Source organism: Pholcus phalangioides, unplaced genomic scaffold, assembly GCF_987345545.1.
Source record: "Pholcus phalangioides strain wild (caught in Gottingen) unplaced genomic scaffold, Ppha-v1.0 ptg000014l_1, whole genome shotgun sequence".
Classification (NCBI taxonomy): domain Eukaryota; kingdom Metazoa; phylum Arthropoda; class Arachnida; order Araneae; family Pholcidae; genus Pholcus; species Pholcus phalangioides.
The window spans coordinates 22,839,767-22,965,432 of NW_028301607.1; the positions used below are offsets into that span (position 1 = coordinate 22,839,767).

Sequence of the window (125,666 nt, forward strand, 5' to 3'; positions counted from 1 at the left end):
ATATACATGCCGCCCATAAAAATAATGGTAGTCTCATCTAAGTGTGGATAGTTTCTCAATGTGTCCCAATATGTTTATCGTACTTCTTTTTGAACCTGAAAATCGTGTTGTAATTGACTAATCCCGGAAGCGAACTACATTTTTTAACAACCCTGTTAGAGGAAAACTCCCTGTGACACACCACAACTGGGAATTTTCCCTTACTAAAAGATACCGTTGTGTGTTCCTCCCCCCCCCCCCCTTTGTCGAAGCAGTTTAAAGACGATGCATGGTCCATTTTATCTAGGGTGACCATACGTTCCGTATTTCCCGGGACAGTCCCGATATTTTTTGTTTTTCTGACCGTCCCGACTTTTTGGCAAAAGTGACCCCCGTTTTTCCCGTTTTTTACACGAAGCTTACTTGAATTTTTATTCTTTATTGAAGTCAAAGACAAATTATTTTTCATCTCATAAATTATAGTATGATAATTACAACTATAAATAAGAATATTAATCTCCCACATTTGTCTTGGTGAACGCTTTTTTCGTGGAATTCATTTTAATCCACTGTAATTGGCAGTAATGCTTCATCTCCCGCCATTGTGATTTTTCCGTAATTTCACCAATATTTGGAAATTTGGAAACTTTGTTTAGTTTTGGCGATAATTCACGATGTCCCGTATTTTTCCGTATTTGGAATCCCAATTTCCCGTATTTCTCTCGAGGAAATATGGTCAGCCTAATTTCATCCATCGCGTTGAAAATTTTCAAAAAATGAAGCCTCTCTTCATAACTTAAGCCCCGTGTGTCTTCAAGAGCAGCACGCGTGGCTCTTCTCTGCACCCCCTCGACCAAGTCGATTTTCCTTTTGTACATATGGTCTCCAAAACCTAACGGTATACTCCAGTGCAGGACGAACTAAGCCCCGGAAAAGTGGATTGATCACTTTGGAAGAACGGGGCTAATCTGATTCATACAGATATGCACTGGTGTCTGCGGTCAGTCACTTTTAAAAATCCGACATTACCACTTCGGGTTTGAGAACCAGCCCGCGTGTACTGTATCATGACGAACATCTCAAAAGTACACAGTACTGAAGACGATAGATACGGAAAGATGTGGTTTCGACAAATCAAACGATAATATATTCCGAATACTTCTCCGGGTCTGATGCTAAGTGGACTGTACCACATAAAACCGCTTTTCACTATATTACAGGCATGACACCCACAAAGGTGAGAGTTGGCAGGGCTTTTGGCCCGGGTCGATTCTTGTCAATTTTTGTTTTTTCACGCTATAAATTCATTAATGGGGGGATCTTGCTTGGAGGCCCGCCGAATATCCCAGCGTAGGGGCCTCTGCTGCAGGATGTGGGGGCAATGATCACAAAAGATAGTGCATATTGTATGAAGATATGTCCGATTCAGAAAAATCCAGAGTGTTCACACACTGGTGTGAATACATCTTCAGGGTTAGATACTGAACCGGCTGTACTGTACCGTAACGGAAACATGCTATATCTCAGGCACACAGTCGAGATAGGAGCCAGTAATATCCACGGGCAGATCTCGATCAGAAAAATCCAGTATCCCCATTCATTTGAATAAGCCATCGGGTCCAATCACCAGACAAAACATGCCCTATTGCATAGTAATGGGATGCAAGAAGCGTATTCAGGTTCAAACTCGCATCTGTTTAGATGAGTCGCAATCCGTGACCCCTTTTCCCCCCCCCCCTCATTTTATTGGAAATCCTCTTCTTGTCCATCTTCCTCTGAGTAGAGAGATTCCAGTCAATTTCTTTGAAGAATTTTGTCATTTTGAAATTTCTCCAATACTTGTCAAAAGTGACCTAAAATCTTTCGGAAACCGGAACCAGGTTATCGAATCACGAGAACTAGTAAGCTGACCAGCCAGTGTCGGTTTTATTTCGTTTAGTTGAGTTCCAAGCGAGAGTTAATACCCATCCTTACACTTCAAACTATTCAGAGGATTGTAATAGTCATCCATTCCCTGCCGTGGCAAAGAGCCCATTGCGTAGTTTCCGCGTCTCCACACGGAAGAACAAAAGAAAATGGGGTACGTAAGTAGGTAGGTTAGAGAGAGATGGTGTATATCTGGCTTTGCCATCTCTGTATGATGATTCGGAGAAGGTCTCTCCTCCTGTTTTATTGGAAGGCCCAGGATCTCACGTGATACTATCGCTAACAACCCTCTCTTTTTCTCTCTCACACAAGAAAGCAGTCTCGGTAGCGTTTCTGCTGTCCTTGCCATTCTCCTACTGGCAGCAGCAACTGTAACATCTGTCTCACTGTGGGAATCCGAATAAGGTTTCGCACGATACAAGAGGACTGTCGACATGTCGGTGAGTATTCAGCTATTCCAATTATATCCTTGTCGAATAACAGGGAATTATCTTCAATTATTTCTATGAACTGCATTCAGTCAAATTAGAGCTCCTTCCATTTTAATCTTGATTAACAATAGTTTTTCATTTGTTCTTGGAAATTAAAGATTTGATTCAAAAACGCGAGAAATTTGAAGAAATTTCATAGAGAATGCGATACCTTAATTTTGTTGTGATTTAGATTCAGCAATTTTTGTTAATTATATTATACAGATACGGCTAAGCAATGGACTATAGCCTCACATCCTGTAATAGAGCACTAGGCTGAGATCTTTGGTAGGCTGCTTGATCAGGATTTTTCATGAGGCCCTTCTGTAGCAAATTCATACTTTGAAAAAAATGAAAATGGTAAGAATTGTCCCGGGTCATCGCGTTCGGGAACTATCAGCCCCACCCTTGGGGGGGGGGGGGTTATTAGTTTAGTGACTAGTGAGCACCATATTTTGGCCTAAAAGGCTGCTTAGAAAATAGGCTTTCGGGTATTTCTCATGACTAGGTCAAATATGTTTGAATGTTAGCGAAAGTATGGGGGTCTGGACAAGTTGCCCCCTCCTTACTCATGCAATAATCAGGCCCTGTCGACTGGCCTGTTGTGACTGCACTGAGTCTAAATTCATTTTTATTCCAACTTTACGATTGGTTTGATCAAAAGAAAAATACTTTTCCCCGATAACGCTGAAAGATATGTTGGTTTGTGCTCTGATTCTCTAAAGAAAAATCGTCTAAGAGAAGGAGGAGGAGGAGGATGAAGAATATTTTAAGAGTTTTTTTGACGGAGCGGGAAGATGAATTTCGTCTACATCCCCAAGCAACACACAGAAACGGAATTAGAAAGTAAGAAAGATAAAGATAAAAAAACAAGGAGGCCCGTCTCTTCACAACTTCCTTAAAATATCTTTTCATTCGAATTCAGAAATACAAGCCGACCTTGCACCACGTGACGTTTAGACTCAATCCAAAACAGGCCGTCCGTTAAAAAAATGAGGGAAACCGGCATTTTTCTAGCCGTCCCGAAATCCCTTGCATTCGGAAGATCGCTGTTCAGGTGAACATCTCCTGAAAGAGTTTCGTAGAATCCGTGAAATTCTCTACGAACACTCGAGCACTCTTTTTCGGGTCTTTCCGGCCACCTTCGATACCTGGAAATATTGCAACATGGTGAGCAATATGAAAAAATGTGAATTTCTTTCTCTCTTCTATATTCTGCTATTACAAAACTATTTTACCAAATTTTCATGGTAGAGACGGTTATTAATGGCATTAATGCATGCTGAAGAATAGATACATTTTATTTTATAAACAAAACATGTGATCACAAAAATGCCGATTTGATGAACGAATGCATCTGCTTAAATGATTGTTTTGATGAACTCGTAGCTTCATCGTTTTAAGAAATAATTAGGTTGGTTTGAAAAACCATCTTTTTCTACATAGTTTGGTACAGTGCCTTCCCTGAGCTTTCACATCCTTCTCTGAGCTTTCACAGCTTTCTTGGAGCTTTCACAGCTTTCTTGGAGCTTTCACAGCTTTCTTGGAGCTTTCACAGCTTTCTTGGAGCTTTCACAGCTTTCTTGGAGCTTTCACAATCTTTTTTTAGCTTTCACAATCTTCTCTGAGCGTTCACTCAGGCCCCGTATATATTGCTTGCATAATAAACAGTTACATCGTGCTTTGAAAAATTCTGAAGCTCTTGTGTCCCTATTATAGAGTGTTTGATTCATAAATTTATGTTATATAGATTTTAAAATTTTCTGATTATTCGAATCTTCGCTGCAGTTCCCCCCCCCCCCCAAAAAAAAATACGTCATATCTACCAAAGTAGAGCTTGAGAAAAACAGTTATTAAGCGGTTTTAAGAAATTTTAGAGTCCTGCGCACCACAGTTTGGCAGTAAGGGTGTATGTGGTACCAAAAACAATAAATGTTTTCATATGCATTGGAATGAACAGAACAGGAAAATATTTATAAGTGTTTGGGTTCCTTGGAACAGTCTCATGTCTGGTAACCATCAAGGATTCTACAGGAAATGAACGAAAGAAACATCTACCATAAAATTACACACATATCTGTCCACACTCCTATACTAAAAATCGTCGTGCCCACCTGTTAGTACTTTCTTTCTTTCAAACCGAGCACAACTCCGGTCTATCGCTATAGGCAATTTACTACCGATTGAGTTGTGCCGTAAGTATGCGAAAGCGATACCTGTTAGTATTGTGATTAATTTCCACGCGGCTGTGATTCAAATTCCATCGTGGGGTATGGTATCCTTTCCGACGTCCAAATAAGCTACAAACCATGGCTTTCATTTTAATTAGCCTATAGAATTGCATAAATCGAATCGATGAGAATTCACACACCTGAAATGCACTTTTAAGTGACTACTAACAGTAATAGTAAGTCTTCAAGGGTACTGGTCACACAATGGAGGCAATAAAAAATCGTACACTCCCTACTTTAAATATAGATGTGTTTGTGTTTCTTGGAAACTTTGGACATGCACCAAAAATATATTTAGCTAGCAATGCTTGCTGTCTAGTGTGTATGTGTATTTATTTGCTGACACAGAGCTGTTTCAAAAAAAAAAAAACATTTCTGTTTTCGAATTAATATTTCTTCTGATTAGGATGCGAAATTCCACCGAATTCTTTTCTTTAATCAGAAATCAGTACAATTCATTACATTACTCCGTCTATTCTGACCGCGGAATAAAATAAAACGAATTATAGCTATGATATGTCGTTAGTCCAAACTCGTGCAATTTGGTGGATTTACCGAAGAAAAGAAGTGAAAAGATTGATGAAAATTTATAAAGAAAAGCTTTAGTAATTTAATAACAATTGTATTTCATGATATATATATATACACACGATATTTTATGATTAATAACAATTGGCATTAATCGAGTGTTTAATGCCAATTTTTTTTTTTTTTTGAACGATATTTAATTTTTTTCTGTTTTTGATTATTTTCCATGCAGGTTGAGGAATTGAGCAAAGAACAGGTTGACAGTAAGTGTGTTTCTTATATATATTTCTTCCATAAATATATTATACTTTGAATAACGACTTCGGTTATCGCCTAGTAAATAACGTCAATAAGTGATCGTAACGATTTCCTTCAAGAATCATGTTAATTACCTCGCTTTCAAAGTCAAAAGTATGCAGTGACTTCGGATATAGCGACATATTTTTTTCCACTTTTTTCTCAAACATATCTTTAGCACCAGAGCACTTCATATTGATAGAATACCTATGTGCCTTATTTTTTTTAAATAATACAATCTTCACGCATTCCCAAGGGATCAGCATGACCCGTCCAGGAAATTTGTTAGTGTTAGTAAACATCCATGCCCGAACCGGGATTCGAACCCAGACCTGCACAGTGATAAGCTAGTTTCCTAACCACTCGACTGCCAGGCGGCAAGCCGTTCAAGCATTCTCTTACTTATAATTATGAAAATTTATACAAGATTAGATGCGTAGGATTTTCTCTGCCTATGTTTAGTTTCATCCATTGTAAGTAGGAACATTAACCAGAAGCCTTGAATCCCTATGGGTTTTCTCCCCCTTTTTTTGGCGAACTACAAGTATCGCTCCAGGGATCGGGATCTTTAACTCAGTTCGATCCATGTATTTCCTCAATCTTTGCCTTTTATTTGAAGGGAATTTTGTATTTCCCTTCAGTTGTTACCCGTGTCTTTTATGGTTGCAATCTTTGTTTAATTTTGCATTATTTTACCTATTATGATGTAGCCTAATCACTAAGGCTTGACAAATGTCAGGTGCCAAATCGCCATAACGACTAAAACAAATTTGTATTGGTGTCTATAATTTTCAATGGGTGATTACTAAATAGGAGTCCGAGAAGAACCCAAAAGTTTGGGAATTTGTCTACCGACGAATGTGTCTACCAACATGAAAAGGGAGTCACCAAGTCCCGGATAGCTCGAAAAAAAATTATTTTGGAGAGTTTTCTCTTGATAATAAATATGACTAGTTCTCAATAAATATGGCTGGTGCCTTTTTTGATTTCTCAAGCCTTGACAATTGCTACTTTCGATTATGTAAATATTTCACATTAACATCTTAAAAACACTAACCACGGTTTTAACGACTCATTATCGTGGTCTCCTAAACAACATTATTGCCGCTTTCGGCTGTACAGTGTATCCGATTCCTCTTCGAATGAGCATTTTTGCAACCAACGTGTATGCTGGTACTTTTAGCTCGATTGTAAATTGACCAAGAATTTTGGAGCGTAAAACTGTATGAACACTTTAGTAGATTAATTTTAATGGGATTTTTTCCCTAAACAGAGAAACACCGAACAATATTTTGATGTTGACTTTTGAATAACTAAGAGACACACATGATGTCAAATTTTTGGTCCCTTGAGTAAAAGTGTCTGGTATTTGGAGGCTCTAAAAATATGTGCCTTACAAAGCTAAGCAGAATTTCTTTGTATAATAAGAGGAAAAAGAATTTTATGGAACTCAAATATATAGGGTTATTCAATATCAAAATGATATATTTTTTTGTAAACTACCGACAAAAAATTAAATAAGTTCCCTTTTAATAGAGGAAAAATCTCCAAGTTTTATTACAAATGTCCAATATGACTTCTATTAGTCACACGTACAATATGAAGGGGATACGCACAAGTCCTTTCAGAACACGGTCTAATGGAAGTCCGATTCACAAGTTGATCACCGACTGACGTCATGCAAACCAAAAGAAAACAGAAAGCTTTCTGTTAATTAGATGCCATTTTACTTCTTCCCCAAAAGAACTTCATAAACGACACGCCATCGTCATCAAATTTTCTTGGTCTGAAACTTGGATATTTTCCCCTTTTTATGCCTGTATTAGTTATCATTCTCTGTCGATAATATTTTAAGATAAACGATTTTGAAATTTGATAATTATTTCTGAATCACACTGTATAATTAAGTATGTACTAACTATACAGAAATTTATAAAAAAAAGAATCCTTTATTTCCAAAGCTTCAGCAATATTAGATGAAATAGTAATAAATAAATAAAAATTAAGCTAAGAAAGCCTCCATCCTTTCAAAAATGTAATTTAATCATTGAAAAAAAATGCGCCAATATTATTAGCTTTTGAAGCAAAATCTCTAAATTTTCTGTCCCTTTAACGGAAGAAAATTCTTTGAAAAGAATATTGAAAATATACATTAATAATATAAATTAATATAAATTGATAAACTTTAAATTTATATAAATTAATAATATGAAAATTAAAGCGTCATTGATTGTTCCTAAAATGAAGTATCCACTATTCAGGGCTGAATTGTAATGATCAATACTCGGAAAGACTGGGACGGGGACATTTTTCATATAAATAGAAATGCTTCCATGAGACATATTGTCTTACTACGCACAGAAAAATCACGTCTGCGCACGAAAAATAAAAATCAGAGAGAACGTTGCATGCGGCTAACATTCCATTTCTTTCAATCATCATAATTTATTTTTTCCTATTAGTGTGATGCGATTGAATAATTTTTGACGGTTTTTCCCCGCGTCTTCCACGGGTTCACTGCCCAAATGCCTCTCTCTTTTACATGTATGAATTGTTTTTTTAATATTTGAGGTATTCAGTTCCAAAGAGATTAATTATTTCACACATTGACTCATAACAAATATCCATGTAAGTTGTTACTATCATACACAGACACGAAATTCATAACAGATTCCATGGAGAGTCTGAGATACGCGATATCGTTTTTGATAATCATTTCAGTTTAGCTAAGCATTCATTCGGCTAATTAACAATTATTATTACAATGCACCCATTTGTTACACGGCCTGATGAGATGGTAGCTTTGCAAATTCATAGCTTATCACTTGATATGATAGCTAGACAAGTGGTGGTCGCAATTTCAGTTTTCATAGTCCACTCGAATGCGGCGTTCAGATGTCCGTGGAAGATTATTACTGAAAAGAAATCAACTTTTGCTCTACCATTTTACAGAAAGTGATTCAAAACCACATCCTCTATCTATTTTGGAACTCCATTACTCACCACAAGTGCTCTCAGGTTTATATTATCCCTTGAAGTTGGTCACTTGTGAGCTAAAATCCTCTGATGACCTTGAAACACTTCTACGAATCATTGGGGCGTGATAAAAATATTCTTTATGCAGACTTTCATGAATGATTTGTTTTTAATTATATAACGCAGCTTTTACACAAGTCTGTAGAGGGAGACTGGGAGATTTTAGCTGCCCCCACAGTGATGAATTTTCTTCCTTGTAATCTTCATCTCTACGAATAACCAGTCTTCCAATGAATCTTGTATTAACAAGTGGAGAGGGCATTTCTATATTTAGCTGTAATGTCAAATTTTCCAACTGTAGAAAGATTCAAATTTCCATTAACAAAATTTGAGTTTTACATTGGAAACATTTTTTTCTCGAAGGATGATCTCAACATTTTAATCGTAGAGTATTTGTTACATAGAGGTTTGTAACAAACAAGTCTACCCACTCTATGATATTCGGTTAATGTGTGTGAAATCGAACTCTCCTCCATTCCATGCCAAAAAAGTATTTAATCAAATTTGTCACAAGACACATGCTATGGCAGTATTTTCAAACTTCTTGTGTAGCCGCTACTTAGAGCTTTCAAAATCTTCACACATCTTCAACATGTTTGCTTCTAAAATGTCTGTAGTCAACACTCAGTACTAATAGCACACACGCGCGCGCGAGCATCTCGTAAAGTATATTTTATAATAAGTTTTGGGGAAAGTAAATTATATATGTATCTGTTTGAAAGTATGTGTAGCCATGAATCAAGGTCATAGCCAGAAGGGGGGGGGGGAGAACCTGATGTTTCCAAACTCTTCCTCCCCCCCCCCCAGAAGTATTAGAAAGTAAATGATACACGTAGTACATAGTTTCCCAAACTTTTTGTTCCATCGCCCCCTTCTTCAGAGAAATTTTTCTCTCATCGCCCCCCAACTCAAGCGAACCCATAGGATCCTATGTTATACCCGTGGCTTCTATCGCCCCCTTGGACCTTTCCACCGCCCACCAGGGGGCGATATTGCCCACTTTGGGAAACACTGACGTAGTATATAGAGTCACGTAATCAAATCTATTACTCTAAAAGTCTGCTACCTCCTCCCCTGAAATATTAGTTATCTCACCTTCGAAAAAAAAATTCTGGCTATGGCCGAATTAGTCCGAGGGCATTCAATTTAATTATTATTACTTTTTTTAAAACACGATATGAATTATTAATATATATGGCTATATTAATATGTTTAATTTTTTCAACGTCCAATTTTCAAGTACGTAAGAAGACGTTTGTGAATCTTAATCAATGTTTTAAGAAATATAAAAAAGTTGATCGAGTTACCGTTAATTAAAAATTACCTACAGTCGATGCCCGTTTTCGTGAACTCGAAAAGACTTGGCATATTGGTTTTGACAATTCACAGCAATTGTGGCTGCGTTGTGAATGAATCTGTGGTGCTCTCTGCTCGCGACGCTAAGCAAAGATCTATCTGTCCGTGACAATCTCTCATCGGACGAGATTTTCACGTCTGTTTGGTAATGAATGCTTTCATCTTTACCACTAATTTACGTGCTTTACAGTGCTGTATGACTCACCAACAAATATTTTTTTAACAACGACCAAAAGCAATCACTCTTATCTTGCAAGTCACTTCCATCAGTGAGTCTCAATTTTTTGAATGCACGACATCTCATTGCACAGCAGCCCTGGTTCAATCGACTGAAATTGGCATTCTATGCTTCTCCAACTTCAAGGTGCTAATTACAAATTTCTCTGCTCAATCAGGTGTGAGGAGAAAAAATATTCATGGAACGTAAAACCTCGGGAAACGAAATAACGAATTCCACATCAATTTTTCGTGGCCTGATATCAGGACCCAGTTACCGGGCCGTCCGTGACCCAGCAGTTGAGGAACACTGACTTGCTTATATTTGCGAAATTCCACCCCTTCCCCCCCCCCCTCCATGCAAGTGCAACTGGCACACTCTAGCATGAACATCTCTCTCTTTGAAAAAGGAAACTCTTGTATCACCAAGTACCTCAAGACACAACAAGTCAGCCTTCATCAATTGATTTGCATATGGACCACTGCACGTGTTACAGAGAGGTTGCAATTTTTTTTTTTTTTTTTTTTTTTGCCTGGAGGAGTGTATTTTTGGCAGTTAGCGTGAGAGTGAGAAAAGTATTTCAAAATTTAATATCGAGTTTTATTTTTCGTTTCATTGAATGATGCTTTCCATTTTTGCTCTTTGGTGAAGAATGCGTGGGATACGAGAAGAAGAAGAAAATGTTTGTACCAGGAATAGAAACGGAACAAGTGTTTGCAACGGGGAGAGAGAGAGATCCATCTCCTTCTCTCGCGAGAGACGTTCTTCACCCTCCTCGTCGTCTTTGCAAACAAGTCACTCGGTACCTGTGCCCTGTTTGCAATGGTGGCTTTCGACGTTCTTCTTACTTCGAATGCTTAAAGTTGGAATCGGACCGGAATAGATCCGCACAGATTCTCTCTCTCTCTCGTTCTTTCCCCTCGTCCTCCTTCCCACGATCTGCCACCAAATTAGGATCGAGAATGAAGGACTGCACCGTGTACTTCTCCAACAAAGGCTCCAGTTACTACTCTTTTTCTGAATGTGGGTTATCAAGACCGCGGCTGCGCTACAACACACGTGCATATATACACACACACAAACAAAAGAAGAAAAGAAAAATTAGTTTCTTTTCATGTGTGCAATTGTTTTTATTTTCTTTCTTTCTTTCCCCCCCCCCCCGCTCTTTTTTAAATTCTTCTATAAACAAAAAAAAAGTTTGGCGGAGATGCAAGAATCAAAAATATTTGGTTTTGGGGCCGTAAATGCGATTGCTTACACCTTTGACACTTCAAGAAATTCCCTGTTATTGCCGTTTTATCTGACGCGAATTTCCGAGTATCGATGCCATTACCTGCCAGGGTTGGACAAATCTACAAAAATTTACGGGACCAGTCGGGCATGTAACTTAAAATAATAGATGCCCGAATCAATATCTTACATGTCCGAAAAATAATATCACTGGATTTACTCGAAAATGCATCTTTCATATTAGCATATTGCTCTTATATATACGAGAAAACACTTTAAGCTAGGACCTTTGCTGTCACCTATTGAATAGAAACGAAACTATTTGTAATAATTCTAAAAATAAAATGGTTTTGGGTTTTAAACAGAAATGCAAAACAAAAGTGAGCAACATAGGTTATATAACCATATTTTTTTATGCTGCATATCGGTGCAAATTTTATCCATTAAAATACCAATTATTGTACTGTGGGGGTTTTTTTTTGGAGGGGGGGGGGTTTACAAAATACTAATTTAACGCTTAACATAAAAACATATTAGTAGTCTTGGCAGCGCTTTACAGCGATTTACGCCATTTTCCGCCGCTAGATGGCGCCACCGGAAATATTCCCGATTTTTCGCGCGTTTTTGACCGACTTCCTTTTTTAGCCGAATTTATAGCACCAGATTACCTGTCCGATATATTTTGAACCGGACTACCTGTCGACCGTGTTTATTTTCAAAATGGCGGTATTTTTTTATGTCACTGTCGAGACGTTATCTTGACCATGGGATGTTGTCTGTGGTTATCAACTAATTTCCGATAATTACTATACGCTCTTTGGAGTTCAAATCCGAAGTAAAACTAAAAGGGGGCATGGGGTCATAGCGTTATCTTGACCATGGGATGTTGTCTGTGGTTATCAACTAATTTCCGATAATTACTATACGCTCATTGGAGTTCAAATCCAAAGTAAAACTAAAAGGGGGCATGGGGTCATAGCGTTATCTTGACCATGGGATGTTGTCTGTGGTTATCAACTAATTCCCGATAATTACTATACGCTCTTTGGAGTTCAAATCCAAAGTGAAACTAAAAGAGGTATTGGGTCATAGCGTTATCTTGACCATGGGATGTTGTCTGTGGTTATCAACTAATTTCCGATAATTACTATACGCTCTTTGGAGTTCAAATCCAAAGTAAAACTGAAAGGGGCGGGGTCTTACTCGTCCAACTGCGAGGGTTCCTTGATTTAAAAAACGTCGCTCCTAATTTTGATGTGCCTATGATCGACGATCGTCCACGGAGTTATTGGTGAAAAGGGCGCATATTGTGAACCATATCTACTGTTTTTCAATTATTTTCCACGAACCATTTTTTTAAATAAATTTTTAAAAATTTTCTCAAGATGGTCGATCACGTGACCCACGTTGATGACGATACTAGATGGCAGCACTACCGATATTTAACTTCCGTGAAAATTATTCACTATGTCGTTATATAAAAAAATTTATGAAATGTCGTCCCGATTTTCTCTTTGGACATGAAGCTGTATTAGAAATGAATTTAAAAGAGAAAAAATTACGTCGCCAAATTACGGCGAAAATGTCAATTTTGGCACCAAACTAACCAAGATTTTTCTCTAGCTGTTTTCAAATCTCAAGTTTGAAAAGATATAGTTCGTTTGTGGTTGATGATGATGCTAATTAACCACTAGTGTTCAAATTATGCTGCTTCGAGAAGACCCTTTTTATAAAAAAAATATCCAAGTTAATCAAACATGATCCAAAAAAAACGCTCACTTTCCAAGCGTTATTATTTTTACCCATCGTCTTTGGATCTTTAAGAGATTAGATACCAAAAATATGCACAAAAAAAAAAACCACACACAAGTTTTCATTGTCAACATTTCTATATTTCCTTCCATAACGAAACGAGATTTGTAACTACACCCTTAAAAAGCTTATTCTTTAGACATCACTTCTTATACCACATAAATAAGAAAGATATTGTGTCTTCCCGCACTTTATTATTTTATTTCTATTTTAGTTTTTCATTATGTCACTTTATTCATGGCTTTTATTTTATTCACTTCAAACACTTAAAAATTTATTTATTTCACTTTATCCAACTTATTCTATATTTAATTATTCAAACTTTTATTCAAAAATTTTTAATATTTTCTTTATTTCATTATCTTTTTCATTTCGTTTATTTTTAATCATTCAAAATTTTATTTTTTAATGTTTCATCGTTATTATATTATCTATTTGATTTTATTATCTTTGTGTGAACATTTTATTTTCATTGATATTATTTTTTAAATTTAAACCTACTTTTAGTTTTTCATTATGTCACTTTATTCATGGCTTTTATTTTATTTTTTATTCACTTCAAACACTTAAAAATTTATTTATTTCACTTTATCCAATTATTCTCTATTTAATTATTCAAACTTATATTCGAAAATTTAATTTTTTCTTTATTTTATCTATTTGATTTTGTTATCTTAGTGTCATAATTTTATTTTCAGTGTTAGCTTATTTTTTCATTTTTATTTTATTTTTTATTCACTTCAAACACTTAAAAATTATTTATTTCACTTGTTTTAGTTCACTTTATTTCCATTGATATATATTTTTTTAATTCAAGCCTTTCCAACTTATTCTATATTTAATTATTCAAACTTTTATTCAAAAATTTTAATTTTTATTTATTTTATCTATTTGATTTTTATTATCTTAGTGTCATCATATTATTTTCATTTCGTTTATTTTTCAATCATTCAAAATTTCATTCTTTAATGTTTCATCGTTTATCTATTTGATTTTTATTATCTTTGTGTCAACATTTTATTTTCTTTATGTTTTTATCGTTACTATTCATCTATATATCGTTTTTTCATTATTTTTGTTATTTTATTTTTATTTACTTAAAATTGTTTATTTTGTCGTTTGAAGATTTTACATTTCTTAAATAATATATTTTTAAATTAAAATGTCATGTGAATAAATTTCACGCGTAGTTCAAAAAATGAGACAGACTACAAGTTTATACAGTTCAAATATTTATTCATATCAAGATATCGATAGCATGCTCGATAAGTTTATACATTTGTCTGGAATTTAAATTAATTCCTTTTATCGTCGGTGTGTTATTGACAAAAACACGAATGTCATAAATTGTATTACATTTCGTGAAAAAAACACCATCACCAAGAGGTTGGGAACGAGAACAGTTTCCTCTAAATTTGAAGCTGGGGTCGTCGTACACATTCAATGCAAGGCTAGATAACGTGATAATCACGGACACAACGATGATCCCGATCAAGGCTTTCCTGGTCTCTTCACGGCTAAAAAATTTTCTCTGGGCCGTCACAGCGCTATCCTTTGATACGTCTTGCATAACTCTGTACTTATCACGATCTCCACTGGAAATGACAAATGCTAGCGGGATTTCAGCAATTAATATGCTTCATTATGAAAAATCGACGTGGTCTTTCTAGTGTTAAACTGTATTTACGTTGAATTGGGTATGAAAACCGTGTCTCTGACATGTCTCAATGAATAAAATTTTCATAACTTAAGAAAATATTCATTTCCCGGCGTTTTATGAAATATGAATGTTTCTTACATTTCTGCTGAAAAGATTTCTAATGTTTATCAATCCGGGAAGTTACTCCGGCTTACGTACTATAAAATATTATATCTGTATGTTTATTAGAGTTTTTTTTTTCATGAATTTTACGTTCCTTAGCAGACATTGTTATAACGAGAGGCATGTTTTTTCGAATAGTGATGAGAATAACAAAAGGCTAAAAATAAACTACTGAATCCGATATGACTGGTGTCAACTAAAGAGTGGACATGACATTTTAACTTTTATTCTTTCTCGCACCAATTTTCTCAGAAGCATGTGTGTATTAAATAAAATAATAATACTTTTATAAAAAAAGGGATAAATAACATGAAAAAATGATAAAAATGTTAAAACTCATAAAAATGATAAAAATAACCCACTAGGAATTTTTAGCCAGCAAGACTTCAAAATGAAAGTCCTTTTTTTACTGTTTCTAAATCGCATGTTATATCGTGACTTAGAACGTGATCTACGTGAGTGGCACTTATTACTTTCAAAGGTCACGCTTAGAATGACCAACTGAACACATTATTCCGCCCTAACTATTCAGTGTGAATCCATTGTTTCTTTCATAAAAGTTCTCACAGTGAATGCTTTCCAAAATCAGTTTTTGGTTTCCAATCTTTAATTCCGACATATTCAATTTCTCGAGATGGACGAATTCTCAGCTGTTTTCTCTCATTCAATTTACTATCTTTTTACTAATTTTAACATATTCTATTTCAAATGAAATTAAATTTATTATTTCTATACATACAGAAAAAAAATTGAATTATGGGAAACATATATACCATCTAGAGAAAAATGCCTGTACCGACGATTAAAAAAATTACATTGTTATTAAGGGATAAATAAAATATTTATAAAATTAACAAAAAAATATAAAAAAACACAAGACAAAATTACTGATGTCAAATAAAAAATAAGCACAGAAAAAACACAATATATAAGGGAAAATTCTTAATTTATGATGAAAAATGCAAGAGAAACAAGACACTTTTACGTTCACATAAAATTCCAAGATTTAACGAAATGAAATGATTTTTTCAGCTGTTGTCGTAAAGTACTCCGGATATCACACTATAAAACGAAATGAGTTTTTATATATATAAGTTATTCTTCTTAGATTATTTTCACAAATTCAACAAAATGGGATACATGTCGTTCTTTTAGTTTTTCTTAGATTTCCACAGTGGTTTCAAAGGATTCAACCTAAACTTTGCGCTAGTCAACTAGTTGATTTGTTCTCCCACCCCCCAAACAAGAGCGACAATAGAGAAGGTAGTATGGATACAGATGATTGCAATATCAAAGATGGATAGACGAAACAAATACAGAGATGTTTGGTTTATGGTGTATGGATGAGATGAATAATGGTTTCTCAAAACTGAATTGTTCAAATGGATAAAGTATTCACGTAATTTTCGAATGATGTTCAATATGATGAGACTTAACAAACCTCTTTTATTATTTCAATGCATTAATTCCTTTTGACATATTTTCTTTGATTTCGTGATTTTTCCCCTTTTCAAATTACCGATTTTTGATTAAAAAAAAAAGACACAGTTGTATCATTTTCATCAACTTTTTTAACAGAAAATACTTTAACTACCGTGAGCTAATAAAATATGAATTCGATTATTTTACTCTTCGTATGCTCATTCAAACTTTTCCTTGGACTCATCATTCGCGACGTTTCAAAGAATTATTTTCCGATAAAACTTGCATTTTCGATGAAAAGATTTTTCGTCGAGGTTTCTTCCCGCTATCTTTCTATTGTTTATTAACCTATTGCCGCGAAGATACTTCAGCTTTAATGTTATAAAATATTATCTCTGTACATTTCTTCGTGTTTTTTCATGAATTTTACGAGTCTCAGCAAAATTACATCGGTACTTGATAACTCTCATATCGAATTGTTGAACATCAACGAGGTCACGAAACCCCCCATACCACATTAAATACTCAATATTTCTCACCCATATGAGCGTTAATGCTGAGAGTAATACTTTGATTTAGACAAAATTTATCACTTTAAATTCACTTTGAACGTATACGCCTGATAAAAAAAATTTATTACCCATACCAGACTATTGAAAAAGACGATTAGGTCAACAAAATTTGGGCGTTCACTCTTAACTTCGAGAACTTTGATGTCCTATATTACGACACAATCTTGATCAATCGATGGGTTTGTAATCCAAGAATGTCGTTCAGAACGGGTACAAATTTAGGTGAAAAGACGGCATATATCATCAATATAGTGGAAGAGAAATTACATCAAGCACAAATATTATAGAAAGGCGTTTATTCAGTAAAATAATTATACTTTAAAATAAAAGAGGTCGATAAAAATGATTTAAAAAAACATTGAAAATGGTAATAAAGAAAAAATGGTAGAAAAAAATATTACAAATTTTAAAGAGGATGAATTTGAACAAAAAGTGTGTGGGAGACTGCCATGTGTCTTATTTTTTATACTTTTTTTATACTTATTTATTATACTTTATATCTTAAGTCTATGGCCTTATCCTTGCAAAGGACTATCAACAAAGATGGATGCCCAGAGAATGGAAGAAGGGGGTCATCGGTTGCTACAAGATCTGAGTACTATTGCTGAGTACTATCAGTACTTACTGTCATAATTTCATTTTTAGTTTAACACTGAAAATAAAATTATGACAGTAAGTACTGATAGTACTCAGCAATAGTACTCAGATCTTGTAGCAACCGATGACCCCCTTCTTCCATTCTCTGGGCATCCATCTTTGTTGATAGTCCTTTGCAAGGATAAGGCCATAGACTTAAGATATAAAGTATAATAAATAAGTATAAAAAAAGTATAAAAAATAAGACACATGGCAGTCTCCCACACACTTTTTGTTCAAATTCATCCTCTTTAAAATTTGTAATATTTTTTTCTACCATTTTTTCTTTATTACCATTTTCAATGTTTTTTTAAATCATTTTTATCGACCTCTTTTATTTTAAAGTATAATTATTTTACTGAATAAACGCCTTTCTATAATATTTGTGCTTGATGTAATTTCTCTTCCACTATATTGATGATATATGCCGTCTTTTCACCTAAATTTGTACCCGTTCTGAACGACATTCTTGGATTACAAACCCATCGATTGATCAAGATTGTGTCGTAATATAGGACATCAAAGTTCTCGAAGTTAAGAGTGAACGCCCAAATTTTGTTGACCTAATCGTCTTTTTCAATAGTCTGGTATGGGTAATAAATTTTTTTTATCAGGCGTATACGTTCAAAGTGAATTTAAAGTGATAAATTTTGTCTAAATCAAAGTATTACTCTCAGCATTAACGCTCATATGGGTGAGAAATATTGAGTATTTAATGTGGTATGGGGGGTTTCGTGACCTCGTTGATGTTCAACAATTCGATATGAGAGTTATCAAGTACCGATGTAATTTTGCTGAGACTCGTAAAATTCATGAAAAAACACGAAGAAATGTACAGAGATAATATTTTATAACATTAAAGCTGAAGTATCTTCGCGGCAATAGGTTAATAAACAATAGAAAGATAGCGGGAAGAAACCTCGACGAAAAATCTTTTCATCGAAAATGCAAGTTTTATCGGAAAATAATTCTTTGAAACGTCGCGAATGATGAGTCCAAGGAAAAGTTTGAATGAGCATACGAAGAGTAAAATAATCGAATTCATATTTTATTAGCTCACGGTAGTTAAAGTATTTTCTGTTAAAAAAGTTGATGAAAATGATACAACTGTGTCTTTTTTTTTTAATCAAAAATCGGTAATTTGAAAAGGGGAAAAATCACGAAATCAAAGAAAATATGTCAAAAGGAATTAATGCATTGAAATAATAAAAGAGGTTTGTTAAGTCTCATCATATTGAACATCATTCGAAAATTACGTGAATACTTTATCCATTTGAACAATTCAGTTTTGAGAAACCATTATTCATCTCATCCATACACCATAAACCAAACATCTCTGTATTTGTTTCGTCTATCCATCTTTGATATTGCAATCATCTGTATCCATACTACCTTCTCTATTGTCGCTCTTGTTTGGGGGGTGGGAGAACAAATCAACTAGTTGACTAGCGCAAAGTTTAGGTTGAATCCTTTGAAACCACTGTGGAAATCTAAGAAAAACTAAAAGAACGACATGTATCCCATTTTGTTGAATTTGTGAAAATAATCTAAGAAGAATAACTTATATATATAAAAACTCATTTCGTTTTATAGTGTGATATCCGGAGTACTTTACGACAACAGCTGAAAAAATCATTTCATTTCGTTAAATCTTGGAATTTTATGTGAACGTAAAAGTGTCTTGTTTCTCTTGCATTTTTCATCATAAATTAAGAATTTTCCCTTATATATTGTGTTTTTTCTGTGCTTATTTTTTATTTGACATCAGTAATTTTGTCTTGTGTTTTTTTATATTTTTTTGTTAATTTTATAAATATTTTATTTATCCCTTAATAACAATGTAATTTTTTTAATCGTCGGTACAGGCATTTTTCTCTAGATGGTATATATGTTTCCCATAATTCAATTTTTTTTCTGTATGTATAGAAATAATAAATTTAATTTCATTTGAAATAGAATATGTTAAAATTAGTAAAAAGATAGTAAATTGAATGAGAGAAAACAGCTGAGAATTCGTCCATCTCGAGAAATTGAATATGTCGGAATTAAAGATTGGAAACCAAAAACTGATTTTGGAAAGCATTCACTGTGAGAACTTTTATGAAAGAAACAATGGATTCACACTGAATAGTTAGGGCGGAATAATGTGTTCAGTTGGTCATTCTAAGCGTGACCTTTGAAAGTAATAAGTGCCACTCACGTAGATCACGTTCTAAGTCACGATATAACATGCGATTTAGAAACAGTAAAAAAAGGACTTTCATTTTGAAGTCTTGCTGGCTAAAAATTCCTAGTGGGTTATTTTTATCATTTTTATGAGTTTTAACATTTTTATCATTTTTTCATGTTATTTATCCCTTTTTTTATAAAAGTATTATTATTTTATTTAATACACACATGCTTCTGAGAAAATTGGTGCGAGAAAGAATAAAAGTTAAAATGTCATGTCCACTCTTTAGTTGACACCAGTCATATCGGATTCAGTAGTTTATTTTTAGCCTTTTGTTATTCTCATCACTATTCGAAAAAACATGCCTCTCGTTATAACAATGTCTGCTAAGGAACGTAAAATTCATGAAAAAAAAAACTCTAATAAACATACAGATATAATATTTTATAGTACGTAAGCCGGAGTAACTTCCCGGATTGATAAACATTAGAAATCTTTTCAGCAGAAATGTAAGAAACATTCATATTTCATAAAACGCCGGGAAATGAATATTTTCTTAAGTTATGAAAATTTTATTCATTGAGACATGTCAGAGACACGGTTTTCATACCCAATTCAACGTAAATACAGTTTAACACTAGAAAGACCACGTCGATTTTTCATAATGAAGCATATTAATTGCTGAAATCCCGCTAGCATTTGTCATTTCCAGTGGAGATCGTGATAAGTACAGAGTTATGCAAGACGTATCAAAGGATAGCGCTGTGACGGCCCAGAGAAAATTTTTTAGCCGTGAAGAGACCAGGAAAGCCTTGATCGGGATCATCGTTGTGTCCGTGATTATCACGTTATCTAGCCTTGCATTGAATGTGTACGACGACCCCAGCTTCAAATTTAGAGGAAACTGTTCTCGTTCCCAACCTCTTGGTGATGGTGTTTTTTTCACGAAATGTAATACAATTTATGACATTCGTGTTTTTGTCAATAACACACCGACGATAAAAGGAATTAATTTAAATTCCAGACAAATGTATAAACTTATCGAGCATGCTATCGATATCTTGATATGAATAAATATTTGAACTGTATAAACTTGTAGTCTGTCTCATTTTTTGAACTACGCGTGAAATTTATTCACATGACATTTTAATTTAAAAATATATTATTTAAGAAATGTAAAATCTTCAAACGACAAAATAAACAATTTTAAGTAAATAAAAATAAAATAACAAAAATAATGAAAAAACGATATATAGATGAATAGTAACGATAAAAACATAAAGAAAATAAAATGTTGACACAAAGATAATAAAAATCAAATAGATAAACGATGAAACATTAAAGAATGAAATTTTGAATGATTGAAAAATAAACGAAATGAAAATAATATGATGACACTAAGATAATAAAAATCAAATAGATAAAATAAATAAAAATTAAAATTTTTGAATAAAAGTTTGAATAATTAAATATAGAATAAGTTGGAAAGGCTTGAATTAAAAAAATATATATCAATGGAAATAAAGTGAACTAAAACAAGTGAAATAAATAATTTTTAAGTGTTTGAAGTGAATAAAAAATAAAATAAAAATGAAAAAATAAGCTAACACTGAAAATAAAATTATGACACTAAGATAACAAAATCAAATAGATAAAATAAAGAAAAAATTAAATTTTCGAATATAAGTTTGAATAATTAAATAGAGAATAATTGGATAAAGTGAAATAAATAAATTTTTAAGTGTTTGAAGTGAATAAAAAATAAAATAAAAGCCATGAATAAAGTGACATAATGAAAAACTAAAAGTAGGTTTAAATTTAAAAAATAATATCAATGAAAATAAAATGTTCACACAAAGATAATAAAATCAAATAGATAATATAATAACGATGAAACATTAAAAAATAAAATTTTGAATGATTAAAAATAAACGAAATGAAAAAGATAATGAAATAAAGAAAATATTAAAAATTTTTGAATAAAAGTTTGAATAATTAAATATAGAATAAGTTGGATAAAGTGAAATAAATAAATTTTTAAGTGTTTGAAGTGAATAAAATAAAAGCCATGAATAAAGTGACATAATGAAAAACTAAAATAGAAATAAAATAATAAAGTGCGGGAAGACACAATATCTTTCTTATTTATGTGGTATAAGAAGTGATGTCTAAAGAATAAGCTTTTTAAGGGTGTAGTTACAAATCTCGTTTCGTTATGGAAGGAAATATAGAAATGTTGACAATGAAAACTTGTGTGTGGTTTTTTTTTTTGTGCATATTTTTGGTATCTAATCTCTTAAAGATCCAAAGACGATGGGTAAAAATAATAACGCTTGGAAAGTGAGCGTTTTTTTTGGATCATGTTTGATTAACTTGGATATTTTTTTTATAAAAAGGGTCTTCTCGAAGCAGCATAATTTGAACACTAGTGGTTAATTAGCATCATCATCAACCACAAACGAACTATATCTTTTCAAACTTGAGATTTGAAAACAGCTAGAGAAAAATCTTGGTTAGTTTGGTGCCAAAATTGACATTTTCGCCGTAATTTGGCGACGTAATTTTTTCTCTTTTAAATTCATTTCTAATACAGCTTCATGTCCAAAGAGAAAATCGGGACGACATTTCATAAATTTTTTTATATAACGACATAGTGAATAATTTTCACGGAAGTTAAATATCGGTAGTGCTGCCATCTAGTATCGTCATCAACGTGGGTCACGTGATCGACCATCTTGAGAAAATTTTTAAAAATTTATTTAAAAAAATGGTTCGTGGAAAATAATTGAAAAACAGTAGATATGGTTCACAATATGCGCCCTTTTCACCAATAACTCCGTGGACGATCGTCGATCATAGGCACATCAAAATTAGGAGCGACGTTTTTTAAATCAAGGAACCCTCGCAGTTGGACGAGTAAGACCCCGCCCCTTTCAGTTTTACTTTGGATTTGAACTCCAAAGAGCGTATAGTAATTATCGGAAATTAGTTGATAACCACAGACAACATCCCATGGTCAAGATAACGCTATGACCCAATACCTCTTTTAGTTTCACTTTGGATTTGAACTCCAAAGAGCGTATAGTAATTATCGGGAATTAGTTGATAACCACAGACAACATCCCATGGTCAAGATAACGCTATGACCCCATGCCCCCTTTTAGTTTTACTTTGGATTTGAACTCCAATGAGCGTATAGTAATTATCGGAAATTAGTTGATAACCACAGACAACATCCCATGGTCAAGATAACGCTATGACCCCATGCCCCCTTTTAGTTTTACTTCGGATTTGAACTCCAAAGAGCGTATAGTAATTATCGGAAATTAGTTGATAACCACAGACAACATCCCATGGTCAAGATAACGTCTCGACAGTGACATAAAAAAATACCGCCATTTTGAAAATAAACACGGTCGACAGGTAGTCCGGTTCAAAATATATCGGACAGGTAATCTGGTGCTATAAATTCGGCTAAAAAAGGAAGTCGGTCAAAAACGCGCGAAAAATCGGGAATATTTCCGGTGGCGCCATCTAGCGGCGGAAAATGGCGTAAATCGCTGTAAAGCGCTGCCAAGACTACTCATATTAATCGATATTTCGGCGCATAAAATTTGCACTGGTATGCAGCACAGAAAGAAATAATAATATCACTGGATTTACTCTATCGTTATGTATCATAACGTATGTTTTGTTCGTTTTCATGCTCCATATAATTTGAAACCAACTAACTTTGCTTAAAAAATTATATTAAATGTGGTTTACTTTCTATTTGCTAAGTAGCAGCAGCCTTCATATACTTTTGTGTTTGATACCTCCTTTGACATTTTTATGTAGAGGATAAATGCGCATAAATATTTTCTACAACTTTAGAATCAATCGCAGAACTTTTATCCTTTTCGGACACTTTATATACTCAAAAAAGGGCCACATAATGTATAATTTTTCGGAAAAAAAAATTTATGCATACACAAACCAGAAAGTGTTTTCTCTTCTTCCGTGAATACCATCAGGATTGCTAGAAGTGAGGTTATCCGTTTTCCAGAAAAGTTGTAGTATCTGAAGGCTAGTATCTTCGGGCCACGAACTTAGGACAGTGAAAACATATGAAAATGCAATGTGATAACAAATGTATCGTTGACGATACGAGCGTTGAAAAGATAGCATCTTTGGAGAATTTCATGAATGTGTGTAGGATATTGCATTATTTGCGTCATCGTCGATGGAAAATTTGAAAAAATTAAAGTGTTTAAATTTTTTATATTTTCATATGCCTGCCCGCGACGGGCATGTAGTCGGAAAAAAGTGCATGAATGGTCAAAATTTTTACGTGCCCCGGGCATGTCGTGGAATAGATTTGTCCAGTCCTGTTACCCGCTCTTTTTTCTAAATATTGTCGAGCTCGCTTATAACGACATTCGAGAGAATGTGGAATTTTTTTCTGTTGTAATCGTGTTGAGTTTTTTAAGATATGGGTTTGAAATAGAAATTTTAAAATGCATATGAATAAAAATGTAATGTGTGTAAATCAGATATGAAATTTTTTCTCGATTCTCTCCGACAGTGTTGAAGAAAGCCTTCGACATGTTCGACAAGGATAAGAAAGGTTCTATCAACACTTCCATGGTATCCACCATCCTCAGGACTCTCGGCCAAACCTTTGTGGAAAGCGAGCTAAAAGAACTAATAACGGAGATAGATGTTGACGGTAAGAAATGTATAGTTCGAGAAAAGTAGAGTAATTCCAAAATTCAAATTAGGATTTATCCACTGAATATGTTACCGCTAGCACATACTAAATACCAAGTTGCGTTCCCATTGCTGGACCATTGCTTAATAGTCAAGAGAAGTCTTCGAAATAGTAAATACTCGACAATATTATTACTCTAGTAATAAACGTTTAGATATGTCATTAAATCATTGAGATTTTCTATTGATGCCTCCACCAGGGGTCTTCAACACATGGTATGCGAGCGACTTGTGGCCCTCAAAACTTTTTGTCGAATCCTACCGATCATTTTCAGAAATGGCTAAATATTGGAAGAAAATTAAATTTAAAAAAATGACTCGATTGAGCCAGCTGGTCACTGAAAATTATACCGGGATATATAGAATCGTGAGCTGCTTTCCAGGTTCACCAGTAACGCTGTGCATTTGACACATTCTTAGTGCGGTCTTGACACGTTGGGGGACCCCGAGGCCCTAACAATTTTTGAGGCCCTTGATTTCATACATTTTATGGAGGAAAAGTCATTATATAACATAATAGGCATGTACAATTGCAGAATTTACAAAAATGCTGATACTATACACTTTAATGGAAAAAAAATCTGAATTTATGAAAAAATAATAATTTAGGAAAAGAAAAATTATTAGAATTATTAAAGACAATATCATTTAAATTACTTCGTAACTGATAAAAATTTCTAATTAGTGAAAGAACGATGCCGGAATTACAAAAGAAAATAATCTCAAAATTTTTGAAACAAATAATTTCAGAATTAATTAAAGAAATAATTTGAGATAATCGATGAATTAAATAACGTAATTAGTGATAGAAATTATTTCAAAATTAGTAAACAAAATTAATTTCAGAATTATTGAAAGAAATAATTTCAAGATTTTTTTAATAGAAGTGATATGTGTTGAAGGGAATAATTTCGGAGTCATCTAAGATAATTTATAAAGTAATCAAATTTTATAATTTATAAAGTAATCAAATTTTATAATTTATAAAGTAATCAAATTTTATAATTTATAAAGTAATCAAATTTTATAATTTATAAAGTAATCAAATTTTATAATTTATAAAGTAATCAAATTTTATAATTTATAAAGTAATCAAATTTTATAATTTATAAAGTAATCAAATTTTATAATTTACAAAAGAAATAATATCAGAATTCTTTAATTATTTCGGGCCCCGTTTTAACTCGGGCCACGATAGTTCTTCTTGTAGATCTGAATTCCCTTTTATAAGTAAATTCCCTTTTAACCCTATATCAACTCTCATCGACCTCAGCGTGAGTTGGTGATCAGTGGGTTTCATGGGAAGTTCCAATTCGGCCAAACGAAACATATGGTTCTGGTTCATACATCGGACCTCGACTCGCCATTTCAGAGGATTATTCTATTAGCCATAAAGCCATTGGGGTGAAATTTTTGCGGATTGTGTCTTTTTGACGATATAGTATCAAATATATTTTATAACAAAAAAATTATATGCAATTATTTAATTCCGCAGGCAGCGGTGAACTGGAATTCGACGAGTTCTTGACTCTGACCGCAAGGTTCTTGGTGGAAGAGGATTCCGAAGCGATGCAAGAGGAGTTGCGTGAGGCGTTCCGTATGTACGACAAAGAAGGCAACGGTTACATCAACGTCCGGGACCTGAGGGAAATCCTTCGGGCACTCGATGATCAACTCACCGAGGATGAGCTGGACGAGATGATAGCCGAAATCGATACCGACGGCAGCGGAACCGTGGACTTCGACGGTAAGATTCAACCGATTCTCGTTGTGCAGAAATTACAGGGTCTTCCATAAATCAGTAAACAGTTTAAAAAATCATAAGAATTGAAGGAATGGGTGTATTAGTATATTTGAATGTGGTTTGCGAAAAGCTATTATCACGAGGGGGCATTTTTTCTTTATGCACAGGGAAAAAAATTACTTCAAAATTTCATCGATAGAGGGTGTTGTACGGAAGAAAATCCATGGAAATATGCAAATCAGGGTTTTATAAAATGCAGGGTGTATGAATAACAGCTCATATCTAAATTTTAACGTTACTTACATAAGTGTTTCATTGTGATGTAAACATTGGTGGGTAAAACACTATTGTTGGAGTTGCTTTACCTCAGCTACGCCAGCTGATGCTTTACGAACATTTCGGACACAGAGGATAGTGAAGAAGTAGTTTTCCATAGAATTCTGTGATTTAGTTACGTGCAGCAACGTCCATCAATAAAATTTTTAACTAAATTTTTCCGTACCAAAAAAAAATTGTCCGTGAGAATAAGTTTTTCGCAAACCGCATCCAAATATACCAATTCTTTCAATTTTTATGAATTTTTAAACTAGATATTTACGAATTTATGGGACCCCATGTATATGGAAAAATAACACAAATCTGCACGGAAGGTTTTCCCAACATGGGAAAAATGTTGTTCTAAATTATTTTTTGATTAATTCCAGATCAATTTTTTTTTTGGCTATTTCATATATAACGATGTATGTATATTATAAAATAACTACCGTTTTCTAAATACGGGGTGATTATAAAAAAACTATCCCGTCATATGGGCCCCTAACTATCATACCATTCACAGAAACTGAATGAAATTTTAGCATAAGGTATTTTGAGGTATGCGCTCAAGAATGATATGGAAAACAACAGTGTCACTCTAACAGTTACGGTTACAGTGAGAAAATTTCGAAAATATCAAATGGCAACACCATGTTTTTTGTATTGGAATGCGATCTCCATACTGAAAAACACTAAATAGCGTTGGAATGGCACCTGTAGCACGAAAATCCCCGGAGCTAGGCAAGGAAAAAGGACTTTGCCGTGCACCAGAGCATTAATGTTCGTTTCATTCGAACACCGTTTCTTCGGCTGAGATCCCAGCCTGATTAGTCCTCCACAAGGTCATGTGAAAAACACAATAAAATGCTTTATTTTATGCTGCTTCTCTGTCCTTATTGGTTGTCCTCACTTTTAGCCTATCTACCGCCGGTGATTTTCATGCTACAGTTGCCGTTCGAACGCTATTTAGGGTTTTTCACAATGGAGATCACATTCCAATACAAAAAACTTGGTGTTGCCATTTGATATTTTCGAAATTTTCTCACTGTAACCGTAACTGTTAGAGTGACACTGTTGTTTTCCATATCATTCTTCAGCGCATACATCAAAATACCTTATGCCAAAATTTCATTCAGTTTCTGTGAATGGTATGATAGTTACGGGCCCATATGTCGGGATAGTTTTTTTATAATCACCCTGTATATTATAAATAGTTATTAAGAATATGTCAATTATCCCCCTTTTTAGAATGCGTAAGTTTTCCCATAGTGTAGTATTTCAAAAAATGACCATCATGCATTTACACAAAAACTGTATGATGGAGTTTTTTTTACATTTTTTTTCCTTATTTGAATTCAGCACCCCCAAAAATTAGTCTGGAAAAACGTATTTCACTTACGTTACAAAAAAATAAAATAAAAAATTGTTGATCAGTGTAATTTATCACAATAATATAATATTCAATTTTACTTTTTTCTGATCATCTTTATACAGAGTTCATGGAGATGATGGCTGGTGAATGAAGTCATTTAGTCCGATTCAAGTCAAATTGGAGAGGGAATAGCAGACACAAATATGGATACCTATATACACAAAAGAAACACTAAAGATATTGATCTCAAAGAAATAACAAAAGTCTACGGATTCTTTCCCTTTCTAAAACAAAAGCTGCTGCTGCTGCTGCTGCTGCTGTTATTCTATTGTTCACTTCACAGAAATTATGTTACTCTTCTTATTTTCCAGTTTTGTTTTCTGAATCCAGACTTATCTTTGGCTAGCCACTGTCTTAAAAGAAACTCTCTTACACACTCTTTATTTCAATCATTCACGCGTATTCATGTATAATGAATGTTTGTTTAATTTATTGAAGGTGGGAAGAACATCAACATTGTCGATGGTATATGGAAAAGGGGAATAAATTTATGAAATTGTTTTCGTTATAGTGGACTCACTCTCTTGACACACTCTCTTTCTGAAAACAAACCTTAAGTTATCGTTGATTTGTTGCAGATGCTAATTATTCTGAGGCTGACCATATTTCTCTGAAAAAATACGAGAAATCGGGATCCAAATGCGGAAAAAAAGGGATATCGCCGATTCTTTCCATATTCTGAACATGTGTGTGTGTGTGTGTGTGTGTGTGTGTGTTCAGCTGTCTTCAACGCATGGCCCTCTGAGTGTTTTGTCGTGGTCCACTTCATAATTTTTGATGGAAATTATTTCACAATCAATAAAAGAATAATTGCAAGACCGTTCTAATTTCCCATTTGAGGCCAACAAAAAAATCCATGTTTCTAATTTCTAAGTGCAACATTCACTGAGGTATTTGAATTCAAAAACGGAGGAAAAATTGAAAAAGAACAGCATGAATGGGGGAACAGGCATTTTCCGTTAGGTTTATGCTGTTCTTTCCCAACTTTTCTCCGATTTTTTAATTGAAATATCTTGAATATTATTGCACTTGGAAAAACATGGAATTTTTTGTTGTTGTTGGCCTCAAGAGAGGCAAGGCAACAACTTTCTAATTAGAAGTTATAGGACAAGGGACCGTATAAAAATTTTTATTTTTTTTATTTTGTGGCACACTGCATTTTTACTTTAAAAACTGGTACAGAGTGGTTCTTGAACACATTTTGAGCATTTTTAAAATTATAACTATACCTCTACGACTAACAGTTGATGAGATAGAGGCCGAGTTAGGACTTGCAGGACACCCTGTATATTTCTGTATACATAATAATAGTAGTAGTAGTGGTAGTAGTAGTAGGTAAATCGGTGACTATTTATAATCACCCTAGTCGTCTCGATAAATTTGAAACATTTTCTTATATTTATCACTTTTACCCGTGATTATGCATAATTACCGAATGAAGTTTATAAGAATGATAAATATGGAAGAAATCATGTGGAAATCTCACTTGAATTCAACCACATATCAGTTTTTCCCGTACATGATGGGTGCACTAAACATATATTTGCCATAAAAATTGATTGAAAATAAATGTTATAAGGATAAAAACGCGTATGCTTTATTATCCACCATCGCACACCACCCATCGAATCTGTCAATCCTAGACTAAAGTTTGAGCAAAATGTCCGGTAAATTCAAGTAATTCATTGACGATTCATCATATTTACCAATACGAGATGGGGAGAAAATTTGTAAAATCCACTAAACTTACCAAAATGGTTGGTAATTGTGCATTTATAATCACTTGATTTATCACATTTACTGTAACATATACATATAAATAATATAATTTAGCCCCGGGTAAACAATATTTTGTGAATATACCCGCAGCATTGATAATTACTTCGGGATTATCAATATGTCTCATTTTCACGTTATTGAAATCTGGTCACCCAATACTCAATGTTCAAAGTGTAGAAATTTATGAAATTTATTATAGGATAGCCCCCTTAAAAAGCACTCTTTTAGCATTCTCCACATTAATTTAAAATTTATGCAATAATCCTTTCAGACCCTGGTGCCACAAATGTGTGAGGGTGGATTGTTTTTTCTCACCTACAATTTTTTATTTTGATCTCAGAGAGTTAAGCTCTTACTCAAAAGATAGCGTAAGTTTTGAGTTACAGATATGATGAATATGAACTTCGGGCTCGGGCGCTTTCATCAGAGGGCAGCACTTGAAGTTTTCAAAGAGTTTTTGAGATAGCTTCCAGCAGAAAGTGCTTTCGAGAAAAGGGGGCTTTATTGCATAAAATTCTGGGAAAAATGTACGTGAGGATAAGTATACAAAGGTTTTTTAACAGCTTGCTGATGCTGAGATATATTTTGGAAAGAGAGAAAATTCAACTGCCCCTGCGAATAGTCGAACCCACGTCCTTTCACTTTCAGTGTGAATGCCCTAGACTACAGAGGGCACGAACATCTCAATCTTTCCTTGGAGCTCGTGTGCACTGAACGGGACCGTACATGGAGACGGTCGGACCTAACTCAGGCCAAAGAGAGGCCTCTCTCTTTCCAAAATATATCTCCGCATCAGCCAGGTGTTAAAAACCTTTGTATGGATAAGCAGAGAGTGACATCGTTCTCGGATAAGATCAGTATACCCTACATCATCTCGGCTGAAAAAATTTGAATGAAGTGCATTACTAGCTTCTTTACAAAAAAAAATTTAATTTGAAAAGAATATATAAAGATTTGCTGATATTTACAAATATCAGCAGTTTTCAATGCATTTTTTGAGTGTCGAAAATGCAAAAATATATTTGAAAATTCCAAAAAATGAATGCTCTGGTCTGAAAGGGATAAAAGTCAAAAGAAAGGCATGGTTAAAAAAAATTAAAAACACATAAAAAAATTCGAGAAAAATATTTTTAGTGATTGAAACGAACGGGTTGGTACAGTTTTTTCTCCTCACGTGGCAAGAGATTACGAGCTGGAATTAGAAAAATTGGCGATCGATCCCTATTCAATGAGCGCTTGATGGTCTTTTCGACGATGTCGTTTCCTTGAACCCTCTTCTCATCCTAGGTGCCAGTTTCGAACGCAATATCGAATAGATCGTCCGATAGAGTAAGTCGTCTTTATTCTGAGCGCTCTTCAAGTTCGCATTAGGCTCCTTGTTCCGGACGAATATTCGGGATTTTCCGGAGGTCCTGGAAAAAAATTATATGACATATTTTAGTTCTGGTAGTCAGTTGTACTTTTATGCTTTTTTTTTAATTCTATGCACCAAAAATCACGTCTCGACCCGGTAAAAGTGATCCAAAACAACTGAAGACGTACGATTTCTGATTAGTTTTCACCTGGATGATGCTAATGTCATTTGCACTTTATGCATCACTGTCAAAAAGTATGACCCCCCCCCCCCCCCAGACGTAAGGAAAATTGTAATATCGCCTTTAAGGATTAAAATATTCAAAGCGATTGTGGTTACATACCTGTCTGTTTCCAGCTCCGAAGAACCCAGATTCGATGTGAGATCCGGTCCAGTAGTATTCAATGCATTCTTCGAGAATTCCGGCAACCTCTTCTGTTTCATCGTATTCTCAAGAACGTTCTTGATTGCGTCCTCCATCTGCTTTTCATCTTTCGTGCCAGATTTTCCTTTGTAATACATATCCAACTCTTCGACAACTTCCTCGTTCTTCGGTACTGAAGTTGCTGAGATGGGCAAATCACTATTGCATTCACGATATATGGTATCCACATCGGAGTGGCTGCAGAATCGAAACGTACTGTGATATCAGTTTAGCTTGATAATATTATGAAAATCAAGATATGCACTAAGGCATTTTACACAAAAAACATCCGTAACAAAAATTAATAACAAATAACCCAATCGACATAAAAAGGTGTGGTTTGCGCTAAAATACTTATTGTGGCCTAGGATTCCTTTTTTTTCAAAAATTAAAAAACATTCAAATTTCACTCACAGGTTACTGTCGCTCTAACTTGGGTCCTGATGTAAATAAACCACTGTACCAATTTTTGATATCACTCCGCATCCTTTATCTCTATTGGTTGTAATTTTACCCGCCCCTTCATGACGTGTTCCGAACACGTGCGTTTTTTCCTAAAACGTGAGATTGTAAATTCGTTATGGAGAATTTTCCTGGAAACATTTTCTCACTGTTCTCCAGATTTTGTTGAAATAAAAACTGTTGATAACACTAATTAGAATAGAGAGGTATATATATCTCCCAAAAAACAAAATCGATAAGGTATTCTGTCGTTATCATGGCACACTCCCCAAGAGTTGGGATGACAGGGGTCCAGCCCGGACATTGCCTGCAACAATTCTTGTCCTTTTTTTATTTTTTTACGCTAAAAGTTTACTATATAGAGGGGCTGTTGAAAGGTTGGTCTGAAGGCCCGCCAAAGATCACATCCTGGGGGGGGGGGGGGTCTTGCGGCAGGATGTGGGGCCATGGTCGTTACAAAAGTTTGTGCGAGTTTATTATTTTACGGCAGATAGTGAGAAAAAAAAAATTCCTCATTTCTTCTTATTACTTTTTTTTCTTCAGAATTTTACAATTTTATTTCTGAGCTAATTTACGCCGTATGATTTTCCTGGGCCAGATATGCTACCAATTATAACGTGAAACAAATTATGAACAACTTACCGTTGCGTTGCCGCTTTTTATTTTTCTTGCGGGTCTGTATAATTAAATATTTCATAATAATCCACGGGCTGTAGAAGTTCCAATTTGATGACAGAGTCATCCACATTTACTTCAACCTGTTGTTGATATCCTGTTTTTTGTCAAGACAATTTCGGTTTTTTATCCGTGCGTAGGTTGCGAGCCATGACCCCATCATCCAGCAGCAGGAGCCCCTGGACCGAGATCTTTAATGGGCCACCAGGCTAGGCTTTCTCACCGGATCTATAGTGTCTGTCATAATGAGGCTAACTGAATCAAAAATGAGCATTACTCTTTCAAACCCGAGTTTCAAAACGTTACCTTCACGTCTACGTGATAATCCTCAGACTTCTTCGGCTCGTCGCCTTCGACGAAACCAATATTACTTCCTCCCAACAAGCTGCTCAAACAGAAGTGCAAATTTTTTTGAAATGCGTATATTCACCCCGCCCGTGTATCCAGTGTACGTCAAAGCGTGTGGGTGAAAAAAAAATCTTGTTGACAGCAACTTTGTTTATAGGAGTCCAGAGCAGCTGCAAAGAAATGAATTTTCAAATGACTCTGCCAAACAAGATAGACACGCATGTTTTATTTGTGCCATCAAACGGTAAAGAAGAAAGCTCTTTTTCTTGCAATACCTCTTGAAGAAGCGTAATACAGGTTTATATCAAATCTGTTTGCGAATAGGAATAATAATAATAAAATGAAACTTCCGTTTAAAAAGGGGGACGGTAATGTTTTAGTGAGAAAGGCGTATCCTGTCATTACCAACCCTGAAGACATAGCAGCAAAAAGGCTTTGTGTGTGTGTGACTGATCTTTAAAAAATACTTTTCCCCGTCTTCCAGATAACTTTGAAATAATATGAAATATAAATACTTGAAAAAAAATAAAAATTATGAGGTATTTTATGGTATGAGGAGCAAACGACAAAGGACTATATTTTTGGCGGTGTTGCACAGTAAAGAAAGGTGAAATGTTCTTCAACCAATCATTTTGGGCATCGCACACGTGCTTTTATTTACATCAGGACCCAAGTTAGAACGAACAGAGTATAGGAGAGTGTTAAATGTGATAGTTTCATGTAACCCAATTGCTGTAAACATTAATCATGCATAGTTTGTGTTGCGTTTTATTGTTGTTTCGAGTGTCAAACTGCGAGGCCCTTAAGTCGAGTTTTTCGTTTTACAGTGACATGTGTCCAGGACTTTTCGTCCATCCTATATATTTAGTTTTGTACAGGATTTTTTTCCACTCTTATCTCTATTCAATTACTGTATATATATTTCCTGAACCATTACCCTATTTAGTCAAAAATAATTGATTCACTGACATGTTATGTAAAATAATTCCATTTTTTACGGCCATAACTGATCAAGTTATGAAACATTACATTTTATGTTTCTTAGGTATTTCACTCATCTGAAAACGCATCACTCCAGCCAAGCTTTGAGGGGCCGTATAAATGTGTACCCCTAACAGCCAGTATAAATTCCTTCATTTTTCAACATTACTGCTATTAAACGACATGCACCTCGTAAACATTACCCTGGGAAATTTCGAACAAATCGGTGCTTGTCGAAACGTATGTTCTTAGTGTATGTGTAGTACAGTTTGCCTTGTCAGAGTTATAAATGTTTCGTGTTCCAGTGGTGCTGCCACATCTACCTCTCGAATTTTGAAGTGAAAATGGCAGGTGGTCGTGATTGAATTCCACTAATACAACTACTACTACACTGGTGAAATAAATTAAGAGAATTTGCATATTTTATCGAATTTCATGAAAAGAACTGAACTGAATGTAAAACCACTGCTTCTAGACAAAAATGCAAATCTTATACGTCAAATACGTAAGCGTACACGTGTGTGTAGGCGGAGCCAGTAGAGAACCAGGCTTTATAAGCGTGCGTAAGTTAAGACGCATTTCGTTCGCTAGCACACCTCGGCGAATTTCTTGGTGTTATTTTGCAGCAATCGGTTAATTTCAAATTGTAACAGTAAAAATGAATAACCACCAACGTTTAGATGATGGAATGAGGTGGCGAATTGTGGGGAGGCTAGAAGCAGGGCAATCTCAAGTCAAGATTTGTAGAGAATTCAATTTAACGCCCAGGGTCGTGTGTAACTTATGGAAACAGTTTTAGAATCCGGATCCATCGAGAGAAAGCCTGGGCAGGGTCGTCCAAGAGCCACGACGGCCAGAGAAGATCGCCACTTGTTGATTATAGCGAGGCGTAACAGGAGTGCTACAGCTTCTCAGCTCTCTTGTGACGTGTATACAGCCACAGAAATCCGTGTATCAAGGGTGACTGTTTCCAAAAGACTTCATGAGAGAGGGTTGTTTGCAAGAAGACCTGCTGTTTGCATCCCGCTCACTTCTACGGACAGGAAAATCCGTTTATCATGGTGCAGAGAGCATAGAGATTGGAGTATGAATCAATGGGCGACCGTTAACTTCACTGATGAGTTCAGCCTAAGCACCGATTCTCGCCGTACGTTCATATGGAGAGAACCAGGGACCCGCTACCTACCCTCCAATGTCCGCGAAATCGACCATTATGGCGGAGGAGGTTTAATGGTCTGGGTAGGCATCATGTTGGATGGCCGCACACCTCTCCATATCTTTGAAAGAGGCACTGTGACTGGTGTGAGGTATAGGGATGAGGTCTTGGAACCCTATGTTCGCCTTTTCAGGGGTGCAGTTGGCCCTGAGTTCATTCTAATGGACGATAACATGAGGCCACATAGAGCTCTTCTGCTCGACGATTTTCTAGAGAGTGAGGATATTCGCCGGATGGATTGGCCAGCCAGATCTCTAGACCTTAACCCTATAGAGCCTGTCTGGGACGCTATGGGGAGGGCAATTGCAACTCGCAACATTCCTCCGGGAACCATCCAGGGAATGAAAACAGCGTTGCTGAACGAGTGGGGTCAATTGCCACAGGAAATGATAAACTGCCATATTTCAAGTATGAAATCACGCTGCGAGACCTGTATATCTGTAAGAGGGGACCATACCCCCCTATTAACCCATTTTTTTTGTTTATTCTGCAACCGCTGTTTCATACCTTCCGACTGCAGCGAGTGTTACGCACGATCATGCGCGTGTATTACAACTATTGAATGGTTATTTGTTTTGTATTGTATCAATGTATGTACATGTCAAATTTCATTAAAATCGGTACAGTAGTTCTAGAGATAATCGACCAAGTCTGCAAATTCTCTTAATTTCTTACGCCAGTGTACATAACCGTACATGCACCTCGTAAATATTTCTCAAAGGCAGTGCTCTTCAATTTTTTGCACCTGCGGACCATTAGAAAAAATGTATGAACACATTTTTTTTTTAATCGTAAGTACTTTCTAAAAGCATTTGTTTAAGAATTATCTGTTTCCGAACGATAAGAGAGGCAATCTTTACGGTGATGCCTCGCAATTGTACACTATTCAGACACGGAACTAATATCGAGTTACGGGACAACTCTGTATCTATGTAACGCATGCGGCAGGCGTAGTCCGAAGAATTCGAGTGTCAAACTGCGAGGTATCACTGCATGTCATTATTATTCGTATGAATAATCTAACCTGTCGTGGAGGGTTCCCATCTTCTGCATAACGCAATCGATGATTTTTTCAACTTTCAGCTGTACCGGTGATCGAGATTTAGCAATGATCTTAGATTGTCTGGCCGCAACAGGAATCGTATCGATGCTGTTTGGGACAAAAGTTCATATAATGAAATCACATATTGATTAAATCATCGGATATTTCAGAATCCTGCGAAGCTGTTTCAACAGCTTCCGTAGATTAGGTTAACAAACCAAAGGAAAAAAAACCATGAGACGAATATCTCAGAGATAAAGAAATACATTCTTCACGAAACAGTAGAATAAGTCAAATGGTAATGATTACAGGCAGTATTTCGATGAATTATGCCAATGGACGAGGGATTTCTCATCGTAACTCTGTTTGAGTAGTTGCTTTCTCTGCCTAAACGATATTAGTGCAAGGAAGTCATTGTTCATTAACGCAGGCCGAAAGTTATGAAAAATTGTGATGAATCTACTACATTTCCTGATGTTCGATGAACTTCTTCCTTTAAACCATATATGCTTAACCCATGGCCCACGGGCCAAATGTTGTCCTTGGAGTCATCTGATTTGGCCCGCGACCTCAGACATAATTTTGTAAAAATGAACTAATCGGCACATTTTTTCAGATCACTGAGGTGTCCCGCTGTACATTCTTACATTACTTAGGTGAACAGCGGCATATCAACAGATCACTTTAGTAAAATGCGGCGCTGTGGCAGATCACTTAATTAAGCGGTGAAATCGATGAAGGGACTCGCACTTTCGTAAAGGTCCTTGCCTTAATCTCCGATTAACTAGAAAAGGTTTTCTAAACTATTCACCCTAAGATTCAGAAAATTTCATTGTGTTTATTCTTCATTATCTATAGCTAATGAATAATTGTAACACAGCTATATTGAATAGTGCATTATTCAGAATCACTTATACTACTTGTATGTAACTATAAATAATGAACAAAATTAAATATGATCAAAATATAAAACAATTTCGATCTAAAAATCGCTAATTAAAAATAAAATCTGAGGTAATGAAACATTGGAAGAAAATACATTTTTTTAGAGTTCTTTTGAATACAGTATAAGAAACCCTGGAGGAAATCTAGAAAAAAAACCTTCTACCTTCCAGAAAACTCTTCTATCGCAGGTTCGTGCTTTTCTACCACCTACTTTACTCATAATTTTTTCTCTCTGCGCCTCCTTCAAGCAAACCCATAGGATCCCTTTTAATACCTATAGCTTCTACTATAGCCTCTAGAAATCCTTATCAAGTCGCCTTAGCTTCTACTGTATTCCCTCCCCCCCCCCCCCGTCAGTTCCAGCCACCCACATCTATGGTCGATATCGTCACTTTGGGAAACAATAACCTTGTTTTTTGTTTTTTGAATCGGTAGCTCATGGTGTAAAATATATGTTTCTGAAAGGTTTTTCTTTTCTTTGAACATTTAATCCTTTAAGCGGTTTTTAAAATTTCACTGAACCGCATCATAACTGCCACAGTAGAAATCACTAAACTCTCTGCAAAATGCCACCTTTTATCAAGAAGAAGGATTCTCAATTTTATTTGCATTTTCTGATAATGTGCCCCTAACTCCGAGAAATACAAGAAAAAGAAACCAAGGAAGACGAAACACTCCACTTTTTTCTACTATTTATACTGAATACGTATCCCTGTGCTATCCCAAAGGAAAAGAAAAAACACCGTCTCTCTACGTTTGTTATCAAACTTTGAATAAAAGGTGACTCCCCCATTGGCAGTTGATCTGAGAGGTTGGGAGGGTGGAAAACGTGTTTCGACTGTAAAAAACCACGACGCAGTATCTGCGTCCGTCATTGCCGAAATAAAAGTGTTTTAAAGAGGCGAGATGTCTCGGAATTTCCGGTATAAGGGTAAAATCCTGTATAAATTTTACGTATGTGATATACACATCGTTAGCACTCATGTTAGTGATGATACGATCGATTAAGAAAGAAATGAAAAGCGCTGAAATTCCTCACTAACCTGTTTTGTCCATTCACAGACCCACCCTGACCAAAGAACCTCGCAGTAGCGTTTTTCAAGAACTCCACGAACAATCTGGTCATCACCCTGTGCATCATTTCCCGCAATTCTTTCTCGGATGCAAGCGTTGGTGAAGAAAAGTTGTTGCGCGATGGCCTAATGGTGGGGTTCTCGAAAGTTTCTCTGGCCGGAACGACGGCGATGACAGTTGCGGCTTTCACGGGTTGGTTGAAAGAGGACGGTACTTCTTCAACCTTGAACTTTTGTCCGCGTGTCATGTCATCATTTGATTCAGGAACCGAGTTCATTTCCAATGGAGGTACATCAGAACTATTGGGTTGTGGTTTTAAGCTTTCGATGTTTGAATGAATCTTCGATGTTTCGTCTTCAACAGAAGCGTCTGTTTCGGGTTTCATGTTTTGCAAAATCATTTTCAAAATCTGCCTAAGCACCAAGCCGGGGTTACGGATCACGGAGTTTTCGCTGGCGGGGTAATGGACGCCTTCTTTCTGGTTGATCATTCCATTGGTTTGGAGAGGAATGGCTTTTGTTTGATCCGCAACCATTTCTTTACCGTAGAGTTGACCGGCCATTTCGTTAACTTGAACAGGAGGGATACCTTTTGCCTGATCAACCGTTTCTTCAACAGGGGGATGAACACAATCTTTTTGACCGATCATCATATTATTTTGAAGAGGAATGCCCTTTCCCTGTTCAACCACTTGTTTACCGAAGGCCTGAACGCCTACTTTCTGATCAGACGCCTCACTGAGAAGATATTTACCAATATTCTGAGCATTATTCGCTGCGGAATTAATGAAAGCAGCCGGAGTATCTGTTGCTTTATCAACCGCTTCTTGAATCAAAGGTTGGAGGTTTTTCACTACGGCATCGGTGTTCGAAGTTTCTTTCGCCTCAGCTGTTGCAACTTCCACAGGAGAAACTATGGCTTGAGGTGAATCAGTTCCTCCGAGTTTCAAATTTTCGACCATAATCTCTTCTCTCAACGTTTTCTTCGGGACATTTTTGACGAAAAATTGTGCGCTCCGTTCGGCAGCTTTCTGTAACGGTAAGCTCGGATGTTTATTGGAGGGATCAGGCACTTCCCTTCTGATGAACTCGATCCCTTCGCGATTCATCTGTGTTGGGGATGGCGGTTGCAAGAGCAATTTATCCATTTGCTGTTCTGTTATAATGCCTTGGTTATAACTTCTCGAAGTGTCTTTGGAAGTTATTGATCTCTCGTGTGATGGGTGTAACACAGGAAGTCTATCGACAGAATATTCGACGATGGATGCAGATACCGGATTTTCGTCGCTAACAGCTTGCGTCGGTATCGTGATCCCGTTCAGAAGCGGTTCCTTTCTACGGATTCTGGCAACGTTACGAGTATTGCTGTCACGAAATTTTTCGGCCAATCTTCCGCCGATTAACCTACGCATTCGAGCCACGGAGCGAGGATTTGGAAGATGGAGTAGGGAAACTGATTGTCCTTGGTGAGGATCTGATGATATTTCTGCGCTGCTTCTTCTATTGATGGTTGCCTTCTCTTCCGTGCTCGGATCCCGCGAATATTCGAAGCTGTACCAGGATGGTAAACGTCCCCTCCACTTCTCAGATGCTGCATCCGTTATGCACAGAACTGTGGCGACAGAGAACCAAAAGATATCTGGAACCATAACACACGTAGTCACCTGCAGAAAACAAAAATAATCTCAAATATTCAAATACACCACCTGACACAGAAAATGCAGAGCTATAGAGAAACGCATTCAGTACTATTAAATTTCAAACACAGATAGAAAAATGTTTTGAGATTGTGATCTTTATTTTTAAATCTTACACGCATAGAGTGGACAGATATACAGGACGACATAATGTGCAGTGGATTCAGTTACCCTGCGTTACATTCATTCGTTGAATCTACTATTCATTCGTTGAATCTACTATTCATTCGTTGAATCTACTATTCATTCGTTGAATCTACTATTCATTCGTTGAATCTACTATTCATTCGTTGAATCTACTATTCATTCGTTGAATCTACTATTCATGCTTATGGCAATACTTATCACACTGCCACGTTGACGAACTGTATCCCATTCAACAATAGCGAATAGGTGATCATAATCTCAATCGACAATTGTCAAATTAACGCGGAATTTGACATCATTTAACACACTAGGAAGCTCAGGCAATCTTTCTCGTTGACGAAGTAATCGAGCTGGTCCTGTCGCACTGTTGAACGTTGTACATTCTTCAACGTGGCAGTATAATTTTAATTGCAATTATCAGAAAAATCGAATTCCTTCCATCATCACACGACATGAAGTTATTTGCGTATCCTTACAACACAACGCAACAACGAAACAGCATTTTTCTGCCTTGAGACAGGACATGTTATGAGAAATTCATACTGGTTGGCCACTTTAAAAAAAAAGTAATTCAAAGAGCAACTATTATACTTTACCACACGCCAACTCTAGTCATATCGCAATATACTGTACATTGAAGGACCAGACACACCCCGCTTTCCATCTCAGAGAGATATTGAAGCGTTACCGGATGATGGGTGTATCCGGAAATTGATTAATTTATGTGAAAAAATAGCAAACATAAATATTTCATATATACATATATACAATAAGGAATCTAGAATAAAAATTGTGATCGTAACATGGTCCACAGTTAATCAGTCCGTAATCGTGCCATCATATCACAACACAGAAATTTATGGGTCAAAAAGCTGCTGACCCTGAGGTACGAATTCTCAAATTTTTCAAGTTCATGGCACCCTTAGAAGATTTTAATTATCCCTCGGCATCCACTTTCTGATACCGAGATACATGTGTGCCATGTGTCTCGGTAATCCATGGCATTCCTAAAGTGCCATGACAGAGTTTTCATGAATCACAGCCTCATTACTACTTTCAAACAAAACCATAAATTTAAAAATTAACAAAACCATAAATTTGGCATTTCATTTATTTTGTGATAAGTTAAATTAACTGTTTCGCTTTCCACAAAACTAATAGCCTTTTTCACAAAGATAAAGAAAAGTTTCACATAAAAAAGGACTCCACAAAAAATGTGTTGGCAGACCCCTGGTTGTACACCGTTTGGGATTCCCTGCTCTAGGTATAGTAATTTTTATTTAGCGCTCATCAAAGAACCCCTTAGTCATGCACCAACGGTGCCATGGACCGTCGTAACCCCCCCCCCTCCCGTTCCGTGCTATAATCACTTGAAATATATTACATTCTGATTCGTGCTTTATTATGAAACACATCTTTAACATTCTCTTTAGGGATTGGTCCTCTAGATTGAACCTCTATAGATATGGTCTCTCTAGATACCATATCTGGAGAGCGATCTTTCAGCAGTTTTAGACTATCCTTAGATTAAGAGCCCATGTTTGTCTCAGGGAGATGAATTGTGGATGAAGTGATTTCTCAATAACCTGTGAAATTTTACGGAAGTCACAGATAAAAGATCATCGCCTCCCCACAAAGGGGGGGGGGACTGACAGGCCCTGGGGCCGGGGACAGTTCTCATCATTTTTTGCTTTTTCACGCTATAAATTAACTACAGAAGGAGGCCCGTGAAAAGTCTAACCGGGGGGCCCGCAAAACATCCTAGCCTAGGGGCCCCGCTCCAGGATGTGGGGGCCGTGTAAAAGATCATACCCCACCATTGACAATTTTTGCTCTTTACTTAATGAAGATCTGGTGGGCATTTTGGCCCTCCAGTTAGCGTGTTAAAAAAAGGCTTGCCTTGAGAGATGAACAAAATGTAATTATAAAATACATGTGAGAGTTATCCCGCGATATTTTCTTACGTCTATATTATCGTAATGTGATTGCATCTATTTGAAACCATACTGATTTTCCGAAAAATGAAAATAAACCGCCTGACAGTCCAGTGGTTAGGGAGCTAGCTTCTCACTGTGCAGATCTGGGTTCGGGCATGGATGTCTACTAACAAATTCCCTGGACGTATCTCTTGGGAATACGTGAGGATTACGTTATTATTATTATCACACACCCGTAGAAAAAATTAATTGCATTGTCTTACTTTATCTTACGACTTGAGTCTCAGATGTCACTGATGATCATTCATAACGCCTCTGTCGCTATAATTAGGACTGATACCGTTTTGAAGATAATATCTATTTTTTTTTTTAAAGAACTTCGAAATAAAACTGATTATGTCGATGACCTCAATGATAGCGATAGTAGGCGGCCGAAGCATTTCTTCATTGTCCCGCGTTTCTGTGCGAAAAAGTCTACTAGCATCATTGTATTTATTCTTGAGTCTCTAGAGGAAGTGAGTAGCTGTTCTAAAGGCTCTATGAATAATTTATATAGGGTTTTTTCGTAGCTACCAGCACGCACCGCAGTTTCTTGGTGAACCGTTGATCCTAGAGGCATACTTCTACTCAGAAAAAAGTATCCAAATAATGCGTAGAATTCATATACGTCATACATGTTGCGAAGGGTTGTATATATATATATAGTTACTAGAATGAAAAAATTAAATTTTCATTTGGTCACCTTGTACTAAAAACCCAATTATATATAGGAAGTCCTTGCCCTGCCTATTTTGCACCGAACAAAAAAGTTCCATGTTTATAAGTGTAATATTTATTTGTTGAGATACTTGAATTCAAAATCACTGAAAATGATGGAGAGAACTGCACAAACTAGCAGAAAAGCTCATTCTCCGCTCCATATGCTGATCTTTCCCTCATTTTCAGCATTTCGGGTTATATAGTTATCAAAATAAAAATAAAAGTTCACTTTCTCAGCATGTCTTCAAAAACCCACTTAGAAAGGTGTTGTCCTGTCTCTTATAAGGTCAACAAAAAATTTCTCACTTTTCTAAGTACAATATTCGCTGCGATATTTTTTTAATTCAAAAAACGGAAAAGGGTTTGGGAAAGAACAACATCAACGAGGGAAAAAACCGTTGCCCATTAGTTTTTGCTGTTCTTCCCCAAACTTTCCCGAATTTCGAACTCAAATGTCTCAGCGAATATTGCTGTTAGAACCGTGGATTTTTTTTCCTTGGCCTCAGGAGAGACAGGGCAGCAAATTTTTAATTGAAGACAGGGTGGCCAAATAAAATAGTTTTTATTCTAATAACTATACAACCCCTTGCAACATGAATGACGTATTTGGATACTTTTTCTAATTAGGAGTAGTACGCCTCTAGGATCAACGGTTCGCCAGTAAAACGCGGTTCTTTCTGGTAGCTATGCACACGGCCGTAACTAGGATTTCTGCCGCCCGAGACAAACATGATTCAGCCACCCGGGGCAAACATTATTTTGCCGCCCCCACAACTTTGGAATTCGATAATTTAATAACGGTTTTCTTTGTTCCCACCTAAAATTGCCACCAGGGGCAGTTGCCCCCCTTCCCTTCCGGCTCTAGTTCCGGCCCTGGCTATGCACCCAATAAAATGCATGTTATGATCGACATGCTATTATCAATTCGTATTAGAAAACGCTCGTCAATTCATCTGTGATTGGGGACCGTGAAAACCCGACAAGATACTTAATGAGGTTATTTAATCAAAGTTAATTAAACCAATGATGTTACAGGATGTTGAAATACATTTAAATTAAAGAGAAAATTGTGTCCCAAAATGTTTGATCATATGACCGAATTCTTCTTTAAAGAAAAACATTTGAGCTTTTACACACAGGGTTATTAAAATTATCTTCCACTATACAATTGTGAAGGGTTCAAATCACGACAAATTTTACAACAGGCACTTCATACCAATACGCATCTAGATGCGAGATTGAGTCAGAATGATTCACGCATCAAAATTGTACTCCTTCAAATTTTAATTAGTAGTGAAAATACCATACATCCCTCTTCTTACAAAAAATACCCCCCCCCCTTTAAATTTTGGATTATTATAAAATGAAACATTATCCAAAGTCCTGATTATTATAAATAAACTTTTTCCTTGTTATGCTATTGGTTCGGTCCGTTCTGTACGAAGGTGATAACAACACCCGAATGATAACATTATCTGTGATTATAATAAGCGGCGTCGACTGTATTAAAGGAAAATAAAAATAGAGGCAAAAAATGGTTTTTGAATAGACACAGTAGAATAGTTATTTATAATGTGATGAAGAAAGTTACTAAACCAGACATGCATCTCGTCCACATCCCTCTGCGGAACTTCTAACGAATTGGTACATGTTTGAATGCGTGTGTACGTATAATGAACCTTCCGTGAAGTTTGTTTCTGTGTAATGCTTGTTATGTGTAGTGCTGCCATCTGCAATCAATTTCTTTAAACTATGAGTTTTTTCTCAACTCACAGTGAGTGAAGTGTAATGAATGAATAATTGTAACCTGTTGGCGAGACTTTTTAACGGGGTGATGAAGAAAGCTACTACTACTAAACCAGACATGCACCTCGTCCATATTCCTCTGCGCATGGAGAAAGCTGAGACACGGGGGAGAGCAGTGGCTTAAGCTATTATAAAATGCTCTCTGCCCTATGATTAACTGGTATCTACTATTTATCGACGAAAAAAAATTTCTTTTTAATTAAAATTTCGGAAGAAAATACATTTATATGTTATTATAATCGATTTCTGTTAATTTGTATGCTATTTGAAGGGTAGGAACTCAAAAATTTCTTTTTAAAAAATTCATTGCGACCCACCCTTTAAGCCATATATGGTAAACCCTTGACCCGCGGATCAAATGTGGCCCTGAAGGTTGTCTGATGTGGCTTGCCTCCTCAAATCCAATTTTGTAAAAATGAACTGAGCGGCACATTTACAAATCGCTTAAATGACCTGCGGCACAGAGCATTTAAGTGGCCCGTGGCACATTTTCAGATCACTGAGGTAGGCCTCAAAGATCACTTTCACATAAAAAGATCACCTAAGTAATCCGCGACACAGTTACAGAACAATTAAACGATCCGTGGCATTTAGAGATTTCTTGACTGACATGTGGCACAGTTTTAGAGCACTCAAGCAGCTCCCGGAATATTCCCAGATTACCTAAATGATCCGTGGCATAATTACGTATTACTTGAGTGCTGCGTAGCGCAGTTCCACAGCACTTAAGCATCCCGGACACATTTCCTGAGCACATGAAGGATCCGTGAAACATTTAGAGACCGCTGAAGTGGCTCCGTAAGGGATTTATCATTAGGGAAAATGTTAGTTCAGGTGCCCACAAAGTAGCCAAAGATTTTTCTCGCTTTTGGCCTACCGAATAAGATGCCATTAAGAATATTTCATACTTTCACAAAGGGTGGTTGATGACGTAAGCATCATCCAAACCCTCCCCCTTATCATCAAATGTCAGCAAATCAGAAACCCCCTTTCCCCCCTCCCCCATCGATTTTAGCGTAATACTTGAATGACCCCTAAAGCCGGGTTTTTCTAGGAGCAGGTTTCTACAGTACGCGCAGCGTAAAAACGCTGATTGGTCAAAAAAACTTGAATTTCAGGTGTTAAACCAATCAGCATTTTCACGCTGCACACGACGCAGAAATTCTACTCCTAGGAAAAACCAAAGCGCTTGAAGCTCTCTGCAAGCGCTTTGGGAAAAACCGTCTTAACCCTCGTGTTATAGGATTGAACTTGGTCAGCACATATGGTCAAGGTAGTCTTATCTCAAAATTGACTGCAAATAAAGTTTCAGTCGTCTGATATTGCGAGCAAAACACAGTTCGGTCAAGGTCGGTCGTAACTTCTTGTTTTTGTTGTTGTTACTTCCTGAAAAGTCTTCTGGTCTGTGGAACCGATCGCGAATTTTTCATTACATCCAGTAACAAAACAGTGTTTAAAATAAGCTAGAATAGTATTTGAATTTTCCATTACGAATACAAAAGGTGGTATTTTTAATTCTTTTTATTTGTAAAAAACATTATTTAGTTCTCCATCACTTCCCTCTGTGTTATTCACAGGCAGTGCCGTCTTAACGCATGGGCCCACCCGGGGGGGGGGGGGCCTCAAATAAAGAGATGTAGTTGAAATTTTTGAGGAGTATGCATGCTAGAGCCTCAGAAAAATCACCTGGCCCTGGGACCCCTTAGGACGGCCCTGTTTATTACAGGGCCATGGACAAAGTGGGCCCCATGCTGAGTTTCCGTAAGCGGTGTTGCGCCAAATTTGGTTATTACTTTTTGTTGCCAACTGATTTTCTTAGTGTTTTGGCTCTTTGAAAATTTTTCATTGGCGACAATAACGTTTTTCAAACTAATGTGCCATGAAGGTTTCAATAGCTGCCTGATGCGAAGGAAAATTCAACTACCCTCAAAAGGGAATCAAACCCATGTCCTCTCAATTCGTCAGGCAAATGCTCTACACCACCGGACTACAAAAACGACAAATCCTGTTTCGTTACAGCTTGCGTGCGCTGAACACTCATACATGGGCAGCCATATCCAACTCGTCCCAAAGCTCACATTGCTGGCACATGCTAATGTGAGAACAACTGTAGTATAATCCCTTTTGGGGATGTGTGGTGCTAATTTTTTTCTTTGGTACAAAAAACACCCAAATGAAAAGTCGCCAAGAGTGAAACGGAGTCATTCTTTCAGATGTCTTTCTCGTCAAAAAGCTATAATACTGTGGCTGTTAAAAAATGAACTCTGAAAATGTATGTTTGCATGTGCTAACGGACTGTATAAATTCAAATGCTGCAGTAAAGCCTTTTTTATTACTAGTGAACTTCTGAAGGTTATTTTACTTTCAGACAATAGCCAGTAACAAAAAGGTAATAGCAACCCAGGAACCAAGGAAACAATAAGCGCTGGCAGAAGAAAATGGCTGATTAGGATGAAAAGCACATGCTAGAAAGGAAATTTCCAAAAAAGACGTGCCAGGGACATATGGGTGCCAGGGACTATAGCTGTTCCCTAACATATACTATATCTATTGTAGTGCCTTTTTCATTTCTTGTCACCAGCGCCATTGTTATCGCCAGCATCCTAGATTGTGTTAACATGTTCACTGTCATTGAAATTTATTGAGCAATATAGGCTGAAACCCTGTTCGCCATCATGTATTCTTCGCTTGGGGAATTTTTTCAATCTTCTTATGGATGAGCATCCTTCAGTCAGATGAAAAAGCACTTCATTTTTTGGCAGAATTTAGCAAGATACCTGCAAAAGAAAGTATAGTTCTCTGCCCAAAATATGTCGCTAACATGGTTGGCATTGGGTTTGCCAGAATACAAACTCCAAGCCCAAATGTGATAGGTCTGTGAATCCCATGACGTATACGGTCTTCATTGGTTCCAGAATTCCTGCTCAAAAAAAAAATAGTATGAGAAACCAGCTCTATATAGTTATTCATGTCTTCAATGTTCAAGCAGTGGCTTCTTAATAGCGGGCCCTCAAAGCATTGAGTTGAACAGCACCCCCACCCCCCCCCCCAAGCAAAGCCTTCAGAAACTGTTGTGGTTCATATTACTTTAAATATTTCATCTTATTTCACTGCAGAAACTTAATCCTTTCACTTTCACCATTACAATTTTCCTGGTGAGAATGACAACAATTGCCCCATACAGGCTTGGCTAGCTGGGGGAGGGGGAAGCAGGCAAGTCTGATGATGATGATGCAGTCTTTGATGCCTGGGGGGGGGGGTATTTCAAACTTTAACTTTAATTTCTCCTTTAACATTATAAGGGGTTGCCAAAATGTGTGCTCACCCCGGGCTGACCAAACATCTAGCTACAGCCCTGCATACAGGTTCTAAAATTGGTAGTTAAAAGTTAAAAAAGCCCCCCCCCCCCCAGAAATATTTTGATTTCTTATTCCCCCAAATTCATTGAAACAGGTCATTCATGAAACATTTTCTTCTCCTGGAAACTTCATTTCGTTTTTATTAAACAAAAAAATGTAAGTCCTTACAAGACTATTCCATTCAAAATCCCACAAAATAGTGGTTGGGCCTGTTCCTCATAAGTTTGGAACTCTGGACAAATGTGCCTTTTTGGGACTTTTTATATACCACATACTTTGAAGCAGAGGCATATGCATGGGTGGAGGGGGTATGGATGCCATGAGGGTATGGTACCATGATGCCTTCCCCCATTCTAAGACCAAAAATTTAAAATATTTGTTAATATTCTTTTTAAAAAATGAAAATGTTGAAAGAAGATGCCAATTTTGACATCCGAATGGCAGAAAACTTATGGGCCTTGGGTATGTGTCCTATTTGCCCATGAATAGTGAGTGGTAGTACAGTAGAGTCTAAATAATTTGAGGTTCTAGATAATCTAAGGTGCTGAAATTTTTCAAAGTTTCTTTTCAAAATATCAGTTTTTTTTGCCAAGCATGAATTTAGCCCCATTTTTGTTATGCATGCAAGTTATTTCAGTTCAAATTGTTGATCGCTAGACTGGAATCTCCAGCAGATCCCCAGGCTCCTCTATAATAAATTCACAGTGCAAAAAAGGAATTAATATCGGGTCACCTGGAGCCTCTGTCAACCTCCCTTAACCAGAGTTTAGTTGTCAGTCTCCCTTAACCAGAGTTTAGTTGTCAGTTTTGGGTCTTGGCAGTTATGCAATGCTGGAGAATGGTCGTTGAATTAAGGGGAAAAAAATTGTAGAAGTATGGACTCCACACACACACTCACTTGGAAAACAGTTTTCTATTACTTTTTGAATGATCCAAGTTTTCTGTAATCCGATGTGGTTCTGGTCCCATTCATCTTGAATTATCAAGACTTCACTGTATTCATTCCAATCATTTGTGGGGAATCTGTCAAAGCCGTCCAAGTAGAGAAGGTCATCAAGGATACATAGTTGATTTTGAAACGCTCTGAAGAATGACCACGCTTATTGTTGAGAGAGGAAAGTTTTTTATATTTATTTACTATGTAGTCCTGCCGTATACATTTTAAATAAAAGGTATTTTTATAAAAGGTGTCATCGCTCTTTCTGCTATTCACCACCTATACATTCTTGCCAATGAACTAACTGCTGTGATTTCGCTAAAATATTTGCATTAGGTTGTGTTCCATAGTTGTACCTCTAGTCATTTTCACATGCTCTTTCAATGAATTTATTGTGTTAAACGTTACTTGAGTATAAAAAGCTTTCTGTAAGCTTCCTCCCATAAAGGGGCCAGCTACCAGCAGCCCTCATTACTTTGTGCCTTGTTATAGTTTGCTTTAAATATTTTGGTCCATACAATGACATCCATGTTCGGCAAATCGTAAAATAATCTAAGAGCCAGAAAAAATTTTCACAAGCCAAACTTTTTCCCTTGAGAAAAACAAGCTCAGAAATAATGTTTCTTTCAATTTTTCCAGGACAACAACCCCATTCATTGTTTAAGGTAGGCTATGCTGATACGATTTAAAAAAAAAAAATTGTTGCCCTCAGACTCAAATTAAGTAACCACATTTTCAAAATTTTAAAAATACTAATATTTTAGTCACCATGGGTCCTACCGTCTAGGATTTGTCAAGCAGCAGATATTTGATGATATTAAGTAGGAATGTGAACCAATATGCTTTATTGTCAAAAACTGAGCATCATATTTCATAGTATATTTTATTGTGTTTACTTCTGAGTAAAATATAAATTCTTAAAGGCTAAATTCTAAATTTTAGAGTTCTGCATTGCCAGTGCACAGTAGTGGGTAACATAAATTTGTATATTGCTTAATCACAGCTGATCAACTGAATAAACTCAATTTTTTTATAGGATTGAAATCCATAACTTTATGATGTTATTATAATGTGTATATGGCAATCTCTTTAACTACATATTAATTTCTATAGAATGCCTGACAATGAGAAGCAAGAAAATGGTAATGAAAATTCTCTTCCTCCATCAAATGGACCAATTCGAGATCATATGGTATATAGAGGATTTTAATTTTTCATTTCACCATGTGTGTGTATCTCGGTGCAAAGCTTCTTTATGCTTGGCATTGTTTCATGAACAGTCTGTTTAAATAGTTCTGCTATATAAAAAATTCACTTTTGCATGCATATGACAATTTTTAATATTTTGTAAACTTATTCACCACAAATCTTTTGCCATTCCTTTCTTAATCACTTTTGTCCATTACCAATAAGCTGAAAAAATAAAATTTTATATCACAAGGACCATCACTGAACTTAAGCTCCTGGTGCCACCTATCAAATAAAAAACACAACTGTTATAATTCTTGGATTAAAATTGGTGACTGGTTTTTTATTAAGGTATTGCATATAAAAAAACAATGTAGTATATTGTGATACACATGATTGATAATATTAAATTTTTGAGTTTTCCTTGGAATTTCAATAGTTGTTTGCAGGGTTGTTTGGTTTATATAAACCAAGTGGTTATTTCTTTCTCCAGTTTTGTTTTTTTTTTTCAAAAAATAAAAGTGGTCTAAATATAATTTTTTTTTCCTTAAAAAATATCACACTGTTCATTATAGATTTTTTTTTTTCCGTATAAAGTATCTTAGTTATTTAAAGTTATAAACAGAAGTCAAAATTTCTCAGTCTTACCACATTTTCTAACCTTTAGCTACATTCTGATGCTCTATTTTCAGCAAATTCATGAATAAGGATTGTATTACACATCTAAATGTAGTGGTAGATCTCACGGGTTTTTTTTCCCTTCACAAAGAAGCTGCAGCGGCAGTGATTCCATTATGCTAGGGGCAGGTAGTCTTATAATCCTAGTAAAGGGACATCAGCTGCCCCTAAAGGACAAAGCTAGTAGTTACATTTACCTCACAGACATTTTCTTTCCCATAAGAAGTAGCACATCGACTGTATATCACCCAGTCTTAATATTCAATAGTTTGTTTTTTTTACCTTCACTATTAAGCCCAGTTAATCATGGTTCTACTGTGTAGTAGTAAAAGATTTATGAATAATAATCAGCTATATACTTGGTGATTAGAAGTAAAGTTTTGATTCCAAAACTAAACAATAAGAACTACTGGTCAAAATGACTTGAAAGTTTGCATGGATACTCCTTAAGCAATGGAAATTTCTTTCGCAAAAGAAAGGAAAAGTGCAAGTAGTGCAAAATTTGCAAGTAGATGATGCTGTACTTGACCAGCAATATAATCTATTTTGTGCAATCTCATTATTTTGGCACTTAAACAGCATCAGTGTGTGGATAGCACAACTTCTATCAAGATGTGCATTGTAATATTTCTGGTTCTTCAGCGGCTGCTGAAGAACCATTTTGACAATAACAGGATGATGACACATGGCCGGCCACCAGTTCACCTGACACCATGCAATTTCTTGCTGGGGGGGGGGTACCACAATATGTTATAAACAGTAGTCGGATTGCAAGCACATCCACATGATGACCATGGCATACTCGGATCTGTTGTTGAACAAGCATTTTTGTGCTTTCACCTCATACACAGTGTGTGGACAACATATTTAACATTTCTTAAGTAAGTTGTTATTTGTTCAATTACTTCATTTTTGTGGTTTCCTAGAATTATGAAATCATGCAATGCTAATTAAGTTAGCTAATTAGTTTTATTATTTTGCCCTGACTGGCTATCGTTTTCATTCTGGGAATGAATTTCCCATGTGTTGGAACAACTACAGTGTCGTTAATTTTACATTTTTAAGTATTTTTCCCCCTTTGCCATATAAAATTCAATTGCTTCAGGAATATTCGTGTAAATTTTCAAGTCATTCTAACAATGGTTCTTTTTTTACAGTGTTTTGAATTTTGAAATCACAACTTTAGTTGTATATAATCACCCTGTATATCGTAAATCATTGCTAATTAATCTGCATTATTTATGCTTCTTTAAATACATTATATTCACTTAATTTTTATCACATTTTTTACAAAACAGCTTCATGATTAAACATACTAAAAGTAAATGGAGAAAGCATCTTTATATTATATGGTTAATAACAGGGTTGGCAGGTTTTTGACGCATGGCTGTTTTTGATGGTTTATATAAACCATAGTTTCTCAACTTTTTCTGTCCCATCGCTCCCCTTCTTCAGAAATTTTTCTCCCATTGCCTCCCAACGCAATCTAATCCATAGGATCCTATGTTACACCCGTAGTTTCTACCGCCCCCCTGAAATTTCCCATTCCCCCCCCCCCAAGGGGGCATTAACGCCCACCGTTGAGAATCACTGATTTAAACTGTCGCAACAAAAACCTCAAACATTGTTTTTCAATATAAAAATTCCTATTGAAAAACTACACGCATTAATTGCATGTAATGTTTAAAGTGACTATGTTATACAAAGAATAAATACTTAATATGATTATAAAATAGTTTTCTACTCTCTACAGAATTATTTTGAACAATATATTTTTTTTCTTTGTATACAATTTGAATAGAGCATAAAGTAAAAACTAAACGAGAAACTATGGAACTATTTGGTATTATTCATTCGAAATGATTCTTGACCTTCCAAAATTTCTCCCACTGCTTATATAGGTGTATTGATATAAACCATATGCTGTACTCTTTTCATAACAGATAGGTGTTTAAAAAGTTATTTTACGCCATGTATGTAATGTTGATTTCTGTTGTTATTAAATTATCTAGATAATCACAGAGAGAAACTTAAATTAAAAAAACAATACCCTTATTGCATATATAGCATTAGAATATATCTTGCAATATCAAAATACATACTGAATTGTAGGACTAAAATGTTTTTTAATTTGGCAGTGCTGGCTTGCATATGATGCTTAAGAAACACCTATAACTTATTCATAGTACAAAAATGAGAAGGACTAAGTTTGACTATGTTATAGTATATCATAGCTGCCAAGTCTCCCGATTTTTTCAGGAATCTCCCGAATTTTAGCTTCATCGCTCGACATCCCGAAAAGTTCTTAAATCTCCCGAATTTTTACGAAAATCACAAAAATCCCTAGTTGTCCCTTAAAATTCCCTACTTCATTAAAAAAAATCCCCACTTATGAAAACAATCCCTAAGGAATTTCTTGTGGGGCATCTTTTTTTTCCCTTTCGAAATGACGTCACACGTCGTAAATGGGGAAATTCCCTTTTTAAGGAGGTTTTACAAACCCTCTGATGGTAACAAGAAAGTTGTTTGTCTTATCGTGCAGGGAAATGGCTTAGCAGCCAATAGTCCTGGATAATAATTGAAGATTATAGTCACGCGCATGTGGTCAAAATTTCTTTTGTTATAACGTGCGATATAACAAAACACGAATACTGATAAGCAAAAACATATTTAATCAATTTTAAAGATACTTATTCCGATGAATTTCCTTTCATCAAACGTTCCGGAAAAAGACCCGACTTTTTCTTTTTGTACAAGTTGTGTTACGGACATAAACATCGGTCATGGAAAGACTGCCATCATCACTCGTGAAATGAAAAAAAAAAAAACATCAAGCAAGTGTCACAAAAAGTCAGTGCTCTTCAAAAATTGACAGTGTTTTCCTTCATCTTCCGATCATTTTGGGGTCATTCGCGCAGAATGTTTGTTCACAGCGTTTCTGATTGAACACAATATTTATTTTTACATCATTGAAGTTTTGACCTCCAATTCCACTTGTTTTTTGCGTAGGAATTTTATTCCCAAGGGTTTAACTTCCATGTGTGTAAAATCCCTATTTTAATTTGACTTCAGTTTTTGAGTAGGTATTTTATTCCCTACGCTCTAACTTTTATATTTGGAAAATCCCTATTTTATTTGGAAAAATCCCTATTGTATTTATTAGGGAGTGGTTTTAGCATAAAATACGGGTTTGCGCGAAAATCTCCCGAATTTTCATTTTCAAAAGTTGGCAGCTATGGTATATTTACTGGCATTTATAATACAATGGTTTCCCAGTTGCAGTTGAAACTGTATTTTAAATGTGCAAAACAATGCTTTAATGTATCAAGTCCTGCCAGCTCTTCATTGATTTAAAATACTCTTTAAAAGTCAGATTTTATACAACCTAAACTAAGAACTTTTTAGTGAGAATAAATGACTTAAATTTGTTTGTTGACAGATGTTGTGTGAGAATTTTTACTATGGAATAAAGTTTTGGGCAGATAGAAAATTTGAAATATCAAAATAGGTATTCTAAACTCAGTAATTATAATTCAAAATATAAAGCATTTTAAGCTACATAAAAATAAGTTTTTTATTCAAGATATACGGAAGACTGGATGTTGTGAAGATATTTATTATTTGAGATGTTAATTTTTTTTTTTTTTTTTTTTTTCAAATAATAAATATCTTCACAACATCCAGTCTTCCGTATATCTTGTATTAACAAGTGGAGAGCGACATTCATGTCATAAGTTTTTTATTATTTAACATATCTATCACGTTAAAAAAAACTATTTGACAACATCGACAATAAGTTTTTGACTGTTTTAATGCTGAGTTAGCTTCTGAGGTAAAAAAATCCAACCCTTATCTACTATCACGCTCATTTTGAATAAACAACTCTTTCACTTGAACACAGGTAATCAGTAGTTTAGATAAAATGGACCAAAAAATTATAAATAATCTGTTGTGGATTCTTTGCGTTATATGTCAAAAAATTCAAAACTGCAAAAAAAATTATTTTGTTGCAATTAATAATAATAATAATTTTGTTGCATAAATTAGTGTTTAAAAATAGAACATTGTAATATGCAAAAAAAAGTAATTTTCTCATCATGTTATATACCTATTGTGTAAAAACATTATTCAAAAGCATTCATTTAGGTTTTTGACCAGCTTTTGATTCTTGTCATGTCAAAAACCCAACTCTGGTTAATAATAACATTAACAAATTATTCAAAAACAAAGTAATTCATTGAGTTGAACAAAAAATAATTAAATTGTAAAATTTGGTTTTTGTTAAAATGTAAGAAATATTTATTGATTAATTGATATGGGAATAGCGTTAATTATGCATAAACATTTCATTTTAATTATAAGAATTTTGAATGGTTTTTCAAAAATTTTATTGTTTTTAATGTTAATGCTATTTATACCAAAAAAATCCAGTTTTTTGCTTTTTTTGAAAAAAACTGGTTTCTTTGCCAAACCCATGCTCTAGTGGATTTAGATGTCAGAAATTATCATGTTGGCTGTTACTTGATAGTATGCCATTTCCAAGTCAAAAATAGCAACATGATCAAAGATAAACAAGCTAGTGAATTGTCATGTAGTGAAAATTGAATTCTGCTTGATATAGATGTGGCTTTGCACTGTGCATTCATTGTGAAAGGTGTTTACAACTTTCGGGGGTGGAATAAACATTCCCCCTATACGCTCAATTCCTCTGGCATTAATCTATTGGTTAATTGATCACATAGACTCGTTTGTTATATGTTTGCATTATTTTTGCTTGTGCATAGGCACCCTCTTTTGGATCGCCTTCCAGAGACTCACTCCCTTCTTGAACTTTATCAGGCTAAAACTTTGGCTCAAGCCAAATCATATGCTATTTTCATCATTTTCTATGTTTCAGTGCCATTTTTCTTCAATTTTTTAAATTGAATGTTTTTGCAGCTCTTTATTCCATTGTCCAAACTGTAATTATATGATAGTGAATATGGCAATCTCTCTCACCTTTTCAAATACACTGAATATGAGTAATTAGCTCTTCATTTAAAAAGAATCTTTTTTTTAATTATTGCTTTGCACGAGAAATTCTTGAACAGACTGTATATATACAGGGTGGTAATAAAATAACTTTGTCAATATGCGAATTCCTGGCAGCTGCAAAGTTTAACTAATGGTATGAAATTCTATATATATATATATATATAGGTGTTTCAGAGTATGTGCTCAAGAATGAGATGAGAAACAACAACCTATCTCTTGTGATTACGGTTGTATTTGGCGTATGTAAAGAAAGATTGGGGTTCTCAACCCCCCATTCAGAAGGAAAAAAATTAGAGACCCCCCACCCCAAGAAAGTCCTGCATACACTTTCCTATGGTTGCAACAACAGAATTTGAAAAAATTCAAATAGCAGCATTCACTTTTGCAAAATGATTGGCGCTGTAAAAAAACTTTAAAGCAGTTTCTGTAGCAGCATATGCAGACAAAGAATGAAGATCTTACCAGGCGTTTGGTGCACTAATAGCTCAGTTGAGCATCTCAATCAGATCTACAGGAAGTTTCCAACCAAGTGGTTAGCCTACCAAACCTTTGGTGAGATCTTTCTTTTGTCTAAATTTAATTGCTGTAACTGTAACTGCGAGAGCTAGGTTTTTGTTTCCCATTCTTGAGTTGTACTCCAATACACCGATATCTTGAATTTCATTAGCATTAGCTGAATTTCATGGCCATTAGGGACTCGTACATTATTTTGGCAAAGTTATTTTGTGACCACATCATATATGAGCCTGCATACATAATTATTTGAAGGTCATGTTTTTTGTATTGTTTCTTCTGGATGAATCACTCTGTCACTTTTTTGCAGGTTAGCACAGCAGTGAACTTCCTGCAGAATCCTAAAGTGGTGAATAGCCCTCTTTCTCATAAACGAGCATTTCTGTTAAAGAAAGGTATGTCATGTACTTCTTACAGTATTGTTCAATTTAGTAATGGATATGTAGTCACCCCCTTCACACTTTGAGAACCCATGGCAGTGGTTCTCAAAGTGTGTGCTTTCAAGGGCACCATGCTGATTTAAGGATATTAATGTGTGATCATTCGATGGTCAGAATTACCCCCGATTTATGTAGTAAAATTTCAAATTAACCCATTAACGATGACTTTGATTTTTTTAAAACAAAAAATAATGAGTAGAACCACTCCCACCATTTGTTGGCAAAGAAAAACTTAAAATTTAGAATGGCAAATTTTCTTACCAACCAGTGTTAGGTGTTAATGGGTTAAAAGAGTGACAGTCATGTAAAAATTACAAACTACTGCCCTATGAGAGAGTCTACACACCAATACATATAATAATCTTAGACTATTATGTCTTTGCTCTGAGACCTATTTTGTTATGTTCATATGACCAAGAATATTTAAAAAAATTTATCCCTTATTCTGCTTTGTTTGTAATTTCAACTTCCCGTCTACCCATTATAAGTTTACAAAACTTTCAAGGAAACATATTTTCCAGATATTATGCTGAGGTGAACTCAGAAAGAAAAGTTGTCTGGCCTCTGCCAGGACTTAAACCCAAGCCGCTCCCAATGACATGATATCCAGAAAATATGTGTTTCCTTGATAGTTTGGGTTGAGAAAAACCTTCTCTTTCTCTGTACAAGCCTGTGTTTGAAAGGACTTTTCAAGTATTTTGAAATGGTTATTTTAATTCATATAAAATATATTTTCAGGGTTGACCGAAAGAGAAATCGATGTGGCATTTCAATCAGCAGGAAATGCAATCAGTAATTTAGTACCCTATAACCAGCCATCTCTTGTACCGATGAATTATGGTATGTTGCTGTTATATTTCTAAAGAAACTGAAACATCATCATACATCATTACACTTAAATTCAGTGTTTCTTCAACCTTTTTGCCCTTATGGAATCCTTGAAGTAATACCCATATTCTAGAGAGCCACTGTGTCATTGTCCCTTTCAAAGAGAATGTCATCTTTAGCTCTGTTCATCCCATTAGTGATACAACACTTTTTAAGCAATGTACCCACACTAGCAGGGCCTGTTTCTTGCATGTGCAAACAAGGCACATGCACCATGGCCTGCAAATTGTTATAGGCCCCAAAATTGGCTCCCTTATTAACTTATGCATGGCTCACATTCCCCCCCCCCCCTGCATATGCCTCTGGCTCAAAGAACACTGCATAAGGGATTCCAAAAATTCATATTTATCCTGAGCCTATAAACTATCAGGACCAGGCCCTTTCCCATGTCCATAGTGTGCCTTCTCGGGACCCCAGGGCAAACATTTTCCTTGGAGAGCCCTCTTGAAAGGGTTATTGTTATGCAAAACAAGTGTAAAGTTTTCTGGGCCCCCTATTCAGCTCAGGGCCTAGGGGCAGTTCCTCGGTTGCCCCAGTCTAGTTACGGCCCTGCCCAGTTCCTTTAAAGTGGAGCTTTATCTTGAGTATACATCCATTCAGTCCACAAATTTCTTTAATAATCTTTCAAAGATGTTGGTTTTCACATGTAATGATTGTAATATAGATGTTTCCCTGTTGTCAAAGCCAAGTGTATTTTAAATTTTATTGCTTTAATTTTAATGTCCTGGGTGCTATTGGCGGGAGATCATAGATCTTTGAGTCAGCTTAGTGGAAATCTTGTAGGTAGAATTGATAAAACATACGTTGAACTTTACTCAAAACGATCTGTAAGCCACCCCCGCCCCCTCCAATATAGGAACAAAATCAAAATTAGTCTGCTTTTACAAGTACATTGTACACTAAAAACAATACATTTAAAAACTAGGAAACTGAATTGTTTCTCTAGATAGTTTTGAAGTGTTTACTTTACTTGTAATACTTTGAAGCTAATTGTGCTGACTTATGGAAATTTGACTTTTTCTATGGTTTTTTAAGAAATGAAGGAGTTGCATAAGCCCTCTATCTGGGCTATGGTGCATGCATATGGTTCAACTGTGATAATTGTTGGTGTTGCACTCTATGGACTCCATCAGTTTTATAAGGTGACCCTATTTTCATCATGCTATTTTTTTCCTCTTTTTGAAATTTCTTCTTACATAAGTATTTATTAATTATTATTACTACACTGAAGAGCCAAAAAAACTTGTTCACCTGCCTAATATCGTGTAGGGACCCCGCAGAAGTGCCGCAACACGACGTGGCATGGACTCGACTAATGTCTGAAGTAGTGCTGGAGGTAATTAACACCATGAATCCTGCAGGGCTGTCCATAAATCCGTAGGAGTAAGAGTGGATGGAGATCTCTTCTGAACAGCACGTTGCAAGGCATCCCAGATATGTTCAATAATGTTCATGTCTGGGGATTTAGGTGGCCAGCGGAAGTGTCTAAAGTCAGAAGAGTGTTCCTGGAGCCACTTTGTAGCAATTCTGGACGTGTGGGGTGTCGCATTGTCAATAATGTTCAATAATGTTCATGTCTGGGGATTTAGGTGGCCAGCGGAAGTGTCTAAAGTCAGAAGAGTGTTCCTGGAGCCACTTTGTAGCAATTCTGGACGTGTGGGGTGTCGCATTGTCCTGCTGAAATTGTCCAAGTCCGTCGGAATGCACAATGGACATGAATGGGTGCAGGTGATCAGACAGGATGCTTACATACCTGTCACCTGTCAGAGTCGTATCTAGATGTATCACGGGTCCCATATCACGCCAACTGCACATGCCCCATACCATCACAGAGCCTCCACCAGCTTGAACAGTCCCCTGTTGACATGTAGGGTCCATAGATTCATGAGGTTGTCTCCATACCCGTACACATCCATCAGCTCGAAGCAATTGGAACCAAGACTGGTCAGACCAGGCAACATGTTTCCAGTCCTCAACAGTCCAATGTTGGTGTTGTCAGGCCCAGGCGAGGCGTAAAGCTTTGTGTCGTGCAGTCATCAAGGGTACACACAAGTGGGCCTTCGGCTCCAAAAGCCCATATTGATTATGTTTCGTTGAATGGTTCGCACGCTGACACTTGTTGATGGCCCAGCATTGAAATCTGCAGCAATTTGCGGAAGGGTTGCACGTCTGTCACGTTTAATGATTCTCGTCAGTCATCCCGTTCTTGCATGATCTTTTTCCGGCCGCAGCGATGTCGTAGATTTAATTTTTTACCGGATTCCCGATATTCACGGTACATTCGTGAAAATCCAAATTTCATCGCTACCTCGGAGATGCTATGTCCCAGCTCTCGTGGGCCGACTATAACACCACGTTCAAACTCACTTAAATCTCGATAACCTGCCATTGTAGCAGCAGTAACCGATCTAACAACTATGCCAGACACTTGTTGTGTTATATAGGCGTTGCCGACCGCAGCGCCATACTCTGATTGGTTCCATATCTCTTTATTTGCATACGCATGCCTGTACCAGTTTTTTTGGCTCTTCAGTTTAGATCACATGCGCTTCATAAAATAATATCTATCTTATTGCTGCATGTGTTTATGTATTCAAAATGCTTCAAAACTTTTGAAATATTTGGATAAAATGCCAGTTTGAAGAAGGTATCGTTCCTATGGGTTATTTTTAAATTAGATTTTGTACAAGGAAAAAATTATGCCTACAGTTTGCCACATTTATAGGAAAAACATCCCATTTTTAGTTGCGAGTAGGGGAGCTACACTATATTTCTTGGCCTATCTTTCATGGCGGTTATATTTTTCAAAATATAATTTTGGTAGAAGTGGATTTCACATTGATTCAGTGTGTATGTTAAATTTTATTTTGAAAAAAATAACCTTCAAAAACTTGACTGCAAAATTTATACTAGGCTATGGCATTAAAATATCAGCTAATTAAATAACATTTTAACTCTTCACAACTGGTTCTACTTATGAATATTTGTTTGTTATGAGAAACCAGTGAGATTACATGAAAATAAAAAAAATTTTCGGGAAATGTAAAGTAGATACACAGATGCTGTGTGTGTTAAATAATAATAAATAATATAATAAATAAAATAAATAAATAAATAAATAAAATAAATAAATAAATAAATAAAATAAATAAATAAATAAATAAAATAATTTTTTCTCCCCGTATGCTTATAAGTACAGTAAGCAATATACTCATCAGGTTAAATTAGTTTTTATCAGATGGTTTTGTTCTTTTCTAGTGATTCAATTTGTGTAACATTGATATTACATTATTGTAAATTTTTTCAATAAAAGTGATAATTTTGTTCTTGTTGACAGTATTATATAGAGCCTTGGTTATTTGGTGAAAAAAAGAAAGAAGATCGTATGATTCAATTTGAAAAACAGTTATTAGAGTTAAACCGTTCTTTGTCTCAGTTGAAGCGCTCCGTAGCATCTATTGAGGAAGCACTCAATGTCCAGAAGGAACAATTATATAAAACGATCTCAGAGGTAAAGTAACTTTTTAATGAAGGTGTATGGGCGAAATAATTTTGGACCAAAAAAATGTGGCCTTATTCAGTGGTGGCCTTCTCCTGAGGTTTCACTGTATATATAAGTAGTTTAACCCAGTTACTGCCAATCTCATCCAAACCAGAAGTATGAACTCAACAAATGAATATTCTAATTTTCTATTATGGGTATGGTAGTGGAAACATTAAATTTGTTTTTAACTTCCTTTCTAGAAAAACAGGGAAATGCATGAATCTATTAGCCCATCCTTCTTCATTGATTTGAGAGCTGATGTAGCAACTGTCAAGTCTCTCTTGTTGAGCAGGTATTTGATAAGTATCATTGATACTTATAATAAATTAATATAATTCTTAAAAATGTAATATAAGAATTAAGTCACTTTATTGTTAGCACACCAATGCTTTGTGCCAGTCTGAGTCGATTTCTTAGCTAGCACACGATTTTTCTTGTCTGAATAACCTATCATAAAATATCCATGTTAATTATATACATATTCTATTTTTATCATAAAAAAAAATTATTTTTCAACATTGCCATTTTTTGCATTTAGGCATCAATTTCCAGATGTGCCGAAGATAAGCCCTACAATACCTGAGTGGCAACTAGTTGGCAGCTCTTCTGAGAAATTAACTAAGATTGATGTAGCCACGAATAGCGAGCATGACAAGAGCGATCAAAGTGAAGTGGCAGGTAGCAATGAACAGAAGAATGATGAAACTAATAGTCTCAAATCTGATGATGAAGTGACTGAAAATAATCAGGCAAATATTGCTTTATAGAACGTTTATGCACCTTGTTTTGTATTAAAAAAAATCATTAAAATGATTGACATTTAATATATGCTTATTAACGATACAAATTAATGTGGTTGATTTTTGATGGTATTAGAGCATAAAGGAGCATTGTGACAATTTTGTTTGATTTCATCTGCCCACCCCACTTTCTTTTTCTGTGCATAAATTTCACAAATTTTTTTATTGCCCTTACTAGCTAACAATCTCACATATTTTATAAGTAAATTCGCACAATTCTGATTCCCCCCTCCCCCCCCCCAAATATGAAAATCTCTTTTTTTTTTTTTTTTGAGTTTTCGTATTGAAGATGTTTACTGATTCTGATTAAATTTTGCACAGTTCTTATTGGCATAAAAGATCACTTCACTTGCATTATTAGAGTGTGGTCTTTGCAATTTCGGTTTTTTTTTTTTTTTCAACCCACCCTGGTCTCTCTTAAGGAAAACTCTGACTGAACAGGATACATCATCTCACATGGGTTAAGGTCAAAGAGAGAAGCAATTGAAACATTCCAACCAAAAAGAGGAATAGTTCTTGTCTGTATCTGTTTATTTACCACTATTCACTGAAGAATACTGTGGCAGCTGGCAGAAAAATGTCTGTTCTTCTGAAATTCAGAAAAATGTTTTCTTCTGAATTCTGGACCTCGGCTCAGTAACCCAAAAGAATTAGTTATCGCAATAGCTCCAACTGTGAAAGTTCAGAAGTGATGTTAATTTTTTGGATATTTTGCAGCAATTGTCAAGGAATTCAATTGAAGTGGTTGAAGGACAAGAAGAGCAAGTCTCCTTATCTGCATCATCAGACTCTTTTGAAAACGTTCCTGCTGTTCCATAACCCGGTTGAAAGTGAAAATTTTTGTGGCCATTTATACATAAATTTTACAGAAGATTGTGAAAAATACTCATGTATTTTAATTATTAAATTATCAATGGTTTTTGAATACTGTATCAAGTACTAAGCGATTTATTATGAACAAAGAGGAACAATTGATGTTTTCGCACAGGTATTTTTTTGAGCAGAGGATAATTGTGACATCGGGCATCTCACTGTTGTTGAAAAGCCTCGAATAATTTTGATTTCAGTTCTTTTAAAAGTCATATGTATTATTATTTCCATTTTTATTATAATTTCATATAAGAATGGGCTATCTTAACTGTGTATAATACTGTATTTAATTGTCTCTAATAGCAATGAATATTTTCAATTAAATTTTCTAGTTTCTCAAATGAATTATTATTAAATAACTATCTATAAAGTTATTATAATGATCAGAAACCTGGCTTTTTTTATCTACTTAGTACAGTTGAAACTTGTTATATTAACCAACCGTTATAGCAACCTTTCCGTTATAATGGCTGGTACAACGGGTCCCAAATATTTTTTTATTAATCGCAGTATTACTTTTCTATATCTTCATATCTCAACTTCAAAGTTTTGGCATGAGTTGACAAGATGTTTTTTTTGTTGAAAGCTAAATCATTGAATATACTTCAAAGAGTACACTATAAAATTAAAAACTGATTCAATTATGTAAGCAGAGTACTTGGGGTTCCCTTCTTCAATCACAGGGAGGGAAATTCCAGCAGTTGGAAAAAAAGCATTGCATGAATGGTTAAAACTAATGCAATCTAAAAACATTCCCATCAATAGAAACATGCTAAAAACAAAAATCTGAAGTTTTGTGAAATTATAAACTGTGTGTGAGATGAAACAACGTTCAAATCACTGATCGAATGGTTACAAAAATTCAAAGTCAGACAGACCTTCTGTCCAGACCCTTTGCTGTGAAAGTGAAGCTGCGAATCAAAAAACAGTTAATGCCTGATGAAAGGAAAAATTTAAAAACATAATTGCGAATGACTTTACAAACATACTTTCAATTAAAAAAAGTTTTCAAATGACACACATTTACTTAAAATCTGGAAATTTATTTTAGGAGCCATACACATACGAAAATAACGAAATTAACTTTTTATACAGTTCCCTGTGTGCTGAAAAATCCAGTCAGAGTTCTTGCCCTATCTCTAATGATGCAAACGAAAAAAAATTCTATGTTTCTAAGTGCAATATTCATGGAGATATTCAAATCTGAAAAACAGAGGAAAGTTGAGAAAATAAGTGTCTTAATTTTGTGGGTGAAACAGTTTTTTTTAAATTTAGAGCTGTTTTTCCCAACTTTCCTCCATTTTTTGAATTTGAATACCTCTGTGAATATTGTACTTGGAAACGTGCCTTGTGTCTCCTGTTGGCATCAGGGGAGACAGGGCAACAACTTTCTAATTTGATTTTTGAGCCCACTGAGACTGTATAGAAAGTTAATTACTTCATTTTTTTCATATGTACAATCCCTAGAATAAATTTCCATATTTTAAGTAACTGCACATCATTTGAAAACTTTTTGTAATTGAAAGTATGTTTGTAAATTCAACGGTTACAAAGATATCAGCTGCACAAACAATTTGGGACAGCCTGTATAATGGCTGTTTCCCATGAAATGAAAAAGATCAATATGACGAATATCGACTGTATTTTCAAATACAGTGTGTTTATAATTTAAGCTGTCTGTAGCCTTCCCTACCTATCACAAAATTATTGAACTTTTGAAATGCCTTAACATCCTCACTCCCCGTGTCACCTTTGAGAAACACTAAAGAGAAATTTAAAAAAAAATTAACCTAACTAAATTAAATGCTTATGAAGACAAAATCAGTACTAGATGTAAACATTTGATAGTAACTTATTCATACTCATCTATGAGTGGGTACTAATTTTAGGCAGTTTCACAGTTAAAAATAAATGTAAAATTCAAGCTGTCTTTGAAGACTGGGACGTTTAATAAAGGAATGAAGAGAATTTCTAAAGCCTCTTTAAAAGATCAAATATCCCATCACAGTTTTAGGTGAGGAATCACTGTGTTCGTAAAAGAGTTTCACCAGCAAAGCATGTTCTTGTAATTTCAATGTGAGAAATGATTCAATACCCTGCTATGAAGCTTAAGCAGCTTGATCACTTGTACATCACTTGTGCACCACAATTCGCATGTTAAACACTCTCTAGTGGTTTCAAAAATTTTTTTGTCCAAATTTTTTTCCTATCCCTTCATTAAGACATTCCTGAAGTTTCATTTATATAGCGTTATGGGTAGATAAAACTGTTCTTGTAGCTCAGAACATGCCATATTTGATTATAGTTACCCTGTATGTATATTAAGATTTTTATCATTCTTTTATTAATAAACAATTTAAATCATTTATCTGAAAGCCAATGTTTTCAGCATGGTTATGGTTTTTTGCAGTTTTAGATACCAAAACTATAAAAGTGCAAAGTGTGTATATTGATACTAAGTGCAGTTGTAAATGATCTTTGTAAAAAGTGTTGCTTTGCCAGTAATGTTTGTAAAAGGATCTAATGTTCAATAAAGAAAAATATTTGTGCATTGTTAAATTTTGTTGTCTTTATGTTCTAGAGGCACCCTCTCCATGATATTTAGGTATCTCTGTGACAAGTAAAACTGAATGTGTCTGGTCCTTCAATATCTTCTATGTTCTGGAGTAAATTTATTTCCTATGACAAGCCTGGAATTACAGCGAAAAAGACCACAAATCAAAACTCATATTTAGTTGAAATAAGTAATGGAATAAATAATGGATGTTTTATAAACGAAGAAAACTAAATTAAAAAAGGAGTAGATGTGTTTTTACTGAATATATATAGTCACTGTCTCTTGGGCAAAATGACTTGGTTATAAATAATTATTTCTTTCTCTTTTTTTGTAAAATGTCTCGGAGAAGAAAATGAAAAATAGGAAGAAGCAATGTGTGTTGTTAGTAACTGATTTTTCGAGACAGTACGTAAATATGCTTCAAAGAAAGGTTTTTTTTTTTTTCGTAAAATATATTTTGGCAGCTGCACTTCTGCAATCTGACCATAACATTTTAAAACGATTTCGTTTGCCTTACCTTACAGACATGAATAAGTACGAGTGAAACGAAGAGAAGACAAGCCGTTTTTCTTTTATTCGGGTACTTTTAAATATTGTATTTAAAACTAATAATTTTAGATAAGAATAACAGAAGTTTCGGTTATCGAAGTTACTTTTCATAAATTCATTTTAAAAATTAGGTGCAGTAAAAGAAATGAGTCGAATGCCTTACTATTAAACACGAATTTCATTACGATGTTCGAACTAGACCAGGCACCTTTAACCCGTTACTCGTGAGCACCACGGTGCTCCCTGAAGTACCGTGAGTGCTCGATGCTTGTGTCCAATTTCTTTCTCGCGAGCACTTGATCCACGTTCCATTTAAAATGCCGTGTAAAAATTGCATTCAAGGATTGAAATCATTCTCTGATTTCATGCATTCGTATGTTCAACTTGCCGTAAGGGTGCTCTTCTTTCGATGACGGGTACAGGCAGTGCTCACGACTGAAAAAAGATGAAGACCTCTGAATTAGAGAAACGTGTCGTCAAAAATCTGTTGCTCGCGAAAACCGTGATGGCTCCCTGAAGCATTCAAAAAAACTCGGTGACTGAAGGCATTGGAAAGTCAATTTTTCAAAGTATTGTATATGTGAAGTAATCTTTGAAATATTGTGAACTGTACTCCATGTAACTTCTTTTCTATATTCGTTTGATTTTTTTTTCATTGCAATACACAGTGATCGAAAACTTATTCTGTGTGAACGTAATATCCATCATTTATAGCTATATTTGTTTCATTTATTCTCAAAATTTCGATAGGTCTGGTTGTCTGAAATTCGTTGTCCTGCGGCTGTATTTGAAAAGAAAAAAATTAAAAGTTATTAGTGTGGGGTCATAATTCGAACGAAAACGAGCTCCCAAATCGAGACAATCAGCTAGCTGCTCTATTAACAGACCAAAAAGGCTGGATTTTATCATTTTCTCACTTTGGCGGCGCATTCGTCTTTTTCATCCGCACGTGATTACAGATTACAAAGGTCATCGAAGGGGGAGCATTACGTCATCTACTGTTGTGTACACATACCACACGCAAACAAGCTCAAAAGCTTTACAGAGCCGTATTGAAGCAGCTACTCTTTTTTCCGCTCTTTCGACGTCTAATGGAAGTCGTTTTGAATGAAATGAAATACTCCTAGACAAGGAGTACTTTCAGTATTTTAATGCTCTAATATTTGAGAATATTATTATAGTGAAATTTCATCAATTTTTTTTTTGGTTCGGAACGACTTAAGGTAAGCAATTTCTTACTCATGATTTTTTTTTTTAATTTCAATTTCTAAAACATATAAGCAACAATAGTACTGGATATTGCCGTAATACTTAACCTATCTGCAATGGGAAAGAAACATAATAGGTAAATTCTGTGGTCAGGTGGCAATATGTCGCAAGTCACTTTTCCCAAAAAATCGAGTTCGTATTCTGGAGTGTCGGTCGTCAAAATTTTGGAAGGTGACAAAATTTCGTCCATCTCTTTCGGTTTTTGAGGAACCAACGGAGGTAAATTGTAATGAGTCAAAAGGCCACAGTATCACATTTTTGCAAAATATTGTTTGCAAATTTGCCCTCGTGAAATTTTGAAAAAGTGACTTGTTACATTTTGCCATCTGAGCACAGAATTGTTCAATGTACGCGTCGTATCTGCGTATCCACCACACCCAGGATGAAATTTAATTTTCATGTAATCAACTATTTTCGAGTATTCTACAAACAATGGTGTGTCAGAAAGCGTTTGCTAAATGCTCAAGAACCAATTCTATGTTTTAATGCTTTTCACTTTTATGGTCAATTCCTTGAAGATTGTGTTTTTCAAAACAAAAAGACGTAAGCACCGTAAAATCTAAAATTATGTTTTTGAAAACGTAACCAATGCGGTAGATAGGCCGAAAAATACGGTAATTATCTAAGTGTTGATCGACATATCTTGAATGAACTTCATAGGAGGAGATAGACTTGAACGGCAAGGAGAAGAGGAAGGCACGATGATCATGATGTCAATGCCCATATTATATGTATATACGTACATTAGGTTAGCACCATCATTGATGCCGCCTCCATCAGTAGTTTGCATTCTAACGAACATCGAGGTTAATTCGCACTATTTGTTTCAAAATAAGATTCATCTTTACGGTGAAAAGTTTACGAAGAGTTTGCAGTGGCGTATTTACAGAGTAGGGGTGGCGAGTTCGGAGAGAAGTTAAAATCTATCCGGCTCTCTCTCCCCCGCAGAATCTGCGATGGGCTTCACTGCTAAGCATAAAAATTCCAATTATAATCGATGTCCGGCTAGTAAAAAAAATTTAGCACTCTTCTAAAATAAGTTTGCCCATCACTGGCCTAACGCATGCGCAAGCGTACGATTGATCAAGAGAGACCTAAAGAGTGTGTGTGAGCATGGGAATGAGAAAAAGAATGGCCTAGAGAGCAGCGGTTCTCAACCGCTGCTCTCTAGTGCAATCTTGCAGTCCCTAGGGGCTCCGCAGCCACTCGAGGAAATTGAAATAAAAACAGTAAATTTAGAGAAAAATATTATAAATAGTTTTAAATAAAAAAAATAAATCAGTAACTTTGATGAATAAATAAAAATTGGGCCTACGTGGCTCCGCCATAGAAATTATATGCCAAAAAAGGGCTCAGTGAGTCTAAAAGGTTGAGAACCGCTGACCTAGAGAGTATGAGTACTGGACTGACCAAAAGAATGGTCCTGATCTAGTGTAAGCATGTGAATTATCAAAAAAGACCTAGAGAGTGCGGGACATGGGCGGAGATATGGGGGGGGGGGGGGGTGAAGTCCACTGATTCAATGCATATATGAATTGACATCAACATCATCGTGCCCCCCAGCAATAATGACCGTACTCCCCAGACTTCCAAGTCTATCTCCGCCTATGGTACGGGAGCATGGGAATAATGAGTAAGAGTGACCTAGAGAGTGTATGAGCATGGAACTAACCAAAAGAGTAACCTATTTAACTTATTACGTTATATAAATATAATTACGTTACACGTAAAAAAAGGTTTTTCTCAGTGAGATTGGCGAGAATCGGCCATACCTTACCAAGGCCGTGCATCGATACATTGGTTAATAGGCTTTCGTTCCCATAGCAACGAGTGATACGGTTCCCTCGTAGCTTCCTCTTCACTGCAAAGTTAACCTGAAACGACTATAGAGCGTGTGCACGCATGTGAATGATCAAAAGTGGCCTGGATTGTGTGTGAGCATGGGAATGAACAAAAGAGTGACCAAAGAGTACACTTGCTTGAGTACTGTTTGGTCACTTACATGCTTGAATATTTACGGGGTAGGGGCCAAGCGGAATATAACATGGGTTGGCGAATTCGAGGAACGGGTGGTCAAGAAAATTAGACTAGAATGGGAGAAAGGCGGCCAAACCATAAATCTGCCTTTGAGAGTGTAAATTTCTCTGCCAGAACTGAATAGGGACAATAAGATTTTTTTTTAAAGTGGAATATTAACAGCATGAAGCTCGGTTCGTGGCCTCACAGGAATAGATGGGGTTGCAGAGCCGAATATTAATAGTTTATGGGGTTTTTTTTTCACTCTATAAATTCACTGTGGCAAGCCTCTCCCGTTACTGAGGCTTTCGCATAGAGGCCTCATTAGAGGAGGTATAATGGTTTTATACCTCTTCAAGAGGGAGGCGGGTCTCTCATTTGGGAAAAACTGTCATATACTGCACATATTTTCAATACCAAAAAGGAAAAAATGTAAAAATTTTCAAAACAATAGAACTTTTTAAGCATGATGATAGAGCGAGCTGGCCCATGTAGAGTTAATAACAAGTGTTTTTTTTTTCCAACTGTATATAAAATTTGCACCTTCCCTGATGAGCCACTGAAATTTCCAGGGTGATTCCTTCCTACAAAATTTTTAAAGCTACTCAGTGATAAGCTTTTCCTAAAGCACTACTTTGATTTTAAAAAATATTTGGAAGATCAGGGAAACTGATACATCGAAAAGTTTGGAAACTTCTGGATTATAAGATAAGACATTTTTTTTTTCGGATAAGATAAACTGAGCTATACTTTTTTTTCTTTATCTGCAACTCAGTACGATGTGAATGACCTCTTTGAGCAGTGTTTCCCAAGGTGGTAGATTTCACTGTCCACAGAAAGCTCGTAGAAACCAGTGGGCAGTAGACACGGTCACAGCTATATACTTTGTCGGCCGGGGCGAGCATGCATGACCCCCACATAGGGGGGCTGACAGGACTCTAGCCCTGGGGACGGTTATCATTTTTTTCTTTTTCACGTTATAAATTAACTACAGAAGGGGGCCCCGCTACAGGATGTGGGGGCCATGCGAGCATGCATTATGTTGCCCCTGTGTAATGTAGAAAAAGCAGTTTGAGGGTGAATTTGTCGCCCTTTCTAGCTTGCTGCCGGGGCACCAAACTCGCCCCAGTTGCAGCGCTGGCAGTAGAAGCTACAACTGCCCTATATGTTATGATAACTATGAGATGGCAGTTTTTTTCTCCCTGAGAAATAGGACTGTAGGGCAAATAGTTTTTTTTTAAGATTATCTTATTGCTATGGTGCACATGAGTTTTTGATTATAGGCCATAATTTCAACAAATTGGTTCTTTGACAACCAAATATGAATGATGAAACATTGATGAAATCAATTTAAACATACTGTACTTGTTTCAATCGGCTCATTGTTCTGCCTAATTAATGATTAATTCGTACAATACAGCCTGTATAACCGAACGCTTAGAAGACCGAGGACTCCCTTGCTCTAGTGAGCTTATTTCTGCCGCTTTCAATACTTAAAAAAAAATTTCAAAGCAATGAATCGGACACATCGATATCTGCGACTTCCCTGACCAAAGTTGGTGACGCTTCTAGAAGTCGCAATACTCATTTTGAACACTGTCATAACCACTATTTTCATTCTGATGTTTTCTTAGTTCTAAAATACATTCTGTGGACCCAAAGGCACGTTAATGCGGTAGAGGCTATGGGCTATGCGGGCTATAACCTTAGGCAGCAAATTTGAGGAATGAGTGGTCTACAGAAAATTAGACTAGAATGTGTGAGAAGAGCTGCAAAACCATAAATCTGCTCTGCTTAGAGAGCAAACGACCATATGAGCGAACAAGAGTGACTTAGAGAGTGTGCGAGCATGTCAGACCGACCAAAAGCGTGACCTTAAGAACGAGGGAGTAGGTCAGTGTGTGACTGAAAGAGTGACCTGAAGAGTGTGCAAGCATGTGAGTCAGCAAAACTGTGTGCAAGCATGTGAGTCAGCAAAACTGTGTGCAAGCATGTGAGTCAGCAAAACTGTGTGCAAGCATGTGAGTCCAAAACTGTGTGCAAGCATGTGAATGACAAAAAGAATGACCTAGAGAGTGAGGGGCCAGGTACGCAAATGACCCAGAGAGCGGGGAAGGTAAGTCAGTAAGTAGCCTAGAGAATGTGTAAGAATGAGCAAGCGAAAAGAGAGCGTGGAAGCGACCTAGGGAGTGTGCAGGGCCGCAACTAAATTCTTTATCAGCAGTGGCAAGCACACATTTTAGTGCGCCTGTGTAATTTAGAAGGGAGCTGTTCAAGGGTGAATTCAGTGCCCTCCACTAGTCTGCTTCCCTGTAGCTACGGTGCTGAGTGCATAAGTATCTGAGTGACTAAGAGTTGTGAAAGCGTGTGAATGATCAAAGAAGTGACTTAGAGACAGAGGCATGTCTCTACGGAGCAGGCTTTAATTTAGGCGTAAAATTTGAAGAATCTGGTCAAAAAATTAGACTAGAATGGTGTAAAGGGCGGCATAATTTGTATGACCCGCAGACGGCAAAACCTTAAACCCGCCTCTACCTGGACCTCAAACCTTTTGAAGGACAGTTACAGTATTTTAGAGCAACTACGATGTCGAGGCCGACACAGAAATGACGCTGAATCCATTCCCCGTTTCTCTGATTCCTTCCGCCAGCTGATCATTTTTTTAAATTGAGGATAAGCAAGCAATGTAAAAATGAGAAATCTGAAAGATTCAAAAGGGCTCCCATGATCAGGATTTTGATCATCCGTCCAAAACAGAACAATCACGCTCACTGATTTCAGAATTACAGCAATTAATTCACCTCAGAAGTACATATTCACAAATGTCGTTCAAAAAAAATTTTTTTTTCATTTCATTTATCACTCACAATCCTAATTGAAAATCGTCGCTACAAACACGAAGTTGTCATGTGATTACGAAATGAGCGCACCTTTTGATTTATAGCAGCCTTCATACAATCACGTGCAAGCTTCTTTTCTTCGAGAAAAATATCCACGCTCTGAATGGTTGTTGCATAATAACAGTCTCTCGACCGGTTCCAAACGAAAGATTATAATTATTAGTGTGATGTTGATACTGACCATAGATATAGAATGAATCAATTCTTTGTCTATGATACTGACAGTATCGAGATTCTTATGTAACAGCATAATAATCTCTCATTCCAACGTTGTAAATATTTAAAATCTGTCTTTTTATATCAGAAATTTCATGAGCCCTACGATGTCCAAGTGCTAACCGGGAAACGATAGGCTTTATAAAGATTCCAGTTCAAGAAAATAGAAGCTTTTCAGTTGCTGTTCCTGCACATCGTTCACTGTATAACAATTATTGGACTATAGTCAATGAATACCTCTTCCATATGATTACTGGTAGGTTTTTCGAAGTTCAATTATACTTAATTTGAATAGATATAGGTCTAAAACGATTTTTTTTCCTTTTGGCACGAAATGTACTCATAATTCTTGACCATGTATGAGCACATTTTTTGTGTTGAGTATCGTTAATTTATAAGCTTTTCATTATAATTTGTCAATACAGATCTTATTATTGAAAGAAAAAAAAGAAGCAAATCGAGCAAAATTATTATCTCATATTCGTTACTCAACTTTTATTACTAATCATTAATGGGCGCATTTTTTTTCTTTCTGTGGATTGTTAGAAAATAGGTCAGTGGTGGCGATCGTTTCTTTTCTTACTTTTGTTTTCCTTTTATTTACTCGATGATTCAAGGTTGCGGCGATAACCGATGATCAATTAGGCGTTGTTGTTTATTGATTTATGTTGTTTATATTTTTATCTATTTTTGTTTTTTGAATGAGAAAACTTTTTCGATTTTCTTACAGATGTCGATACAACGTTTTCTACTTATTAATTTTGCTTTATGTTACGTTAAAGTATAGATTATCTTAAATTGAAAATTACAAATTTGATCAGTTTCGGTTTTTAAATGTAAATCTTAGTAAACTTCATTCCCACCAGAGTTTCATAACTTTGAAATACAGTAGAACCTTTCAATAACGGACACCCCTTCGGACCGAAAAACTTTTCCGCTTATGTGGAGTCTCCGTTAATAGGTAGTAAAATACACAAAAAACCCTTTGACGTAGTTGAAAGGTAATGTCCGTTACCCCGGGATGCACGCAAATGGGGAGTACCCGGTATGGGCGGTTCCAACGTTGTGCCAATATGAGCGATTGCACTTGTGGACGAAATTTATGTAGTACAAGATCACCGTTTGTTACTCGTCATTTCTAATTTATCAAATACTGATGTGATTATGATCGTCGTTATATATAAGTTCGATTTATAAGTAAAACGCTAGATGTATCCATCCCTTGGGAACGCCTTGAAATATGCAAGACATGTAAGGCTGGATGTATCTAGTCTTATCGGCACTTTCGAACGCGTCATATTTAGTGGTAACACTTGGGGAAAACATTCTTTTTCTCACCGTTCTCAACACCTAGGACCCGCCAAGGATGTCAACTTAAGGGACCCGGCTCCAGGATGTGGGATCATGACCATAACTTATGATCCACTTAAACTCCTGATTGCATGTTGATGATAACTCATGAGCACTGCAGTGTTCTTCAAAATACTAAGAGTGCTCAATATGCTTGATTTCATACTGGGACTGTAGGTCCCAGGTTCGAACCGAGAGAAAAATATAGATAACAAGAGTTTATCCTAACGAACATGAGGCGACCACCAAGAGATGGTGCCTTCATTTCCAACCCATTCGTTAACGGCAGTAAATTTCGTATAGCTATATGACCGGAGACGTATGGTGAAGTAGTGCTCCACTTCTAATTATTAGCATGGAGTGGCGCTCTCGACACGAAAAATATTATTGAAGACCACTATCATACCTCCCCGTTAAGATGCCAAGGTATAAAGGAAGAGGCATACAGTGGATCGAATAGAACTAATGTTTATCGCCTGAGAATGAAACCGCACTATTTCACACAGGATGAATCGTGAAATCACCTTAATGTCCCACAAACAGGAATTAAAACTTCGTTCCCGTGGGTCCACCCACTCCTTTCCTTCAGTTAAAGCAATCAAAAATATGTATCTAATCACTGTGATCGTGGGGGGAAAAGAATTAAGCAGATCCTCCCATGCATATTTCAGCGATGCAATTGATATACGTGCGTGTATGTACATGTATTTCTTTGTTTCCAGCAAAATGCCTTCGCATGAATTTCAGATTTGAAATGGCGAAAGATTGCTTTCCACAATTCCCATCATTTCAATCGATAATATTTATAATGGAAGAAATATAATTGCATTGAATAAGAAAATCCAGCGCCACAGAGATACCTGCCTTTTTTTTAGTTTTTGCTCGTCCCTTCCCCCGTTGGAACTTTATCCTGCTGTGGTTGTTCACTATCTGGAATTGCATTGTACTCCGTAATCTTAAAATAACTGAACTCAGAATAATAATACGGAATCGTGATGACCGGAGAATGCGAGCCTGATAAAAGGTTTTCACACACGTACGAATCGGAAACGGCGGATTCCTGCGAGATAAATTGAGTTTTCACTTTCTACTTTTATCATGGACTCAACTTTGATGATAAAAGGAGGGGAAATAATTCGGTACAGGAAAAAAATGTTCTTCAACTGGCAAAAACAGCAAGTATTTCACGGTAAGTCAACATATCTTAAATTCTTAATTAGTACCTATAAGTTTTTATCTTTTTTTCAATGATTCTTATTACACAGGAAAAAAATAATAGTTATTATTATTAATGTTAGAGGTGTAGGTAGACCGTAGAAAAGGTACATCTCCTGGTGCTAGGGCCATGTTAAGGGCATCATGGGCCCCCCAGGCCAAGTGATTTTTCTGAGACTCTACCTTGAGACAAATTTACATATTTACCTTGAGAAATTTCACCTAGATCTCCTTTTTGCGAGACCCTCTTCTTCTTTTGAGGCCCCCAACTATACCCCGATGATCCCTTATAGCATTGCCTGTTGCATTTGCGGCTCTCTGAGACCGTTCATCCCTTTGGGAAAGAGCGTAAACCATCTCAAGATGATCTCTCTGGGCAGTCATGTCTGTCTGTTGTATTAGCGAGGCGGCTCAGTGAAAATTACAATAGCCGATGAATTTGCTGCTCGCTGCCACGTCTAGTCGGAAAACCAATTTGCAACAAACAGATAAATCGTTCCGCAAATCCGAACGCGATCAGCAGTGGTCATCATCCGTTTTTAATCCTGAACCTAGAGTATAGGTACCCTCTATTTCCCCCCCCCCCATTTTCCGTAGTTTGATGCAGGGCCCCTACCAGAAACGAAAACGTACCCTGGAGAAAGTATGTATTTTTACTTCTGTGTGTCCTTTCCCCCGTAATATTGACGGCCCTGGATCTCCGCCCGTGAATTACGGTCCTTTTCGTCTTTTCCCACTGAGCTGTAAGGAAAGAATTTACTTATAGCTCAGTGTCTTTTCCCGACTAATACTTGTTTTGTGTTCTCATCTATTCACATACAGTGTGTCCCATAAATTCACAAATAGTTTGAAAATTCATAAAAACTGAAGAAATTTGGTATATTTGAATGAAGTTTGCACAAAACTTATTTCCGCGAAGGAGGATTTTCAACATAAAAATTAGTTCGAATTTTCGCCGATGGAGGACGTTGCATGAAAGCGAATCACATCCCTTCACAGAACCTTAATACCTTTTTTCAATCTCTTCTGTGTCTGAAACGTTCGCAAAGCTTCAGCTGGCGATTTGTGATTGAAGTAAAACAACTTCGCAGTAGTTCTTTATCCACCAAAATGTCAACATCACAATGAAATTATGTAAGCTCCAGTAAGATTCCGATTTGCATATTTCTAGTGATTTTCTTTCATGCAGTGCCCTGTATCCAAAAAATAATTTATTTTTATGTACCAAAATAAATCACCCTTAGTGAGAATAACTTTTTCCCCTAACCGCATTCAAATTTCCCAATTCCTTCTATTTGTATGAACTTTGAGGTTTTTTTTTTATGAATTTATGGGACTCGCTGTTTTGCGAATTTTCACAAAAATCCTTTTTATGGCATTTATTAATTAATTTTAATCAGTAATTTCATGCATTTTAAACAAATTTATGCATTTGATCTCTTTCATATTTATAATCAAAATAATCACGTCAGTACGTGCATATTAAAGAAAAAGATAAGGGTCTGGTTGAAGCAGAAAATGCTTACACAACCAATTTCATCCGTCTGTGTTTACGTCAAGTTTCTCGATTATGTTTGCGTAATTTCCAAGGACGGAAATCTTTAAATCCATTTCGAAAAAATAACATCTCGCAATAAAGCACCTATTAGCATCCGATAGCGTTTCCCCCAAGGACATGAACGATATTTACGTGTGTCTCTCTACTAAATATTTCAATATCAAGTAACCGATCTGAGCCATTGATGCTCTCAAGACGCGTAGGAGACATTTTTAACTTAATACTCCATTTAAAAAATATTGTACACATTATGCAGTAAACAACTCTTAGAAAAAATAAATGGGCCAGGTTTCCACCTCCTTCTCCCCACTTGTTCCTTTCTGATTATTTTTCCTAATTAATTCCAAGTTCACGTGAATCAATCAGTGAAGAATCATATCGGAAAAATAATTTCTATGAAAACTTCAAAGAAGAAAACAGATCGGTTTACTTTAGGATTTTTTTTTTTATCGGGGGCCCCATTTTTTGAAAGTTCGAAGGATTCTTGACTCACAAAAAAAGAAAATAAAAACTTGGAAGATAAGCTATAGACGCGTTAAATACCTGAGCAATCTCAGATGAACACATCTGTGTCACCTATTATCTTATCATAGTCGGAGTGGGGGGGGGGGCTTATCGTTTCACTCTGATATCGGCATTATGTCATCTGCCTGAATATGTTTGTTGCATCAACATTTTCGGCCGAGAAAAAAAGAAAACCAATCTACCTGTACAAATGCATATTGTGACAGCACCGTTTCAAAACTTGTAATGAAGAAACTGTATTTGCGAAAAGATTGAATTATGTGTAATGTCTTCAATGGAGCCGAATAGGTAAGGGTAAATTTAACTAATTTATATAAAATTATGCATAAGACGTGGACCTGAGTGATGTGCCGGGATGGGGAGTAAGCATCGATCGCTCTTCTCCCTCTCTCTGCTCTAGATTTATGCCTGCTATGCATAATTATCTTCCTCATAGTTTCGATGTTCCCTTTCCATGTCACTGGGTTTGTTGAGGGCATGAGCCGAGTTTGCGCCGTTGTTTTGTCATCAAGCGCGATCGTTGTGAGATCAAGGTATGGTAAGGGGGCGGCTCTTTGGCCGTGCGATTCGCACGGAACGCCAAATCAGAATTGAAGGAGTAAAAAAAGCTTTGTCGACGGTTGTCAAGAGGCACCAAACGTAGGTACCGCACGGGTACACATTTTTTTTTTCGATCCACTCCTGGGAACGGTGTTAATTTCATAGATGGGAACGAAAAATTTTATTATATCGATGGCTATATGGAACTTTCTGGACATTCGCATGAATCTGAAAAATAGTTTTGTCCTTGATTCTCATTCTTTCAGCTTCCTCCTGGTGTCAGTGGTGTAGCCTTTGTACAATCGTGTGGTCATACTAACGGACTCGCATCGCAAAGATTCTGGTTTGAACCTCACTGACGGCACAGTTGGTGGTCGGTTGAAGTTGGTTTACTGCTGTGGTTCCCAACTTCGAGGCGTGAATGCGAGCCGATATCCCCGACAAAACGTCCCCCCCCCCCACAGAGAGAGCAACATGCCTACAATGGTACAAATTCACGCGCAACACTGAACAGCGCACTATAAAGCTGTCAGGTGCACGTGCACACCTCCCGCACAACTTTCCTTTAAGCCCCTGCAGACCTTAAGCCCCGTTTACACACGAGTTTAATTGGAAAGTGATTGAGCAGACAAATTGAATAGTCCAGTCCATTTTTTCGATTATGCAGGCATTATACACAAGTGCCAGTGTGTGTAGCCCCGTATTATCATCCAATGAGCATTCAGTAAGTGATTACTTACGTTGGGACAGTTTTTTTTTGAGCACTTTACGATTTAAAATTTAATTAACGCTCGACCACTATAATTCGTGTGAACGGGCCTATAGTTGAAGGGAAAAATATGACACGATTAAAAATAAAGCGTAATTGCCACCAAGATTTACCAAAAGCGTCTCAAAACAATTCTGCCGTCATTTATTAATTATTTATTAAGTTTAAATCAATGTTACTTCATGTGGTAATAAACCAACCTCATTATATTCAATTGATAGATTGATTGTCATTGAGCGTTGTACGAGAGACGATTATAGAGTTCAGTTATTTTTATCAGGAACAAGCAATTTTTTTTTTTACAAATGTCCCGAATCATGTTGTGATCCGGAATCACGAGCAACATTATGTGCAGGTCGATTCAAAAGTCGGGAAACATTCCAAAAAAAGCAATATTTTAAAGAATCAAAATATCGCAAAAAATAAGTGCAGACGCACTTATAACGTCTTGCTTTTATAGAAACGTCCTCTCCACTTGTCAATACAAGATTCATCGAAAGACTGGTTATTTGTGGAGATGAAGATTACAAGGAAGAAAATTCATCACTGCCCCCACGGGGACTCGAACTTTGGGGTGGCCTTTGTCATTCACGAGCTATTGGTCGATTGTTGACGCCGTCCGTGCCTTTCAATATATATATACGCTCCAAGGTTGAAATATTCTATCTGCTTCCATAGCTTAGATGGCAGAGCACTCGTCCGGCAAGCGAGAGACCGAGGTTCGAGTCCCCGTGGGGACAGCTGAAGCATTTCTCGACTTAAAATCAGGCAGATCGACACCTTGGGCTTAGAAAAAACGAAATAAACCTAGAGCACATGTTGCGAAACAAAAAATTACAGTATTTGATTGCCGTACGCAAAACGGGGGGGGTTTGGACAACCCTAAACCTCACGCCGAGATTAGTGTTGTTTTGCAGGAAAAAATGTAACCCCCCCCCGGGAAGAAAAAAATTGAACCCCCCCCCCCCTTGAGAAAATTCTGTGAACGCCTAGGCAGTATTTCTACATTTCTTTAATCTAGATTTGTTCCCCCTTCACAAGCTTCCGAGAATGTCACCATGTGGATTACCTTGGATACGGTGAGTTTGTCCCTCAAACCTTCAGCCGAAGAGGAGAAAAATGTCACATGATCCAGATTTTTGGCTGCTGAAATGCAGATTTTAAAGGTGTTTCTCGACTATTGAATCACACTGTATGTCGATAGATTCTGTTAGCTGTCTTACAATTTTTTTTTTAATCTTCGATTTCGCCAATGAAACACGTGCGAACAATATTTTAACTTATATACGACCTGGGGACCCTAATTCAGTTTATGAAACTTTTTTGGTGGGATTTCATTGCAAGTCGTTTCGTTTCCCGGTGCTCCTCCTCGTTATCGGATGACGTCATCGCCTAACGTGGGCTGATTCACGAAACATATGGACAGGATTGATTGTAAACAAAAGGGCTAGGCTTCGATTGAAAAGAAAAAAGAAGATTGTTTCTATTGATTTTTCGCGATGATTTTAATTAGTTTTAATTTTTTAGAAACCATTTCATTTCCGTTTTTTAAATGCAACATCATGGGGGGGGGGGGGGAATAAAACCAGCATTTGCTTTGTTTTGAATTGAAATGTTGTGTTAGGATAAATTGAACTATGAATTGCCATCAGTAATTCAGAGATCGAAAATCAGTTTCTCGCACCTATAGGTATCCCTGTTGAAGCAAGAACAATGGATTGGTAAAATAAATCAATTTAGCGATTTATAAAAATTTTATATTTTGTTGTAAGATACATAATTCGTTCATGTTCACGAGTTCGATCCCTTGGCAAACATGGGTTTTCGGAATGGGGAGGCCCCCCGTAATTGTTTGAGGCAGAGGCGTACGCAGGGAGAGCATGTGGCCTGTGCCTAATTTGCAAAAAAAAAAGCGGCAAATTTTGTCGCCCCTAAATTTGTGAGCCCTGGCCACATGCCTCTTTTTCCTCATGCAAGAAACAGGCCGTGATCCTTGATGATACCTACATCCTAGAACCGCGATTTTTCCTTGGACCCTCTAGAAAACAGTAAAAATGATAGTTTATTGTACATCAGTTTCTCCCAACTTTTTTTCTTTCAACCCAAAGATCTCCCCCCCCCCCTCCCCCAGACAGTTTTTTTCTCGTGGCTCCCTGTCTTATCCAAGGCCCCTTACCCCTGATCCAAGAGCCGGACCCTTTTCTCACTCATTGCATTGATGTCAGAACTAAATTTAAAATGAACAAGAAAAAAGAGGGGGAAAGCATGGGATTATTCTATTCTTTTCTTTTAGTGCACATCGAGAATTTGCTCATCAGTGAGTGAGCTTTCACATCAATTGTGCTCTCCTTCTTGAAAAGAATAGAATTGACTGACATATATCAAGGTCATTCTCTCATGCAAAATCAGACAAAAAATGGAAAACATTTTTGAAAAAATCAACCAAAATAATTCGTAGGGAACATTTCCTTACTCGCTAATAAAGGAAATATAGTTCGCAATGAAGTTTGTTAAAAATTCATGGTGGAAAAAGAAAATTTTAATTTAACCATGTTAAGATTATGTGTTGTGAGTGTATGTGTGGCCCCTAATGTGTTTATGTTGTCAGGATTGTGCTTGTTTCGTGTTCTGCTAGTGCTGCCATACTTTGAAGTAAAGATGGTAAATGCTTGAGTTTTCGTTTTATGAAAGTATTGTGTAGGTAGGTCTGCCTACTCTGTGTGGAGAGACTTTTTTAAATGGGGGAGGGTGGGACCAGCAGAGTTCGTATACAATTTTTATGGAATACAAGATGGCAGTTTGTTATGCGTGCCTTAAAGTTGGAAAAGCACAGAAAATGAACTTCAGCTGACTACCACTGTGCCACAATGGAGTTCGAACCTACTACTACCACTAAACCACACATGTACCTCGTCCATATTCCTTTGCGGAACCTCTAACGAATTGGTACATGCAGGAATGTGTGTGTACGTGTAGTGAAACCTGACGTAAAGTTTGTTTCTGTGTAATGCTTGTTATGTGTAGTACTGCCATCTGTCACCAGTTTTTCTAACTATGAGTGAAGCGTAATGATTGAATAATTAATCGTTGTAGGCCTGTTGCTCTCTGTGGCGAGACTTTTTATTGGGGAGATCGGCTCGCATTTGCGCCTCGAAGTTGGAAACCACAGAAAACCAACTTCAGCCGACTACCACCATGGCGACGATGGGGTTCGAACCCGGATCCTTGCGATGCGAGTCCGTCATTATGACCACTCGACCACCACAGCGGCAGTTCGAACCTGGATCCTCATGATGAGAGTGCAGCACAGTACCCACACGACTACACAGTGGCTAACCAATCGTAACTATCTCCATCATTTTGTATGATTCCATCCATATTTTGGCTTCCATGCCACTTTTTCTTCACTCTTGACCCTCCATCTAGTGCAACTGATTTAATAGGCACAGCCTTCACATTTTCTCTTCTCTCTTCTTTCATAGATGGCATTAGCGCTATTAAGTAGCCGTCATTTTTAGAATCTAGTCTGATTTGAGCGCCTAATAGTCAGTTCACTCAAAACCTTACAGAACGGAGGGGTGACAAATGTGATCTGCTAGGCTCATTGCACCCGATTACAGAGCATTTTGAAATTTAATTATTTTAAGCCTTCAGTTCACGGATTGTGTCTGTGAGACCCACGCGCATGCATTTTGTCTCATTCACTAGCAGAAACCATTTCCTTGAGGTTCTTGCTAATTTCCTTTTGTCAGAAACATTTTATCTGATCAATCACAGCATTAAACTTTGTTCAACTAGTTTTGTGTCAAATACATGATTTTTTTGCAGAAACTTCTGTGGTTTTTTGACATTCCTAATAATGATGCTCATCACTTGGAGTTGCATGAATGAACTTAATTAGGTGTTTATTATGTTTTTTGAACATGTGCCCATCAAGCACATTGTGCCTGAATTCAGCAATCAACGAATTGCGCCCAACAGAAGTTTAAAACAGAATTGTCTGCTAACTTGAGAAGTCTTCGTTATAAAAGGCTCCACTGTATAATGAGCCTTTTTTTCTGTTTGTTTTCTTTCGCATCCGCCAAACACAAACTGCCATCTTGTATTCCATAAAAATTGTATACAAATTCTATGATTATGTTTGCTATGAATTCAGAAATAATTTTTTCTCTTTCAGATCTGCTCATGGAAAACAACACAATATAAAGCTTGTTTCATCCAAAAGCATGTCTTTCAAAAATTTCTACAATTCTTTGGTGCGTAGAAAATATGTGACAGATGGAGCAGATTCAAAACTTGAGCGATGTCTCTCAACGTTAGATCTCACATTTTTGGGTGTGTATTTCCTGCCTCCATATTCTAATTATTGCTGCAATGAATGCTACATCTATTTTCATGCATGTTTGTCTATTATGAAAAAGTTACAAGTTGTCCACAGTTCTATTTGCATGACATAGTATGACTCTATCACTGGAAACTGATTGCTCCATGACACAGCGCTAGATTGAAGGGTGAGATTTCCAAAATCACGCTAACTTGGCGACTTCTCGTACCACCCATAATTCCTCAAAGATTATAGTTATGGCATCCCTAATAAGACAAAAGTCTAGGTGTCAATGCCAACCTTTTAGTCATGATTCCTAAAAACGAATATGTCAAAAACTGTGATGTACATTGTAGAACTACTATCAGTGCCACTGCAAAACAGTTGCGGAAAAAAATATAAAACATTATTTTGGGAATGTTTACTGCAGAACATTTCCGGTCAAATGAAGGCTTGTTGCCAAACAATGCAAAAAATTCTGCTTTGTGGGTTTGTCATGGTGACCTGGCTTCTGGGATTTGTCAAGCCCTGCTTAACACCTTGTGTATATTATTACATTAGTTGAAAACTTTAATACAGGACTTGACAAATCGAAAAGAAATTTTAGCGCAAGCCAAATTTCTTGCCAATTGCCATACCATGCTGAAAAACACTGGTTCTCGTTCAATCACCAACGTTAAGCAGCATCGGGCGCAGTTAGTATTTGGGAGAGTGACCACCTGGGAATACTAAATGCTGTTGGCATCACTTTGCCTGAGTGGCACAGTGGTAAGATGTACGTCTTCTATTATGAAGTACCCTCAAGGTCCACGGGTTCAAATCTGGGCAAGAACATCAGAAACAAATGCTTCATCTACCAAACCTAGGGTAACCACTGATATATATGTGTATATATAGATGACACTTTCATTTCTCACTCAACTCCATTACGGTGTTGGAAATTGTCATATGGTGGTGATATATGACCAGAGTTGGTTTGGAGTAAAGTTGCGAAAAAATACCCTGAGTAATTTTTTTTTCAACTTTACTGGGACTTTTTGTATGTTAGAAGGAATGCTGTCATGAAATCAGAAAATTTTGTCATTCATAGACTTCAATTTAGCAATGACATACAAAATTTTAGATTCCAGTACCGATTTTCTAGTCACCATGGTGACCCAGTGTTTGTGATTTGTAAAGCCCTGCTCTAGTAACATGGGCTTGTATTTATAAAAATGTATTTGTTTGTTAATATTTTTCTTCCACTTCAGGAGTTGGAAGTACTCTTGGACTTGGCATATATGTTTTAGCTGGTCAAGTTGCGAGTGCTACAGCAGGACCTGCCGTAACAGTGTCATTCTTCATCGCTGCATTTGCATCTGTATTCTCAGGTTAGTTCCATGCCATTACGTCAAATTTTTCTTTCTTCTGCGATCAAATTATACATATTGCTTAATTTATTTTTTTTAGTTCTATCATTTATGTAGAAAAGCAACACTAGGTTGTACATGCATTTACCATCATCATTGTGTAATTTTTTGCATCGTTATTTTAATGCATGCGACAATGACATGTTTAAAAAAAAATGTCTATTTTAGCTAAAATGTAAAATTGAATTTTATTATTTCCTCAGCACTCTGTTATGCAGAGTTTGGTGCTAGAGTTCCGAAAGCTGGCTCGGCATATGTTTATAGCTATGTGACCGTGGGAGAACTTATGGCATTCATTATTGGTTGGAATCTCATTTTAGAGTATGTTATTGGTAAGCATTTTCACTATTTCATACTTGTATAAACATTTCTTGATGTTGGACAGCGTGTTAAATAGTTGATAATAAATACTCTACTCAGTGGGTGGTCGAAAGCTGGCCCGCGAGGTGATTTTGTGCAATATCAGTCTTTAAGTCCCCAAAGCACAATGTTTTGCATTGCTCTCCTAAGAGCCTTCAGCTGACTGGAAAATATTCTGCGGTCAAAATTCCCATAACAGTGCTTTCTACTCAGAAGTGTTCTTTTTCATCATTCACTTAAAATCTTCCTGAGATTGTTCTAGCATGTGGCTACATTGTATTGTGATGTACATCACAGTTTTTGGTACATTCTGCTTTGGGGATTTTGGCTACTGGTTCGAAGAACAGACTTCCTAATTCACAAATTACTTACTGTGTATAATTGTGTATAAGAAAATTTTTTTTGTTGAAAATTTTATTCCTTAATTGGGGGGGGGGGGGGGGGGTCGGCTTATACACAGGTCAGTTTTTGAGGACAAAATATCGACCTCCACTTTACCAAATCATGTAGCTACATGGCTTTTGCATGCCTGGCTTGAAAATTTGTGACGTCATTGGACTACTTCAGATGCATCACTAATCAGTAGAGTGATTTTTTGTAGCTATGTTCAAACATACAGAACCGATGATGTTAGAGCTAAAGCAAAAAAATCAAAAACATTGTTGGCTTTGATACCTGGTGGACTAACATCAATTTTACAGCCTTTAAATGTGAGCATCAAAAAGCCTTTTAAAGATTATTTAAAGAATTTATGGACCAAATGGATGAGCCCTGAAGACAGAAACAATAAAAAGTTGTGCGTTAAAGAAACCAGACATTGACCTAGTGTGTCAGTGGGTTCACAAGATACAGAATTCTGTTTCCACCGAAATGATCATAAATTCATTTAAAGTGTTGTATCAGTGACATGATGGACAGAACTGAAGATGACATCCTCTTTGAAAATGATGACAGTGGTGACAGCACAGCTGAAGATGAAAACGAAACTGTCATGTCATATGATGACAGCTTTTAGATGTAGTTTGGAGAATCAGAAGAAATGGATTAGAAAGTTTGAATAATTTTTATTGTAACTTTTATGGTATGAAAACCTAAGTTCCCCCCCCCCCCTCTAAATTTGAGTTGATTTTCGGGAGTCAGCTTATACGTGGGTTTTCAATTTATTGCAGTTTTGATAGTCCTGAAGTGAGGGGCCCCTGTTTATATGCAAGTATATACGGTACGTTCTTTTTTCAAGTGACACGGAAATGATTTTCTGTATTCTCACCATACTGCCTTTTCAAACACACCCTGATTGAGTTTGCTATAGGCATTTCTTTTCTTATTTTTTTCCACCATCTCATTGGGCTAGTTCCCTGTTGTGGTCTGCATTTATTGCTGAACGTATATTCAGTATTCCTCTCACTATAACAAAAAATTTTTGAAGTGGATTCCAACTCACAGTGGCACCTTGGAACTCAAAAGGGCAAAAATTTGTCATATTTTCATAGCAGGGTTAATATTCTATCTTTACTGAGGGAGCTTTGCACCTAGACATGATTATTTGAACTGGAAACAGAGAACTATTCATCTCGAAATTTCGACGTGGCAGGTTGGTGGCATTTCAGACTGGCACTTCTTCAAACCAAACCACCGACATTATGATTAAATAAGTAGCTAAGGTAATAGGAATATATGCATTGGATATCTGGATTCGCCTAATTTTATGGACATACAGGAGCACCAAGTAAAAATACAGATGCATCTGTTCATGTGTATACGTAGTCTGCTTGGTCCATACTGAGCTGGCCTATCTTATATTTGTACTACCACATTTTTACCTATTTCAGACGCCAGAGGAGATGGTCAATCCAATCCATGTGACAAGACTTTTAGCATGTTTTGTTATTTCGATTATAGAACTCTTCTGAAGGTCTGCCAGTATGTGAATCAGTTCCATGTAATAACCTTTGCAGTCTCACAGGTTGCCAAATCATGGGTAAAGAAAAATTGTAATTGCTGAAAAATTTAGCAAAAAATGTTTTGTCTGTAAAATTCAAGCTGAATGTATTGCATGGAATAATTCGCAGAAGAAACTGCAATATTTGATGCATTGCATCTAGCTAAGAATGCAACCAGATAAACAATGAATATGTGTCTTCTTTTTTTGAAGAAGAAGTTGGGGGAACACAGCCCTGGGTAAAACTTTAATGACTAAATTGCCTGTGTTTCACCACGTTACTTATGGCATATACAAATCTAAGTTTTCTGAATAATTTTACTTGTGTATGTTATACACCAGATTGATGCTTCTAATGCAGCCTGCGACGCTGCAGTTTACTGCTATGTTGGCCCTCAAACATAAGGAAGTTGGCCATTTTGAAATATGCTACTCTATTACAATATCTTCTTATTCACTCCCCGATCTATCAAATTTGATACAGACTCTGATTTAATTAATTAGATGGGACCAACATTTTCTATTCATTAAATCAGGTTAATTTGTCAAATGAAATTCATTAAAGTAGGGCTAGACATCATTCAAAATATAACCTGATCATGAATACGAAAAAAGATACATTTTCATGGTTTCACTCTTACAAGGACCACTGTGTTAATCCATCTATGACGATTTTATTTTTTTTGCATGAAGAATATTAAAATTTTACTTTTTTTTTAAATCCTCATGTATTATGTGTTATAATTTAGGTACCGCCTCTGTGGCACGAGGTTACAGTGGATATCTGGATTTTCTTTTGAATGACACTATAAAAACAGAGTTGACAAAATATTTACCTATGGAACTTCCTGGACTTTCCGCTTATCCAGACTTTTTAGCATTAGGCATCACATTGTTGCTGACAGGTATGCTTACTGGTGTATTTAGGAGATAATATTGGTTGTTTGTGTGAAATATATTAAAACCTCATAAAAATATATATAAATACCTCGTAAAAATATATATAAATACCTCGTAAAAATATATATAAATACTTCGTAAAAATATATATAAATACCTCGTAAAAATATATATAAATACCTCGTAAAAATATATGAAACCTTGTAATTGAAAAACAGTGAAACTTTGCTATAGTGATACTCGATATAACGATAAATCCCTCTACAACGATATTTTTCACATCTTGTTTGGAATTGCCTATAGTCCAATGTTAAACTCTTCCTGATACAACAGTACTTTTTTGCTACGATAAATCCCTCTTTGTTAACGTTTTTTTTTAATGATATTTTTTAAGAGATTTTGAAACAACTAAAATGAACTTTTTTTAAATTGCACTCAGGATTGTTTTGAACTCGATTTTAATTTTGTGATGTCTAATAACATTGGTGTTTTTTACCACATGATCACCAAAAGTATTGTTGAAGTTGTTGGTATTAGCACTTTCTATGTAAGACGCATAAGTGCAATATAGTTAATAAGTCTTTACAGGGGCAATGCAGCTAAATAAGTTTTGTTAATCAACCGATCAACTGCAGTTTTTCACAACGAATAGATACTTTGGGGCACATTTTCTAATAGCAATGCAGATTTAGAAAAAAATGTCAATTATAGCATAAATTTGGTGGCATGTGGTTACAATGTTACCTCTCGATGTAACAATAATCCCTCTACATCGATAGTTTTTCTTGGTCCGCAGAGTTATATCAAAGTTTCACACACACTATACTTATTTTTTATGTAAGGATCAAAATCTTTTAAGGAACATAAATCTAATATTTTTAAAGATGATAATCAGCAAGTTTTCAGACATTTATATTTTTATGACAAATAGCGTATTTTCTTTTTCCCACATGTTACACTTCGTGTGCCAAGTCTTATGAACATGTTCTTTTTTCTTTACATATGAAGCCATGTTAAGTGTAGGTGTCAAAGAGTCAACAAACTTCAACAATATATTTACAACATCAAATATTATCATAGTACTATATGCGGTGATCACTGGAAGCTTCAAAGCAGATATTTCTAATTGGAAAATAAAAAAAGAACAAGTGAGTATCAAGCCACATGCACTTACATTAAGATCACAGTTAGATCCCTGCATAAAATATAACCTAATAAGCATATACTCGAACCTCTCTAAATGTTTGTGTTCATGACATGCAGTTTTATTTACAATATGTGATTGTAAATCAATGAATTTGATTCTTTACTTATTATTTTCAATGGTTCTCGCCGGATTTCAAAGCAATTATACTAATTTCATGCAATACCCATTCATGTTAAGAATATTAAAATTCAGATCTTAAAATCTGTCCTCAATCATCTGACAATGCTGGGAACATTCAAGTTGTGTGACGAAATTTTTCAAACACTCATATAGTAGAAAGTACCCAATGCAAAACAAAAGCAATATTATCATCAGATGCATATTTGCAAAGATGCATCTAATGATATCACTCCAGTTTCAATACCTCTTCCTGTCAGGGCACCAGGCTTGCTGCCCTGGTTCATAACAAATTGTTTTATGCTATATCTCAAAAAGTATGCAATGTACGTCAAAAGCAATGATATCATCAGATGCAAATTACAAAAGTGCATTCAATAATATCACTCTGGTTTTAATATCTCATCTCGCATGGACACTAGGCCCGCTGCCTTGATTTGTAACAAATTGTTTTCCACTATATCTCGAGCATTTCTCAACGAATATAGACTGTATTGGTATTGTTTAGCTATTTTAAAGACAAAGCTGGTGATAATAAATGAGTCAGGCAGCTGATTATGGGAAAATACTGTGTTGTCCCACAAAAACAGGTCATATGGTCACTGCATGAAATCCTCCCCTCCCCAAAAAAAAAAAAAAACCTATTACCCCATTTTATTTGTATGACACACACAGGCTTTCTTTAGCAACAAAATATTTCATCCCATGCCAAACCACAAATTTTTAAAGTCTGGGAATCGGGAATATGATAAATAATTACAGAACAACCATAAAATGATAAATAAAGGAAAAGTAAAAAATCCTTAAATATTACAAATAGTACAAAATGCTTATCGTAAGAAATTAATATAGTGACTTCATTTTGGGGGAAAATCCTCATTTATTTGATAACCTTATAAAAATATTTTTTTTCCACACCAGGTTCCACCAAAACATGGTGAAGGTGGATTTTTTGCTTATGGATTTTCCGGTGTAATGAAAGGAGCTTCAACCTGCTTCTATGCATATGTCGGATTTGATTGTATTGCAACAACAGGTATTTTGTTTCCCATTTAATTCATTTTTTTACTACCGTTTGTGTTGCTTATGGTGGTTTATTAAAACTAGCGGTTGATTAAAAAAATTTTTAGTATGAAATTATTGTTTCGAAGATTACCACTGATTTTCCCCTTGCACAAGCTGATTTTTTTCTTCCTGCAGCAATTTTTTTTTCTTGTTCATAAATTTAAATCCTTTAATTATTGCACATGTAATTTTCATAGGTGAAGAAGCAAAAAATCCTCAAAGATCTATCCCGCTCGCAATATTAGTATCATTGTTCATCGTTTTCTGTGCATATTGTGGAATCTCTGCTGTCCAAACTCTAATGTGGCCTTACTATGATCAAAATAAATCGGCGCCTCTTCCATATGTTTTTGACAAAGTAGGTTGGCCAGTAGCAAAGTGGATAATATCTGTTGGCGCTTTGGCTGGACTTTCAACTAGGTAATTACTTTTTAAAAAAATTCTTTCAGGCTGTTTGCAATTTTTTTTTTTTACGTTATATATTGCGTGTTTTTTTTAAATTTTTCTTTTCAATCAGTGAATTAAAATTTAGCTGCATTTGTTGATAGTCATAAAAAGTTTTTTTCAAGTGTTTCATTGTATTACACACAGTCTTTTAGGAGCCATGTTTCCCCTTCCACGAATTCTGTATGCAATGGCAAATGATGGACTGATATATAGATTTCTTGCAAACATTCATAGCAGATTCAAGACACCATTCATAGCAACCATTATATCTGGAATATTTGCAGGCATGTTCTTTGATGGTTTAAATTGTATTTCATCAATTTAAAATCGATGAGAAACATTTTCTTTTTAAGTATTTTTTAATACAGTGAAATCTGTGAGATGAACACTGTTTTGAATGGAACAGGAAAAATAGTCTTGTGGATAATTAATGCTTTTTCAATCATGGGAAACCTCATTAGGGTAGAAACTGTCTAATATGGAAAACGGAAGGCATATTTAGTCTATTTGTAGATGAAAAAAATGGGAGAAATTTTCGGTCAAGTGTAAGTTTTTATCCATTGGATTGGAGGAAGTTTATTGTGATGTATTGTGTTAGGGAACTCTTTCACTTAGAAGAGAAGGATGAATTCTTATCTATCTGAACTGGTTCTTGAAGTAAAGGGGTTGGGCTTGAGTGGAAGCAGATTTACTATTCAAAATTTAGTAAAAGCCTGTTTAGCATTTCATTTATGATGCAAATGGTGGCTTTTGTTAGAAAATACTCTTGTTTCTTGGAAAATTTTTGATAATTTCCATTTAAACTACAGTCAAAACTCTATCTCGAAACTGATGGGACCAAAAAAATTTTTGAGATAGAGAGTTTTCGAGAGTTTTTGCAAAAAAGGAAAAACATGCCAAAATGGCAAAAAATTTGATTGATTATAAACTAATAAATACTGAACTATATTTTACTACATACTAATGAAATTTATTGATTAAGTAACGTAATCAATGTTCAATCACACTATATGCGAATACACTAAAATACATTAAATTTTTTTTTCACGTGTTGTTTTAGTAATGCCCTAATGTTCTGAAATTCCATGTTCAACATTATTCTGAGATTTGTTGAAATTCGAGTGGTTTGCCAGATCTGATTCCTTCATCACTGAGATGGTTGTTTTGAAACCCGCAGCTTTCTTGAAGCAACTTTGAATTATCTATTGGCTGACTTTCTGCCATGCTGAACAAGCAATCCACACATGGCATCCACCGCTCCATCAATCACAGTATCAATCAGCCTATGATCAACAAGATCCATCGACATAGTGGGCTGTAATATGAATAATCCTTTCTTATCTGTTTCCTTCACCTCTGGAGAAAAGCAAGAAACAGAATTTTTGCACGAAAGAAAAGGAATTTTCTTGCGTTCTTTTTCTTATCATTGGGATTGGTCTTCGTGATAGTGAGTTTTTTGAAAATTATACTTCAAGACACGTGAAAATTCATTGATTTAGTACAGAAAATGAAATGATTTTTTCATTTTTTTGAGAAAGAGAGGTTTGACTAGTTTGGGAGAGTAATAGGCAATTGAGACGTAATTATTGTTTGCAATTTAGCGATAAATGTATTGGATTTGAACACAAAAATAGAGTTCGTAGAGTTAAAAAAAAAAATTGAGTGTCACAGAGATGTAAAATCTTTATGGTTTGTTGTTATTAGTTGTTGATCTCATTGTACTCATTTTTAAAAAGGTATGAAATTTCCCATTTTTTTATTTTAAACATTAAAAATTTGTCACTTTTGACGAAAGTGTTTGTTCTATTGTTATTTAGGAGCAAATTTTATATTGAAGTTTAACTATTAGTGCATTTCAAATATGAAACTTCAAGTGTATAATAATTTGAAACAACAAAGATGAAAAAATTCAAAATCATAACATGCATGTCTCTATTTAATACTCGTTGGTTTATAGTAGTTAGGGCGATGCTGTCAAAATTTAAGTTTGTGTTACAATAGAAATAAATTACTGCATGTGCAATTTTATGTGCATCTTTATAAAACGGAAACATGTCTGTTACGGAAAATAATTTCAGTCTCTTGATGTTTTATACAGATTTCACTGTATTATATTTTTAATGTTCACATAATTTTTTGTATAACTTTTTTTAATCACAGAATTTGTTATCATGACTTTACAAGTGCATGTCGAAATTTCCTTCTGCATTCTTGCTTCATTTTTTTTCTCAATTTTAATTTCAAATTTTTTACTCAGGAGTCATGGCAATGATGTTTGATGTTCATGAGTTAGCTGCTATGATGTCTATAGGTACTTTGCTGGCTTATACTCTTGTTGCAGTGTCAGTTCTTATTTTGAGGTAAGACATTAGTTTATCACGTTGAAGTGTTTCACTTTCTTTGATTCGAAAACACTGTAAATATGTTTTAGAGCAGCATCATCTCTCCAGCATTTGTCTCCGTCAAACAATATTTCAAGATCAACTCAAATGTCAAAAACTGAAAATTTGAGGGAAAAACAAATCAGATACACTTCATTTTTAAAAGCATCTTTTATAGATTGATCTATAAATTTGTATATAATCAAATTTATTTTTCAGAAATATAAATTACACCTCTATCATATCTAGGGCTATAAAATATGTTTTTGTGTATCCTATGCATTATGACATTTATGGGTTTGGAGTGGTTTCAGTACCTTCAACAAATACCTGAAGTCACAGATGCTAAAAATAATCTTTTGCAATTGGCTAAGCTTGAAGCATGGGTGCAGAAACTCATTGGTAAGTTTCAGCTGGCCTGCAAAACAATTTAGAACCTATTTCACTATTTTAAAGCAAGAGCACACAACCTTTTCAGTACACAGCCCGAATATGAGATATTGTTATTGATGAGGGGCTAGAAATTTGTATATATGTATTGACCATATAACCTGTATTTTTTGCCGTTTCTAAGTTTCCTATAATGTGTCCTGTTTATTCCTATATTTTCGATGAAGCTAACTTGAATTTTTATTCTTTACCAAAATCAAGGATAACATTTTAATTCATTGCAACTTTCTTACAGTAGCTCCCTTATTTTCCACCATTTGATTTTTTTAAGCAGTTTTAGCAACTTTAATTACCTCTGAAAATTTTTTTGGCTACAATTGGCAACTTTACTTAGCTTTGATAATTTTTTATATGTAATTCTCGTTCCTTAATTTTGACAGTTTTTTTGCTTTTAATGACAAACTTTTGTCAATTCTTTTGCTCTAAATGACAATACTTCTGACGATGTCAAGTATGGATCCCAGTTTTCTGTATTTATATGGTCATCTTATAGATTACTGTATCTTGTCATGTATGTTGATACTTTTCTACCGGAACATCTTTTGTGGGTCAGAAGTTTTGCACCCGTTTTAAAATAAGCATATTATATAGGCCTGTTATTCATGCATGCATTTGGGCATGGTTTTTTGAAATGTGGTTATGCTGGCTCAGCAGTGTTTTATAATTTTTCAATTTTTTTGCATAAAGTAATGGATTTTATTTAATGCTTGTATAGCTGATTAATTTTTTCAAGTATGTCTTTAATGTAAATTTACCAATTGAAATTTTTTTCAACTGGATCGTTGTTATTGTTATTCAGATATCGAATTCTGGATGAAAGAATACCACTCACACCATTCCTAAATGCAAAAGGAAGCATTCCATCTACAACAGCCCAGAATCAGTCTGCTCTGATCAGTAATTACAATGAGGGGTGAGCTATCCAAACTACTTTATTTGCAACTAAATTTTGAACACTTTAGGAATTTATTGTTAAATTTTTATTGTGCATCATTGCAATTGTCATGCTCTGTAACAGAGGCTTCAAATGCCAGGACTATGTTCCTTGGAATCGTCCACTATAAATTTAAATTTTTTTTATCGGGTGTGAACTCTAATAGATGGTGCTATTTGCTTTGATATTCAACCATTCTTCGGAGAAAAAGTTGATGTACTGCAGCTTGTCGAAAATCATAAATTATAAAAAAAGGGGTGGGTAAAAATTTAATCTTACAACCCCCCACTATACACTTTTACTTAAAAAAGGGACCCAGATTTTTTCACTCACTGTTGCAGAGGTCCAAAAGAGTTAGAATAGGGTGGCTATACACTGTTCATATTGTAGTTTATGGTAAATTGTAATTTTTTTTTAATAATCTTTAAGAAACTCTCTCTTTCAATTATTCATGGCAGAGAAAAACTTGCCAGTTATGCTACTATGTTCAAAAAGTTCTGGAACTTATTTTATCACAGAAGAATGAGTACAGTTTGTTTGGTGTTTTCTTTGAATTAACTACCCTGTGCACAATTATATATTTTTGCCATTGTTCATACAAAGATGTAAATGCAGATTGCCATCCACTTTTTGTCACGTCCTCCAGTGCCTTCATCGCTGCTCACTGCGCTTCCTCAGAACCAGAGAATCGCTGCCCTCTTAAACAAATTATTTATCCAAGGAAAAAGTCAGGTGGGGCAAGATCAAGGGAATGTGCCGTTTGGGAAGATATGGGAATGTGTTGTTTTGACAGGTAATCTGACACCAGGAGGGACCTGTAAGTCCTTAAATGTCTGCATGATTCAGTAATCCACAAGCAACCAGATCTTTAGATGGTGGTTTAGCACAATAATGTGCCAGCTCACAGATCCTTCCCAATGTCAGATTATCTGCTAAAACATCATATTCTTTTACACTTTCACAACCAGCTTATTCCCTTGATCTCACCCCATGTGACTGTTTCCTTTTTTTTACGATTCTCAGGTTCCTAAGAAGTGCAGTGAAAAGCAACGAAAGGACTGGGGGGTGTGAAAAAAATGCTTGCAAATCCCCTCCCCATTTACATATTTGTATGAACAATAGCAAAAATGCATAACTGCATGGGATAGTTACTTTAAAGGGAACACCAAATAAACAGGTTCTATCTCTATTTATTCGTCCGTAATAAAATAAGTTGAGGAACTTTTTGAATGTAGTAGTATTTTATCTTATGTTGTTGTGCATATGTACCATGTTTATTATGGTCACTATCAGTAATGTCATCATGTTATATTATTTTCTAATCACTTCAGCTCACCTTGCCTTGATCATGGTACTTCTACATTCTATGATGCAAGCACTGATTCCAGGAATAGATCTCTCAACTCATCAATCACCACCATGCTTTCCTCTACCCATGATTATACCGCTAATGACATTTTCAGAATGATTTTCAATTGTGACAATATCTATGTGCAGAGTATATCCTCATCAAAAATTAGTGTTGGTCTAATTGGAGCAATATGTGAGTAATATGTTTGCACATTTTATTTATCTCATCAATTCACGGTCACCAGCACATTTTGACATGAATGAAATGGTCATTTTGAGTATCATGTAAATTTCTAATAATTATGCTATTTTCTTAGGGATGAAATGAGCAACATATATATATTTATGATTTTTTTTCCAGGCTTGTTATTAACGATTGTTGACCTTTTGCTTGTTCTTCTGCAAGATGCCCTGTTTGATGTTGACCCTTTTGCTATTGCAACTGTGAGCTTTATGATTTTGTTGACAGCTGTGGCAGTAATTGCATTGCAGAGGCAACCCTCTGACACTCGGCAGCTGTCTTTCAGGGTATGTACCTAAGCTTTTGGGAATCAGAATTTCTATGAATTTAGCTAACACACATGATTTGCCTTTAGAGGGAAGCCATGTCACTCTCTGCAATTAACACAAAATACGAAAGACTGGATACCAAGTGGAGATGAAGATGAAAAAAGTTCAGGAAGAAAATTCACATGCCTCTGTGGGCATTGAACCACCAACCTCTCATAGTCCTCTAGCCATCTAGGGGCTATTGTCGTTAAGAGCTATTAGCTGAGTTAAGAAGCTGCCCATACGTAATGCCATTTAAGGCACATATACCTTCTAAGGCAAAAAAAAAAAATCAGACACAACACTAGATACACACTCAGACTGTTAGGTACACACACTCACACTTCTGGCACGTTGTAAACCTCAGTTGTAAATCGCCCATGGTGATAGCACCAGAGTTGTGCTCTGTTTGAAAATGCTCTATAGCTTAATGGTATAGTACTCACTCAGACTGGGAGAGGTGGGTCATTTGATTCCCAGTAAAGGCATGTGAACTTTATCTTCATCTCTGCTTGGTATCCAGTCTTTCTACTGTTTTTACACTTATTTTTATGCTGAAATATTTTCATTTATTTTTAATGCTCTCTGGAATTAATTATATTGGATATTTTGTTCTCCAGCACCTGAATATCAGAAAAATTCCTAAACCACAAGTTAATCCGAGTGTAGTCTGGAATAATTTCACCTCTGATTTGTAAATGAAACAACACAGGTTGTTGGGGTAAAAACAAGCAACTGTGCGCTTGTTTGGGCAATACACATGATAACATTTTTTTCTGATAATTAGATGCATGTTGTGTCTGACACTTTTTTCCCCCAATTAGGTGCCTTATGTTCCTCTCATTCCGGTGATAAGCATATTCATTAACATTTACCTCATGCTGAAATTGCCAGTAAATACATGGGCAAGATTTGCAGTTTGGATGTTCTTAGGTGAGCGTCAATTTACTGAATGTCTAGATTTAAAGCACATCTACATTAACTATACTCTTATTAAATGTTCAAATTATGTTCTCTGCATAGAAAATCAATTTTAGACAGCCTGTCCATATACAGAGAGTCCAGAGTATACAGAGTCCATATACACTGAAATCAGAGTATTGTCTTTTCAGTGTAGACAACGTGGCAATTTTACTTTAGCATGATTCATGCATACCTTGAAACAAAAAATTCATTTTCAAGTCTTTAAAAGTCCTTGAAAAAAGAAATTGCTTGTAAGTGCTTGAAATTTTTTTTTTTTTTAATTTTGTCGTGAATTTATTTTATCAATTTTTCTCCCCTCTCCTGAGTTGTTGCTTTAAAATATTTCAAATTATTAAATTAATGAATGTCAGTTGTTTATACGTAGGCTGACCATATTTCCTCATTAAAAATTTGGGAAATTAGAATTCCAAATACAGGAAAACTGCCAAATTCGCACCAAAAATGATGCCAAAGGTAAGCAAAGTAGCTTATTATTGCTGAAATTTCCAAAAAAATCACTTAAGGCAGAAAATGAAGTATCATTACATTGAAGAGCAATGAATTTCAACAAATTCTACAGAAAAAGAATGTGACAAATAAGTGAGATGAATATTCATAATTCTCATAATATAATTTATAAGTTTGGAAAGTAATTTTAGAAATATTTGATTTCAGTGAAGAATAAAATAAAAGTGAAGAATTTGCTGAAAATCGAAGGAAAAATATGATTGGAAATACAGAAAATAATGAAACGTTTTCGTAAAAGAGTCGGGATAATCAAAATTACATAAAATCCGGGAATGTCCTGGAAAATATGGGTCATGTGGTCACCCTACGTATATGACTATGCTTTCTGATTTTTATATCAGGTGTAAAATTCAATTCCGTTTCAAACACAAAATGATTTTTCCATAGATGTCATTTTTATACTGAACTACAATTGTTTTTTTTGTTTTAAAGCAAGCTTTAAAACTCAATATTGTCTGCAAGTTAAAATGAGAACTATAACTCTTTTTAAAAATTACATCTTTAATGAATTAACATTTCAAACTCGAAAATTAAAAATAAGTAAATATTAAATGTTTTTAAAAAATTAAATTATATAATGTATTTATAAAAGCACGATACGAGTGTCCTTGAACATTTTGCCTGGAAAAGTGCTTGAATAGTTCTTGAATTTTTTTTTACTTCCAATCAGTATGAAAAAGGTTTACGTGTAACCAGGCGTAACGTAAGTAACGTTAAGATACCAGGCTTTAAATGCAGAATTTTGTTATGCACATTCTTTAACAAAAAAAATTATATTTTAGATTGCTCTAGCACCCTGAAAAAGTATGTCATTTATATTTGACATATTCTGTACATAAATTTCTTTTTTCTAAAATATTTCCAGGCTTCCTTATTTATTTCACTTATGGCATTACAAATAGCAACGAAGCAGTGACACCATCTCCCCAAGTTCTACCATCTATACATGAAACAACAGATACTGAAGAAGAAGACGATAAGAAGGAAGTGTGCAATGAATCTGAAAGTTCCCCTTTATTACAAAGAATTCTATGATATCGATCTTTATTGAAACTGAGGATGAAAGAACTAGTATTACGGTATTTATTTGTTAGAACTTTTTGTATTTTATGATACAAATGTGAGGTTTTATTTATCTCTAGTTGAGTGTGGTTTTTTGAGGAAGTTTTTAATATGCGAGAAGCCCCCCACATTTTTTCCATCTTATATATTGATATGCTTCCATATCAATAATTGTATATATATAATGTACTTCTGATAACATTCATGTGTCTGCATTTTAAGACTTGAGTATAACTAAAGATCATATTATAGCATTCCATATGTGTTTTCTTCATATAAAGACAAAAACAATTTTGTTTTATTATTTTTTATTTGAATTTTAATGGTAAAATATGTTAATGAGTAATATAGGGCCGTAACTAGGATTTTTGCCGCCCAACAACTTTAAAATTTGATAATTTCATAACGGTGTCTTTTGTTCCCACCTAAAACTGCCACCCCATAAATTTATTTGCCCAAGGCAGTGTCCCCCCCCCCTTCCCCCTCTAGTTTTGGTCCTGGAGTAATGTATATTTTTATGCACATTCGATAAAAACTTATCCAAAGGGTTCTATAACAGTAATGGTTTGATATTTCTGAAAAAAATATATTTATTGTTATTAAACATTCATTGCAACATGGCACCAATTACACAATAGCATTCTTTTAAAAGTTCTTACGTTTTTATTGCAACCATTTCTCAACTTCCCCCCCCCCCTTTACACCATCATTTGACTGGAATCCTCCCCGCGAAGCTTTCTTTAGCTAACAAAAAGCTATTGAACCACAGTCCCTGACTATATGAATTCAGGTGATTGAGAAATTCCCAGTAAGACTTCCTCAGAATATTCATTCATTGTATGGGATTGAGTGTTAAAATGGAGGAAGAGGGTGAATGCCATTGGAAAGTATTTTATTTTTTTTCTTGTCTTGATTGTCTCTGTCAATGAATCTGTCTTCCCATAAAATTGTATATTCGCCATATCTCTGTTATCCATGAAATTAACGCAGAGTCGTCCCCCCCCCCCAAATCAAAGAAGAATGTCTACTGCATGTTTTCATTGAAGAAACTGAAATTTTTACTGTGGTTGGAAAAAAACTACACCATGTTCCGCCACTGGCAACTATCTTTGACGCAAAGTCATCTCCTTCTTTGGGGTATTGTTGTGGCTATACTGAAATGACATTGCCATATGACAGGCTTATTTAGTCCTCAGTCAAGTTCCTCAGTGTATTACCTTTGAGCTGTAATGGCACATCATGGATTTTGTACATGGCTGATTTCTCACCACCTGTGCTTTGCATGTATAACTAGCTTTCTCTGAAATCTCATGCATATGTGGGTTTTTCCCAACTAACTTCTTCTGTAGCCACTTCTCTTTCTCCACAGAGAGCTGGCAGACCTACAACATGATAGTTACATAGCATGAAAATTCAAGTATTTGCCATCTTCACTTAAAATATAGAAGTCAAATGGAAGCACCAGCAAGAACACAAAACAAGTACAGCTCTGGCAATATGAATACGTTAGGAACCACACACACTCACTCAGAACACCCATTCCGGAATGTAGCAATTTGTTATAAATCCCATAGGGGAATGTGTAGTAGTAGCCACTTCGCTTAGACATTTTGACAGTATTTTGTGATATGCCAATTTCTCCTGCTTGTTTTTTATTGTATGCCCACTTGTGCATAGGCTAGTCAAATTAGAATGATTTTACTACTCACAAATTACATCAGTTAAGATTACATTAGTACAGCTTGTTGAAATGAGAACCATTAACTGATATGGCATATCTGCATTTCTTGTTGCCTTTCTTTCGATATTTCTTTCAAGATCACTTTAGAATCATTATTAATGAGCAAAGTCACTGCATGCTTTCATGTTGCCCAGCATTTGACCAGAGCCAAATCGTACATATAAGCACAATACATCATCTTATATGTACTGCGCCTACCATACAGACATGCCCATACTCCTTATAAAACGTCAGTCATCCCCTCAAATTGGATAGAAGTTTCTTGGTCAGTGACGTTAGTCGTTCTGAAAAAGTAATGGGCTGATCTCAATAGTGATGTTGAAAAATGATGAGATCTGCAACACACATCTCTTAATCAAGTGCAGCTAATGGGTCAGGTGATTTTGCTCATGATGTCAAAAGAATGGCATGTCTTCCAAGAATGGCAGACACTCTGGGCTAAGAGTATGCATATTGATGAGGGTGGGGCTGTTTCAGGAAAGACACCATATCAAGCTGGACTCTCTATAAAACCATTCTATTTCTGACTACCCTTCATATTATATGTGATAAGGTTAATCCATTCAAGTCCCAAAACTAAGTCAATTCACTGGTTGTAAATAAAAGAATGATATACTCACACATATAATGAGTAATTTATTTCGTTATTTTCATAAAAGTTTTATCAAAGTGTGGAAACGAGAAACCATATGTATAATATGATGTGTAAAACATATGTTGATTTTGAAGAAATTTTATTTATTCTTTCAAAATAATGTAAGAATGAAGGTTTATTCACTGGGTGATTTTCCAGTTTCAATTATGACTTCTTTGAAGTCAATTTTTGATTGTGCGTGTATGTACCTATGTGTAAGTGTATATTATCACTGTACATAGCCTTTTTTTTTTTTTATGAATATATATTTTTTGTATAGTATTGTAACACACAAGAACTGATAAGAATGATTTATGTCTGAAAAGTAATTAAAGGTCTTAAGGATTTATGTTAATATTTTTCTGGTCATTTAACTTTTCATAGTATTATGACTGTAGAAATTCATATGTGCGAAATACTTGGGTGGTATTGTAATGAGTGGTACAGATCCTCTCACACCATAAACAAACTATACACAACAGAGGAACACAGATCAATAGACACCAGGAGTTGTGAGCCATCTTCACTTAAAAATATGAAGACAGCTAGCAACACCAGCTGATGATGGATTGAGGAGAAGAGTTCTTCTTCCTATCACCATCATTGCAAGCATAGACAGCTATATTAGATGGAAGGTGATTTTCATGGCCAGCGATGAACATTATGGTTTTTGTGGAAAGAGGAAAAGAATAAACTATCCACCCCCCCCCCCCCGACTTCACTGTGTATTTGTGTCAGTATGTATGACCTAAATATAAAGGGTGATTTTTGCACAAAAGTTAGTGTGTGCAAACACAAAAACGAGTGTTCTTGTAAGCTGTTTGGTGGTTGGACTGCTTAGGGTCAGAAGAGAAAAGGATAAAAAATCATCCCGAGAGAGAACATTGGAGCCTCGCCCTTGTTTGTGGGTAGGGCATGTAAATAACTTTAGGCCTATAGTTGCTCCTCCCCTTCCACAGGGGGGGGGGGGGGTTGAAGGTTCTAGCAGATGCATATTTACAGGAAACCTAAGCAGACTAGCCTAGCGTGGCAAGTCTAGAAGCAGGCCAAGTAAAATTCACAGAGTGAGTGGTCAAGAATAGAATGGAAGGTGGGTGACAAAACCATAAATCAGCTTCTGGGTTCTAGACCAGGATCCTCTTTTCTTTTTTTTTATTCTATTAATCTACTAGGAAAAAACTTGCAGAATTTCCTTGCCTTGGGGAAGCTTTGCTCCCGGGTATCAAGGCTCTTGAGGTACCATATCTTTGACTTAAACAGAATTAGTGATACGGAAATGTTTTTTGACATGACTGGATAGTTTTTCAAGTTAGAGTCAGGGATTCTAAGCCATTTTCTCTGATTATCGTTTTTGGGGGAAATGAACAACAGGGTGTGGTAGCAGTTATTGATGCATGATGGATGTTATTGATTCGCTCAGCAGATGGGAGTAGGCAGAGGCACTTTTATGTTTTTGTCGCCTGTGGGCTACACAAATTTTGTTGCCCTTCTCCCATTCTAGCCTAATTTTCTTGATTACTCTTTCCTCTAATTCGCTTCCCTGTTCTATAAACTGCTTGGACTCTCCCCACTCTTGCATTTGCACCTGTGTTTCTAAGTCACTTTTTTGATTGCTCTCATGCTCACACACACACTCTAAGTCACTCTTTTACTCATTCAAATGCTTGCAAACTGTTAAAGTTAGTTAAAAGCTAGTTTTTGCCTCATTCACATGCTTGCACAATGTTTTGGTCAATTACATACTTGCACACATTGTAGGTCCCTCTTTTAGTCGCTTAGTGACATGGTCATAGGCGTACACAGAATTTTCTCGGGGGGGGGGGGGTTAGAACCCCAAAACCCCCATCAATTTATAGGTCACAGTTTTAATCTTTTGCCCGTTTATGCATGCTCTAGGTGATTTTTTGGTTATTCACATGCTTTCACATGCTCTAGGTCACTCACTAATGCACTTGGTCCATCACATTTCCTGGCCATTCACATGCTTGCTCACTCTCTAGGTCATTCACATGCTTGCTTCAGCTCCAAGTAACTCTTTTGCTCACTCCCGTGCTTTCAATTTCTCTAGGTCACGCTTTTGATCACTCACTGCCCTAGTTCTTCACTGTCTCGATAGCATTGCCGTCTTAAGAGCATCAAAGGCTCTAGGGAAAACTGATATTTTTGAGGCCCTATCTGGCTAGAAATGCTTGTCCGTAAACAATTTATACGCTTATTGTCGAAAATTTTAATGACCTCATTTTTGTGAGCCCCCCCCCCTCTTGACGGGCAAAGGGCGGTGCTCGTTCTTTCCCTCATTTATGCTGGTGTTTTAACTCAGATTTTTGAATTCAAATATCTCAGCAAATGTTGCACTTAAAAAAGTGGTTTTCTTTCTTCTTTTTTTTTTTTTTGGCCTCAGGAGACAGAGCCACACCTTTCTAATTGAGTTTTCGAGGACAGGATGTCCAAATGAAAAGTTAGTTTTTGTATTTTAATAACTATGCAACCCCTTGCAATATGAATGACGTATCTGAGTTCTACACGTTATTTGGATACTTTTTCTAATTGAAAGTATGCTTCTGGGATCAACGGTTTGGCAGTTAAATGCAGCAAAAGGAATTATAGAATCACCCTACCCTCCCCCTATACATTAACTTAATGTATAGGGAGTGATTCCGTAACTCCTCTTGCTTTTGTTGCATTCCTCTGGATTTTCGTAGGGTCCGCCTGTATGGAGAATTTATAGTGTGAAAAAACAAAAACATTGAGAATTGTCCTGGGCCCCATATCCTGGAGCACAGCCTTAAGCTGGGATCTTCGGCTAACCAAGCCAGAATTTTTGTGGGCCCTTCTATAGTGAATGTATAGTATGGGAAAAAAATTGTAATTGTCCTGGGCACCAGAGCTGGAGCCCTATCACCCCGCCTTTGTGGGTGTCATGAAGGACCCTTTCAGCCCCACTATTGTAGGGATCATGATCCATACTGCTGTTCTAATAAAATGTTTTGTCCACCAAGAATTTGATCCTACATTTTCCCTAATACAGCCCAGACGCAGAGCCGGGAGCCTGTGAGATTAATTCTTTACTCAGATGGCAAAATGTTATGTCACTTTTCAAAAAAAAAATTCAGTTTGCAATCCAGTCTTGTTTGTTAAAATTTTCTTTCACTTTAAGAGGAGGAAACGGAGACAAATTGCAACAAGTCAAAAAGTCACAGATTCGCTTGTTGGCGAAATTTTATTCACAAAAGTGACAACATTTTGCCATCTGAGCACAGAATTACTCTGCCGTTTTGCTTTTGAAGAAGTTCCTCTCCGGCAAGTGTTTTCCAAACGGATAAAGAGTTGAGAAAATTAAAAAAAGAACGACAATCATCCCTTACTTACATCAGGTAACAAAACACTACCTTGGCTCAGTCATGAGTCTTTTAAAACGCAGTCTCGCTGAAATTATGTGAAAAAGTAGCTGAAGAGAAATACGAGGAACATCTCGATAACGGACACCCCCCTGAGGATCCAAAAATTTTGTTCCACGACGAGAATTGTCCGTTAATAGATACTAAAATACATTGAATCCTGTTGATGCAATTCAAAAAAGTGCCCGTTAACGGGAGGTGTCCGCTTACGGGGAGTATCCGTTGTGGGAGGTTCCACTGTATACATGGCCTCCACATCTGATCCGGACCCCTAGGCTGAGATTTCTGACGAGTCCCTCCATAGGGGAATTTATAGTGTAAAAATAACAAAACTAATGAGATTTGTCTCAGGCCCCCTGGGCTGGAGCGCCCTTTTAGCCCTACCCTTGTGGTGAGGGGCATGACTGTATACTGTATCAGGGAAAAAGAATACACCCCGCCCCCAATGTTTAGTTTACTCTTACAAATTTATCTAGATCAGTGGTTTCCAATCAACACCGAGGACCCTTTGGCGAAACAATGAGGGGAACAAAGGCCTTGTCTATTAAAATCGATTAAAAAAATGAATCAATTAAAAATAATTAATGGAATTAATTAATTTCAATAAAAACAAACTGAAAATAGAGAACAAATTAAGTTTTATTTTTTTTTAATGAAATTTAAAGTACTTTCAATGAATGCACAATTTTAAATTTGCGTCTAAACAGGGAAATGGCGCCTTTTGCTCTCCTATTGACAAGAACCTGATACGCCACTTGACATTACCTGACACTCCGCGTTCGCGAACAAAAACTTCAGTGTTCCATGGTTCTTTTTCATTATCAAGAGGTTACCTATATGCGAGCCGATTTCCCCGTTAAAAAGTCTCGCCACAGAGAGCAACAGTCCTACAAACAGTACAAATATTCAGTCACTACACATCACTCACTTCACTTCTGAGATATAGATAGCAGCACTGAAAAATTATACACAACACTAGATACGCACTCAGACTGTTAGGTACACACACTTACACTTCCGGCACAACTCACTAAGTAGTAAATTGCCTATGGCGATAGACCTGAGTTGTGCTCGGTTTGAAAAAAAAAAAACCCCCTATATCAATAATTTTCTCACATTTCGAGGGGGAATATTTCCCCCTCCCTCCCTCCCTCTCCCTCTCTCTCTCACTACGGCATATTGAAATATGTTTCATTCAAAAACGAAGCTGCATTTTTTCTATTCAGTGCCTGTCTTGGCATATTGGACAAAAAAAAAAAACAATAATAATCGCTTTTTACAATTTTTCTAACAATGGGTGAAAGTGTAATAATGATTGAATAATTGTATCGTTGTAGATCTGTTGCTCACTGTGACGAGACTTTTCAACGGGAGATCGGCTAGCATTCGTGCCTCGAAGTTGGGAATCACAGAAAACCAAAGCCGTTTGAGAGGTGTACTCTTAATGCAGCTTTGACTGCAACCGACTACCACTGTGGATTTCGATCCCGGGTCCCCGCAATACGAGTCCGGCACTATAACCACTCGACCACCACAGCGGCGGTAAATTGGAAGTTTTCTTATACATAGATATAGTACTATATTATAGATATATATTTTTCCAAATTTTAAACTTAAAAATTTAGGGGGTTCTTTATACACGTTAAAATACGGAAGTTTTGACAACGGCTAATTTTAGAAAAAGTTTCACGTCTCTTCCAAAGAATATCTACTCCCTCGCCCAGAGCAGAGGCGTCGGAAGTGTTCAAGACCTGTCGGCGTTTCACTTGATCTTCATATACACTGCTGGCCACCGTAAATGCAACACCCTGAAGGAAGCATGCAAATAACATGAAATTTACAACATGCATTAGCGGAAGGGAGATATGCAAATGATTAGAATTTCAGCGCAGACGCACATCACGCGCGCCTGTGGCGCCACTTCAAAGCGCTATTTAAGGCTTGGAGATTTCGACGATTTGAAGTACGGCAATTGTGTTTTTCTTGTGGTTTTTTCAAAAAAACGATCAATTATGCCTCGTAGAAAACAGCGATCATCTTTTGATCAAGTATCCGAGTTCGACAGAGGAAGGATAGTGGCCTACCGAGATTGTGAATTATCTTTCAGGGAAATCGGTAGTCGTGTTGGACGAAACCAAACAACTGTAATGCGTGATATGTGATCGTTGGATGCAGGAGGGTACGACGGACCGACGTGTTCGATCGCATCCACCTCAGTGCACCACTTCACGAGATGACAGGCGTATTGTGCGTATGGCAGTGACGGATCGCTCAGCCACATCACGAACCATAGCACAGCACATTCAGTCTGTACCGCATCATCCAGTGTCTGCGCGTACCATTCGACGCCGTTTACAGCAGAGTGGTCTGTCCGCAAGACGTCCATTGCTTCGTCTACCCTTGACGCAGAACCACAGACGTCTCCGCCGCCAATGGTGCGATGAAAGAAGGATGTGGACGGCACAATGGAATGAAATTGTCTTTACTGACGAGTCACGCTTCTGTCTGCAACACCACGATGGTCGGATTCGAGTCTGGAGACACTGTGGAGGGAGGATGCTGAACAGCTGCGTTATGCACCGCCACACTGGTCCTGCACCAGGTATTATGGTATGGGACGGTATTGGATATCACTCTCGCACTCCTCTAGTACGCATTGCCGGTACTTTAAAAAGCCAGCGCTACATCTCCGAGGTGTTGGAGCCAGTTGTCCTTCCTTACCTTCAGGGCTTGCCCACAGCCATATTTCAACAGGATAATGCGCGACCACACGTGGCACGCATTGTCCAAAGGTTCTTCGTCAATCGCCAGATTGAATTGCTTCCCTGGCCAGCTCGCTCTCCGGATCTTTCGCCGATAGAAAACATATGGTCCATGGTTGCTCAACGATTGACCCAGATTACATCCCCAGCTGCCACACCAGATCAACTTTGGCAACGCGTGGAAGCTGCTTGGTCTGCTGTACCCCAAGAACACATCCAAAGTCTCTTTGAATCAATGCCGAGGCGTGTGACAGCGGTGATCTCCAACAATGGCGGCTACTCTGGCTACTGATTTTGGCAGGAACCACACTTCACAGAAGTCTATAAATTTAATCATTTGATGCTTGGTCAACATGTTATCTACAAAATAAATATTGTTGCGATATCTCTTGTCTTTCTTGGTGTTGCAATTTGGGTGGCCAGCAGTGTAGATTTTGATTTCTGAATTAATTGGGGACAGGCAAAATACAAACTATACTACTTGACCTTGTACACATTCCACTGCGAATCGGTTCATGCCGGAATGTGTGTTCGGAGCTGTGTGCGCGTGGCCCCTAACGTATTTATGTCTCCATAGTTGTGCCTGTGTCGTGTTCTTGCTGGTGAAAGAGGGTGAATGCTTAAATTTCAAGTTGTGTAAGTATCATGCTGAAGGTCTGCCTGCTCTGCGGAGAGTCTTTTTCAAATAATGGGTGGGGGGGGGGATGGCCACACAATAATGCTGGCGCTCGAACACCCACTGCAACCCCCCTTCCCATCCCGGCTCCGACACCACTGACAGTGGGAGACACACTACCAAGTGTCCTCAAAATATTTTGGAGGAGACGAGCGTGACACACCTCCTCAATGTTTGAAAACAATGTGATGTTTTCATGCTGTTATAAACACGTGGATTCATATCTCCATGGTTGTAAACAATTAAAAATGTAGGATTATATATATATACACAGGCTTCTCAGGGCTAGAAGCCTGTCAGCATCACTGGTAGGTGGGGGGAAGGGAGATGAGGTATTGAAAAAGAAGTTCTTATTAATAGTGCTAAAATTTTCTCAGGTTTTAAAGGCCGTTTAAATGAATGAACATCGCGGTTCTTTACCCCATGTTGTTGTTAAATGAATCAGTAGACGAAAGTTATTTTCCTTATTTAGCTGCGCAGCTGGCGTTTTTAATGCACTAAATACATAAGAGAGCATGTCGAATCAGCTGGCGTTAAGAAGCTTGAAGATATTGCATTTTTGGATAGAGGAATTTTTCGCGTGTTTACGTACATCCACGCGAATGCAAACCGACCATATTTTTCTGAAAAATAGAAAATGAATGTTGTTACAAGAATTTCAAGCTCTTTCTCCCTTAAAAAAAAAAAGAAACCATCGCTTTCGCTATAGGCTATTTAAATGCTGTTTGTCTCTCCTTCCAGAACGAAATATCTCCCATCCTATATAGATGTGGCAGCTTTATTACTCTTGTCTTGAAGCTTTTTTTCGTGAACCCCCCTATATATATATATATACCCCCCTCTCTCTATATCATTTTTTTAAATTGTATATTTACCTTGAAGGCGTGGAAGTTCCCACTAGGTATGTTGAGAGTCTAGAGCGCGATCAATATTTTTGGGTAAGACTTTCAAACCATTTATCACAAGTTGGGACGACCCTGTTCTAATAACGGTTATTAACTTTTCAAGAAATTTTTCTGTGTTTGGCTCCTGTCGTGTAATGTGGAAGGTTTTGCGCCCGAGGTTGAAACTCGTGAAACAGAGGAAAAAGAAAATAAATTAACCCCGGACCTATATAAAAATTCCGTATTTTTTGTGCTTGGTGTCACTGATATTTTCCCAGCATGGCCCTGGTCTTTGATCACCTGCTTATATTTATTTCTTCGTTGAGACAGAGCGGCGGACAGGGCCGTAATTTCAACTTTTTCCGGGGGGGGGGGGCAAAGAACATGTATTCAGTGTATGTGTATATATATATCGGGGCTGTCTGATGGACCCCCATAGGACCCCCAGCTCCGGTCAACTTCCATATTATTTGTGGCTCTTATGGCGATCATGCCCCCCCCCCCCCACATCGATACTTCCAGCCATTCTGCTAAGTCTTGTGATCCCTTCTTTCCAAGCAGACAGGCAACGATCCCGGAGGGAAAGAGTTCCCCAAGAGCCGAGTAGTTTGGAAAAAATTGACCTGACTCATGAAAGTTGGGTAATTGGTCCGCCTCCTCCCGCACATCTCCCTATAGATCCGTACCTGGCTCTGGGAAGCTTCGGCGCCTTCCCATAGAAGGCCGTCCCACAGTCTGACTACATAGATAATGACAACGGTTTCACAGAAATAAAAAGTTTCGATCAACAAATGTTTTGCGTCACAAAAAAAGTTCTCATTCTCCCACGAAATTCCCATGATTCCGGTAACTCGTTGTTACGAATTATTGTGTCTAAGTTAGTCCTTGGGAATTTCTGTGCGATAAGTCTTTTAAAGTTGCAATTTGTTTGTCACAAAATGTTAAAAACATTGGTTTTTTCCCCTGCTACTTCAGTTGTTTCTTGTCAGAAGGTTACGAACATCAGCGGACCGTTCGACGGATTTGATGTTGAATGACCTTGACTGAGTGGTGTCTTGCGGGAATAGTGTCTGGCTGTTTACAAAGTATAATTCATGTGTGTTACAAATGATTTTACTGTGTCGAAATTTATAGTTGTCTCCGGCGAGGCGTATCAGTGGCATTCGAAAACAAATGATCACGAGGATATCACTGAAAACGCATTGAGAGGTTTTCCCATTTACTTCCCAAAATCAGTTATAAACTTAACCCTGCAATGTTGCAAATTATTCATGCTATAAGTATCCCTCAAAATACGTAATAAGCATGCGTACTCCCTGTGTATGGCGTTTGTTTACCTGAAAAAAAAAGGGGGGGGGGGAAGCTTAAGTACTGCTAAAAACGCGTAGGATGTATGAGTGCGCCTTGCTAACCCCATTGTATATTGCTTTTTTTTTCATGAGGCATGTTTTGTCCTCTTTATTTCTTTACTCACTTTTTCCCCCCGTCCAGGGGAAAACTATTACGTGTTGTTAATTAATTATTAAATTATTACGTCCAGTTAATTACGTGGGTACGCGCACCACAGACTAGAAACTGGAGTGAGTTTTTCCTGGCTAAAAAAATGCGAGAAATTTGGTTGACTAGAAAATAAGTTATCCGGGTGGAATGCCGTCGTCGGTATGAGTTCATTTTTCTCAATGTTTCCCCACATAGGCGTACGCAGAATTATCTCGGGGGGAGGGGGGGGCAGTTACGTTTTTTCCTGCAAAATAACACTATAATCTCGGCTTTAGGGGGGGGGGAGGAGTTAGAACCCCCCCCCCCCTTTGCGTACACCAATGTTTCCCCAACACCAGTGGTTTGCATCATCAGGAGGTCAGAGGTGGTGCTGCTGGAGGAGGCAGGGGGGTGCGTTGCATTATATATGTTACTGCGAAAGCCCGAAGTGCGGCCGATTCTCGAAATGGCCGGCTACGTTGCAAAAGCCGATTTCCAGAAATGATTCGGGTATTGGCCAGCCAATTCACGAAGTGGCCGGAGATCGCTGGCCAAAAGTTCGATCAGTTAATGTGAGATTGTCCAGTGAGCACCAAATCCATTTTTTTTTTCATCGCCAATGTGTGATTATATGATGGCTATTGTAGCTGAATTGGATTAGCTCCATGTGGCGAAAAAAACCTGTTTTTACATAACAATATAGACATTTTTTTGTCAAATTTTGAAGGAAAAAATTATCACCGCATCGTGACTGCGGTTTGATGGGTTACTACAGCTAACGTGGGCATAATTATCACCAAAAAATACCGCAAATGGCGATGACACCGAATCATATTTTTTGTTATCGGACTTTGGCCAGGAATTTCCGACCACTTCACGAACTGGTTGGCCAAAGACACGATTCGTGATCATCGCCATTTTAGCGTATTTTTTCGTGATAATTGTCCACGTTAGCTATGGCAACCCATCAAACCGCCGTCACGATGCTGTAATCATTTTTTCTCTCTTCAAAATTTGATAGAAAAAAAACTAAATGTCTATATTATATTATATAAACGGTTTTCTCCCAAATTTCTCTTTTTTCTCTCTCGTCACATGGAGCTAATCCAATACAGCTATTGTATATGACCACGTATCACACGTTGGCAATAAAGAAAAAAATTGATTACAGGCCCACCGCGGGCCGTTTTACATCAGCAAATCGAACACTGACAGGGATCTACAGCCCCACTTGGTGATTCAATCATTCATTACACTTCATTCATAATTGGAAACAGATGGCAGCACTGAAAATTCCCCCACAACACAATATACGCACTCAGACTGTTAGGTATACACACTCACAATTCCTGCACAACTCAATCGGTAGTAAAATGTCAATGGCGATAGTCCGGAGCTGTGTTCGGTTTGAAAAAAAGCAGCCACTCAGTGAATTGGCTGCCAAAGCTCGAATCATTTCTGCAAAAAAGACTGACCAAAACAGGAATTGACCGCACTGGCAGTAACACATACATTAATTATTGAGGTCGGGGAGGGGGGAAACAAAATATATCGGGTGAGAGAGTGCTCAAATGTGTGACCTCAGCACCAAGGTTCCGGTGCCTATGCTGGAAGTGTCCAAGTTTCGTAACTGGATGTCAAATGCCTAAGATATGCTTCCAGCCAGAAAATATGAGACTTTTCAATAACAGACCGACCAATAATCGCAACATATGCTTATGCTTTTTCAGCCTTCCAGGCGATGCCTGTTCTGATTGGTCGTTGGGAATATTAAATTATCTTCCATGAGTGGCACCTTCCGTCCAGTATGCAATTGGACAAAAAGCGCTAAGCAATTTGATTGGTTGTTCTGTTGATGCCACGGGTGTTGAGGAAAAATAAACTCATACGCCTTTTGTCCTTAATTGCCAAAAACCTTAGCAATTACTGGAATTCCTCAACTAGCGGGCCCTGACATCAGTCAATCTGGGCCGTGAGTGATTCATCTCGTTTCATTTTTTCCTCATTTATCTCCCATTAGTCGTATGTATGGCTAGGCCTTCCAACCAGAGAAAGAATTCAATTGTGACAATGGCCTAGGAACCTCCTCTGAAGTTTGGAGGCAGGGTCGAACTTTGGCAAGTTGCGAAGAGTGCGGCCGCACCGGTCCGCTAAATTTTAGGGGCCGCAGAACGGGATAAAAATGATTTGATTACATTTTCACTTTAAAAAATGACTAATTTACATTTTTACTTAACAAACCAATAGCTTAAAATGTTGTGCAAGACCTCAAATTCAGGCATGTAAGATTTTAAATTCAGACATCTAAGATCTTTAAGACCTAAAATTCAGACATCTAAGATCTTTAAGACCTAAAATTCAGACATCTAAGATCTTAAACTCAGACATCTAAGATCTTAAATTCAGACATCTAAGATCTCAAATTCAGACATCTAAGATCTTTAAGACCTAAAATTCAGACATCTAAGACCTAAAATTCAGACATCTAAGACCTAAAATTCAGACATCTAAGACCTAAAATTCAGACATCTAAGACCTAAAATTCAGACATCCAAGATCTTTAAGGTCTAAAATTCAGGCATCTAAGACCTATAAGATTGAGACATCTAAGACCTATAACATTCAGACATCTAAGATCTAAAATTCTGACGTCTAAGACCTAAAATTCAGACATCTAAGACCTAAAATTCAGACATCCAAGATCTTTAAGGTCTAAAATTCAGGCATCTAAGACCTATAAGATTGAGACATCTAAGACCTATAACATTCAGACATCTAAGATCTAAAATTCTGACGTCTAAGACCTGTAAGATTCAGAAATCTAATATCTTTAAGGCCCGAAATTCAGACATCTAAGATCGAAAATTGAGGAGTCGCAGACCTGAAATTCAGACGTCGAAGACCTAAATTGAGATACCGAACCCTCTAGCCTAGGTTTTTGACAGACCTGATTTAGAGTGCCGCAAAATACTCAAGCCCGTCCCTGTTTGTGGGGAGGGGCTCCGAGGCGTTGCCCCCTGTCTCTACAACGTAGTTACGGCTCAGGTTCATTATCTAATCCTTTCCGAGTTATACCACTATCATAATACATTTCGTATCTGATAAGATATCGATTGTGAACTAATATTACGCAGTCATTAGGCATAAGGTACATTAGGTCAATGAAAAAAAAAAACTAGATTACACGTGTGAATAATTACGTTTCATTCCCATAAAATTGTGAAAACGTAGAGGTCGTTGCTCGCATGAACGCGCAAAAGCTTATTAAAGTTTATGAAATCGATATTACATGAAAAGAGAAAAATGAAAAACGAATCTTTTACAATTTCCATGTACGAAGCCTGAGTAAATTCCCGCCAAACTCGAACGCTTGACCCCATTTTCTGTGCATTTTCAGCCCTTATTTATCGACGGCCACAACCGGTTCTGGTTGTCGAGAGATAAGACAGCACGTTTATCATTATGAAAAAAAAAGAGAGCATAATGTAACAAGTATTTTATGAGATAATTATTTTTTTTTTCACCACGTGGTGTGTCATTTATGTCTATCCCTTCATGAAAATTCAATTCCATTACCGAAAAAATGTAGTATTTCTTGTGTCGGAGAGTCGGAATTCGGAATAAAAGAAAATATGCTGGTGGAAATCCCGTTCGTATTTCCTTCGAACCTTCCCTAAGCTGTGGATATTAATTGAGAAAATAGCTACGAGCTGAAAATTGTCTGACCTGGAGACCTTGATTTAGAGATGATCTCTCTCTATACACTCATGATAAAAAAAAAAAAGATGCGAAGTGATACGAAATTTATTAGAAAATTGTTGAATCCAAACATCCATTTTTTTATGATAGCATCTTCAGACGGCAAAGAGAACTAGGACTGCCACAGGGTTCAGTGCTCAGTCTCGTTTTATTCAAAATACTAGCTATAATACCCGGCGCTGCCCGGGTTTTCTTCAATGAGGCTTTTTGGATCACGCGATTTCCCCCCTCTTTCTTTGAGGGACATACAACACGTGTCTAAGTTAACCAATATGGCGACTTCCTGCACGACTCATGAAATAAACAAATATAGATTAAAAGAAAACCGTATAAATGAATATTTTTTTCCTTTTTTAAGGGGCGTTTGGGTCCCCTCCTGAACTTCAAGTTATCCATCTGCCTGTTTCTGCTTCAAAAAATGCTTAGTTAAAGCTGTGGAATTTCTTCGATGTACTTTACGGGCCCATAACTAATTTTAGAATATCCTAACACACATGAATTTATGCAGTTGACTATCAAAAGACAATGCGGAGACATTAATTTTCATGCTTGAGAAGATATAAATAAAAAGTTGGAATCAATGTTATTGCATGAATGTCCAACTCAAGTAGGTCCAGCTAATTACTTAATATTTAATCTCCCGGGCTTCGTATATCTCTCTAAGCGTACTCAATATTTCAAAATCGAGAATTCAATACAATTTTTAAAATTATTGATGTGACAGAAAACCCCCCTAAATTTCTGCATTTCTACAGTAAAATCGGCAATTTTTACACTGATTTCTATGATGATCACCCTTTGCCTGACCCTCAAAGCGATGATGATTATGACGTCTATTCAAAAAGCCTCATTACTGGAACGATTGAAAAAGTGGCAAGCCATTATGAAGGCATAAACTATTATAAATATGTGCTGGCAGCGTTATAAAGGAGGGACAAACCATTGTAAAGTTACACGCCTATACACGTCTGAAACGTGTTCGGAAAGTGATTGTTAAGGCCCAAAACCCATTGTTGACCGACAGTTTTTTGCCCATTTGGGGCATTTGCCCTGCTCTGACGAACTTTTAAAGTAACCTATCGTTCAAGTCGGGTCCCATTTTGTATACACGCAAAATTTGGCGACGATCGATCTAAAATTGTAGATTTGTTTAGAGAACATATGTGTATATGTTCTCCAAACAAATCTACAATTTTAGATCAATCGTCGCCAAATTTTATAGATATACAGATTAATATTCTCTCAAACAATATAGGGCTCAAAATTGAACTATGAGGCGCACTCATTGTTTGCGGAGATAGACCAGTTTCTTTAAACTTTTTTTTATCCTTGGTCTCTTGGAACATTTTCTTTTTGAGGTTTCCTGTCTTGGACTAAGTCCCCTTCCCTTAAACAAGGCCGCAGTCAGTGGGGAGCAAGTGGGTCTGGTGCCCCGAGCTCCGATCTAGAGGGGGACGCCGAATTAATCCTTTAACTCGGTGTTTTTCAACCGCCGGGCAGCGACACCGGTACCTGGCCCTGACATTAGTCAAACCAGGCCGTGAGTGGTTCAATGTTTCATTTTTTCCCCATTTGTTGCTCATTAGTCGTGTGCATGACCAGGCCTTTCGCTCACACACAAAAAAAAAAAAAAAATCGAGCCCCACTGACCGCCTAGTAGTGGTAGGCTGAAGTTGGTTTTCTGTGGGTTTCCACCTTGGGCGAATACAGAAAATAGGTGGTCAAAAAAATTGGAAATTAAAGATTAGAAAGTGCACACTGTAACTGTCTTGTGTGATTTATCAACTTCAATAGTCCTTCGTTTCCGAGTGTAAACACGAAAATACGACTAGCAGGGTCGTCTTGGGCCCACCCTGACCCAGTACGAGAGCCTCGGATGCATGCGAGCTTCCCATGGCTCGACCATCTTGGGATGGTTTGCGCTCTTTCCCATCCCGCGTCCTTTTCTGGACGGTCTCGGAGAGCCTGATATCAGACTCGATTGTGAAGGAGGAGGAGGGGGAAAAACACACACACACACACACACACACACACAACACCTATTTTACCCCAGGAAGCACCATTAACATTTCGCGAGCAGACATTTAGTGCCCCTGAGGTTTACATTCTTGCATATAAAGAAGAAGAAGAAAAAATAATAATAACAGCAACAAAAATACAGTGTCGTACAACTTTTCAGTATTACATTCACTGGCTGAAAAATACTTGCGCAAATCAGTCCAGCCCGTCATACCTCGACACACAAAAAAAAAAAAATTGTCAGACTCAGTTGAATCAGAACCAGAATCCAGCAAGCATTCACCAGAGCCGCGCGCTATATCACAATATACCAACATACACACGCGTGCGAAAAGTCGCGGCACAGATCACTGTTCACCACGGGTGCTTGCCATATTTTCAACTTCCTTTCTTCGCTGCAGTCGTGTATAATATTTCGCTTGACGTGGTTCGGCTTCGTAGGGCTCGTCTTCGGAATCCTCAAGCGAGTCCCTCTGCCTTCTGATGAGGAGGTCGTCGTGTTGTTCTAAAAAAGTCATCATATCATGTATTTTGTTGCACTCAATGGGATTATTGAGAAGTACTTTCATCCAACTTCCTGAGTGATCTTCAGTTCGTACTCTGACGTGACAGGACGATGTAGTCACGCACTCCGTCATGTAGTGCCTGAGATCTCCCTTTTGCCCACATACACACGTTATAGTGGGAACAATGCGGAATCGGTGTAGGTACGCCTGAAAGGGCCCCCAGAATATCACTTTGCCCAAGGCTGCTACGGCCCTGAGATTATACATTGATATCACCATCATGGATCACGTTCTCACACAGGTCTCCAGCCCGGCATACATAAGTGGATACGGGCTCCTCCATTATCTCCTAGAGATAGTTAGATACTGTATCTCTAGGAAGAAACGGCTCATCCGGGTATATGGGGGGTTCTCCCTCCACTCTGCCGCCTATGCCAGTAATACAATGTTTTAATTGATCGTCATCTTCCCCACCTGTTCCGCCTATACCGACGGCCGAGGACATTATGTATTATCAATTTGTAATTGCTGTAATTTATTTATTTATTTTCACTATATATTTGCAATAGTTAAAAATTCTGGGCTGCGGAGCTGTCATAGATCGCCCCGATGTGGGGTGAAGAGGACCGCTCCCGATAATACATAATCCGAAATTCAAGACTCGCTGTATTTTACACACAGTCGTTATCGTTATATATATTTCATTTGGCGCCACCGATTATTATTATTGTTTGACGACGACATTTTTACTTTCCGGTCACCGAGAGTTAAGGGTGAGGCTCTCGTGTACGAAACTGCTTCCTGCAGGAAAACTTGACCTTGAAGCTGAGACGTACGACATTGGTACAAACATGTAATTATGATCAACAGACGTTTTCTTCTGCGCAAAACATCATGCTCGCGCGCGCGGTAATAACATGCGCTCACTTCGGGCTGGATTTACGCTTGCTTTTTTATCGATGGTCAAGGTCACTCTATTTAATGGAATGGGAGGGGGGGGGGGAAGAAATAACCCAAATAATGTCTCAAAATACTGTAGAAACCTCCATCCTCCCCGTTTTCTAATTGACACAACGCATCGTAAATGACCGCTTCTATTGCAATATTTACGACAACAATGAATTACACAGACAGCGACTCTACTCAATGCCCTGTAATGACCATCAACAACAGCGTAAATACATGCCATGTGTTGTTGTTGTCGTTTTTTTTTATCACGTCTCTTGAACCTTCCAACCGTCTTCTATCCGAATCAGTGGCTGTATCTTTGAAAGTATTTATGAATGGAGTCCGTCCATTGACATATCATGATCGTGGTCATAGAGGTTCGCAGGGCCCGAGATAAGATCTCATTTCCCTTCCTTTAAATTAACCCCAACCAGGGTGGAGGCTGACATGCTCCACCCGGGGACTTCGTGATTTTTTTTATTCTTACCTAACAGTTTTCGGTAAGAGGAGAAAAAACGAACATCACGAAGGCCCCCCCCTCCCATCCAGGGAGCTCCGAAACGATTCTAATCATTTTTGTTTTTTCACACTCCAAATTCACTTTAGAGGGGCTCCTGAAAAGTATGACCCGAGAACCCATCAAAGCTCACAGCACAGGGGCCCTGCTGCAGGATCATCACTATTACGCCCGAAGAAAATCCTGGGCATAGGGGGTGAGCATCAGACTCACCTGGCTCCAGTGCCGTCTTAACGCATAGGCCCACCCGAGCACGCAGGACCGCAACTAGGGTCGGGGGGAGAAGGCGGATCTCATGCCCTCGGCGCCGGACCAGAGGAAGGCGCAAATTTCACTTTTAACCTCTACTCCAATTGCTAGGGGACGCCAAAATGCTCGCTTGCCCCGGCTGATCAAGTATATAGTTGCGGCCCCGCGGGCACGGCCCGACGGCCTGAAGTGCAGACGGGGGGGGGGGGACTCGTAATAATGAGATCTGATTGAAAATTTCGAGAGTAAGCATCCAAATTGGCAGGCAGATATTTCTAGCCTGGTAGAGGGGGGGGGGGACCTCAGAAAATTTTTTTTGACCTTGTGACTACGATGCTCTTCAGACGGCCTTGCCTGTAGACTGGTTCGTTCCCTTAGTTACAGTCCTGTTCTTAAAGAGGAGGGGGGGGGGGTAGAGGAAGTTTTCACAACTTTTTTGGAGTCACGGAGCACCGTTTACGTTTATCTTCACAAGAAGAGCACCCATAAGGCGAATTTCGCATGTGGTCACAAACTCACAGGGCTGCCAATATGGGGAAGAGCAGGAGGAAAACGCTCAGGGTCTCTCTCTTTCCTGGACCAGGAAGAGCGCTAGCCTTATTCCTTGTTACTGGAAGCGTGTGGGTGCCGAAACTTGCCTCAGGTGACGAAGTAATTTTAAATTTCGAAATTTTAAAAAAAACTCAAGTCATCGTAATGCTAATCCTTGAATGGGGTGTTCAACTGTGTGACGCGATGAATATATACAAATCTTGCTGACGTTCTCAAGCATATTCATAAAGAGAAGAGGGCCTTGAGTGAGCGCCGTGTCTGGAAAATTTACAGACAACAATTCACCGCTAGGAAAATTCCCCGACCAACATCGACGACATCGACGGAAAATTCACCGCTGACAAAATTTACCGACAATAGTTCGACACGAATGCGTGAGCGAGCGAGCTACTGAAACAGTTTACTGAATTTTACATTCAGTAGCTCGTTCACTCACTCAACCAAGTAGCTCGCTTAGGGCGGTATTCACCGACATGGTTTAAACCATAGTCACAATTTTTTGATAAGAGATTGACACGGATTGGTTAAATTCAGGGTTTTAACCAATCTATGTTGATCTCTTTTCGAAAAAATTTAGACTACAGTTTAAACCATGTCAGTGAATACGGCCCTCACTCACTCGACCAAGTAGCTCGGTCACGGACTCAGCAGCTTGTTCGCTCATTATTAACTCAGTAACTCACTCAGTGCCGTCTTAACGCATGGGCCCACCCGGGCACCTCAAAAGAAGAAGGGACCTAAATGAGATCTGGTTGAAATGTTCGAAGTAAGCATGTGCAAACTTGCTTAGTAGGGCTTCAGAAAAATCACTTTGCCCGCGAGGGCCAATGACGGCCCTGAGCTTCTTCTCTCACTCACTCACTTACGGACGCAGTAGCTCGCTCGCTCATGTCGAGCTGTTGTCGGTGAAGTTTCCGTCGATGAATTGGTCTGTGAATTTTCCTAGCGGTGGTGCATGGCGATGAATGGTTAGCGGTTAATTTTCCGTAAAAAACTTATTTTTTACGGAAACTTATTTAATTTTTATTTTTCGTGTTTCACGCTGTGCCGGGCGGATGACATGAACAGCTTGAAGATGCCTGTTATTGAACAAATATTAATATCGTTCGCTCAGTTGAGACACTAAGAACGAGTTATTTTATGGATAACCATTTGGAATACAAAGAAAAAATTTTTTGATTCTAAAAATTTCTATGTGAATGAAGATCTTACTTTTTTTTACCCATAGCTGTATAGCTGTATTTAGGCATCCTCAGGCCAACATATGTAGCTGCACAGGGCAGCAAAATTTTAGAGGCGTTAAATTTCATAAAAATGTTTAGTCTGTAATATTTACAGTAAATCTGCTTAAGGTGGGTACGGAATTGGAGCATAAACATTTGACTGCACGGGGTCCATGAGAGACGTCGAATACTAGTCAGCAGCCAGAGCCACAACTTGAAATGAAAATTTACCATGTCGCTCGGGTGCCAGTATATATTTTGGCAAACCCCGCCCCGTAATATTTAATGAAAAAATTTTGAACTCGGCAAAATAAGCGGACACAGGGTCCTAGAAAGAAAGGGTCGAATCACTCAGGGTGCATGCAGTGAACGGGGAGGAGGGTGAAAATTTTCCACCGCCTATGCCAGTAATATAACTTTTTAACTGAACGGGGGAGGGGGGCAACAGATCCCATCCTTTTCCCTGCAATCCCATGATTGCAACCCTGTCTGTAACCACCCGTTAAACTATATAATATTTTTTTCAAGCGTAATAGAGTGGTCGAAATAAGGTTTAGAAAGAATACCATAAGCCAATAAGTCAACCCTTCAAGTAAGAAGTAAGGGGATCACATATTTCCCAGGTCTACACGTTATTAAAAATACTTTCACTAATTGGAAGAATGTTTTTTATGATCAACGGTTCAAAAGTTACAGGGCTTCAGAACTACTGGGACCCTTCGCATAACCTCCAGTTGCCCATCCCTAAATCGGGCTCAGCTGACATGTCTCTCTCTCAGGCATTTATAATACAAGATAATTCTCAAAAATTATACACCATCAGAATGTCATCTACCAGAATATAGTGCTCGGGTGAAAAATTATCATGATTGTATAGTTTATTGAGTTTAGGAGTTGGAATAAACTTACAGGGTGTCCATTAAATCAATCTTGTGATGAGACCATTACAACCAATTTGATGAAAGACGTTCTTCGCATCGTTATACGATATATTATGAATAATAGGCCTAATAACGAGAGACGTGAGTTCATTCAAATGAGATTTGTTTTACAAGTATATATACTCATCAGACGTTCTTGGTGCGGGTCCGTGGAAGCTGCTTGTTAAGAATGACCTAATTAAAATCCTCGACACATCACGCAAGCGGATACAAATCAGAGGATGGACATCAATGTTCGCGCACGAATTCCGCTATGTTTTGAATTGATGTTTCCTTATTGAAGTCAATCTCCATATTTTATTCCAGTTGATCTGGTAACCCGCTATATATTGGTTATCAGATACGTGAGCACTTGCGGCTCTCCTTATTTTGCATGGTCCGATCCGACGGAGATTTATTTTCCGGCGAAAATTTTATAAGCTAAAGCAAAGGTTCTCAAACTGTGCGCCTCTAACCTTTGTCAGGGCCACCGCTCTGCGATGCCCTTGAAAAAGATTTTTCGAAGAGATTCTCTTTGTTTAAAACTGCTCTGTGGAGTCGCGGATAAACGTTGATTAGGGAAAGGAGCGTCGCTGGTGGAGAACCCCCCTGAGCTATAGTATTAACGGAGCAGAACGTTTGGACGCTGGATGTTTGCACGCCGGACCATCGGCCGGATCATTAAAATCATTAATTACGTCTTATATATTCAATTTGTATTCTTCAATAATAAATTTACGAATAATAAAATATGGATGTAATTAATTACGCCTTTCTTATTTATTTAATGTTTACTCTAAATATATGCGTAATAAAATGAATATAAAGTAATAAAATTATGTGCAAAAAATAAAATTTCTCATCATTCGTGCCATAACCATTCATATTATATCACACATTATATTTACATATCAACAAAAATCTCATATCACATGATCAATATTATATAGTTATTACAATAATAATATCATTAAGCCATAGGATACATTTCGGCAAAAATTTCTTTGTTGCGCTTCGATGATACTGCTTCAGCCATGTTGAAACAGTCAAAACGCGTGTTATAATGGCCGATGCTTGTAATGAAATGAAGGGTTCAGGAGACATCCTGATTGTGCCGATTCCGGTGAAGGCGATCGAAATCAAATTTTAATCTTTGGCCAAAAAGTATTCTATAACTTAATAATATCATTATTTTGATGTGTAATACTGATCTTGTGATAATGGAATATTTTGTTTTACTCATAATTTTATTATTTTATATTCATTTTATTATGCTATATTTAGAAAAAAACATAAAATAAATACGACGTAATTAACTACAGCAATATTTTATTATTCGTAAATTTATTATTAAAGAATACACATTCAATGAATGTGTTAATTAATGATTATAATGACCCGGTAAATTGTCCGGCGTCCAAACGACACGCATCCAAACGTCCTGTACCCCAGTATTAACTGTCTAAAAGGGAAATTCGAAATCCTCTACTGCTGCTCCGAACTTCTACTTAACTCTTTAAACGGCTTGATAAAAATCACTAAACACCCTGGATAATATGTAGTTGATAAGGTTTTCGCGGCCACCATTTGATGAAAATTGTTTGTTCGAAGACCGCCGTTCGTTTGAGTTGTTCTCAACGTTTCCCCAACACTAGTGGTTGGCATCATCAGGAGAATTGATAAAACTGGATCAAAAGACCCCGAATAAACAATTTTCACCCTGGACAATGCCCTAAAATTTTTTTATGAAGAAGTGTTTCTTTCGATTTCCGGCTGGTGCAAAGTAAGTGGATATCTCTGCCCGTCACATTGCTAAATTAAAGGCTTTTAACCTCTTCAGACGTGAGCCAAAACTGACTAATAAAAATACGAGGTCACAACACAGGCAAAGTGCCCACCGAGGTGGCTGAGAAAAAGATGTCCATAACAAATATGGATGTCACATGTTTCAAAAATACAGCAACCCAATTTGATTCAATTTTTGATTGATCTGTGTTTATTGTTTGTCAAAATGCCCTTTAAAAAGTACTTTTAATTAATTAATTTTGGTTGCGCGATATCCGAAATTGCAATTTCGGTCCAGGTCTGAACTTGAAAGAATCATTAAAACCATTTAAAACAGTTAAAAATGAAACACACATAATATGTGTACCTCTGGAGTGAAGAGGTCACAATACCGGTGAGAGGAAAAAAATAAATTTTTCATGAACTTTTTGTTTTACCAATACACTTATCCCGAATTTTTTTTTCCTCATTCCCCCCCCCCCAACTTAAGTCAACCAATAGGATCCCACATGTTATACTCATACCTTCTACCGCCCCCCCCCAACTTGGACCATTCAATTGCGTTTCCTAATTTGTATAGAACAAGAAATAATAAAAGAAGTTGATTTCTGGGCTTCTAAGCTAGAGCCCTGTCAGCATCTCTCTTGTGTTGGGGTTCCATGCAGGGTGCCTGTAGGGCTTTTCTATCCGCGAGACCACACGGGTGTGTTTGTGAAATTCCAACTATGAATGCATTGGAAGGAATAATTTGCGGGGAAAACTAATTTTTTTATGCTTGTGCATGGCGTATACAAATCTGAGTTTTCCCGGGTCTTTTTATTGGTGCAACACCGAACGGTGCTGAAAAGATGTGTGTGTCTGACATGGGGTAAGAATTTTGTCTGAAGTTTCCCCTTGGTATATTTACGGTCGAATCCCGTTATAACGAACGCCAAGAGACCGGAGGAATCACTTCGTTGAAACGAAATTTCGTTATAAAGTAATTTCAGGTTACCTAGCATTGTTCCTATGTAAATAGGAACTTATTTGGAGGATTAGAAAAGTATTCGTTAAATCGAGATTTTCGCAATAACGGAATTCGCTAAAACGGGATTCGACTGTACTACTATTTTAGAAGTCTGCAAAATTTATTTTTCGTAACGGGCCGCTAATGCCTAAGAAACAGTAGCCTACTGCCTAAGCTGTGATTTTTGGTGGTCTGTTTGAATGAGTGTTTTTTATAAGGTGTAGGAATCACATTTTTCATGAACAGAAACTTAAGTTTGGCTAATTATTTAATTATAATTAACTTATTTATAACGGCAAATATTTATATTTAAAGCCATTAATTATCTAGTTTTTGGTTCATTTATTTGCATAAAAATGAGCCAATAAAGAGCACGTAATTTCTTGCGTTTGTTATAAAAACATTACACCTATTTTCCCCCGGATTCATTTCCTCGCAATAGTCGTTTTACGATTCCAAGTGGCGACAAGATATCGGAATGATCACGTCAAACCCGTTATGTTCAATCTTTCTGTTTCTTGAAGACTAAAAACGTAAAAGCCAGTTTTTTCTCAAACATTCCCGTAAAAAATGAATAAAAATTAAATTTCTGTTATAAAGCAATATCAAGGAGATCCTGTGGAAAGCCTATAATGGAGGTGGTTGCCCTTGCGCGTGCGTGTCATTCGTCCTCGGAGGATTTCTGGCTCGAAACCAACTTCCCCGTGCGTGCGTGTGTGTGTGTATGAGCTTATACTTTTTTACTCCAAAAATTTGTTCTTTTTTTCCGTACTACTTTTCCCCCAACACAGCATTTGAAGGTTTTTATCCCAGAGAGCGAGAGAGGGCTTTTCTCGAAGAGTCATAGCTCTTGTGTTGATTCATGTCTAACCCGAGCCATTCCTTTCTCTCTGTGTGCCAGTAGTGCTATATTTATATTTACAGGTTTTTTTTCTTCAGCCCTTTATTTTTCCGATGAAAAATCATAAAAAATGAAAAATAATTTGACGTGATTCCTGTAAGGTTCGGGATTTTGTAGTAGAAGTTTTTGTAAAAAATATTCAGATTTAATGATGCTATGAATGAAATGGGCTATCAGCTAGCTATTTTTTTTTTTTTAACATTCTTACTGGTCTGCATTTTTGCTAAATAAACTCTCTATTAGACCGCTTGTAGGCCAAATCCCTTTTCTGTCACTTATTACGGATTCAGCAACACTAAAAAAAGTCTAAGAAGTCATCCATCTGAATCACCCAACCTCCCTTAAAAACAGGTGTGTTACCTTAATCTTTTAGAAGTAATTAAGCTTTAATACGGCCCTGCAAAAAATATTTAAGTGACAACGCTTAACAACAATCAAACGCTTAACGACCTCTTTTTTTTTACACGACTCTCTAAACATTTAATATACACTCAGTGGCTGAATAATTAGGAACACCCTGCTACTCATCACTAATACTCCACTATTCTTATGGGACATCCTCTGGCTATGAGATGACAGCAGATATTCTTCTACTCATGCACTCTACAAGTTGCCGAAACCGTTGAGGAGCAATATTTGCCCATGCTAACGAAATGGCAGCTCTCAATTCCCTCAGATTAAAAGGCGGTGTTTCGGAGCTTTTAACAGATCTTTCAACCTCGTCCCACAGATGGTCAATTGGGTTGCGATCGGATGACTGAAGCAATTTGAACTCCGAATCATGTTCCTCAAACCAATCTCAGATAATTCCAGTCCCGTGGGAGGGTGCATTGTCCGGCTGGAAATAGCCCTCATCATCAGGAAACATTATGGCCATAAACGGGTGCACGTGGTTAGCAACGATGTGGAGGTAGGCGCTGACATTGACAGGTGTTTCCAATGGAAATAAGGGGCCAAAGACTGCGTTTCCGCCGCCACCAATTTGAACAGTTGTCATGTGGCATCCATGGCTTCGTGCTGCTTGAGCCACACGCGGATCCTGGTAAACGTCATGGGGAAGAAATCTTGACTTGTCAGACCAAACAACCTTCTCCCATTCATCAAGCGTCCGATTTCGGCGTTTCTAGTCCACAAAAGCGGTTTTCTTTGGTTTTGCAGCGAAATCAAAGAGACTATTGTTGGTTGCCGACTATTAAAACCAGTTCGTTTTAAGATCCGTCTTGTAGAACGTACGGATATGCTTTGTGTTGATCCTGAGTTGTATTGCGCTGCAATTTGTTGTGTTGCAGCTCTTTTGTTGCTGACTGTCACCTCTTTCGTTCACAAGCAATTTCCGCCCACTATTCCGCTCGAAGTTTTTTTGGCTTAGCTGCCATGTTAGCAGCTTCGGAGATACTGGAACCACCTCTTCTGGTGCC

General features: G+C 36.8%; 4 protein-coding genes and 1 pseudogene across 5 annotated transcripts; 4 read left to right on the forward strand and 1 right to left on the reverse strand.

Moving 5' to 3' along the window:
* Positions 1-1,951: 1,951 nt before the first annotated feature.
* Positions 1,952-28,445, forward strand: LOC149078288 (troponin C). The gene is made up of 5 exons (XM_089241931.1): positions 1,952-2,345; positions 5,367-5,397; positions 24,269-24,412; positions 25,949-26,200; positions 28,007-28,445. The coding sequence occupies exons 1-5, from the start codon at positions 2,340-2,342 to the stop codon at positions 28,033-28,035; spliced, it is 462 nt and encodes a 153-aa protein (XP_089098057.1). The 5' UTR covers positions 1,952-2,339; the 3' UTR covers positions 28,036-28,445.
* Positions 28,446-30,639: 2,194 nt separating this feature from the next.
* On the reverse strand, positions 30,640-40,089 carry LOC149078289 (uncharacterized). Its single transcript, XM_089241430.1, has 5 exons — positions 40,057-40,089; positions 38,214-39,907; positions 36,208-36,333; positions 31,421-31,717; positions 30,640-31,135 (listed from the first exon to the last, which is right to left on the reverse strand). The coding sequence occupies exons 1-5, from the start codon at positions 40,087-40,089 to the stop codon at positions 30,949-30,951; spliced, it is 2,337 nt and encodes a 778-aa protein (XP_089097556.1). The 3' UTR covers positions 30,640-30,948.
* A 5,846-nt stretch (positions 40,090-45,935) lies between these two features.
* Pex14 (peroxisomal biogenesis factor 14) lies at positions 45,936-65,399 on the forward strand. Its single transcript, XM_089241932.1, has 9 exons — positions 45,936-46,091; positions 49,999-50,077; positions 56,609-56,693; positions 57,477-57,578; positions 58,662-58,768; positions 60,964-61,137; positions 61,371-61,462; positions 61,709-61,919; positions 62,688-65,399. Exons 2-9 carry the CDS (start codon positions 50,000-50,002, stop codon positions 62,787-62,789), a joined length of 951 nt encoding a protein of 316 aa, XP_089098058.1. The 5' UTR covers positions 45,936-46,091; position 49,999; the 3' UTR covers positions 62,790-65,399.
* Positions 65,400-72,470: 7,071 nt separating this feature from the next.
* Positions 72,471-101,019, forward strand: LOC149078291 (high affinity cationic amino acid transporter 1-like). Of its 2 annotated transcripts, none has more exons than XM_089241934.1 (15): positions 72,471-72,603; positions 82,482-82,639; positions 83,879-83,998; positions 84,241-84,369; positions 87,086-87,241; positions 88,245-88,384; positions 89,482-89,596; positions 89,823-90,045; positions 90,217-90,356; positions 92,330-92,432; positions 93,703-93,816; positions 95,169-95,380; positions 95,549-95,715; positions 96,561-96,669; positions 98,093-101,019. In XM_089241934.1, the coding sequence occupies exons 2-15, from the start codon at positions 82,531-82,533 to the stop codon at positions 98,260-98,262; spliced, it is 2,007 nt and encodes a 668-aa protein (XP_089098060.1). In that variant the 5' UTR covers positions 72,471-72,603; positions 82,482-82,530; the 3' UTR covers positions 98,263-101,019. The 2 variants fall into 2 exon arrangements, with proteins under 2 accessions (XP_089098060.1, XP_089098059.1); XM_089241933.1 differs by lacking the exon at positions 72,471-72,603 and adding an exon at positions 79,699-80,025.
* Positions 83,253-83,372, forward strand: LOC149078292 (5S ribosomal RNA; annotated as a pseudogene).
* Positions 101,020-125,666: the final 24,647 nt, after the last annotated feature.

Coding starts and splice junctions, on each gene's coding strand:
- LOC149078288 (XM_089241931.1), top strand. Junction 24,413..25,948: donor AACGGAGATAGATGTTGACG/GTAAGAAATGTA, acceptor TTAATTCCGCAG/GCAGCGGTGAACTGGAATTC. Junction 26,201..28,006: donor CGGAACCGTGGACTTCGACG/GTAAGATTCAAC, acceptor ATCTTTATACAG/AGTTCATGGAGATGATGGCT.
- LOC149078289 (XM_089241430.1), bottom strand. CDS start 40,089: ATGTCGTCCTGTATATCTGTCCACTCTATGCGT. Junction 39,908..40,056: donor TATCTGTCCACTCTATGCGT/GTAAGATTTAAA, acceptor TGTTTTCTGCAG/GTGACTACGTGTGTTATGGT. Junction 36,334..38,213: donor TCTGTGAATGGACAAAACAG/GTTAGTGAGGAA, acceptor TGTCCCAAACAG/CATCGATACGATTCCTGTTG.
- Pex14 (XM_089241932.1), top strand. CDS start 50,000: ATGCCTGACAATGAGAAGCAAGAAAATGGTAATGAAAATTCTCTTCCT. Junction 56,694..57,476: donor AGCATTTCTGTTAAAGAAAG/GTATGTCATGTA, acceptor ATATATTTTCAG/GGTTGACCGAAAGAGAAATC. Junction 61,463..61,708: donor AAGTCTCTCTTGTTGAGCAG/GTATTTGATAAG, acceptor TTTTGCATTTAG/GCATCAATTTCCAGATGTGC.
- LOC149078291 (XM_089241934.1), top strand. CDS start 82,531: ATGTCTTTCAAAAATTTCTACAATTCTTTGGTGCGTAGAAAATATGTG. Junction 89,597..89,822: donor TGATTGTATTGCAACAACAG/GTATTTTGTTTC, acceptor TAATTTTCATAG/GTGAAGAAGCAAAAAATCCT. Junction 95,381..95,548: donor TGGTCTAATTGGAGCAATAT/GTGAGTAATATG, acceptor TTTTTTTTCCAG/GCTTGTTATTAACGATTGTT.